Source organism: Cinclus cinclus, chromosome 1 (assembly GCF_963662255.1).
Source record: "Cinclus cinclus chromosome 1, bCinCin1.1, whole genome shotgun sequence".
Taxonomy (NCBI): Eukaryota; Metazoa; Chordata; class Aves; order Passeriformes; family Cinclidae; genus Cinclus; species Cinclus cinclus.
The window spans coordinates 15,250,247-15,394,425 of NC_085046.1; the positions used below are offsets into that span (position 1 = coordinate 15,250,247).

Consider the following 144,179-nt stretch of genomic DNA (forward strand, 5'->3'; position numbering starts at 1 on the left):
TTCATAATTGTTTATAATTTTTTCACTGTTAAATGCAAGATGCAAACATTCAGAGCTGACAGTTCTTTCATGAGTCTCAGCACAATACGGGAATAAAATTAAACAATACACATACTCTCATTTCAAGTGCTTATACAATCAAGTTCAAAAATCTACATTTTATTGCCCTAAGACAATCTTACAAACAAAATCTGACAGGCTAGTCATCAAGTTAATTCAACTGCTTTTTAATTAAAGCCACGTTTTCAGTGAAACAGAATGGACTTTGTATTACTGTATTTCTGTCAATTCATAAAGTCTCCCCCTGTGCTATGCAAAAGGCCAGAAAGGGTATTTAGTATTTTGAAACAGTGAACAATGCCCTTCTGTTCCCTCCTCTTTCTTGTTACTGTATGTAGCTATTAAAGAAAAATGTCTGCTTTTAGTCAAGATGGCTACAGGAGAGACTGCAGGCTTCTCTTAAAGCTTTTGAAGTCAACAGCAGCCAGAAGTCTGTGATCCCCTAATTATATCATTATCAGGCACATAGTTTCAGTATCTGCGACTTCACATCACTCAGTCACTCCCTGTTCTGCCCGCTTTGATGGGGCCAGCAGGCTCCCCCCTGCACGCTGCAAGGCTGTTATTTAGGGTTAATTACAGCCTTCCTTCCAAAATAAATAAATACCGTCGCACATCACCACCACGCTAACTTATCCTTCACCCTCCTCCCCGGCGCACGACGATTACCGGCAGCCAGCGGGTCGCCTCTGCCCCGGAGAGCGCTCCCCGGGCGGCCGGACCGCGGCCCCCACAGCCCCCACGGACCGCTCCCAGCGGGCAGGACTGCCCGGCACCGGCAGCCAGGTGGGAGGGGAGGGACGGAAGCCACAGACCCGGCGGCTCCGCCGCCTGCGCCGCTCGGCGCGGGGCCCCCGAGACAGCGCCGGGCCCGGCTGCGTTCGGGAGCGGTCCCGGGCACCCCGCTCCCTCCGGCGCTGCCCCCACAGGCGCCCCCGGGTGCCCCGCCACGGCCCCTCACCTTTGGTGAGCAGGACAGCCATGGCGCACAGCTCCAGTTGCAGCCAGATGAAGATGTAGCTGGAATGGCGATCCATTTACCCGGCGCCGCTCGTCACAGCCCGCAGCGCAGGCACGGCCGAGCCGCCGTCGCCCGCCCGCCCCTGCCCCGCCGGAGCGCCCAAGAGCCGCTCGTTTGCGGGCAGAGCCGTGGTGCGGCCACCGCTACGGCGGCGGGCCGGGGCGACGGCAGCGTCCCTCTGCCTTTCTCGCGCTGCTCCGCCGCGGGAGCAGCACCAGGAGCGGCGGCGCGGTCCAGGAGCCCGGCGGGTGCTGCCTCACTGACACGGCAGCGCCGCTGCCCGCCCCGTAAATACGGCCGGCGTCGGGCGCGGACTGGGCCGCCCCGCCCTGCCCCGCCCCCCGCCCCGCCTCGCCTCTCCATTGGCTGCGCCTGTCGGGAGTGGGCGGGAACTCGTTCCGCTCCGCCCCCGCCCGGCCCCGCGGCGCGACCCGAGCCCCACCCGCAGCGCCCCCGGGCGGCGGCGCCGGGCGCGCCGGGAACGCGCTGGGGTGGGCGGTGGGCGCCCCGGAGCGCGGTCGGGAGGGAGGCCGCGGGCGGCACCGAGCTCCCGAGCTCACCGTGTTAGGTTCGGGGCTCTCCGGGCGCGGTGGAACGGGTTCCATAGGGTCCCCGAAATAATTCCATACGGAGGCAGCAGCGCGGGTTTGCGCTAAAAAACATCACGTTCTGGCTGCGAGTTCGGCGGAACCGCGGTGGATGGATGGATGGATGGATGGATGGATGGATGGATGGATGGATGGATGGATGGATGGATGGATGGATGAACAGCCCTCTGCCCGGGTAGCAGTGACGGGCAGCGCCCGAGCAGAACGAGGCGGCGGCCGAACCCTCCCGCCCGCTGTCCCGGCGCTGCCGCCAGCCCGGCTCCTGCCTGTCCGCTCCCGACCCGCAGGGCTGTACGAGGTGCAGAGATGTTGCCCAAACGGGAGTAGTGGAAGCTTCACTACAGCCGTGGCTTCTTTTCCCAGGTTATGGAAATCCTGCGCTTGGGCTTAGCGCAGCGCGGAGCCGACAGCCATGGGCTGGAGCCGCGGTGCAGCGGGAGTGCCTATCCCCGGCCCCACGCCGGGGTCCACCCTGCGGATCGGGGGCTCCTGCACCTCGCACTCAGCCCCGCAGGGTCTCACCTGCGGCTGTCATATCCACGCAGCAGGGACAGACCCGCGCTACAGAGCTATTAGCGAATATACCCTGCAGTAACAATCCTCCTTTCCAAGAACAGCTGTTGGGATGGACACGAGCTAGTGTTCTACCACTGAGCTTCGATACAGCTCCTGTGGGTCCTGTTTAGTTTGGACGGTTTTCCTTCACATGGTGCTTCTGAAAAAATGTGCCCCGTCATTAACATTTCTTTGCTTAGTTTTCTTCTTTCTTAGTTCATTATGTTTTATAAGCCTTGAGCTCTACAGCACAGACTCTTTCCCATTTATGGGAAAAATGCTTTACATATTTGGGTCCACTACTAGTATTAAAGCTGTTGGATGATGTGTAGATAATAATAAAAAAATTACTTGAGAATTTTCTTTTGAAATTTTTTGCGAGTATTTAAAGACATTTTCAATAGGGGACATAATACCTCATGTTGGAGGCATTCCTCCCTGAAAGAGAAAGGAGGAAATATGAAATCTGAGATTGAGATAACTCCAGTTTACTTTGGCAGAGAGGAACAGACTCGATCTCTGGCTAATTAGTGCTGATGCCATCACATGTTATAATGGTTTTACTGTGAGTCTTGTGATTTGCATATGTATAAGATAGATACACGTGTGCTTCGCCGCAGTCTTTACACTTGCCGCAGTCTTTACACTTACGTTAGACATATTTGCACTCCACCACAAAGTAATTTTCTAATTCTTGTTTCTGTTTAGAAATTACAAAAACAGCAAGAACAGCCAAGCCATATCTCCCAGTCTGGCACCAGCTATCAGACACTCATTTGCAAACATACGAAATATCATTCATTATAACTTCGAATCGTTACAGCAACATGTGCAATTCTGCTTCTCCTGTTCCTATCAACAGTGACAAGCGCATTTAACAGATCTTATTTGTTACGTGCAGTACCGACAGACTGAAAATGGCTTTTATTCATGGAGCCACATTTCTGCACTAAGTAACATGAGAGACTCCCTAAGTATTATAAACATCCTGGCCAAGGGAGCACAGACAGACTAACCAGAGGGCAATGTGCTTGAGATCAGTTTTGTACAGCAAATTTCACTGACAGCTGTCAAGTTTGAATTGTGAGCTACAATTTACTGTAAAAAAAAATTCTAATTCTGTATGCTACAAGTGTGCAGGCAGTACCAAAACTGAGGGAGGGACAGCAGGGATCAGTGCCCAGCCTTAGTTTTCCCAAAGCAACGAAAGACCCTTTTGGAAACCTGGGGATCATGTCAGAGCGTCAGGAGGGTTTTACCAACTTACCGTGTCTCTTCACTCTCTGGCACACTGCAAGAGAGACATGCAAGGATTGTGTGGGGTCCTCTGACAGACTATAATATAAACAAGATAATTCAGCTTCTGCAGTGCTAATTTGCTTTTGTTTTAGAGACAAGAGCTAACAGGGCCAGATTGGCCTGTAAAAAAGGGACAGGAGACAGGCCCAGTACAAGGCAATAATAACAGCATGTTCTGCAACCAGAAGGAATGTGGGATAATGACTACAAGGAACCATCAAGGAAAGCGTCAGGAGCCTGAGGTCACATTACATGTCTCCAGCAGCCATGGGAGAGCAGCCTGAAGCCTCCACTTGAACGGACTACAGAACCTGTAGTCAGAGCCTGCAGAGCACAGGGCTGCTCCCTTCCACCAGATAGGTGAAGGCCTTTGAAGCCAACATGAACAGAAGGACCTGGTTGCAAAATCAGCCTCTGGGCACCTCACAGGAAGGGACTGCTTTAGGCAGCATCTCACAGGAGCATGTTCTCTGCATCAAAGCTCTGTCGCAGATGCAAAATTTTGTCTTTAAGAAGAAAAAATTGCCAACTAAAGCAAGAGATCCATCCAATGAGTCCTTGCTGGCCACACAAATGCTTGTTTGATTCTTTTACTTAGTTTCACAAGCCGATAGTTGCAGTGCCAAGTTTCTGGCAGGAGGACTTCAGAACTGACTAAAGTCCTTCTAAAAGACCAGTTCAGATGAGCATCCAGTGTCCTGAACTATTCTAGACCAGGATTTTTCCTATCAGGCAAGCAACAGCTCAGGACAGTACCTGCTCTCCTCTACAATCATATTCCAGATTTTCCACCAGAAGAATGTGAGCAGTACAGCCATGCAGGAGTCTCCTTCCAAATGTCAGGGTGAAATCCCTCCAGTGAAGTGACAAATCACATCTATCACCTTCTCCAGAATCTCCATGGGCCTGAGAGTCCCAGCACAGGTATGAGAGGGTGGCTACCATGAGGAGTTTTGTACTTTTCTCCATCAAGGAGGAAAATTAAGCAAGCCAAGATAGAGCTCAACCTGGCAGCATTTTCTAAGCACAGAACTTCAAACAAGAGAAAAGTTCTTCTCTGGCTATGGGAACCCAGCTTTAGAAAATTCAACTTCCTCCCATTGCTTTGCTTTTCTTCTATATTTTCTTTCTCTTTTTCACATGAATTGGTACTAACACCTGTCCCTGCTTCTACTGCCTACTGTTTCTATGCCACCACGGCAGCCTGTCTGCAAAACAAAGTTACAATTTCAGCCTGCCCGTGCCCCTGATTTAGGTAACTCACCCCAGAAAAACAGTTTGGAATCAAAAGTAATTCTTTCATCTGGCAGCCTGAACACTATCATGAATTCCTCTTATAACTTACATGACATGCTGGCAATTAATCAGCATTTCCCCCAAGTGATTGAATGCAACCTTCTGTCAATTTCTAGCAAAAAAACCCCTGTGTTTTCACAGTATGATTCACTTGTTTGACCCTTTCAACAACTAATGCATCCCCACCCCCCAAAAAAATATTAGGCAAAAATAAGAATTGGTTAGAGCTGCAATTTGGAAATCCTTTCTACAATCACCTCTCTAGTCAAGGCCTCACTGCAGCTCTGTCCTGGGGAGACCCACATTCCTCAGGGAGACGAGGATTTGCATACTGCTGGGTCTGCACGCACACACCAGCATTTGTCTGTACTGCCAGTCGCATCAGATGGTCATTGCACTAGCAAGGAAAGGTTAGTACTGCTGCGTTGGAGTAATTTCAAATTGGTGTCAAAAGCAACATTTGCACACCATATCCTTTCCTTTTTGCACCTTGCAATTATGATTCAGCTGGGAATTTCTCATTTGGAAACTAAAGCTAAAAAGCTAAAAGCACACATCATTTTAAAGCATCCGTAAAGACTGTTTAAAACATCTTTGGAGCAACATTAACCAGAGTAGTTCAGGGGTTTTTTGTTAACTGCTTAACACTAGCCAACAAACAGCCATTGTTTTTTGAGTTACTTTGCTAACATTTGGGATATGATACACACAAGCTAATTCTACTGAATTACATTTATTTATGCTGATTATTGCCTTTTAAAACAATAATTAAAGCTTAAACTCGTTTAGCTTGGCATAAAGCCCAGGAGGCAAGGAACATAATGTGACTGTGCAATTCTTTTGCCTTCCCACTTCTGGGTCTGGCCATGGATTTACTGAAGCAAGTAGCCATTTCAGGATCTAAGGCTAAACAGAGCCTAAAGACTGGCTCCTCCAGCCTCTCCCCTGTGACAGACAGGCTGCTGAGCAGGTTCCCTCAAGGTTAATAACTCCCAAGGAGCTTCACCCCTGTAACTGGGGCAGTTCAAGGAGGTGGATGGAGTCCTGCACATTAGTCCCGGCTCATTTTCAGAAGCAATTACCGTGTCCCCAGTGAAACCCAGTTACCTTCAAACTGAAGGAGGGGAGCTGCGTTCCAGAGATAATCAGTGATACATGTTCACCTAAAATAAGTAGGAAACCAGACTAGTGTTTATGCCGCAGGATCTACCTCTCCATACACGTGGTATATTATCCAGATGGCACCAATCTGCATCCCCCTCAGACACAGGACGTGATAAAGAGACACTACTTAAGAGGCCCAGAAAGTGAAGCATTTCCTGCCATGCTCATCACTTTACTTTTTTTTTTTTTTTCATTTAAAACTAATCCTCCCTCCCCCTAACGAGCTGCACTCCTACTCCTCCCGATCAATAGGGCGATTTGCATTTATCCTCCTGGAGGCATCGCTCCTAGAATCGGGGCCAGAGCTATCCAATCGATAGGAGAAAGCTGGAGCAAGACTGGAAAAGAAGCAGCAGAGAGATTTCCCCCAGGGAGAAATGCAAAACACTGGAGAGAGGCAACAATTATTGTAATTGAAGGTAATGAGGCCGAGGCGCCAGCTCCAGCTCTGCTTAACATCATTCAATACAAAGTGAGACACACATGAAGGAGACGGCCCGAGCCCGGCCGCCTCCTCCCGGGACGGCCCTGTCTCCTGTGCTGCTGCATTTGGGAGAGTCACTCCGGGTCTGGCTGCTGCCAGGGTCCCAGAGGGTCCTTGCCCTTTCCCTAGGAGACTCCCGCGCCTGTAAAATTCTCGGTGTGTTCATTGTCACTGAGCGCTGAAAGCCACACGCCGAGCCCCAGATCCCTCGGCCAGCGCCAAACGCCGTCCTGTCCCGAGGCAGGACAGGCTCATCCCCAATCCCTTAACCTTCAGCTCTTCCCTGCAGACACCCTCTCTGCCACCGCAGCCTCTTCCCCGCAGCTCCCCGGTGTGGGCTGCGAGTCCCGGGAGGAGAGAAGGGATGCTGGAGAGGAGCTCCACCCGCCCCGCGGCTCTCCCTGCGGCTCTGCCGGGGCACGGTGCAGGTGGTTCGGTGTCTCTACCCCTGGGCCCGGCCGGCACGTTCGCTGATCTCGGAGCAGAGCTCACACCGCCTTGAGGCGAGGGGTCTGCCCTGGGCTCACACAGCTGCGCCTTCGCCTTGGATTCCTCGGGCACAGAGCCCCCTCGCAGTCCCGGCTGCCGGGGGTGAGGGAGCCGCCAGCACCGGGGCAGGTTTATCGAGCCCTCCTTGAGATTAAGGCAGCCGGAGCCGGCACGGGGTGAGAGCCGCAGAGGCGGCCGGAGCGCCGGCGGGGAGCGGCTGCGGACGGGCGGCGCTCCCGGCCGCGCTCCCCGGGCTGGCGGAGGCTCAGCGCGGGCACCTCTTGCCCTCTGCCGGCAGAGCCGGCCCTAGCAGAGACAGAGAGACACCCGGGGCCTCCCCGCAGAGAGGAGCCTGTCCCCTGCTAGGTCAGGGCGGAAAAGCGCCGGGTGTAGGCACGGGAGGATGCGGCTGCCTGCAGGACTAGAGATGAGTAATCCCATCGCCAGAAGAGTAAGAGCAGCGTGGATACACCGGGACTCACATCAGACTCTACCCACAGCCACATCTTGCACACAGGAGTTAACATCCAGTATTCAGCCATCACCTTCTGAAGCATCCACGTAAAGGTGTTACGTGTCAGAATTTATAAACGGTACCTAAAAATTCAAGCACCACCTATCAGATCTGAGTTATCAGGTGTCTAGAGATAAGGTATGGCAAATATTAGGAGTTTGCTGTAGATCCCAAACATGAGAAACCATTAGTTATGTCCTGTCACAGCATAATGTGTGCGTGGGGGAGGAGAGCTGACACTGGGCATGGCCAAAAAAACCCTGGAAATCGAGCATCACTGTAGCAGGACAGAACATATAGTTCAGGTAACAATTCTTACAGAAAGCTATAGTTTGGATATAGGACATGTAGACAAATAGTCATGTTTGCCTGTGAAACCAGAGCCTCTTTTGAATAAGAATTTATTGCCTAAGCAAGAGTCTCAGGCTCATATCTGCACATGCAAGACAGACTGTCCATGAGTCTGAACACAAACACCAACTCCTTGGAGGACTTACCCTAACTCTTGGAAGACTTACACCCAGCAGTCAAACCCTCTGTGCTCTGCAGGGCCTGAGAGCTATATGAGATTCTTCTACACTCTTGCAAATCTATTGTCAGCAGCCCCTTCACAACAGCAGGTCTAAAAGCTCTTGATGCAGATAAAGAAACTCTCCAGAGATACATTACTTAGTATTAGTCAATATTTATTGCTCAAGCTCTATTTTCTGAGTCATGTATTTCAGAGGCAAATGCCAGAGACAAGGTAGTCAATGCAAGTCAGGAAAGCCGATACACATTGTGACAGACTGGAGTCTCAGACACTTAAATAGGCAGCACTCTGACAGATTACACCGAACTCCACTTCTGACACACATTTGCAGATACAGTAGGAAAAAATGAAGGCAGAACTAGATCTCAAAACAAGAACCAGAAGTTTTAAGAAGATGGATATGTATCCTAATAGGATTTTAATAGTTCAGCCCCACAAAGCTGCTGTTTGAAATAGAAGGCAGCAGGACATCTAAGCACAGATGTGCAATAAGAATAAAACCTTAATTCTCACTTTATCATGAAAAGGAGATGGAAAAAAAGTATTTGTCAGAGGGGGCATGAAAAGCTAAGTCAATAAAGGCTGTGGACTCACTTAAATTCTAGTAGCATGTGATGGTGTGCCCCAAAGCTGGCTCTAGGACAGGATCAGTAAGTACATCAGAGACAGTTTGTAATTCTGATAACTCTGAGTTAGAATAATTGTAGAAAGGACAAATAACAGGGCAAGGGGAGCTGCAGTGAGCCTTGGCAAATATGTAAGAAGCTGAAGCCATTCAGTATCCAAGATGCCAAGCAGGGCAGCATCTGGGGACCCAAGCCCACCACCTCTGGTGGGTTTAACCAGGGAGGGTGAAGGTAGTGATACCCTCAGCTTTCTGCTAGCCCTCCTTGAGGGACTCTCACCCATGTGACAGGGACTGCAGATGGGATCACCCATCCCTATCACCTGCAGCCTGGTGCTGAAGCACCGAAGGAACAGGTTTGAGCACCCTCTGACTGAGAGGATAATCTCAGGCACAGGAGGAGGATAAGCAGATCGTTGCCAGCAACACCTCAAGAAGACACAAGGGTTCATCTGTAGGAGCACTGTGAGATCAAAGGCAGATCAGGCAGAGGGAAGGATGAGTGGAGAGAGCAGTGCTGGCAGAAAGTGATACCAAGTGCAACACAAATTCAGATTCTTCACAGTCCAGGCCTCAGAGGCAGGGAGGGGGCAAGGGGGCTGAGTTCAGAGAGCTGAAAGTCCTGGAAGGGGGGAGAAGTGTGGCCCCTCTGTTTTCATAACCATGAATGCAAGATATTACTCAGGACAAACAAAATTAAGAAGCCTCAGAGAGAGACAGCAGTCCTGATTATTCACAAAGTACCTTTTGTAATGAAGAGTATTATATAGCAGAGTGGGATATTAAACCAATATCGTCTCCACGGGTTGCAAGGCAGTAGTGAAATATGAGAGTTGAACACACTGGAGGTGGGGAGGAGAGTGCTGCCCAGAGCCCCAGAGCCAGAGCTGCTGGGCAGCCACCCCCAAGCCTTGCCCCCAGCCCCCAGATTCACATCTTTGCACTGCAGAACTGGTTCTGCCTCCACCAGGCTGCCATCCTCTTCCTCTGCCATGCCTCCAACAAGCTGCTCTTCTACTTTTGTGTGTTCAGTACTATTACATGTTCATGGAGGAATATTTTCCCTCCACTTTGACAGAAAGAAGTTAAAACAGGAGGTAGTGAGTGTTGCCATCTGAGACCCAAAGGGAGCTTCAGAGATGGAGTTCCACTGTATCAAATGTAATGAAGAGACTGAATTGTGGCCTTCAGCAAATGTACCAGTCTGCCATAGACTGTGAACAGCCTGGCCAACTACTTTATCTTATCTCTGTTGCTTTGATGCTCGTGGCAGCACCGTGCTGCCTGTGGCTGCTGCAGCCCTGTCTGGCACACACCCCTCTCCCAGCAGCTCATCTATAAGCACCTAGTTTTTTAATCAATTCAATAATAACCTAGTTTTTACTTTCATCTTCACTATCAAGTCCTAACGAAACAAAATTCTATCAATCTCTCTAAAGACACATTCAGAGTGATATTAAGCATGTCACTTTAGGTGCCCATGAAGACCTTGGCAGGAAGGTTGATAAAGCACAGAATGTCGTTTTCCCACCTAAGGGCAGATTTTAAATTCATCTTGTTCAATCCATGGGAGTAACATAAGGGCTGATACTAGGAGACCAATTAAGGGAAACTGCTGCTGAACACTTAGCAACTGAATGGCTATTAGCATGATAGAAATCAGACACAACAATCTGCATTAATTAGTATCCCTGTTGTTAACCCTAGATACATGCATTTCTGAATAAATACAGGTAATATTAATCTGAATTGCATTCCATGAATAAAGCAGGACTCAAGCTCTGTGCCACAGGAAGGAGGACCCCGTGGGATGTTGTTTTTAGAGCAGATCTGGCAGAGAGGGACACTGGCAGCAACTCTGCCCCTCTGCTATGTCCAGCCAGGACCATTTCATTTAACCAGATCTCTTTGCCTTTCCCAAAACCCCCAGGTTAAAACAACATTACCTAATTCATGATACAAGTGCCAACTGAAACACATCTATTCCCAGTAGCAGGAGGTAACACTCGATTAAGCTCTGAGGAGGCTGGTGCAGATTCTCTCTGCCTGTCCACTGGCATCTCTGCCTGTCCAAACAGAGAGGAGCTGAGAGTAACTACCCACCAGCTCTGCTGGGCTGCTGGACACCCATGTATATCTCTGCTTTTGCATACCTTCAGAACCAAAGTTGCTCAAGATCATCCTTTCTGACATGCTCTTCAAACCTCTCCTCATAATACTGAACTTCCCTTTACCTGTGTCACTGACACTTTTTTTTTTCTTCTGTATTTACATATGAAGCTAGAAAGTAGCAACAGCAAAAAGAATGGAGCTATTGAACAAAGTGAAGTGAAGTGAAAACAGGCCAAAATGGAGAGGGGTCCAAAAAGCTAGCAGGGAAGAAGGATGAGGAATGAGACACCCGAGTGAAAAACAGTGAGCAGATCTGAGCACAAACCCTGCAGTGAGAAAAGCTGGTCCTGGCACTCTGCTGAGGGAAGAAGGGATGATGTGCCAGGAAAAAGAGATGTGGTAATGAAGGCTAAGGACATAGTGACTGACAGGCACTGGCACTGCCAAACACTGACATGTGAAAAATTGTCCTCACTGTCCCCTCTACTGGTTTGCAACTTGACAAACCTAGGAGCCCAGCTGGCACTGAGGAGGTGCTTGGAAGAGCTGGGGACAAGGAGTAGATACAGGGAGAGCACAAAGATGAGGTGCACCTGAAATCTGAGGAGCAGATATTTGGCAAGAGGACAGAAGCATTCAGGGACACTGTGTAGGACAGTTCTGTAAGGATCCCTCTCTCAGCTGAGAGGGCCCCTCTACATCCATCTTGGCAAATCTGCAACAGTGCTCATACTTTCATTCCTAGAATCTAGTACCGTGGTCCAGAAACAGATCATTATTTCCAGCATGCCAAGCTCAGAATTTTTCACTGTGCCCAGAAAACAAATCTCCTCATGGCCTAGTCCATCCCTGATAGTCCTACAGGAACACTTGGGTGAGGAATATCTCACTGTGGCTGACTGAGTTTTTCCTTTCTGATTTCAGTGACATAATTAGGAAAGCACAAATGACATATCTTTTTGAGAAGGCATTCTCCTTCCCTCTTTGCTGGCACATCTGTAGCAGTCCTTCTCACTACATTTGTGTCAGAGATTTACTTCATTTGTGTTGAAAGAAGGGGTTGTCAGAAATCTGAAGATGGAAACTGAGTCAGGGTTCTACCTTAATCCTTAAAACTACACAGCTGCCTCAGACTCCCACACACAGAATGCTTGAAAATGTGGTGGTATGCAATGACTTACCATCATCAACCAGCAGGGACTGGCAGATAGTGTGTCAGTAGACATCTTCAGCTTATAAAGCATGTTTCTTCTAGAAGATCGCTAAAGCCCAGTATTAAAAACAGTCAGCAAAAATGATTAATTCTCATTATATTTGATCAAAATACCTGTATTTTCTCAACTGTGTTACGGGTGATGATCCCAAATAAAAATGTACATGCCAATTCTGAAGCAAGAGAAAGAAATGTTAATTGATTCTCTATAAATTGGGAAACACACAATTCTGTCACCAGCCCCCATGACTCTTATCACAATATTAAGCTTCACTGGACCATTATCAAAAACAGTGCTACAGCTGATTCAGAAAGCACAATAACTCATTCTCAAGCTTCTTATTTCCTCCAAACTCAATGATTAAGAGTGGGATCCTTCAGGGGAATTTAATGGTGCTAAGCTCCCATTTGCCACAGAAACACTCATATATTACCATAGGGTGATGGTTACAAACCAGGTTGGAACGTGGTGAACATGGGAAGCAGAGCAAGTTGTCAGTAAGAGCCATGCAGCACCTACAGCCAGAATGAGCTGGTGACTTTGTACATCCAGCAGCAAACACCCATTCAAGTATCCCCACTGGAAAACATCACACTTACTTCAACAGATGGTTTTCCCTCACAGAAGGCAGTGTCCTGTGGACAGTGTTCCACCACAGGGGTCCAGTTGACCTCCGTAGAAAAGACCTTCTCTTCACCTGGCTTTCCCTTGAACAGTGCCCTTACAGAAAACCTTAAGGAAATACTAGGCATATCTCTGCAGAAATCATCAGAGACAATCCTGCTTGACCCTTTAAGGATAGATTAAAGGAATAGAATTTAACCGTATTTCTCAATCAATCTGCAGAAATAATTTAATTATGCAAAGTGCTGCCCTAACCCACACTGGACTCTTGCTCCAGTACATAAAATAATGTGTGAGACTTGTTCAGCATCCAAAATTGAAGTCATCAAGTTCTACAGATGTGGAAAGTCCATCTACAATCATCCAGAGATGACAAGGAAAGAGCTGCAGGCAGCTATAAAATATCATGGCATACATAATCACTTCAGAACCAAAGGAAAATAAAAGCAATGATTGACTTAAAAAAGCCCAACAACATAGTGCAATCAGTGCATATTCCTTGTCCTACCTGCCAAGGACACAGAAAAACTTGTGCTTCTTGAAACAACCCTCTATATATTTGAAGATTTGCATATTGAATGTTCCCCTCTTTCACCCTTAGGCTGCCCCAGGCTAAGCTGCCTCTGTTTTTCCAGCCCTGTTTGTCATGTCATGTTCTGGAGATCATTGTCCTCCTTCTTGTCCAGATTCTTTCCAAAGTGCAGTCTACAAACACAGAATCCACCCTACCCCTCAGACCCCCCTTGCCTGATTTTGCAGACTGGAACATAGCAAATACCTCTGACTTTGCTGCTTTTCTGCAACAGCAACACACGTATCCTGAACTGATCTCCAAAAGAAAGAAGTTAATATCCCTGTTGCAAATTTTAAGGCTACTCCAGAGGATATCCCTGAAGAGTTGTCTAGCTAAGGCAGTCCAAGTTTCAGTGTAGGAGGTAACTGCTGGCTAGGAAGGGAGTTTGGGAAAGCTGGCATCAGCCAAGGTGTGTCTGACAGACACACTGCCAGTACCACGTTCAGCTTGTGAGACACAGATGGACTCTCAGACACCTTCCAAAGGGCTGCTCCCCAGCTGTGTTCCTGCAGCGGGCTCTCCTCTGAGCACAGTTGTTCTTTTCATCAAGGAGTTTTATCCAATGTTTCTTCAGAAAAAAATGCTTTTCACTGTCTGTACACTCTTACCTTGTGGAGAGAAGACATCAGTCACACTGTAGCCAATATCACCTCTCACTGTTTTCTCTTTCTTTCTTTCATCCATACTGGAACAGCTTCATTGGGCAATCTTGGGGCTCATATTTTAATTATTATTTAAAGGAGTTGCCAGGTCTGCTTAACTCCCTTTTCCTTCAGGCTTCCTCCCTGAAATTACCTAGTAATTCTGATTTTACTCCAGACTTTTGTCTATAGTTTGCTCTTCTCTCCCTTTGTATCCCTGAACAGTAAATACATTACCTTTTATCTTCATAGTCAATAGTTTTACTGGTTAGACTTAAAATTTACCTTTTAAAATTAATTTTTGTATATATAAGGAAGGTGAAAAAAAAATTTCCCATCTCATTCATATCTGTAGGAATAGGCACATATATTTATGAAATGCATTATGGCAACAAGTGCTGGAATTTCTCGCCAGTCTGCATCCCACTCATCCTTTCCCAGCAGATGTGCAGGTGATTATGGCCCTCCGTGACCACCTTCCACGCTCTGTGCTTTGGATGACATTGCTGGATGCTGAAAGACAGCCTGGTCCACCTGATTTTCCTACTGCAGAAGCCTGCAGGAACATGTGCAGCCATAGTGCTCCTTCTTTCCCTGTCATACTCACTGACAGAGCCAGTAACTCCTGTGAAAGCCTTCACCTCTCCTTGGTGCAGCAGCCACAGATGTGTGTTTCCTTCTGCACTGATGCTGTTCAGCTCCCACTTCATGTTTGGGCAAGGATCCAGTCAATCTTTCCTGCTAGGGAACATGTTCTGACTTCCCTTTGCAGAACAGTATTTCCTCTCTCATTAGCAATGCTGCTGTAAACCCTCAGCTTCCCAGCTTTTACATTTTCAGCATCCACTCTCTCTGGGCCAGGAATGATGATCCTTTCTCTACCTGACTCTTCCTCACCCAGCTCTTTCAGTCTGCTTCCACAGACATTTCCCCAGAACTATTCTCCTCACTGGAGGATGTTGGTCTCCTCACACTCTCTGGGATTAAAATGTGGAGTCCAGTCCAGGATCCAGGCTGAAACACAGCATGTTTGTGATGACCATGTGGGCCTGGCCCTCTGAGAGTCAGGTCCAGGTAGGTCTGGGCTCCAGCAGCACCTGTTCCACCATTCCTGCCTCTCAGGCTGTGTCCCAGCCCACACGTTCCTATTCATGTTTTCTTTTTCTCTTATTCTCCTTTGTTACTCCTATTCACTCACAGATGCTGGGGCTGGAGGTTCATGGGCTGTCTCCCAGTCCAGCTGCCTCCTGCTCTCTTATTAGGTTGCAAAAGGAGGGTAGAGATGCTCCTTCTCATTAAACTGATGTAGCTGGGGAAGCTGCAGCAGGTGGCTCTGGCTGGAGGGATTATGTGGCTGTGATGGGATTGCCCACAAATTCATCTCAAATCATCCACAAATTAATCTGAAAAGGCTAAATGAGAAAGTCTCTTAAAGCAGCTGAGGAGTGGGAGCAGCATTAAAACCACAACAAATCTCCTTCTTTAGCTTCTGAACAAGGGTATTGCTTCTGGCTGCCAGTGCAGCTTGTCTCACAACAGCAGAAATGGGACTGGCTGCACCAACTCTAGACATCAGCTCTTTTCACTACAAGATTACCTTGTCAGAAAGAGAGCCAAGATTCACCTAGCTGAGCTGGTGTCTCCTTTAAGTAGGAACCTGCATTATGTAAGAGAAGACCAACATTTGAGAGACCTGATTTTCCTCAGTGTGCATAGGTACCATTGGCTTTGCTAGCAGTTAGAATGTGTGTTAGGTGTTAAAACCCCTAATATCCAAAAGGAGTCAGCTAAAAGTTTTCAGCTGTGTTATTTTAGCTATTTTTCTCACCATTTTTCTTCAATATCTCTGAAAACACAATGAGGTTTGCTCTTTCTATGTTGAACATTATGAAAGAGATGGTAACTATGTCCCCCTACTTTTTTACAGTCAGGTAAATGTTTTGTACTCCAGACAGGTAATGTTTTAACCTACTGCAGGCCACCAAGTTTCTCCAGTCTTAGAAAGACTGGGTTAAGATCTGGGTTAAGGTTATACCTCCCTAGCCCAAATGTAGATAGCTACCAAAACAGGGCCATTTCCAAACTGTTTATCAGCTGATGCCTTACATTTTTCAAGGAATCAGGGATAAATAACTCAAGTTTGGGTGTCCTCTCATTGTTCAAAGAAGTGTTCCTGTGTATTTAATTCAAGACATTTCTTCAAGCCTACATATTTTTGACATCTCCAGGAACACTTAGGGGTTTGGATTTTTTTGGTTGGTGGTTTTTGTTTTGTTTTTTTTTTAAACTTCTGACACTGCAGTGGGCATCTGCACCATGGTACCTCAATTACAGAACCTGGGAAAGGATGAGCTCTCAGAGGCAGGGACTGCTGGGGAGTGAGGGTGTGACAGGAAAGGGAAGCTAGCTCATAGGGTTGTCACTTAGATAAAGCAGTGTAGGCATGGGGTGATAATCATGCCTAGGTTAGAAAATCAATTCCAAAATTCATAACTTAGATGCATGGAAATGTTAGAGGGAATTTTAGGCAAGCCAATTCACCTAACATATTAAATTGTTGCAGATAGGAGTGCAAACTGATTAATAATCAAACTAAGATACCCAGTTTCCTCTTCCTTTTCTCAGTACTTTCAGTGACTCTCATTGCATCTTGTTTTAAAGCATACTGGCTGTGCTGTGTGAGGGTTATTTCCTAGTTTTTTAAATGCTCCAAATCCTTTTTGGGACTCAGAAGCAACTATTTCCTATCCTCAACTAAAATTACGAGGGCAATTCCCATAATTTCTCCCAATCTAGGCAAATTTTCACTCAGCCTGAGCAATGATCAACTATTGGCACAACCCAAACCCACAGAAGACATTGTGACTCTTTCAGCTGCAGGGCTACATTTGACCCATGAATGAGCAAGTGAGGGGCAGGATCTCCACCCAGGTCACTCGCAGGGAAAGGTATTCTTAATTTGAGATATGGGTTTGTGGTACAGAGGAAGTATTTTTGCTTAGAAACCCGCCTGTGTCCAAGCACACTTGGGAAGTCAAATATACAGGAGCCAAGTCTCAGTTCTCACATTAAAATCAATCAGTTAGGTTCTTAATCATCTCATTGCAACATTCTGTTTATGATGCCAAGCTGGGCTGGTCAACAGAATTTGTTTTGTCTCCAGTATACCCCAGGATGAGCATAACAGGCTAGAAAAATCCCACATCTTGTGGGAGTTGCCAGGGCCTCTACCTTTGTAAAGACAGAAAGATGATAATTCAGGGCAGAGAGCAAACAGAACAGGCAGTCACAGCATTCCCAGTCTCTTGTCCAAATTGTCTGCCTCCCAGATTGCAAAAGCCAGAAATAAAATGAACTTATGCAACCCTAAGAAGCAAGGGACACTTAAGCAGAAATGCAGAGGACAGCTGGTGTCATGGAGCAACCAGCTGTGCTAAAAGAGAAGATGCATCCAGGAAAACAAAGCTGACTGGCAAGGTTCAAGGGGACTTTCTTGCTTTGCACCCAGTATGGATATTAATCAAAAACACTATCAAAAGCTCTTATTATCCTTCCTTCAAGAAACAAGGAATCCCCACACAACTGCTCTCATCCATTAGTAGAAGCACCTTGTGAAAATGTTCTTTGGGTCTCACAGCCTGCAGTCCCCCTCTCTCACCAGCTTTGCACTGGGAATGCACCTCCAGCAAGTGCCAGCAGGAGCCAGGGCCACCCCAGCAGAAGCTGAGCACTTCCACACTCTACTTCCAAGTTCTATGTTCTAAGCACCTGAGAATTCAAGTTCTTAATGCACAGAATGTTTTTGGCACAGGCCTTTTGTCAAGCCATAGCCTTAGTAAATGGAACTTTAATCAAAAGCTATTCCTCTGCCTCTAGATACCCTCAACCCCCTGGTATATTCTCTCACGGTCAGAAACTATCAGCTTCACATCACAGGTTTTTGGCATGACACGTCTGTAAAGAAACAGGTTGCAGCTGTACCCAAGCATTTGGCTCAGCTCTGCACAGCAGGAGATGCTGGAAGCAGGGGGTTAACATTTTGGAGTAACCACAGCCCTTCAACTTCCCCTTGCAGCCAAACTCAGAACCTGCCAAGTGCTATGTTCCAATAAAATGCAACTCACACAATCTGTAAGTGCAATAAAATAGCTGTTAACAATTCTGTAACTCTCTCTCTCTTAGCTTGTAAAAGCCTGAAGGTCAGCTGGAAGTCAAGCTGCATTTCTTTGGAAAAAGGGCAGGCCAATCCCGGGTGACCATTTCCTGTCCTTTTGCCTCCTCCTCTGGGGTTTCTGAAGGACAAGCACCGTGCCTGGAGGGGGTCTTCTGCCTTATTCCCACCCCAGGGGAGCAAACACAGCACAAGGGTGTGTGGCCAAAGGGGAGCTGGTACCGAAGAAGAACCTTGACATTCCAGGGCAGCTCAGCTCTGCCTTTCATCAGCAGTGACACTGAGTGAACATCTCTGTTTGGTCATTTGGGGGAAACAAGTTGATGTTTCCCCTTCTCTGGACTTGACATTGCAGACACTCAGGAGCATGGAATGAAAAGAGAAGCAATTTCAAACCCTGTCCCTTTAGGAAGGAGCAAGTCTTAAAATCACCTGGTGACCTCCAGGCTGGCTGAGGTTTGGAGCTAGGTATACAAAGGCAAACACAGTGCTCCTGCAGTCATGTACGCTGAAATTTGGGGTCACCCATCAAGGGACTGAAGCAGCTGTGCCACATATGAGAGTGAGGAAGTAGGATGGGTGCAGAGAAGAAGAACAAGGGTAACAGAGGCAGAAAAAAAATCATCACCACTCCCTCATCACAAGACACTTAATTTCTAGTTTGGCAAATCAAGTGAATTTACTTGTCATCTCTGGGGTCAAAAGCCTCCTCATTTAATCACTTAGGTTTGGAGGGACAGAATGTGCCAACACTAAGAGTAAAAACAGTCAGTATGAAAGCAATGTTTTTCTCAGTAATTTCCCCGTTGTGCTCCCAAGTATATAAAATTCTTGAAAGAAAGAGCATCCAGATAGGCCAGACAGGGGTCTGAGCCACACCACTGGAGCAGCCCTGGTGAAAGCTGCAGACATTGCAAAATGGCATAATCCACTTCAGTTAATTACCAGCTGAGAGAGAAAAGCCTTCATGGCTGGATCCTTTTATTGTTTTAGCAAATGTTATGTTATTATACTTATATTGTACATGAAAACTCTGATTATTTCAGCTAAGAAAGGAGGGACTCAGAGGGGGAAAACAAAGAAGTGCACTAACCTGCAAAACCAGTTCAAACACAGTCTTTGAAATCAAGCATTTTTTCCAGGATGACATAGGAATACTCAAAACACTGCTCTTCCTATCAGGCTTTTGCTCACCATTACTTTATAGTAGCTGAGGGCAGGGCCTTCAGGGGCAGATTTGGATGAGCACTATGAGGGAGGAGGAAAGGCGAGGCTGACCACCATCAGCAGGCTGAGTAATGCCCTTCCCTCCAGTTGCTGCAAGCTGGAGTGCACAGAGGAGATCCTAAGGTTTAGACTGATCTACAACACTCACACAGAACAAGTGCTGACCTTTCAATTTTTTATTTCTTTTAAGAAGTGTGCTTTAGAAATTCCATTTGCCATAACACCTTTGGCAGAAAGATACAATGGCAGCTTAGGTAACAGCAAGATGCACCACAATAATGATGAAACACATTCAGTTTTCCCCCCAGCCTTATGTCTTCAGTTCGTCTTTAATCAGGGAAAAATCTGGGTCCCTTGGGGGAAACCAGCTGCAGTGCTGGAAGAAGACAGAGCTTTTCCAGAAGGAAAAAGGGTTTGGAAATTTTCCAAACTTTGTTTGGAAAGTGTTGGGGTTTATGCCTGGTGGGGTACTATGCAAGTTCAAATAGGCCTCAAATCAAGCTCTGTTCTGCACTCTCTTCTAGGAAACACCATGAAAATGCAGTTAAGGTGTGGGTGGTCAAGAGCTGAGGAAACAGCTCGTGGGTATGAAAAACAGCCCCGGGATGTGCCATGCAAAGCTGGCATCCCATCACCTTCATCCTGCAGTGTGTGCTGCTGCTGCAACCACTTTGGGGAAAACCGCCGGATGAGGCAAATTTTGTCCTGAGCATGGTGAGATTCCTGCAGCTTAATCTCACTGTGCTGGGGCAGAAGGATGCTGTGGATGAGGTGGAAGGTGGTGGAGCTGGAGGGAAGTGATGGATGCAGTGGAAGTGATGGAAGTGATGGAAGCAATGGATACAGTGGATGCAATGGATGTGGTGGATACAGTGGATGCGGAGAGAAGCAATGGAAGTGATGGATATGGAGAATACGATGGATACCATGGATGTGATAGATACGATGGATGCAGTGGATAGGATGGATGCAGTGGATGCGGAGGGAAGAAATGGATCCGATGGATCCGATGGATCCACGGGATCCGGTGGATGCAGTGGATGCGGTGGGAAGCGATGGATCCGATGGATCCACGGGATCCGGTGGATGCAGTGGATGCGGTGGGAAGCGATGGATCCGATGGATCCACGGGATCCGGTGGATGCAGTGGATGCGGTGGGAAGCGATGGATCCGATGGATCCACGGGATCCGGTGGATGCAGTGGGAAGCGATGGATCCGATGGATCCACGGGATCCGGTGGATTCAGCGGAGCCGCCGCGGACACAGCCCGCGCACACAGCGCCACCTAGCGGCGGCCGGCGGCTCCCGCTGGATATCCCGAGGTTATCCCGAGGATATCCCGGAGGGGCGGGAGCGCTCCGGGGAGACCGACTCACATCGGCGACAAAAGGAGCTCCCTGTGCCCCGCTGGACGCGGGGCGAAACATGGTGACAAGGGACGAGGAAAAGGCTGAGGTACTTAACGCCCTGCCCTGCTGGCGCAGGTTTCCACAGAGCAGTTGTTCTCTGGGTACTCAGACCCTAAGGTGGAAGACGAGGATGGGGAGCAGAATGAAGCCCTCGCAATCCAAGAGGAAATGGCCAGCGACTTGTTACACTATTTGGCCAAGAAGGCCGATGGCATTTTGGCTTGTAGCAGACATAGCGTGGTACAGTGATTGTCCCCCTGCGCTCCGCACTGGGGAAGTTACACCTCGAGTACTGGGCTCAGTTTTGGGCTCCCCAACTGCCTGACAGGAGGCTGTAGCAAGGTGAAGTCTCTTCTTACACACAGAAGTGACAGAATGAGAGGAAATCATCTCAGGCTGCACCAGGAGAGGTTCAGACTGGATATCAGGAAAAATTCCTTCAGGAAAAGGGTGGTCAAGCACTGGAACAGACTGCCCAGTGAAGTCACCATCCTGAAAATGTTCAAAAGATGCGTAGATGGGGCACTTGGGGACATGGTTTAGTGGTGAATATGGCAGTGCTGAGTTAACAGTTGAATGCAGTGATCTTGGTAGTCTTTTCCCTTAAGATTCTGTATTTCTACATGTGCTGTCCACTGAGAACTCTTTTACAGCAGCAGGAGACTGACAAAAAGAGGTGAACAGCAGCAGGAAGACAAAACTAGGCAGAGGAAGATGAGGCCACGATAGCCAAAACCTCAGCGTCAAAATCATTAAAATGCAATGGAGGATAAAATCCTACCTAGAAAAATAGAAATTGAATGACTGAAATATCCCAGCAAGACACTTTGGTGCAGGCATGAAGAGGGGACACAATCCCTGACCAAAGATTAAGATCACTGACAGGATGTAGCAAGCAATTTAAGAGACATAAATGTGTACTGAGAAGAAAAACAAGCCTCAGATAATTAAAAGGAAGAGTAATATTTCAAATAAAATGGCCCCAATGGCTCAAAATGGAAAAAATAATCAGTTGATTTCTCAGTTCAGGGAAGTCTCTAAAACCACCACAGCCTATTTCTGTATTGATTAAAATGCATTAATAATCTCTGAGTTTTAGATTAATATTGAAAAGTAGATTCAGTTAAAAGTATTTCCCATAGTTCTCAAAAGTCCTGCCACTCATCCCAGGAAATTACACAAAATGTAAAAGCACACAGAAAAGATGCCATTTAATGATATTGAATACAACTTCACTGAAAAATTCCAATCCATGCAGAACTCAAGTGTGTAACAAAATGAACAGGCAAATCTGATTTAACTTTTACCTTTTTCCTCTCCTCAGCAAAGTACTAGACTCTCACAGCTTTTTCTGAATTCAGGGGGGTTTAGGGTACACTGTTTATGACAACACTTCTCATTTAGGTACAATTGGCTTAAAAAAAAAAAAGGTATTCAAAAAGCACATCAAAACCCTCACAACTGTGCTAGATTCCCAGGTAGAAATTCTGTCTCTTGAATAATTCTATGTAAGTGAATTAATCACTGCAGCTCTAAAGAGAAAAATCTTGTCAACTCTACTATGAAGAGGTATAAAATATGAGGTTATTTCAGTATTTCTACTTGTCAGCCTGGAATGCCATTGCTGAAAAATGTGTTTAACAAAATTTCCTTTTGAAAACTTTTGCAATAATCACTGGATTATTGTTCACTGCAGTTGAACAAGACAGTAAAAAGAACAGAATGTCATTCGATATATGAGATTTTTTTTCTAAACATAAAAGTTAACAGCAGGTTTCTTTTAGGTGGTCCCTATTTAAACTATGTATCACCACAAAAGCCCAGGGCATCTCACTTGTTTGCACTCTAGATCTTAAAAAATCTAGTGCCCATGGGCCAGCACACACAATGTGAGCTGAAGTAATCTTGCAATATGAGTAGTTTAGCTAAAAATAGTAGCAGCTATTTGGGTCAATGCATGATAATGAAAATGTTTTCAGACTACTAAATGATGAATAATCAATCTATAGCATGCCTGAAGTAAAGTCTCTTACTAAGTACTATCCAGGGATGATGTGTAGCACTCCCACTCCCAACTGCAAAAGGCGGATTCTTGTGAAACTCAGATCACCATTACGCTTTACCAGTGCCATGAAGGGCAGTCATGTGAAAATGCAAAAGCATGGAACAAACTCCCATGAGCCACCAACAAAATGCTGCCTTCTGAACAATAAACAATTCTAAACTGAACCTTTAATCTCAAGCAGCTTGAAACAATTGATGACTTATTTAAATTGATGATTTATTTAAAACAAGTCAGCCACAAAACTACACCTAACATATAAACTCCACGTAATCTTATACTGATCACGGATATTCAGTACTGACTCTGGGTTCCAGAGAACGCAAACAAATTCAAACATATTAACAATTAGGAGAGAAAGACACAAATGTTATCTAGGAGAGAAATACAGAGATTTAGGGGCTTACACCAAAGATTATTCTTGGTGGGGTATCAGAGCCCCAAAATTGGTGACATTGATTTTAAGCAAAAGGAAGCCAGTTTCCAGAGGACCAGGGTCTGGCCTAGCACTACCAAAAGTAGATCTGAGTTGGCCAAAATAGCAGTGCTCAATGTAGTTCAGGTGAGTGCTGACCCTGATGTGGTTTTCTGAACCCTCATTTTGGTGGTTCTCTTGCTCTGAACCTCCAGATTTGGATGCCTTGTGTGCACCAGAGAGATTCCCACACTTCAGAGTTTCCTCAGCTACTACTGCACTAGTAACTCCAATTAGGTAAAGAAGTGCCAGCTGAAGCAGAGGCTTTTATCAGGCCATGCACTGCTGAGCCAGGGGCAGCACTGGACCAGCTCAGATACCACGTTCTGCACTCCCCTTTGCACCCCAACCCAGCACCAAACAGTTTCAGCTGCCACAGAAGCGAGGCAGATTGTATGGAGAGTGAGAGAAAACACATGCAGAGACAGAGCCTGTGTCTCTCCATGTACCAGCACAAGGACAGAGGACTGCCAAGCACCCGAGCTGGCCCAGGAAGCGTGGCAGAGCCCCAGCCTGGCTGGCTGCTCAGGACCTGCAGACAGGGCACGCGCTTGCTCACAAGGCTCCCGCTGGGGAGTCTGCAAGATCCTCACACAACTACTCAGGAAATGCTCAGGAAATGCTCCAAACTCATCAGATGGCAGATGAGGACAGCCAAGCAGATTTTCTCTCTTTTGAGAGAGGTTTAGTATCTGATGAGACAATCCAGGGCAAGAATAGCAGTTCAGTGTTAGTTTAACAAGAAGTAGTAGTTGAAGAGGATCAGCATTTCCTTGGAGACACTGCTTCCTTTATACACCAAACCTATCAAAGATGCACTGTTTACTTTGGGATGGATGCTATGTTGAAAATATATTAAGAACATGCTCGATAGTTAGACCTCGGTTTATGCTTACCTGAAAGTGCATGCTAATAGAGCAGTTTTACTGTTAAAATTTTGTTCAGATGCACAGCAACTACAAATTCAGAGATTAAATTTTCAGATTAAAGCATACACACATCCAAAGCCCAGAAAAACATGCTTAACTTGGAGCAGTCTCCACGTCCCAACTCCCTGCTCTCTGCACATGTATCTCAGTTTTAAGAACATTTGCCATTTGAGCTTACAGCTGACCCAAACATTACTCTGATCTGTCCTTCAATGTCAGAAGGTGCCAGCCCTACACTTGCTTGGCTCCTTGGTGTGAGCCCTGTCAACCTCTGAAGTCAGTGACATATTTACCAGGCAGGTTTCTGCTAGGGGTTTACTCCCTGGACCACTTCAGGGCTGGCAAAAAGAACTCGGCAAGAGTACATCACCAGGAGCAGGGAAGCAGTAAGCAAGGGTCTGGTCTTTCTGCAGGGAGCTGCATGTCAGATTAACTGTGTGAAGCCACACTCACTGAGCAATTCTTTCAGTGAAACAACCTGTGAGGCAAAGCAGAGTCTTGAAAGGTCTTGTCCTATCAGTGTGATACACCCTACACACACCCACACCATCTCTAATTGTTCAGGTGAGGAGGTGCCAAGGGAGGTAAAATAATCCTCTTCTTGTAATTAAATTAAATTCAGAAACCACCCTAGGTCAAAGTGAACTCTGGGAATTTTTACCCTAAAACCAGAGCAGTATTGAGAGATTAAGTTTCCATGCTTCTACTGGCAATGTTACTGCAAGCAGAGAGGCAGTTTTATTTAGCGAAGTTGAAGACAGGGGCATGCTGTCAGTGGTTTAATAGCTTTTCCATTAAAAAAATAGAAGACTTACTGTGAAATTGAATCTCCAACATGAACAAGAAGTTTAACAAACCATCCAAAATGTGGAAGAAAGGAAAAGCCTTTACTCTGAGGTTGCAGAGCATCAGCTAAAGAAACCTGGGTGGAAATGATGTACATCGGAGCCCCTTGGCACCACCATGTAGTCCAGATTTGCTGACAACACATTCACCTTCTGTAGCACCATCTGCCATAGGCTTTGGTCATTTTACCAAGTAACTCTTCCCAGGACAAACTTTCCGCTACTAACGAGGATGCGTCCAGAAGAATAGGAACCCCAGTCAAATTCTCACAGCACCCCAATTACATTGAAAAGAGATCCAATTAGAGATGTTTGCCTAGAGATGCAAGACCTTGTCAGCAAATCTGTCTGGCCAGGCAGAGGAAGGCTTTCCAGGCTGTTCAGAACTTTTGAGGCAACACACTGACCTCCCTCTGCCAACTTTAGAAATTTGGGAGAATAAGGAGAATCAGTTTGTGACTTGCACTTGACTAGCTGCTGGAGGACTCTGAGCTACAGAGGATTGTGACAGTATTTTTCATGGATGATTTTCTTGTAATATACAGTGAAAAGGAAGATGAGCTGAAGCAAACATTTTGAGCATCACTATATTAACACACTTTTACACAGCCCAGATTCTGAGATTTCAAACTGCAGCACAGGGATTAGTCTTTGAGCATGGTGCTGCATGCAGGAGCAGGTAGCATCCCTTTGCAAATGCTCTCTGGCACTTGTGACTTAACAGGTGACAAAATGCTGTCAAACATACTGAATAACTGCTAGAAAGATCAGGTTGTTCAAACTGTGTTTGCAAACCTGCTGTGCTAACTCAGGTAAGTGGAGCTGTGCAGTACAGCTGTACACGACACATCAGCTCCAGGTAGGACCCATCCAAGATGCCACAAGACTTCCTAGGATGCTCCTAGTTCCCATGGGAGAGAAAACCTGACAACTCATTCTCTAGAAAGTCCTAGATCAGGTGGGTTAGTGCCTTTATTAGGGAGAAGAAAAGTGCTTTTTGACTTCCATTTTCTCAGCTAGCTGGAGCCCTGAGTGGTAGAGTCTACATCACTCCTTTCCCTCAGACAGGCTCCCCAGACAAAAAAGTCATAGTTGGACAATACAGAAATCTGTAGCAAAGAGTATCTAGGAAAGCCCCAGATAGGTTAGTACAGCAGCAGCAACACAGGCCTCCATGGAGGTTAGGATAAAAGTGATACCTACAGCTATGAAAGACTGAATCTTTTTGAGCATCTGTTACAGACCAGAGACAGAAGATAAACTTAACAGACACCTAAAAAGAGCGATATGTAACTGGAATCCAAAACTAACAATGCTGTTTGTTTTTTTTTTTTTTTTTTTTTTTTGCGAAGTCAACATCTATATGGATCTCAGTTGCAAATGAAAGCTCTTACTTGACTGACTACAGGAAAACAACTGTCAAAAAATGGGATTTTTTCCTTTTGCTAGGCAACAAAACGGATTCATCCCACACAAAAAGCTCCAATTCTTAAGAAATAAAAAACAAGTAAGAAAACTGGAACAAAAGAAACCTCCATTATCATTAATCAGCAATAACAGGCAGAAGAGCAGTGTTGATGTCAATGAGATGGCACTTCAGCTCAGAACATTCCTCTGCTGAAAACTTCAAGTTGAGGCATTATTTTTGAAACATCCAGATTTGCCTCATTATCACCCTGTACCTGTAAATGAGACTGATTTGGTGAGGACAGAATGATTCCAGGATCAGCAGTAAGGATGATGTATTCACAGAAACATCCAGCTAATTCCAAGAATGGAGTTGATATTTAACTATATAAAAAACAGTTGTGTGTTGATAAGAGTTGAAGTGATTGCCCCTTACACACAGCAGATTCACGAGTACCCTGAGGCACCATGGCAGGGATGCTCAGGGTGCATCACTCCTTCCTTCCTGGCAGCAGAATATACAGTCCTGGCCACAGCAGCCAAACTCACAGCAACAAAGGACTCTGCTTTGCTAAATCCTCAGGTTGTCATCATAGGCAAGGTGACACTGGAATAAAAGGATGACAAGTAAGACATGGACTTCTCTGATCCACTGATATGGGTGGTGTGGCACAACTACCCAGTATTTTCTCATGTATCTTTGGGGATAGTCCTGCAATGAGACTCCTCCAAAAAAGAATAGGTATTTTAAAAATACTTCCTGGCCTCAATTATACTCTTTCTGAATGTATTTTTAATTGCAACAGTAAAAACACCACCAGTATCCACAAAAGAGAAGATGCTCCTACCAAAAGAGATGCAATTAATAAAACAATCTGAAAAGAAAACTGCATCACTACAGAAGATGAGTGCAGGCAGGGAAAGTTGATGCAAATTGAGCAGTTGACCACAGCACGTTCAGATCAGGGTCAGTGAAAAGAATACATTCACCTGTGTAAGTATTTGAGTGCCTTAGAGTGAAAATAGGAATTCATCAGTTGTATCATTTTATAATCATATTAAGTTGCTCCTTACTGTAGCCCTTGAGCATGCCACGACATCTGATAAAGCACTACCCCAATGGCACTGCTTGCAGTATGGCTGTACCAGCTCAGACAATCTCCTCACTGATTCTGAAGACTGTTTCTCTATTATACTAAATAGCTGCTTAGCAAATGTGTAACAAGAAAATCAAGAGCAACATATGCAACAACAGTGATTTCCCCAGTTTCTCATCACTTTTCCTTGATCACATCTATTAAGTAATTAATACAGAAAATACACCCCACAGCTCCAATCAACACCTTCTGAACACCTGCCTAGGAAAAATACAAGGTTTGATCCAGGGTAATGTCACTTGACTTACAGGAGTAGAGCAATTCAGTAAGGTCCCTTAAATTTAATTAACCAGCGTGAAGGACAGCAACAGTTTCAGGAGGGATAATTAATCAAAAGCTGTTAATCTAGTAACAGGTCTCAGCGTACCTGCTCATTTTTGTCCAGCCTCAGGTGCAAGATTTGATAGGGAGGAGAAAAATCAGTGGTTTTTCCCCAAGGAGTTTACAGAATGCTGGCTTTGGCAAACCACTACAGAAACTGGAGGGTCTTCAGATCACACAGTAAGGCCATGACTGTGTTTGCATATTAGTGAAGCCATTTTGAAGGACCTTAGTCTAACCTAGTTGTTAGGTGCAGACTTTAAAGCAGTGCCTGCAATCCTTTTCCCCAGCTTGTCTATTACTAGTCAAAGTTTGGCAGGCTGTCACTCCTCAGCTAACAACAGCTCCAGGCCTTGGAAGGGTGTGGAGGATGGGGAGAAAAGCTATTGCAGGGTATCAAATACCCACACCTTGTTGGGTTCTGTATGTCATCAGATGGTCAAAAAGCAGCCAAGTTTACTGCAGTTAGAGAGGGCATCACCTGAAGAAAGAGCACGTCTCTGTGTGATGGGTATTTATGCAGCTGGTTTTGAGGGGGTTAAAGTAGCACACTAATCCTAGTGTCTCCCAAATTATCTGTGCCCATTCATACCTTAACAGTTTTCAAGACAAGCATTTTTTAGGCTGGAAAGGATACTCTTCTGCAAAACTGCAAGATCAACAGGCAGTAGTTAAACATAAGAAAATTATTTCAAAACAGATTTTAAAAAAATATCCAAAGGAATTTTCTACAAGTAAAATTAACTTCTAAAGCTCACTGATACAGGATGTTATAGAGGACAATAAAACAACTGAAACAAAATCAGCTCATGGAAAATAGAGCCAGCATATCTATTAAGATAGAAGCCACCTTTGTCTCAGCAACTAACTAAACAGCAAAATACCTAAACTAAGGATAGCCATTGGTGAGAGATCTCTTGCTCACCCATGCTCTTCAGATGCTATCTCCCTACATTGGGCAACTTCCAAAAATAGGATGCAAGGCAGATATGAAAGTCTCAGGAAGGATTTTGTCACTCAGCTTTGGGTCTCTAAAAATGCATAAACAATGTATGCTCTAATTAATTAATTCAAGATTACTCCCGTTTTCTGAGAAATGTCAAACATTTGCATGATATGAAACACAACAGAACAAACTGGGTTAAGAAATGAGGAAAAATTACAAGTTCATCTGTCCCAACTTCCCACTGTTGTTAGTTGGGTATTTCAACTTGCTTCATTTGCAATGTTTTGTTATGTCAGAGCATTCAGCTTCCACTGATGAAAAGGTGATTTCAAAAATCAGTCCAAACTCACTCAACACAAAAATCAAGTACCATTTCTGGTGCTGGAAGTATTTTTTAGGAATAAAACACAAAACATCACATGTTCACATGTCAACGCCTGTGTCATTATTTTTTTTTTAAACTCCATCTCCTACTATCTTTCCTAATTAGCAGACTGCTGTGACATATATACCTCTACAAATATTAACGTAGTACTGCCATCACGATTTCTGTTGTTTTTAAGCAAAGAAAAAGTCACGTTTATTTTGTAGTAGCAATAGTTTCTTTTTTATTTTTAATATACTTTAGGAAACAATATACAAAGCTGAGCTTTTCCACCATTTTCAAACGGTGAGTTGCTCCAATTACACAAATTCAGCGTTTTGTGATGGTTAAGAACAGCAGTCAGCACCAGACTTAAACAGTTAGCTACAACACAAACATCCTTCGAAATGAAATGTCATAATATCAAGACAGGTAAACCAGGAGTTAACATATGACAACTGTTGGGGAGGTGTCCCAAATCATCCTTGTTGAATTTTATATTTCCTTAAATATTTTATACATATTTTCCTGTTTACAAGTTTTAAACAAAACCTCCCTTGAGGAATTATTTAAGTACAAAAATGTTCAACAAGAACAGTTCTAATAAAGAATCCCCAAAAAGACCAAATTTTAATGTGTTGACCAAAGGAAATGAAAACCAGTGTTTCTTTGCTTTAACATGTTTATTACAACAGATACAATTCACATCTGACTAGCTTTTTTTTCTTTCTCTTTCCCCTCCCACAACCATGTTAACATGTTCATTGGGCTATTTCCTTATATTTGAGCAAGTAATGTACTTTCAGCACACATGCCCAGCAGTACTCTAAGTCCATTCTTACAGGGTGCAAATGGAAATACGTTTCAATAATTTATACAAACAAGTGGGTTATGCTCAATCACTGCAATTTTAAGCTACTGTACACAGGAATGAAAAGATTATAGAAAAAGTGCCATAGCAACAGTGCCTTAAGAAAAGAGAAAATTAGAAGCATTAAAAAGCTGATAAAATCAGATTTAGGATTTCATGGGGGAATGGAACACAGAAGATGAAAAACATTTCTCTGTAAAACAGAAATGGAGAAGCACTGCTCTCGACTCGGTGCAAGTGTGGAAACAGTTGTTTCGTGGTATTTTGTACATTGCCCAAACTGTTGCAGCCTTAGACACAAATCGCCTGGCGCTTGCATTGAATTTTAGGAAGTGAAAAATTTCTGAATGATAAATTAACTAGAAAAAAAAAGAAAAAAAAAGAAAAAAAAAAAAAGAAAAAAAAGAAAGCTAATTTTGCAGACAGGTTTACATGTAAGAGGCTAGGTATTTAGCCACCTCAGCATTGATTAGTTTTGGATGTCTAAGCTCTGATACACATGGCTTCCCATGGCTTCACTCTACAAAATATATTTACAACGTGAAGAATACATCTACAAGAAATCTACATTTCAAGGGTTTTACAAATCATTCTTGTATCTTTCCCCTGAATTTGACTCCCTCCTGTCCCCTTCCCCATGTCAACTTTTTTTTCTGCCCAGCTCAACGGTCCAAAGTCTACTCAAATGCAGCTCAAAAGTGTTAAGACTGGGCATCAGTTTAATAGTTCCTGTACTCAAAACCATGTGCAATTGTTTACAACTTTTCACACCATGAAGGAATTCTGATTCTTTAGCTTTTCAAGTTCTTTAATTTGTTGCCTCAAAAATAGTATCCTGCAAGACAAAAGAAACAAATTAGTATAAACATTTCCATTATACTGATATATTACATAAGTACACAAGTACTACAGTTTAGGTGAAAGATACCAAGTTCCTTAGCCCCATTAAAAAATTCAGGTGTCAAATTCATTCCCAATCTGTTCAATAACCTACCAACACATGTAGATGCACAAAGGCTTGGTGCATTTGACGCTTCAGTTCAAAAAACTAAATTGCTCTATTTCTATGAAAACTGATAAGAGTTATGTTTAGGTCTGCTCTTCACTTGACTGTAGCTCCCAGAAAAAGCAGGACACAAGCAAGTAAGCCACGTAACTGAGTAATATGGAGAACAGCATTATGCCTGTGGCGTGCAGTTTTCCAGATCATAAAACAACCTGAAGTGTTAATTTTTTGTAAAAAAAGTGAGCTTTCTTCTCACTCGCTTTTTTGAAGTATTTGGCTCTGTGGCCAATGGTAGTCTTCACAGTTATGGTAAGCTCCAACCTAGAAAATATTTGAGGAATCATTAAAGGGCATCTAAGAAAAAAGTTGTAGCTACACCTTGCTTAGAAATAAATTATATTGCTCACAATTTTTAACACACTTTTTCTTCTTCTTCTGAACTGACACAAGCAATTACTGCAATTAACTAACATCTGGTTCACAGGACTGTTTCCCAGAATTTTTAATGAATATTTTGAAACCACTTTTCATGATGCTGAAGTGTAACGCCAACATGTCAGTGAAGTAAGAAAATAGGGAAAGTTTAGGTTTTATATAAATATTCTGTGAAGCCTGAAGCGGCTTTAATAAATGCATAAAAAGCATCAATTCAGCACTTTCGTGGAACACTTTACAAATATGTGCCAAATTCATTAAAAATGAATTTTCTACTGAAAAGTAGGTGGAAAACAATATATTAATATAGACACACTCAGAGGATAACAGTTTCAAGGCACGGGCATATAAAATATATCAGTCAATGAAAAGTGCCTTTTCACATGCTGTCAGCTATGATTCAAACAATGTATGTGCTTTGTCCAGAGATGAAGTTCCTCCTTAGGAGAAATGTAAGTAGTATTCCTCTGTGCAGAAGTACAGAAATAGTATCATCATTTAATTGTACTGATTTTGATAATCCCATCCTTTGCAAAAGCCTCCCCCATCAGCTTGTTTACTTATGCCTTGTATTCCACATCTTTGGGATTGCAGCAAAAATAAAAGATACATGTTACTAGAGGCTCAAAGTCATAACAATAATTATCCATTGACAGTTTAAGGATGCAAAGTGTACAAGAAAGAAGGTGCTATTTAATGAGCTGAACAACATTTGACACATTATTTCAGATCAAATGTGCAGTCAGAGACAAGTGACACCTTAGGAAATTAAAACTGTAAGAAACCAAGCAGTTCATTAAATATACTACAGAAATCGTAATTCATGTAGTGAATGATGTGAAGTATTTTAAGAAATAAAGCTTCAGAAAGAATGATAATTTTCAATTCTTTATCAGGAAAGGTTTGCAAACATATTTTAGCCTGCTTCTAAAGGACTGTTCCACTAACTGACAAAATGCAAAAGCTTCAAGAATAAATGCAGCTATTTTAATAGCATGCAATGCAATTAAGGTGGCTTCAAACAGTAAATCAGGAGCACTGTATTCAAACTCTAGTGTGACTTAATAGTTGGGATAACATCACTGGAAGAGGAAACGGAGTATGAAAGCAGATACAAAATCATGCCTACTGGAGAATATTTTGAGCATGCATTTTATGATTACAGTTTCCAGTCTTGCACAAAAGTATTCAAAAGCATGGCTGTATATCACTTCAGTGATACACAAGACACCTGATATCACTGACTTAAAATCTACTTTGCTATAAACAAACATTATTTTTTCCTTAGCTTGTGATGTAAATTACACCTGTTCAAACTTGCTCTCGCTTTAGATCTATTGAATCTCTCATATAAACTGTAGTGTTTCAGCTCAGGATAAACTGTGCAGATGTGTACCTATGTGATCTATGCATTGTATATGGGCTGATACTCTAGAAGCATGCTGAAATACTGTGAGTTAATCAGTTTTTTGTAATGCACTGAGGTTTCTGCAAAGATATTTCTTTTCTATCCAAGTAAAATTAGATAAAGAAATTGCATATATGGTTCTATTTAGTGGAGAGAAACAGGCAGAAGGTACACAGGGAAAAGAGCTTGCAAACATGGCAAGTACTGGTGTACTTATAGAGTCATCAGTAAACATGACTCATGCAAAATGCTGGAATGGAAGTCCGAGTATAAAACCCTAAAAATGAAGATAAGCACAAAGCACACACTTACCTTTGCTCACGCAAAGTTGCTTGAATTTCACATACTCGAACTAAAGACCTTAAATTCTTTAATTCAGTACATATTTCTGACATATGCACACTTCCCATGTTATGGGCTTCCTCACGTAATCTTGATGCCTGCAGTGGGTTAAACATAAAGGTTAGGATTTTGAATCATGCACTGGAAACAACTGGCAGTAGCCAGAGAATTGCTGGATGAGTGTCTCCTGAAACAGCAAAGCACTCTAATTTCAAAAGGACTATTAAATCAGAAGCACATTAGGGTCTCTACAAAAAGCCCATTTTGAAACACAAATAAACAACGCTGCTGCCCAGAAACTGTCTAACCCGCGCCTATGCTAAGGCAGGGATAGTTTAGACTTTCTTGATCCTAACACATGATTACCAGACCATCTTGAAAGACGGTATGTGACAGGGCATGGAGTTCCTAAAATAATTTTTTCAAGTAGTTCAAAGTCTCCAACCATTATTCCAATGTCAGACTTAAATTTCCCATCTAATTAAAGCCTTACTGACAAAAATAACTGAATGCTATCTTCTTTCCAGCTATCTTCTACCTGACAAAAACAACTCTGCAACCCTCTTCAGGTGTTCTTTAACATACTAACTCCATTACTTTATATACTCCCACTTAGTCAGCTGGAGACAAGCAGAAGTGTACATTTAAAGGGCAAGACCTATTGAATTCCCAATTTGTGCATTTCTTGAAATGTCATCACCGAACTGGGTATGACTCCAGAGAACTCCTCAACAGCACCAAGGAGACCAGTGCATTACTCCGTGCATTACACTGTAATAAGGAACAGAACTCCTTTCAAGTAGCACATGGAAAAATTGTTTCAAAATACAGCCTTCCCTGCAGCATTACTATTTAGCAATGTTATCCTCTGCTACATTGGATCTGGCTGGGATGGAATCAATTCCCTTCATAGCAGTCCAGGTTTTCAATCTGCAACCCAGTCAGTGCTGACAACACAATAACTTTTTAGCTATTTCTAAGCACACCCTACAGAGCATCAAGGGGTTTTCCCTTTCTCTCTCTGACCTCCTCTCTGCCCAGCCAATACGTTGTGGGTGGACAATGGGCAGGGAAGGAATAAAACTGGGACAGCTGACCCGAACTGACCTCAGAGATATTCCACACCATACAATGTGTCATGATCAGCACTAAACCTGGGGGACACTGTTCCAGGGTTGCCATGGCTCAGGGATTGGCTGTGCACTGGCTGGCTGGGAGTGACTGCTTTTGCATCACTTTCCCTTACCCTCTTCTACTCTTTAACCTGCTTTTACCTCAACTCCCGAGTTTTCTCAATTTTGCCTGATTGTTGCCCCTATCCAGCTGGGGCAGAACAAGTAGCTGCCAGCTGGGATTCATCCACATCTGCTTAGGTACTTGTATACTTAATTTTCCTTCCCAAAAATAGTGTTATTTAGCACAGGTCTTCATCAACTTTTGGCATTTCTCCAGTTCAAAGTGGCATTTAGTGTTCTAATTCCCTACATCACAAGTTTTCTTTTCTGGAGTTTGTTAACATCCAGGAGTACCTCAGTTTCCATTAGGATATAATTGCCCATGTCTTCTCTGCACAACTCCAGTTACTGAATTCTTTTTCAGTTTTCCATTTAAGTGCTTTTTATGAGTTCTGTGAGGTAACTGCTGTAATTTAAGAATGTTTCAGCTATTAACTACTGCACAGCACATTTCAAGTCTAACTGCTTTAGCACATACCCTGTCCTGACTATTCTAATTTATTTACTTATTTAGTTTTCAGTTTATTTTGGCATGTGCTCTTCTGCCCTAAATTCAAATTACACTATGTATCTGGCAGCTATCTGAAAAAACCAAGACACTGCATTTTTTATCTCTCCACTTTGATCTATCTTGTCTTCTTCACTATGTACTGCACCTATACTTTAATTCACTTTTATATCAACTATCTCACTTATCTCAAGTGTTACTATTCAAAATTGGTCTATAAACAACACTGCCACATGAAATCATCTGAAATAGCGGACAGGACAATACAGCAATAGCATGCAGCACAAAGGGAGCAGTACCCAACTGAGTATATGACTGCCTGGCATTAGCTGTGTCCTTTTATCTCTTTATTACCAACAAGGGAAAGAAGACCCCAAAAGCCATGCACAGCATAAATCTGTTTTCTATATTAAGATACCTGTGAATTCAGTACACAGTGAAAATAGTAATTCCAAAACTATAGACCAAGGCCATAGATAAGTGCCTTGCTACACCATTTCCTTAAAGACACTCCACAGCAACGGCTCAGTATTTGACTTAGTACAGGTTGGTAATGTCTTGAAACTGATTTAAAAAAAAAAAAAAAAAAAAAAAAGAAGCAAGAATCCCAAAAGAGTCTCAGTTTAGACTGTGCTTGTAAGAGTCATCTTGCAAGCTACTACCCAGAAGTCTACAGTGTAGACTTGTACCAGTATGCAGCAACTCTTTAAAAGACCAAAGTAAACTGGGCCAGGTAAGATTATTACCCCTAACAGACTGCATCAGATAGAGCTGCCTGTGGAAAGAACTGAACTAGATTCAATAACCAATATGGTTCCTTTGAGTAATACATTCCAAGCAGCTGACAGGCATCCAGTTTCCTTGTATTACTACAACAGAACAGGTTTCATGCAATTAGCTGTAATATATTGATGGCAGTTCAACTGGATTTCTCATTATGCAAAACTAGCCCAAATTCAGTCCGAGTACTCTACATCAACTTACAAACAAGGCAGAGTTTCTTTTTCACTGTGTAGAACTAACAAGCCAGTAACTAAACTATGGAGTACTCTCAAATAGTTTAACTCTGTACCTAATTTGTAACATTTCCCACATAACCAAAATATCATTATGAAAAAATATGTTCAACTCTGTTTTCTGCAAATTTCAAAAGAACTTCAGGTGTAAGAAAATAGTTATGCGGACAGCTACTCATCTGAGGGAATTTCAAAAGCACTGACACTTCAAGTGAGACTGAAAATACCCAACCACTGAAAGGCAAACACATATAAAAACTGCAGGTCTGGCCTAATCTCTTTCCTCTCTTTTGGCTAAGGACAAGCGTAAGTCTTTTAAGACTTTTAATTCCTAGCAAAAGCAACACAAATTAAGTAGGAAAACATAAAAAAGAAAAAAGAAGAAAGAAACACTGATTTTAAGCCATACATTATGCACTCCCACAGGTAAAAAAGCAAAGGAGTACTCACCTGCTTTTCTGCATGATCTGCAGGCCAGCCTTGAACATGCTTTATAAGGTTTTCATTGAAGTGTGCTGCTAGCGTAGGTGTTAATGAACATGTGGGTCGTACAGATGTATTTTGTGGTGCAGGTGTTGAGTTTGATGCACTACTGCTAGAGGTATGATTTGGACCTGGTGATGGACTTCTTTGACTACTAGAAGAAAGAATTAAAAAAAGCAAGTGAGCATTTAAAAATATATATGAACCTATAGAGAAATGAACACCAAAAATTAATTTTGTGCTTCCAGGCAAAAAAATACATAAAGGGTTCAAACCACAAGTAAATACTTCTGGCAGACCAAACCTGTGCCACCTTTCTACAAACCTCTAACTTTTATTAACAGGAGGTTTATTGTTTGGTAGGGTTTTGTGTTTGTCTGGTTTTTAATTCTAAGAGCTGTTCAAGAGATGTAAGCTGTGCCTAGATTGTGTTGGAAAGAAAATACACATGTGTATGTTCTTCCTTCAAACAGCTGTAACCCTAACATTTTCAGTAATGAAGTATCAGATGGGACTCAAACAGGTTTATTCAATAGAGGTTTGCCACAATAACAATTAAGAACAATGCCTGGTGTCCTGATCTGAAAATACAGCCATATGGGATTTGAAGAGTTTACTGCTCATGACAAAACACAACCTAGATGGTTTTTGTGACATCGTACATCTTCAGTGAACACACTCGGTGTTTGTAGCCAGCAAACTTGACTGCTTTACTGGAACATACTCAGCGTAACAGTGAGGGTACCTCAAAGTTAAATAGTCTGTGGCACTACACATACAAAGAAACAGTAGCACTAATTGTGTAAGTGCAACTCTCCCATTGGCAGAAGCTTTTCAACACAGGCTATAATTTCAGCCTATTTCTTAAAACTTTTTTCTTGCAGGCAAGAAGAAGGTATTATGAAGGAGAATCAAATTTTAAAGGACTTTTGAATGATCACCTTAGCTGTCAGTTCCCTTGAAGACTGACAACATCCCTCCAAAATACAACTATCTTTCTAGTCCAATGCCCAGACATTTATCCTAATTAACTCACAGTTGCAAAGAATTACAGCATTAAGAATTACAGCTAACAAATTGGATGTCTGACATGGACCTGCTGGAACAAAGCCATAGAGTCACCAAGTCGATGGGAGGGATGAAGCAGCTCCCTCCTATAAAAAAAACCAATTCCTCCCCTCACTTGAGAGCTTATGAGATTCACAGTATCTGGAGCACTGTGCAGCAGGAAGCCTAAAACTGGACAAGAACTAAACTGCAAAGGAATGTGGCAGAGGACCAAACAGATCACTAAGGGGCTGAAGCACATGCTGTATCATGAGAAGCTTAAAGTTTATCCAGTCTGGAAAACAGAAGGCTGAGGGGAAGGGGACTGAGGGACTTTTTAACAGATTTCTATTACTTTTGGGGAGAACAGGCTCTTTTCAGATATGTGCACTGATAGCACAAGAGGCAGAGGTAAGTCTCAACAAGGGAAATTCTAATTAGACATAAAAAAAAAAATCACCATAAGGGCAGTCAAGTATCAGAAGATATTCTGAGACATCAAAAAAAAATCACCTAAATAATGCATTTAGCAACTCAAACTTGCAGTCCTGCTCTAAGCAGGGACCAAAGTAGACCACAACTAGCATTAAGTTCCAAAGTAAATTATTCTTAGTTTCATTGTATTCATTTAGCAACAGCATAGTGATGGTGCAGAGAAAGGATACTTTTATTATCCAAGTCGAATTCAGGCATAACCTTATTTACTCCTTAGTTCTACCAGAATTAAAGTTCTTCCTGTAAGTTGCCTCCTCTTCATTTATCAGCCTGTCTTATACTGCATCAGTAAAAATCACTCTAACACATCAACATTTCAAGAAAATAAATAAATAAAGTAGTATCTTAATTATGACTAAAACCTACTGTCACAAAATATCCTAGGCACAGCTATGCTAGCAGCAGGGGGAGCTACGAATGCAGCAATGACTGCTCCAAACCACCACAGTATTTTCAAATGTTTCATTAAAGGCAAACACTTGCCTTAGCTGAGCTGAAGACTGACTATGCCACAAGTAACAGAATGCCTCCAGAGGGGCAAAAATATCTGTAACAAGGGTACGAGAACACAACGGTTCTGAAATACACTACTACAAACATCAGAATTTTACAACCTACAAAAAAATGCAAAGAAATAGCTCCCTTCACAGCACTTTCCCAAGGCAAAGGAAAAATTTGCTCAGTCCTTTCTGAAAACAAAAAGAAACTACCAATCTGATGAAACTATTAATTATGGAAGCACTCATTTAGTTTCAATTTTAAAGCAGACATAATTCACAGTGTGTCTTTGGAATAATCTTTAAGAGACACACTCACTGTATGCCTGCACTGTATTAATTTCCCAATTTAAATGGCTGAAATGTTCACTTCTTTCAAGTCAGCAACAGCTACTCAGGTTTTCTTACACAGTGTGTCACCCCAACAACTCAATTTTAGCTCCATTCACTTAAAAATTTTAATGAGCCAAGGAAATGCAGATGTTATTAACTTCTGCTCAATTAATCTGTATTTAAGCTGGAGAAAAACGCAACCTTAATTCACAGAGGTAAAAAGATTTTGGACCATCTGTCCACAGTTCAGTTTGTTAAATTGTTGTTCACTCCTATAAAAGTAAAGGACATTAACTTCCAAGATCAATTCCCAATCAACTGACTGCTTTCACCTACAAAGGAATCATTTGTTCTGTATCAATTCAGACATACTGCCTGGATGAAGCAAATCTTTTGCAGGTAAGTAAATCAATCTGAGCTGGTCCACTTTCATTAAACTCCACTGCACTCAGCAGAAGAAAAATACCAGCCACACAGGTTTTTCCAAGTCACCTATTCCTTAATCTTCCACTTGTTGGGAATGAGATACTTCCAAAGCAAACTGAAATTGCATGAACTCACAATGCACCATACAGAAGAGACACACATTTTTCTGTGTATTAATTTAAGAGATACAGGATACTGAACAATACTAACACTGTCTCAATATCTTTTATGCTGGCATGCACACTGCCCCTGCTTCCTCCACGAAAACTCTGATGCCAAATGGAGCAATGGTTTACAAAGGGACAGCAGATCCCTAAACTCACTGTAGGTAAGGGTCATGCTAGAGTACAAAGTCACATAATGCAAAGGGAGGGTGAGGTATGGACTAGGAGGCCAAATGCCCACCAGTATCAACTCACACAGTCTCCAAGCCATGTTAAAGGTTTCCAAGAATAAGACTATCTTTCTTAAGAAGATTCCCTGTGGGGAAAGGGTGATGAGCATAGAACAAAAGTGCCTGTGACTGAGAGTTGTCCCCCAAAACCTTACCAACTGCTCATAAAAAACCTTAACTTGCTGCGAAGTGGAATTTTATCTTTGATACTGTAATTCAGAAAGATTCAAATAGCACCATTCATAATTACTAGGACTGGAGCTGGACACTTTGCCTTTATTCTCCTAAAAGAGATAAATTAGTTACAGGATTGCAATCTGACAAAGATTACAATCAAGTGTCTGTAAAACAGCCTGTATCAATAGTCTGTAAAAAACTCTAAACTTCTGACTTGCTTTTGTCTGTACCCTCAAACTGGTCAATACAGCAGGGTTTCCAGCAAAGGCAGTTTCTGAGACAGGACTGCCAAGCATGCAACAGATAACCCAGTCCCCCAAAAAACCTAGAAACACAAAATAAATCCCTTCTCTCCACAAAAACAGCCAAAAATCAACAACAACAAAAAAAAAGAATGAAGGTCCCCTTTGTTATTAGTCCCAGAAGGGCAGATAAAAGGATGCCACTATTTTATGATCTGGAAAGCACTACCACGTGCAGCTTCAGGTATGCAGACAATGCAAGAGTATTGGGTTTGGGCTTTTTGTTTTTAATACCACACCACACCACACCACACACCACATTTAACCACTCTAAAAATCCAGATATTAAGAATTGTAGATTTACAGAACCTCTGAAAAAGTCAACCTCTTCCTGACACAGCCCTATACCATGACTCCATCACAAAAGGATCTCATGACACATCTTTGGTTACAGCCCCTGGAAGTAATCTGACAAAATGCAGACCATCTGACACTATGAAGAGTCCATCTTTTCTTGAAATAAAATTTCAAACAAGATACAGATTCTAAACCCACCTCGTAAATCAACAGTTAAATGCTGGTATAAGTTGCAATGTTGACAAGAAAGTCTGGCCAAGGAAATGTATTTGTGAAACTTACTTAATTTTAATGTTTTTCATTAGAGCAGCAAAATTACCTGACAAACCAAAAAATTAAGCCAATTTCAAAATCAAACTACACTACAGCAAGACACTACAAACATCTAACACTAAGCAGAACACAGATTCTGTTATTGCACAGAGAAACTCCTAGTTCTGAAATCACAATACAAGGAACTACTTATAAAATTGACACCTGAGTGACAGAACACAACTATGAGTTCCATTTTGCTTCTGTGAGAATGGTCTAATGATTACCCCAAAAGTAGAATCTACCACATTAACTATGTGACAAAGGTACTCAGCTGCATCATCTCAGCAGCAGCAGCTAAATCTTACATTCAATAAACAGGGCAAAGAAGAATCCACTAACTGCAACACACACAACACACTGAATGCAGATAAAAAACTAATGACAGAACAGAGAAGCATTTCAATGTACCTTGAACGCTGAAGACTTCGGGGAGAGGCTGGTTCATGACCTGCCTGCTTGTCAGCTATTACTGGCTGCTGAGGTGCTGCCTGGGAAGCTGGTCCTTGTTTAACACCTGGAGTAGCAACCTGGAAAGTTCAAAATTTCATTAGAATGCCTCCACAGTAAAGAGCCAAGTGTAAGAAACAGAGAAAACCAAGGACATTAAGAGTTTCAACACGTGTAGATGTTTTTGATACAAGGCCTTTTGTTGACAAAATTTTTATTCTCTTCACAAGATGTTCTTCTAAAAAACAATTCTAGTTCCACAGCTATGACAGAAAGATATTTCTTTTTACTAAGAAGGGGTTATTAATAGACATAACAGAAGCAAATTTAGACCCATGTGACTTATGAAAATACTGCAAGCTTATTGGGCAAAACAGTTAAACTCAGTATTATATTTGACTGTATCTTCCATCTGAGCACTGAGCTAATTTTCAACCTCAGAAGAGTTGTCCATTACCCAAATAAAATCTTCACGTACAAACTTAAGAGTTCCCTACTTGAAAATGCATTACACAGTGTCAAGAACATAATTACATCACAAGCATATTAAAAAAATATCAAAAAAGAAAAGAAAATCTAAAGCTTATTTATCAGTTTGCTGCTCCCTTTTCTCTAAGTTCTAAACTCACAGGTGCCTATAAAAATAGTCATCAGTACCTTCTTGCTTTTCCTTTGTAGTACATATTCAATGCAAGGGATTAAGACACCAGCAATAAGATAGTCTTCTGTGTGAACTTCTGAACTATGTCAGGATGAGAAGTTTGGGAATATAGTAATGTCTAATTTACTGCAAATGAAGTTCAAGATACTTCATCTTGCCCAATGCTTCACATACCTCAGTCAATTTTAAAAGCATGTACAAGAGAGGTTCAGCTTCAAAATTTATCCTCCACTCCACAAAATCAAGCTAACAATTTTAAGAGAAAAGGGAGGGAGCAAAGAGAAAATGGCTTCTAAGGATCCAAAAAGACAAAAACCCAAATTGTCCGGCCTGTCTGGCATTTGCTGACTTCACATTAGTGTAGATTACTAACTAACTAGTGGTCACCTGAACCTCCAGAAATTCTGTATTTTAGCAACAGACTTCTGTGAAACAAACCACAGATGGTAAGTCAGACACTATCTGCTAAAGTAAACTCAAGACATAACTTGATTCATTTAAATATGTGGGGGGGGGGGGGGGGTCTTAATGCAAATTTAAACTCTTATATGTCTAAGAGGAAAAGTCACCTTTTAAAATTATCAAAATGAAAATGTGTTCTGTTTTTTTGATTAATAGGCATATACTAAAAAAGTCTGAGTAGCACATGAATTGCCCGTGGCACTAAAAGGAAAAAGCAAGATAATTGTAAGATCACTCCACTGTTGAAATAAAGAGAACTATATAGTTGAAGGGGGTGGAACAGTAGTAGTTTGTAAACTGATTTATGAGAACAGACTACGCAAGTACCTTTATGAAATGTATAGCACAAAGAAATTTGCTATTAATGCCTGCATTTTGCTCAGCCTTTGAGCAGACATTAAATCATCAAATACAACAATTTCAAAAGGGAAGTCCAACAGCAATAATGGATCACACTGCAGATCCAAACTGGTAAAGTAACCAGCTCCTTGGCTGGCAAAAATAACAAAATAAAAAAAAAAAAAAGGGATTTGTATGATAAATTAACCACAAAACCTCTCAACTATTCCATGTTTTCCAAGTGTTTCAATAACTGTAAATAGATATACCAGAAACAGAAAAACAATAAGGGCTAAATAAATTCGAAAAACAAACAAACCAACCAACCAAAAGCAAAGTTCTCACTGAGCATGACCAGTCTGTGTAAAAGTGCATTACACATGTTTTGAAGAAATTCAGAACAGTTTGTGATCACACAGTACAGGCACAGCTAAAAGGCAAAAGGTGACACCCAGGCTTCTGGAGCCTGTGACACTCAAGCTGCACACAGCACACCTGCAGGCAGGCACACCAGCTTCAGTCTGAAAACAGCAGTGACATGTTTCAGCAGTCCGAAGCAATAGCACTGTACCAATGGCACTGCTGCAGTGCCACAGCCACCTCAAACGCCTGTGCATCTGGCACAGGGATCTTCTTGCACAGGACCACTTCAGCTTTGTCTGCCCTAAGCCCGTGTCTAAAACCAAGTGTGTCCTGGCACAGCACCACACCCTAATTAGGCATAATTTACCTCAAATCTTACAATGGGACAAGCCAGTCTGACTGACATATCTGATGGACTACTACAACAGACATGCTCACACTGGGGCTATCACCAAAGCTCCCATCTCACAGAACGGAGTTACATAAATAGAAGAACCATCAAGACAGTTCTTTTCCTACTGAACTGGCAAAGTATCTGCTGCTGAACCAAAATTTATTACTTCTGGGACTAACAAACAATCTCTGGGTTGTAGAGAGCAGAAGATACCTACTTCCAGTTATCAACAGTACACAACTTAAGAAGATTCTTTTTCATATCTCAGGATTTAGAATGCCAAATATCTCAACCCTGCTATTTGACAATTTCATTACTTGCCACCTAGCTATGGGATGTGAATATATGTTGAGGATGGAATCCAGGGGAAAAACCAAGGTAGCAACCAGTACTGGTACACACATGAAGCTTTCGTAATTCATTGTGTCATTGTCGATCACAAGAAACTGGAAGAATCTCTTAGTTTTCTTTGCATTTATGAAAAAAAAATGTGATGAAAGAAAATGAGGCATTTTGAATATAATGAGGAATGGAATGTGTTCTCCTGAAAAGTATTCCTCAAAGGCATTCAAGACATTAGAGGTATGCTTGTGAGCAGAAAATTGAGAAACAAACACCTTAGCTAAGCAGGGATGATGATAGAGAACACAGATTTTACAAAGGTGGGGGTATCTCACACTACAGTCATGCTTCTGACAAAGAACCTTAGGAGCTTTTATGTTAACTTCAATTTCCATTTCCTAGTCACTGATCCAATGAAGGAATTCTGAATGAACAGAGGTAAGAGGGCAGGAAGGGAAAGGGACATTATGTTATTATCTGTAAACACCTAGAACATTTCTAAACCAAATCTGAGACTACATCAAGTTAATTTCCCCAAGAAGTTCTTACCCATTCTGAACATCTTTCACTGGTTAAGTCTACAGAATTGTGTCAGCTGTTGCCTTTGAAGAATATTTTTTGTTTCTATTTCAATATACTAGAATACAGATGCCTTGGTAATATCTCCCAACAGCCTCTGAAGCCTGCATAAGAATTTCTTCAAGAAAAGTAAACTAGACTTCATGCTGGAGCTGCACTGCCAAAATACAGTCAAGTGGTTGCTTCCAGTTGTTCATTTCTATTGGGAAATATTTTATCATCCTATATACAACTGTGAGCACATGGATATACAGGAGCAATTCTTAATATTAAGTATAATGGCTTCTTAGTACAATATGGCATAAATCAAAAGCTTACCTTCTGCTGGGATGATACTGGTGGCGTAGTCATCAAAGGTTTAAGTGGAACAGTGTTAGTCTGTGGCGTGCTTATCCTTGGAGACACATATGATCTTGGTGATGAGGCATCAGATGTTAAAGACATTGGAGACTGATTAGATGGCTGAGCTGTAAAGGAAAAAAAAATCACTTTTAATAAAAACATTTCCTATCTTAAATGCGGATTAGATTTTTTTTGGTACTTTGGAGCATGCTATATTAGATGATATACAAACGTTCACTGTGAACAACTAGAACAATCAAATGTTCAACAACAATCCCAGCTAAGGAATGTTATTTACCCACTTCTAAAACTTCAGGGTATGGAGGAAAGAGAAGAAGCTATTAGGAAACATGAAGAGACTAAATAATTTGTGACTCCCATTTTAGAGTGCTCAAATTGATTTAACCAAAAGAAAGCATGAACAGTTGATATAGAAACCTGTTAACCCATTCTAAGCATATACCAACAGTTCCCCATCCATGGCAAAAACTTACCATTAGTAATGCTTATCTACTCATTTACTATAGGTAAATTTATTGTTTTAAGTTTCTAAATCTAAGTTTTGAAGTTTTTTTTATGAAGTTACAATCCAGAACATATTGAAAATACCTGAAACAGTATCTTGCCCGGAAGATGAAAAAAAAAGGCTCCCACCAGACAGTGTAAACTTTCTTTTAAGAATTTAAAGCCCCCCTGCAAGAGTCACAGTTGTACAGCACTACAAGATGAGTGCTGAAGTAAGGAAGAGTTGCATTTTATACTGTTAAATAACACCTAATTCCAGTCTAGAATAAATTGAGACAGTTTCACAGAAGTTTCACATTACTCATACAGAATTACTTAACATACAAAGAAAATCCCAAAAGGTGAGACAGAGAAGCATGTTTACTCAGCTTTGTGTCAGGTTCCTGCTCCTCATTAACGCATTTTTATCCTCTCTTTGGAAAAAGAAGTCATTCAACATTCTCCACATTGTGTGGCCAAAGATATGACAAGAGACAGATTCTACAACTGTATCAGCCTTTTTAAAACGCTGCTTAACAAATTTATGTAAGTGAAAAAAAGACACTGAATACCTTGTGTAGACAGTTGTGCAGCTTGAGAAATTAGGGAGGTGATATTGAAAGCAGATGGTCCAGCAGTAAGAATTTTATGGAGTATAGACTGCAGAGAGGCTTGTGTCACAGCTGCTGTTAGAACTGAAAACAAATATACTGTTTTACTGACAATTCTAGACCACCACTTTAAACTCTTCACACTGGCTAATTATATTTAAGGTACATTTCTTTCAGATTATTTCTCATATCTACCATGACCAAAGATCCACCTGAATATTCAGTTACTTGATTTCATGCTGACTTGGAATGACTAGCACCTCCTTTCTTTAGTAGTTTTAATTTTAAGACATACACTTATAAAAATTATTTTAAAAAATAACTTCAACTTTTCTGCTTGGCCTTATGGATCAGTAATAATTCTTGCAAACAGCAAGAGAAAATTTGTTCAATTTGTTACTGTAGTAAGCAGAATGTATGTGAAGTTTTTTTATGCTACAATTATTTTTGAAGCAAAAAGCATAATCACTTTAACTCACTAAAAGAGATGGGGCAGACTTCATGTTCAAGAGGAAAACATATATCTTTCAAGTTAAAACTCAGTGTTTCATCTTACTAAAAACAAAAAAAAACCTCTTATCTGTTCTGAATTTAGCTGTCCCATGCCATTCCCCCCAGCAAAAAAAACCAGACCAATCACTTTTAACCGTTTTAACACTGCACAATACAGGAAGAGCACCTTGCAGTATGAGATGACAAAACCCTGAACTATAAGCCTCGAACTAACCTTTCCAAAAAGGTCTACAGGGTCTGTGGGATACTTCCTGAACATACATTCCACCCATGCACACTCCTGAAAAAAACTGACTCACCAGCACAAGCACAGAATAACTCTGAATCACATTCACAGTAAGGGCAGCCCTGCTGTGCAAGGTGAAGTCACTCTGCCCACATGGACACAGCCAGGCACTCATGCCACGAGAGCAATTCTGAACACTCTTGTTCCAAGACATACACAGCTGCTGCTCATTTATGGCAAGAGAAAATTACTAGAAATTTCACCAGGCAGTTTTTAATAAAATACAATTGTAGTTGAGTGGAACTTTGATTTTTCAACACAACCATAACACTCCTTTTTTCAGTCCAACCTAGTGCACTACAGGTTTAAGGCTTCTCCCTGCACAGGAAAAAGAAATCAGTGACCTACTCACCTATTAGTACTGAATGAAGACAGAATATTTGCTGATTAAAAGAAAGCAATTGACAATTTTCTGATAAATAATTGCAAGGTACAGAATATTTTGTACATATTTTCACTTACTTGATTTTCACTTTCAGAAAGTTAAACGTATTTAACTCTCAGCACCACAAGTAAATGTTTTACTTCCTATTTAAATTGATGATCTGTGCACAAGAAGCAAACAAAAAAATCCTACACTACTTTATCAGTAACCTGTCACATGCAGACACATTAGATAAAATTGTATTCAAAACACATCAACTCTACCTGCTCTTGCAGCAAAAGGCACTATTAGGTAAGAGATAAACTGACTTCTAACAAACTAAGCCAATGTGACAAAAATCTAGGATACACTGATTAAATGTACAAAATTTCACCAGCTAGCGAAGTTAACGCTATGCTACCTGTATTCAGAGGTCAACTTGTTATGCTAAAGAAAAAAGTTGTTAGGCAACAAGATTTAAGAACCCCTAGAAGTTTCACTATTTGCAACACACAATAATAGAACAGCAGCACAAACTACAGAAAACAAAGAACAGTGCACGAAACAAAAGAACAAAGAGCTCTAACAAAATTTTGTGCAACAGAGAAATGCTGATACAGAGATTTAAGTCACCAGTCTCAATTAGACTGCTCATGTACATCAACATTTATCAATTTGAAAACGTTAAATGTTGAGAAGGTTTAATGGGAAAAAAACCCACAAAATCTCCACTTTCCTAGGGATTCATTTATTCACATTTCATTTCAAATAAGGCTTTCATTTACTATAGCCTGGTATCCAATAATACACTAATGTATGTAAATGAGAGATTACATGAACTTTAAAGATTCCTTACCTTCATTGATTTTGGATATATCTACGCTAGAATTATTAAGCTGCAAGGTGGCTTGTAGAGCAGGCAGCAGCTGTCGAAGGAGATTTGGGTCCTGAAGTAATGGAGGAATTGGTGACTGTGGGACAGGTGAAACAGGAACTGTAGGAGCAGATGAAGCAGGCGCAGAAGTTGGATTCAGTCCAGAAGCAGAAGATGTAGAAGGAGTTGTGCAAGAATGGGATACAGACTTGTCCACAGATGCAGACTCTGAACAGAAGACAGAGAGTATTTTTCATTTTCCCCAATATAACCTGACGACTCACTAGTACAGTACTCAAATTAAATTCAGAAGATGAAATGCCTAACTACCATTGTAAGAAAAGAACTCACAACATTAGTAGAACAAAAATTTTAAGGTAGCTGATTGCTAATGCAATTCACACTACTGAACCTAATATTTATTATGAGCACACACACACAACTTTTCCACTTCAAGATACTGGATGAAAAGCAGCCAGTATTAAAAATGGGACTTTTTTTCCTTAGCTTTTATGGCAAATATGGGCCAAAAATTCCTTACTGATTGTGTCTTTTATTGTGCCTACACTCACATTCTACATTTTTACTTATTGCTTCAATCATTCTACATACTATGAACATATACTATGAACAAAAAACCTTATAGCCCATGAATTTCACATACAGCCTACTGTGTCAAATTTGAGGGGAGGGTATAAGCCATGCTTCATTTATGAAGAGACCAGTACAAGAAGCCACAAATATATAAGTCTATCACACAAAATCCAACTACATTGCTGAGGATTTAGAAAGGACAATGAGCTGTACCAGAAGTGCAAAAACAGTGCTGTTAACATCCCCACAGCAGAGTGGAAAATATCTAAAGATTTATCCACCCATAATTAATTTTTAACTTGTCAGCTTCTTCTGAAGCATTAAGACCTATATCCTTTATTTTATTAGTATCATTTTAGGACATATTACCACTTATTACTGACAGAACTACATAGTATTTAAATTCAATTACACTGTACAGCAATTTGTTCTGATGAATATAATTTATTCAATTAATTTTAAATATGACTTCCACTTAACAGAAAGTTACTCTTCCATTCCAATATCGTGAGAAATTTCTGCAATGAAAGTGTTTCAACTTACTACAGGTGTACCATCAGTCACTTCAAATATCCTTACTTTAAGAAACCTGGATCATTATATTTCCATCTTAGCTCCCCCTTTCCTCATCCTCATTAAACTCTCAGAGACCCCTGCCCCCAAATTCAGTCAAGACTAATGCCTCTACAGCACCAAAGAAGTTGGATGCAGAACATAAAGCTACAGATACAAGATCTTATGCAGGATGTTTGCCCACAGTAATGAAGACCTGGATTTTAAACCCACCTCAAACTGGGCAGAGAAGGTCACTCTGGATAGTCTACATTTCAGGCAAAAGTTCAAATGATTTGGAAAATGGGCTGGCAAGTTCACTTTAAGGGTGTGTTTGGTTTTCTTATTTGGAAAAATGGTCAAAGTAAGATGATCCTGCCTTTATTAGCAAGTAAGTGAAAAGGTCTTGTTCTCTTTCACTACATAAGAATTAAATGTTACAGAATTTCTAACAGCTTTTGTATTCCAATAGCCTTAACTTCAACTTCCAAAACTAATTTGGAGAAAGACCCTAAAAAAAATAAACACAAAAAATTATGGAAGTGAGCAACCATGTGTAAATCTTTTCACTAAGATTTCTAATCTCACTGGGAAGAGGATTTCTGCTTCCATGTTATTGCAGTATCAATAGCTTATAAAAGTCACAAATATTCCAGAAAACTTTTTCCAAACTAGTAGCTGAGAAATCTGAACCAGAAAAAAAACCTGCTGAAGAATCCAAATTTGAAAGCTTGAAAGGATACAACAGCCACGACACAAACACATAGAGGAGTTTCAGGCGAAATTCTGAAAAAGATGTGCCCATATCTAGTTACAGTCCCCTGAGAGCTGGTTGCAATGTATCTGTGAAGGGACCTGGTCATTTGGACGGGAGCTTATTCAAGAACAACTTTAAAAGGGACAAAAAGGGTTAAAAAGATTGAAGACAGGGAAAAAAAGGAAAACCAGTAACAAAATTTCTGTATGGTTTTCAGTAACATGTGAACTAGGACAGCTGATCAGGTATTAGTTACCATGAAAACATTAAGTCGTTAGTGAAAGTTTTTGTTGCAAGTATTGTATGTAAAATCTTATGTTACAGTGTTCAAAGTAAACATTATAATAACTGCAGGTCAAGACACATCTAACAAACAAGACTCTTATCATACTAAACAAAAACATGTGAAGTTAAATTGATGTTGGATCTGCCATAGTCAAAATTAGATCAAGATACACTGGCAGACAAAAGCAAGGGAAATAAGCACAATGGGGCATGTTAGTACTTATACACACAAGCCTGCCAGTTTTGAGAACCTAACCAGAAAAATAATCATTAAAAAAAAAACAAAACACAAAACACCCTCATTTCAAAATGAAAAAGGAATACTGAGCAACTACCAGCACTAATTTCAAAATTTATTTAATGTATTTAGGCTTGCCTTCACAGAAATATTAAGTTATTTTAAGTAGAGAAGCAACTCACGACTGTATTATTATTACATGTATTGTTACTGTATTATTACATGTATTACTTATTCATGTAAGCAAATACCTGACTCTCAAACCATTCCACCATACCAAACAGCTGGAAGTGCTTTTCACCCATGCTGCAGTTCTGAACTTTAAACACAATGAATCAATGGCAAACTCAACCTAACAATGCAGTTAAAATTAACGTTATACCCACCCAGTCCAGATTATTCACTTATTTCATGAGTAACAGAACTCAAAACATGTCACTCAAACCACTGAATTCCACAGGGTCTGTAAATCTACTTGAGTTTGAGTTTTTATGCTACAAAAATGCACACTGAATTGCATCTACACAATACAGCCAAGTTATTTCTTTCAGGCAATATGGAGACACTATTTCATAGCTACAATACTGCAGGTATTTTATGTATGTGTTAAAATTTATCTATGAAAGATATATTTGTGCAATCACCCTATTAAACCTAGAGAAAGGATACAAAGCAAGGAAAAGTGTAACTCTGACATTTCAATCTTCTGAGATGTTTAACAACTCAAAAACCAAAACACTAAATGTTATAAAAAGAACACATCTCTATGACTATGACTACCTACATGTACATCACATTAGAAGTGGTATTTAACATCATAGAGGATGCAGAGTAAAATAACTGTTTGGAGCATCACTGCATTACACAAATTAAGTTATTATTACTGAAATTCAAGCTATAAACCTGTTTCTAGAAAAAAAAAATAAACAAAACCAAACCAAACAAACAAATAAAAAACCCCCAAACAAACAACAAAAACCCTGTAAAAATATTGGTAGAAATTCAAGTACTTCTTGTTAGTATTAAGTAGCTGTGCCAGCTCTGGCCAGGACAAGATTAATTTTCGGAGTTGACCAGAATATTACTATTCTGGTTAACCAGAAGGGTTGGTTATTCTATACCACCTCACTTCACTCCCAGGGGCAGGGGTAAGGGAGCTGTCTTCCAGTCACAGTAGTGTGAATTGTCCCTCTTGTACCTTTCATTAATATTGTTGCTCTTAGTGTTTATTTCTTATTTCATTGCTGATTGCTCAACCTGCAATCTTTTCCTTTTGTGCCTCCAATTCTCCTCTCTAGCCTGTCACAGGGGAGAGGAAGGAAGCAGTGAATGAACAGTACATGGGGAACACTGATCATAAACCTCAACAGCTACATTTGTCACCCAATGGGGAACAAAGGGTTGAGGATAATCAGATCTGACTAGAGTGGTTTGAAACAAATTTGATTTAAGCATCTGTTGTACTAGGCAGGGAGTCAACAGTCACAATGTTGCTTGGTCTGTTCACATGGCTGTGGCACCCAAGGCTGTGTATACTATGTATGTGTATCCTATATACACCCTCTCTGCTCACCATGGTGCTTTTTCCAGAGCAGGGAGGTAAGGGATCAGGACTGCTGTGCTGCTGTGTTGTGGGAGACCAGTTTATGACATATGGGGCAATGAGGGCCATTTGGGATGCGTGTTCAATAATGCTCTTTTACCTTTCCTTTGGGGCTTAGCTCTGGGGGGTCCATTAAATTGTACTTAGTCTGTGGGGGAACAGATGCAGGTAGTTTTCCCCAGCTTTTTATGCCCTTTGTCTCTTTCAGGCCTGTTAAACCAACTTTTTAGAATTTTGGATTTCCTCAGGTTGCTTAGAAGAGCATGGTCTTGTTGCTATGTCTCTTGAATACAGTCTATACTGTGTTTAGAGTGACTGTGGCCCACACCATGTTTAGAGTCAGGAGAGAGATTTCTAAGAAGGTCTGCCCTGCAGGCCGATTGTCATGAGTAGCATGGAATGTGGGAGAAAATAGGCCAGTTTTGGGGAAAATTTTCTGGTTCAATGGCTTGGAAGCTCACCCCTGAACAAATACAGGATCCTGATAAGGCAACGGAGTATTTTCAAGAAGGACAGTGTGACATCTCCAGAGGAGAGCAAATTATTTCAATTATGTTGGGCACAGGCTACTCTTTACCAGACACACTTCAACAGCAGAGTCCCTCCGGGACAACAGGAGGAAAACAAACAAACAGGCACTGAGACCACTAAAACAGCAGCTGAACCTGAGGAAGAACCTGTGCCAGTAGCAGCTGCCCTGTACAAAAGAAGAAATCCAAGATCAAACCAGTTCAGTTAGGGAGAGATGAAGTAGAGCCCTCACAACACAAAGAAGAAGGGCCAAAGATAATCACCAATCCCTGCCCCTGAGTTGTGAGATATGCAGAAAGATTTCAGCTGTCAGTCAAATGAACCCCTGGTGACCTAAGGGTATCAAGGCCCATGATATGAAACTAGATGGTAGTGAAGCCAAGCAACTGGGATCCCCGTCCTGGGAGATGGGCACTGAAAAGGAAATCGGGAAGAAGACAAACTCTCAGCCTTTGGAGGTGACTTCTGTCATGCAGAAGGGAAGGTATTGTCTCAAGGACAATCTAGTAGTGCACCTCAGCAGGCAAAATGCCACTGAAAAAAGGTATCCAGCCCCTGAATCAGATGTGCTGGAGGTAATCCACAGAGATTCAAATAACCAGCGGTCTCTTGTAGATTCAGATCCGGTCCAGTGCACACAATCCATGTGGCAGAAATTTGTACAGAGCATGCCACTGTCATAGGCCAACTCACTGGCATTAATGTCAATGAAAAGAGAACAGTGTTTCATGTGACTACCCAACTCCAGCAATATGAAGATCATGTTTACCCACACCTCGACTGTGGACTGTCCAAGACTTTGGATAGACTTGAAAAAGTCAGTGAGGAAATGTCCCATGCCCTGCCAGTACAGACCAGTCTCTGCTATTGAGAGCAAGCACCTCACTGCTTGAGAGAGAAGACACAAATGACAAGGTAACCTGTGTCTGTTCTTTGAGCAAAGCAGAGGACATGAGGAAGGGGGATGGAAAACCCACCTCTGCCCTAGCAGTACAGATATGTGAGCCGAGCGTGTGGAAGAAAAACCACAACAAGAAATTCTTCAAGGACAAATGCCACTCCAGTTTTCAGTGGGCAAGCTCTCAGACAGAAGAGCCGATGTCACTTCTGATCTAGAAGGGACCTTCGGTTCATATTTACAAGGAGTGAGCAATGAGAACTACGATTGGGACTAAAGGGGCCCTGCCCCCAGCCAGAGGGGGCAAAGGGACAATCAGATCTATTGGCCCAGGGGATCCTATCACTGGATGCAATGGCCTGGCACACCTGACCCACACGAGTATAATGCTTTAGCTGACACCAGCGCACAATGAACTCTGATGCCATCAAGATACATAGGGGCAGAATCCACTTGTATTACTGGGGTGACAGGGGGAGCCCAACAGCTGACTGTACTGGAAGCTAAGACTGGGAAAGAATGACATAACTATCCCGTTGTAACTGACCCAGAAGCACCGTGCATCCTTGGCATAGATTACTTCATGAGAGAGTATTTCAAGGACCCAAGAGGGCACTGCTGGGAATTTGAGATATACGTTCTAGAGAATACCTTGAATACCTTGCTGGCCAGATGACCCTTCTGTACTGCGACTGCTGAGAGCTGAAGAACAACAGGTACCCAACTGCTACCACAACCGCTCACTGCTGACACCACCACACCAACTGGGACTCTGTGACCACCATCCATGAGATGATTTGCTAACTGGAGAGCCAGGCAATGCCAGCAAGACTCAACTCACACTTCAACAACTCATATGGCCAGTGTGCAAGTTCAATAGAGAATGGAGACTGACAGTGGACTGTTGTGGCCTGAATAAAGTCACACCAACACTGAGTGCTGCTGTGCCACACCTGCTTGAACTTCTGTATGAACTGGAGTCCAAGGCGGGGAAGCCATGCCACCACTGATGTTGCCAATACGTTTTTATCCACTCCTCTGGCAGGAGAGTGCACGCCACAGTTTGCTTTCACCTAAGGAGTGTGCAGTACACTTGGAACTGACTGTCCCAAGGGTGAAAACACAGCTCCACCATTTTCCATGGACTAATCCAGAGTGCCCTGGTAAAGGGTGAGGCACCAGAACACTTGCAATACATTGATGACATCATTGGAAATTTTTGAGAAAAGGGAAAAGATAATTCAAATCTTCCAGAAGGCAAATTTTGCCATAAAGCAAAGTAGGGTCAAGGGACCTGACCAGAAAATTCAGTTTTTAGGAGTAAAATGGCCATAATTTAGGAGTAAGATGGACATAATCAGAGTGTGATGAATGTGGTGAACAAAATAGCAGCTATGTCCTCACCAATGAGCAAACAGCAAGCACAAGCTTTCCTAGGTGCTGTGGGTTTTTGAAAAGGTATATTCCAGCTTACAGTCAGATTGCCAGGTCTCTCCATCACGTGCATTGGAAGAATGATTTCAAGTGGGGTACTGAACAACAAGCTTTTAAACAAAAGCGGATCATGCAGTAGCCTTTGGGCCAGTCAAGACAGAAGATGTGAAAAATGTGATCTATGCTGCAGTCAGGGAGAATGGTCCTTCCTGGAGTCTCTGGTGAAAAGCACCTGGAGAGACTCAAGGGCAACCCCTGGAGTTCTGGAGTTGGGATAGAAAAGATCCAAGGCCTGCTACACCCCAACTGAAAAAAAGGATACTGGCAACTTAAGAAGAGGTTTGAGCTGCTTCAGAAGTGATCAGTACCAAAGTACAGCCACTCCTGGCATCCTGACTGCCACTGCTGGGCTGGATGTGCAAGGAAGAAGTTCCTTCCACACATGATGCCACTGATGCTATGCGTAGCAAGTGGGTCATGCTGGTTACACAGCAAAACTAAAACAGGAAACCCCAACCGCCCTTGGATCTTGGAAGCCATCACAAACTGGCTCAAGGATGAAAATTTCAAACTATCATCGTCAGAGGAAGAGGAGGAGGAGAAGAGGACACGTGCTGAGGAGACTATACCATCTAATCGGCTACTACCAAATGACAAGTGACAGTGCCTTCACTGATGGTTCCTGCTGTAATGTAGGGACACACTGAAAATAGAAAGCTGCCATACAGAGTCCTATGAGGCAAGCCACAGAAGCTATTGAGGGGCAAGGTAGATCAAGCCAGGTTGTACAGCTGAAAGCCATCCAGGTGGCTTTAGGTATCACTGAATGAGACAAAGTGACCAACACTCTACGATGTGTCATGGACAGCAGCAAACGCTCCATGAGGGTGACTGGACCGATGGAAAAAAAGCAATTGGCACTAGAGAGGGAAAACCATCTGGGCTGCTGTATTGTGGCAAGACATCACTGCTCAGGTAGGGAAGCTGACTGTGAAAGTCTGTCATGCAGATACCCAAGAGTTGGGCTACTGAAGAACACTGCAACAACGGATGGGTGGGCTAAGCTGCCAAAATATAAATGTCTCAGACGCATCTGGATTGGCAAAATAAGGGTGAAATATTTCCGGCTCATAACTAAGGGCTGGATTTAACCATAGGCAGCATCTCCAGGTTATCCACAACTGTGAAACACACACCACAATCAAGCAGACCAAGAGGGTAAAGCCCTTGTTTTACAGTGGATGATGGTGAAAATTAAGTACAGAAAAGCCTGGCAGACTGATTATATCTCACTTCCACACACCCACCATGGCAAGCTCTACATGCTTACAATGATAGGAACAACCACTGAATGGCTGGAGACATACCCTGTGCCTGGAACACCACCTCAGGCCTTGAAAAGCAAGTTCTGTAGCAACACAGTACCCTCAAAGAACTGAATCAGACAATGGAACTCATTTCAAAAATAGCCTCATAGACACTTGGGCCACAGTACTGAGTGGGTATATAATACTTCCCCTCATGCACCAGCCTCTGGGAAAACTGAACTGTACAACAGACTGTGACAAAACCACTGAAAGCAGTAAGTGGCAGGACCTTCAAACATTGGGAGATGCATTTAGCAAACGCCACCTAACTAACACCAGAAGCTCTACCAAGCGAGCTGGCCCTGTCCAAACCAAACTTCCATGTACCACAGAAGGGGATTAAGTCCCTGTGGCACATATGAAGAATGTGTTAGGGAAGACAGCTTGAATTAGTCCTTCCTCAAGCAAAGACAAAACCCATCCACAGGGTAGGCAAACTCATCTATACTTTTGCTCAAGGAGCTGGGTGCACTAGGTGGGTAATGCAAAGGGACAGGGAAACATTATGTGTACCTCAAGGGGATTTGATTCTTATGTGAGAACAGCCTGTAATGTTGAATTTTAAAGCACCAGCTGCTAAATGACACTGTCACCATATGCTATAGTTACCATGGACAGTGAGTATGGACTACTTCAAATACACCAATCAGGAGCTTCTGATACATCTTGCAATTTGCCAGGAGCACAGCAGGTGTAGGATCTGGGCGTGGTGATTTGGTGGTATAGAGTAAGGGCCTGATAACATCCTGGTTCTGGCTAGCACAGCGTTAATTTCTGCAGCAGCCAGGAAGGGCAGTTATTTTGTATCACTTCATTTCACTGCCAGGGCTGGGGAAGGGAGTCCTCCTCCAGTCAGAGAAGGTGGCAGCAGCTCCCATACTGTGGTTCCCCTGTGGTGAGTTCACCTCTCTTATACACCCTTCTAATAATGCTGCTTTTACTGTTCATTTCTTATTTCACTGCTGTTTCCAGTAAACTGTTCGTATCTCAACCCATGATCTTTACCTCTTTTCCACAAAAAGAAACTCCTCTGTGATGGAAAATCACATGTTATAGACTACAACTTAGTTGTAGTCACAACTTTCTTTAGCTTAATTTAAACCCATCTATTTTACTTCATGGCTCAGACAGGATACTAAATCCTAAAAATACTGCCAACAACACAAAAAATATCCAAGTAATTTCAAATCCATTTTTGAATAATGTAACTACAAAAGTTACAACCTGGTTTAACTTATGAAGCTGTACAGAGCCTGCAACTTTGCCCTTTTGAAGTTAATTTAACTAGTCAGAACTCTTCAAGACAAAATACTTGTCTGACAAAACCCCTCAGATACCACTCACTGGGGTGTATGTATTTCCTCTGCTTTCTCCACAAACAGAAGCAGAAACTCCTCACTCCTTTCTTTTCCTCCCTAATTACCTTTTTCTGAGAGACTGTTTCATTGTTTATTTTGCCACAGAACTGAGTTTATTTTTCAGTATCTAAACACTGTTTTTCTGGCTTATTAGAGTTTTTAAAAATGCTTATTAATAATACAATCCTGTATTTCTTAAGTACACTTGAAGCCCTCAAACATCATGGAACAGCCAAGATGAACACAGCATGATGAGAAAAATTAAATATCTCCACAAATTTAAATCCTGCAGTTTTACAATTCTGATACACTGGTCCCTACACCTGCATCAACATCAATTCATGTTCCTTAACAAGCAATCTACACTATTATTGCAGAATAAGGATTTGGATTACATGGAAATCATTCATAAACCTATTCTGAATCATTAAGCATCAGACCAATTTTGAAATGACAACTGGAATTTTACCTATGGAAAACACAAATTAATCTGTGTCTTATAAAAAAATTTTTGTAGCAACTTCAGACTTTTGCAGTCTTTACAGCACAGACTATGGCTGAAGAAGTGGAACAGGGCAAGGCTGCAGCCTCTTCATTGTCAACATCAATTTCAAAGCAAATGCTATGCAAATGCATCTAACCTCAGCTAAAGCTTCAGCTTTTATCATAGAAGTCCCAAGGAAAACTTTTTAAATAATAAAAAAATGAAATAAAAACTAAAACTAGAAAGAGTATGCTGTGATCCCTTCAAGTTTTAAGAACTTCATTATATAAAATTTGTTTTATCTCTTCCTCTGAATAACTTAAAAAATTAGATTTTTTAAAAATTATTTGTTGCGATTTTAAAAATATGACTTTGCACCAATTTTTCCGTTATAAGTCTCACTATCTGGAGCTTTAGAAAAAACTTTAAAAATCCATTCACTTTGTGGCAAGAACATGAAAATACAGTTTGCTTTCTGGCAATTATGCAAACAAGCTTATTAGACGCAGCCTACAAAAATAACTATATTATAGAACTAAGCCACTTTCTGGACCATAAACTTTATTCACATGATAAAAAATGACCACAAAAATAAAGCCATCCAAAACAAAAAAAAAGTGGAAAACAAAGTAATTGGATGGCAAAAAGAAACATCATTAAATGTGGAGATTAACTTAATGGGAAGAACTATTAATTGGTTGAACATTAAAATAAAGGAAAAAGTCTATTTATAATGAAAGTAACTTTTTAAGACCATAGTGATTAGGGAAGAGTGATTTCTATTCATGGGAATGTGACCCATAATCACATCTTTTGGACAAAAAGGAAAGAAATCCAAGTTATCAGTCAGAATTTCATATGGCAAGAACCTGTATGACAAAAGATACAGTTTGTTTTAAGTTCTGCTAAGAGATTTGCTGAAGTTTTTGCTGAAGTAGAAACACCAGGTCAAGTCAGAATGGCAACATTCTGGTGTGATGCTTCCAAGAAGTGGGAATTTTTAAAAACAACATGGCCAAACGATCTTTTCAGAAAAAAATGAGATCATTTACAGCAGTTGTGCCAAAATGATCTTCATTTTTCTCTAAGCACCTTTAGCTTCCCAGTTTGAGTAGTACACAAACATACTACTGAATCTTGCCAGCACCAATCTCTGCCCCTTACAACAAGAATTTTTGCTCCTAAGCAAACAGCTGATCTGCCAGGACTGACATTCTGAAAGGCAACCCTGAGCCTACAAGCTTGAAGGAAAGGGGGTGGAAATCAAAGCCTTCTGACTGCTCTGCTTCAATGTAGAGGTTTGACACTGACAGTCCCACACCTCTGCTGTGCCTCTGCCACCCTGCTCTGTCTGCTGGAGTCTTGTGAGCACCTGTAACTTGCTCACTCCCTTCTTGACCAGGGTGTGCCAAGCTCATCAGGCACATGAGTATGACAGAAGTGGTCGTGGAAAGAAGAACAGAACTGGGAAATGCCTTTTTTGTGAAGGAAAGATTTTCCTTCACAGCCTTCTATCTGACAGCTAACATACTAGTACTCCCTGCATGACTAGCTTTAAATTAATGCTATATATTAGCTTGCTCTTATTCTGATTTATAGCAACGAAGATTTATCTTTAATGACATGGAAATTAACAACTACTGTTGAATAGATGATTCCTAAATTATTTAAATGACCCTTTGAGTGTTCCAATAGCTTCTACTACTAATGTAATGTTTATCTCATTAAAAACAAAACAAATGCATCCAAAATCCTTTGGAGTAAACACTACAATATTACCCAACCACTTTGTGAGCTTGAGCTGTTATCTTTGCACTGTTAGCAACTATTAGGCACATGTGCTCTCAGTGGGAGGAAAACTGCATTACAAAATTTTTAGCAGTTTGTATTTTATTGCCCTATAAATCTCATCTCTGCTTCTCTGATTAAAAAACTACTACCTAAAACAGCTAACAGAATTGATTTTTTTTCTGCTGATGATTAAGAATCTTAACACATTTTCTCGGCTGAAGCACCTGGAGTGTACAGTCCACCAACTAAGCTCTCTAAGCACTGACAGTCACATTTATCTGTTTTACATAGTTCAGGTCTGATCTACTAAGGACCATAAGCCACATCAAAAACACATTAATATTAAAAAGCAATGCATTCTGTAAACTCATTTGACCAAATGAAACTATAGTAACAACAACAACCAGATTCTCAAAAACCCTCAAATTATCTAAAATACAGAAAAAAAAAAAAATTTCCCCGTTTCTCACATTTGGATTACTCCAGTCTTAAAACTGAATTTTTTGTATTTTACGTCTGCAGTCAAAACAAATGTAACAGCAATGTTCAGCAAACAAGTATAAAGTATTGGAAGAAACTAAGAGTCTCCCATGTAACTTTTTCTAACTGACAAATGAATTGAGTAATATACTTGAAACTGCAAAACTCAGCCCAAGATGCAACAATACCAGAAGCAATGTTAATAACTGACCACTAAGTACTAGCAAGTGTTACAAGAAAACCACAGGGGTGAGAAAAGGAAAAGAAGCACCAGAGTCACAACCCACCCAGCATTGCACTGGCCAGCTTGCTGTATTGTCATGAAAGTTTTAGAGTATTGCTGCACTAGGAACAGAAGTGCTGCCTGATGGGACTTGGAGAAAAAGTGTGAGAAGCAGTATCCTACAGACAGACACACTGTTAAGATATGGACAACACAACATTTCATTTTGAATTAGAAATAGGAAAATGTGATGTGCCCTACAGATAAAGCAGCCAAAAAGTAGGAAAAGCAACCCCACACTTTACCTGCATAAAGCACTCACAGTGAGCACAAACAGAAGCAGCAGATTCTGACTGGAACATTCAAACCAAAGGGTAGAGGTCAAATAGTTCCCCAGGAACTCTCCACTACTGCCAGCCATTGAGGGCAGAGGACTACTGCTAACAGCTGAGCTATAGTTCAGCCAGGGATTTTATTCAATCTCCTTGTGGGACTACAACATACCCCTGCAGCAAAAGAGATTGAGCTGAAAAAAGCATTGTTGTTGGGTTTTGTGTTTTTCTGTTGTTCTGCTGTTCAAAACTATTACTGCTTAAAAAAATACACACTGCAATCAGAACTATTAAAACAGTGGTACATATATGCTAGCCTAAGGCAGCCAGCAACACATTCACAAGAAGCAAGAATTCATTTAAGGAAGAACTACTGCATATATTATTCAGTCATTTGGACCAACCTATTTCTATAGGCAAAAAATAACAGTTTTACCTCTTTTTTTTACAGAGGGATGGAATAGTCAGTGAACAGAAAAAGAAAATCAAAGGCTATTTGCTTTACTACTGTAAACATAAACCACTCAAACTATTTTCACTTCTGCAAAGACACTTTTAGAAGACTGTTCGAACCAAGTGTCTCAGGACAATTATTGTATTTTCAATTTGTGTAACAGCTACAAAAAATACTTTATAAACTGCATACTTTGAGTACTGCAGGTTCACAGCCACCTCTGACAGAACGAGTTAATCATCCAAAGCACTGCTTCTGACCTTTTATCATGACAGCACCTGCACAGAATTCTTCTGTTTCTGTACAAGAGGTAAAGCAACATGTAAAAACTCACATTTTCTAGAGTAAGAATTTCAAGCCCAACATTCACCTATTCTAATTCTTCAGTTATTTACTAATTTTCACCCTTTTCTGAATCTCGGTAAGTACATTTGCTCACAGTCAAGTGCCATGAAACAGATCAATGAGGCATGATTATTACAGGAAATATATTAATTTAAACCATATAAAATTAAAAAAAACCCCTAAGAATACAGAAATGCAGTGTACCATTTAATATGGAACCATCCATGGTAAAATGGAATCTAAAGTAAGATTTACAGTATCAAGTCTGCCCTGCGTGCTTGTTTTCAGTATTATACCCAGCTGTATGTTCTCAAATTAATGTTGTGTGTAAGAAGTATTAGAACTCTCTGCCAACATCTGTAGCAGTTGTCAGAATGGGAAGTTCCTTCAATTGCTCTAAGAGTCAGCTGTCCAATTAATGAAGATGTGCAGTAAAGCAGTGAAAGAATACCCAGTGTGAAATCCAATCACACACCAAATGAGAATCAAGAACACGCCAGAACTGAAAAATAGTTAAGAGGGGTTTTAAGTGCATTTTAAATATAGAAATGAAAATGGAGTAGCTACACCAAAGGAAAGAACACTTGACACAGACTTTTTGTACTGTAACATGTACAAGTGCATGAAACTACAATCAGAAAAGAGAGGATTAACTGAAGCAGGTAACTACTGCACGCAGTACAAGACCCACTCTTGAACTAGTACACCTTACTCCATGCTTGACAGTGCTGAATAGGAAAAGGCTTGCTGAATATAACCTGTTCTTCTGTAGTTTACAGTCAGTATTCGTAAGCCAGGTCATGTAAAAATTGCACAAAGTGTCAAGAAAAAACAAAATTGCTTTACATGCACAACTGTCTTACAGTATTTGTCAGTGTATATGCTATTGTTTGAATATTTTGGGTGGCCAGCTGTTCTTAAGTCTGTGTAGAAGTTCAAACTCTTTAATAAACAGAAGTGGAAGACACAAAAACAGAGTACAAGACCAGTGTCAGACCACAGCCTGTTTTGGTCTTCTTTTTAAAACTATTTAACTAGGCCAACTTTTAAGTATGGACAGGCAACAAGCCATCTTTCAAAAAATAATTCAATTACATATTAATAATATATTTTAAATTAAAACACTGTTATCAAAAATTACTTTTCTCCCTCCCAAAGCCCTCAAAATAGAATTTTCTTGCACAATACCACTCTCTAAAACTCAACCACACCAAAGTAACACATTGTTATTAATTACACACATCTCATTCTCACCATCTCATTGAGCTCTTCATCCCTAATAATGAAATAAATTTCCCTAAAAGACAGTCACAAACAATGCAAGGTGAAGTCCTGATCTTCACTCTAACTCTATCTAACAGGTATTATCAGATAACAGAAACACATATAATCCGCATATTTTGAATTGAAGATCGAGTATTTCTCAAGACAGAAATCAAAACAGATTTGCTCTTACAAACATGTAGAAAATTCTCACTTTCTGTAAGAAACTGTGCTTGTGTTGATTGAAAGGTTTGACACTGGCATTCCAAACAGTAACAGCAGTGCATAAAACAACGGTCCAAAATGACTTTCAAATTGTGTAACTACGTAACTCAAATAAGTGGCAAAGATCCAAAACAACAAGACAGAAGACAAGAATTAAAATATGTTCTACAAAAACACATCTTTCAAATTATCATTTGAAATGTTAATTTTCAAAATAAGCCAGAATACAGTACATTTTGCAGTGTCAATTTGAAGTTGTGTAAGATACAGCAAATGGGGTCTAGGGGAAAGTAAACACATGGAAACAGTAGTCAGGTTCTAAGCACATACAATCATACAGGAAAAACATTCTTTAAATTCTAGTACCAACAAACTTCAAACAAGCAATGTAATGCAATGCATCATCTTGAAACTAGAGAGAATTTCATTAGACATACCTTTTCTCTCTGTTTTCTGTGCAGGGATGGAAGATGTAGATGTAGACAGTTTTGATAAAGTAGATGCTCCATTAGCATCAAAGGATTTCTTTGGCTGGTGATCAGATTGTAGAGAAAATGGACTAGGAGGAACAGTGCTTGGGGTAGCAGTTGGATGAACCACTGGTTTGATGGGATGCTGTACTGGAGTAGAACTACTGTGAGTCTCTGCTCTTGGCAGTCTGTAGTCTCTGTCATTGTGCCTGCTTGTTTGAGATAAAATATTCTGTGGGAGCATACTGCTGGTGTCACTGGAATGCTTGTCTTCCACTTTTTTTCAGGATTCCCCAAGAAACATTGCAATAAGAAGAAAAAAAAAGATTAAGTTAGAAACAAGTCTAAGATTGCAGTAACTGATTAATACAGCTGCACACCAACAACTAGAGCTGATTCAACTTCTTATGATTAAAAAAGCCTCAAGTAGATCAGCATCATAAAAGACAAAATTTAATTCTACTCATTGACAAAATGCATTTTCCCTGACCTTTGCTTAAGAGTTCCAGCTAAGAATTGTGTTTTGATGAAAGGCTGCTTTATAACAAGTGTTACAGTCAAGTTAACTTTTGAAGTCTCCTAAAAAGATCTAAATCAAGATCTATTATTTCCATCTTGTATTTAGTGTGAAGAGGTAATTTTTCTTTTGCTCATCAAAAACCCTGAACATCAAGTATAACTTAATAGTTTCACATTCTAGCCTTCAAAGAATTCCTCTTCATGTCACTCGAGTACTACAACAAACTTACAGTTAATTCAAGATACTTATATATATTAAATGAATTACTAATCTGCACTGGTCACATGATCAAAGACTAAAATATGCTACTCAGTGAACACACCAACTAACAACAGAGAATAGATTCCTACATTTTCACCTGTCACAAAACCCTCACTGTATTATGCATGACTGCTATCTTTTTGCTGCATCCAGTATATTTTAGCATATGCAGTGAGTTTCAGTGTACACAGAAAAATACCCCTTTATACATATCAACCTTGTCAAATCTAAAGAGCGTGGATGAAGAATAATACTTGGGCTTCTACTTTTAAACTACCTTGAGAACTATGCTATCAATTTACCCAAACTACATCAGTATCAGACAGAATCTCAAAGTACAACTACTCTCCAAAAGAAAACTGACCAAAATTAAAGCCAGGTATCAGGACAAAAATCTTCTATTCACAGAAATTTATAGTCCAGGAATGATTTTGCTAAGAGTACTGGTAAGGTAAAAATATGCTCTCAATAACATACACAAACCTCTGAAAATAATGGTATCAAAATCAATTGAATTAGGTTATTATTTTTAGATGTGAAATATTTATTTTTAAGGTCAGAATATGACATTAACAGGTCTCAGTGATCATGACAGTCCAACTAAACTACAGATTATGCAAGCTGTTTAAGTAACTACCCATGAAGATAATTAAATTCGACAGTAAAAGCCACAAAAGGAGAAGCAACATGAAAAGCACTAAGCAAGTATTGCACTAGTAAGTTACTTAAAGAAACAACATTTGGGAGAGTTAACTGTGCTATCTACTTTGGCTTTTGTATATGAAAAAGTGAGAAAGAGCTAAGGAAAGGGATGTTTTACAGTTTTTGAAGTTTGGAAAAGAAAATAACAATGCAAACAAGGCAAGAATATACTGCTGCAAAAAAACCACATACTTCCACTGGCAAACCCACTGGCAGCTGTCGCCTGCATCACCTCTCTTCTGTAATCCCTATCTTTTGGAAAACTGTTAACTGACATTTTGCTTGCTTCTTTTTGTCTCTGCTCTCTGAAGAAAAGAAAATGAAAGTTAAGTAAGAACTTACATTATCTAACAATATAACAATTTCTTTAAGTTACATGAGATGAATAAAACTGTTAAGAGCTTGCTGCTACAGGTGGGGTTAGCAAACTCCAGCCACTGCTTCCTTATATCCGTGCTTGCTGAAGCCCAAATTATACCAGGCCAGCTCACTAATCTTGTAAAAAAAAAAAAAAACAAAACAAAAAAAAAAAAACACCCAAGAAAAACCCACCCCAAAAAAAAACCCATTAAAAAACACTCAGAAAAAAACAAAACAGAACAAAAACCCAACCAAAACAAACAAAAAAACCCCAGAACAAAACAAAAACCAAACCAACCAACCAACCCATGTCCCCAACACTTCCACCACTCCCCAAAAAATCATCCCCACGCAAACCAACCATACTTCCCTCTCAGGCTCTGGACTGTCAAGACAGAAGAAGTGCCAGAGGTCATGGTAAGGGTAGGAACTTTGCAGACTTGGAGCACAATCTTTCATAGCAGTAATCTATTAGATAAGCTCAACTGCTCTGAAGTGTGCTTAAGAATATTTGTTCTTTATACAATTCAAACAATTACAAACATATACCTTTCCAGCCACTCTTTTGGTTTTTCCCACTGTGAAACTTCTGTTCTGCAGTTGTAGTAGTATTTTTTGCCCGAAGAGCTGATGTGTTCAGACCAATCATCCGCAGAATCATATGCCTTTAAAATACAAACAGTGTCGGACAAAAGACTACTCAAGAGTTTTAATACACAAATTTAATACCACTCACTGTTTTTAAAACTACTAAATATCACCCTTTTATGTACCCATATCATTGCTTTCCACCACCTCTAAATGCCCATTTCATTGACAACTTGAACACACGACCAGCGTCCCCCAGTTGCATTCTACAGTAGTTTCTTTCGGTTTATTCCCTTCAAACACCTAGATGAAATCTAATAGCACATTTAGTGGGATACAGTAAGGTCAATACCAATAGCATTAGCTCCCTTCACCTTATTTATATTTCCAAAATTTTTTTACTGATCACAGATGTACCAATTTTGGGTTTGGGCAATTTTTCACAACTACCACTCTAACTACTAAAACTTTGATGCTGAAGTGATTAAAATTCATAATATGCAATGTATTTCAAGGCTGTCACAAAGTTCATCGTTTATCACAAAGTTCACAAAAAACATTTCTGTATCTATGTCATTTAAATAATCTTATATTTTAAAATAAATGACAGATAACTCAAAGCTCTAATGATTAACAATTACAATACTTTAAAAACATGTAACATCTGCAGGTTGGGATTACAGAGTGTTTATAAAATAAAGACCGATGTTGGAAGACTCAAGCACAATGTATATTCTGCTGGTCTTAGACAAAATTACAAAAGTATGGTGTGTATGAACACGGCAACACATGGATGAAAATCAATCACAAATACTCACTGCATCAGAAGTTTTGCTTGGATTATTGCTGGGATTAGAAGAATGTGAATTTGAACTATGAAGAGCACTGTGGTTGTGTGAATTTTCTTGTGGAGAGTAACTGGTCCCTGAAAGAAAAGAGAAAGACTATTCACCATGTATGCCTTCAAAGAAATCAACCATTCTAAGGAGGTGGAAGGGGAAAGAAGAGGGAGTGGGGAAAGGCAAGTTTTCCAAAACCTGGAACACAGCACAGTTCAGATGCAGAATTATTTCAAGAGACTACATGCACATTTCTTTCTCACACAGCATAAAACCCACTTTGATTTTATAATTAGAGTAATGAAGTATGTCCGTTCACTGACCTCTCACTTTATTCCATTGCTAGCAAACCAGCAGCCTTTATAATTTTCATGTTTTTAAGAGTCCTAACATGCCAACTGAAAAATTAAGAGACATTTTCTCCTCAACATTAGATCAGAAAATATAAATAAGCTTATCAACAGCCTACACGATTAGATGCATAAAATCAAGTTTTAAGTTTACAGCACTGCTGTTTTCTTTTGAGACTACTTGTTATTAGTTCTAGGTAATCATTTCTGTTTATGCATACAGAGCAGACTAAATTTTCCTGCACCTCAGTCTCTGCAATAAAGGTACTGACATCTAGAACACCAAAAGCAGCACTTCCCAAACCACCACCTGCTTCTGGCATCCCTACCAGCTACTCTTCAAGGCAACCTGGTTTTCCTCAATGTGAAAACACTTGAGCAGCTGAAATGCAAAAGGAGATAATGCTCAACATCTTTTAGATGTGTGTTTGTGCCTAAAATCAAGTCACCTGAACAGTTCCATCTACAATTAAACAAGGACACCTGTTCCACTCTGCAATCTTCTTTTAAACTTCCTGCTCTTAAGGCCCCACTTACCTAAAATTTCTAAGCAAATAAAAACTCTTCCATTGTTCTTGATGGGATTTTTTGGGTAAGTTTTAAATGTGCACATAAATCACAGCAAACTAAGAAGAATAATTTGCTTATACATTTCAGGGGAAAACCTAGATATTGCAAACGTAACACTCTCCCAGCTTTTCTACTGAGAAATTTCTCAATACCAAGGGGTACTACATGAAGTACCACTAGCTTCACGAATTGTATAGCAATCTACGTATGAAGTCAAAGTGATTTGAAAATGGCAAAGAATTTATCTTATAGGCAATTACAGTAAAGGACTGGTAGGTAGGAGTGAATGGAGTAATAAAAAAAAATAAAATAATTGTTTCAAAGTCTTCCAAGACCTACACACACAGAACATGACTAAACGACACAGTATGGTGCAAAATGAGAGCCATTATATTGCAAATTCTGTCTTTTGAGCCTTCTAACTACACAAGCAGTGACAAAATTTCTATTTCAAACTCCTTTCTCCCCACCTTTAACCCTGCAGGTTAGAAAAACAGTCCATCACAAAAGCAAAGAGGTACACCACCAACAACCTGTTTAGTACCCTACAAAGGTTTAAGGTCCATTCACACAAACATGAGTTACTGCAACTTGACCCACCACTACCTCAAAACCTTTCCCTACACTACATTGGCTAAAACTGTATGTTATTCTCTGTAAAGATATAAAGGGGAAAAAACTAAGGAAAACAGAATAAGCCTCATACTCAAATACAGTCTTTCAAAAGCTAGACCATAATCCTGCACCCAAAGTATCTTCCATGCTCAGTCAGGCAGAGTGATGGCATGGGGGCAAGTTAAGCTCATCAGAGCAATACTTACAAACACGACACACTTGTAATGTGCATGCCTAGCAACAACAACCAAAAATCATTTACAGATGCATTTGATTCCCCTAGACATAAGTAGAATATCATAATTACAAATCTGTACTCCCCAGTTATACCAACAGTCTCAATTTTTTTTTTAGATATTGATTATGCACTGAAATAGCTGTTTAGTATTTTTATTAGCCTTTCTTTTAGTCTTTATTTACTATAGCCTTCCACTGAGATAAAAATCATTAAAATTCCTTAATGTATGTTTGTAGGTTGTTCAACACAGACATATTTGAATTAATTTCTGCTATGAGGTAAAATCATCTCGCTTTTTCAAGGAAAAAATGAGATGAAAATTTACCAGATGGCTATGTTTGACCCATCCCTTCAAAACATCAGAAAGCACCAATGCATTTAATTTACTGTAATCCTGTACCATGGATGCAGTATCAATACATTTTGCTCAGCGTGCCCAAGATGTACATAGTGATTTTTAAATAATGTAGTGGCCTAAATACACCACCATCATGAATCTAATCTAACAGGCATTTTTGAAACATGAGAAAGAGCCAAAAACAACCTATTATATCAACAAAATATTGTAAAGCCAATTCTATCCAACCCATACATAAACCCCTCAAATTCACTGTGCAGACTTCCAAACCCCACACTGTGTATTAGCTCAGCAGCATGCCCCCATTCCACACTGTGCCCAGCCCCAGTACTGAGTCACCAAAGCACTCTGCAGGAATATCAAAGCAGCTGCAGCAAGTCACACCCACCTCCAGCTGGCCCCGATAGGAGAACATCTACTATGCAGCAGTTTCTTCAGACGGGGCCCCTGGGCCTCTCTGAGCTGCAGTCCTCCCAGACTGTCCACCCACATGCTCCATCCATCAGGAATCCTGTCCTACCTGAGCTGTCCTCAGCTGCATTAAAACTGATCATGGCTGCTCCAGCAATGCTGACCACCTCAGGTCACCAGGATGAGCAACATGGGCATTTTACAGGGCCAGCCATAAATACATACTGATGGTGCCTCGGGCAGTTACATAGGGTAATTACAGGTGTGTGTTCACCACCCATACCTCCATTCTGTTTTACATTTAATACTACTTTATGTTTGGATCTGTACCCAAATTTCAGGAACGAGCATACAAAAGGACTGTTGAACTGCTGTTTGCTGTTGGAAAGCTTACAAGACCAAAGCTGATGATACTCTGGAGAACAAGAATTTTAGGCACTTCAAACAAGTTAAGGGCTTAAACACCGTATGTAAACATGACAACCAGATTCCCAAATTACCTTTTTTCTACTGAGGAAGCAAAGTTTTAATATGTGATTAAATCCATGCACAGTAGTCATCTAGGGATCTGACAACTCAGCCAAGCAAGCAATGCTAGTTCAAGTTGTCTGGCAAAGCTGCTGAATATGTTTAAAAGGCCAGAAAGCAACCCACAAGCAGAGGTCCACCTCTAAAAACAAGGGGGTTCCACTCACTGGAATGCTAATTAGCAAAGCCTAACCCCGAGCCATTTTAAGGTGGCTGTGACTTGCCACCAGCTCTGCATCTCCCAGCTGCATGCCTGGGAAACGATCACAAGAACAGGATCACCAAGACCAGTCCATACCTCAGAAACAGGCCTGACAATGTAGGCCTGATAAGGAACTGTCCCTTGAGATAGTTCCTTGTGGCACTTCTCACCTTTTCCTCCTACAGTCAGACCTTCCTTACTAGCTACACTTTCTTCAGGAAAGAGGAACAAAAACCTGTTTTCACACTCTATCACCATATTTTCAGATTTAGCAATTGCTAATATGTATCTTTAATGCACCATAAGGAAATAAATATTGTTTTATAAATGCTCCAATTCAGTTTCAGAACTCCCTGTGGAAACGTTTACTGCACAATGACAGTGAAGTTTCCTCACTTTAATTGCTATTTTGAAAGCAGTTAAAGCTGGAAAGAGCTACTCCTACCTGGAAGATGGCCAACAAGGGCATCAGCCCTACAGTTATATAAAACTGTAATAGTGCAACTGTGTGAGCGAGTCTTCCCTAGTGATGAACAAGTCATAGGGCAGGTCAGAGTCAAGGTTAAAATATCACAGCTATCTCCTAGACTTTCCAACAAAAATCACATCTTCCTCACTAATGCATGAAAATTACCAGAAAACACAAAGAGCAAGACTCTGGGAACAAATTCAAAATTGACTTAATGCCTACTACAGATTTGAGATTCCATTACACTAGGACTCATTTAAATGTTTTTGTAAGTTGTTTCCATACCCCAACTGCTGAATACAAGGCACTCTGAACCACAACAAGGGCTCAGAATGATGCTGGACTTAAAAACAGATTTAACATCGGATGAAATAAGAATACTCCATTTTACAATACAGTCAACTTTCTCTAGCAATTATCACATTTAATTATACATTAATTAGCATTTCCATTAACACCACTTCAACTCTGAAAGTATAAAATGTTCAAATTTTAAGTTAACTAAGGATCAGACTGCTCTAACAAACCACCTGGTTTCCCTCCCTTCTCCCTTGCCATCTTTCAAGATCAAACTAAAACTCCTTCCTTTCCAAAACCTGTACACCTATACTGGCAATTACAACATCCACCTGAAACCACCTAAAATAAATTTTCTTGCCACTTGATTAGAACAATCTAATACATGACTGTGCATCCCCACCATCCTCTGGCATCCAAGTATCTTAGTCTAATTTACCCTTTTTGGTTCATGACAGTGTACAGTATCAAAATCACAAAATCTCCAACTGAGATGCACAAGTTGGAACAGTGAGACTTAAGAGCTGCAGTATATATACTGTTGCACCACACTACAGTTAACTTTACACAGTTCACCACTGATAGAGCATTTATATTTTCTTTTTAGCCACAAAAAAAACCTTGTTAATATCCTAACTCTGGTTTTTCCATACTAAAAAGAGTCAGCGTAGATATAAAATACAGGAAGTTTACAAGTGCTCACCAGCTGGAACTCAAAGATGGTCTGCTCCTTCAATCCCTCCAAAGGGAACTGGGATTCAGGAAGGGCATTAGGAGAGTCATTGTTTCTGTGCCCATATATTAGGGATGTGGAAAGAAACACTGGGCAGCAGAAAAGCAAGGAAGGTCATTACATTTGTGACAACTCCAGCAATACTTTCTATGACTCCATGTTCCACCTCTCAGCTAACATGCAATCAAATTGATCAACTATAGACAATATCAGAATCTGAACTTCCTCAGAAGAACAAGTACTACCAAGTGACGGATACAAATTAGTTGTGAAAAGAGAAAACAGCAAGACAGTTTATGGTGGTAGTATTCATATGGGGATAACTAATTAAGAAGACTTCTTCAAACAGTAAGAATGATAGAAATTTAGCTAGGATAAGCCTAAATTAAAATGTCTAAAGTGTATTTCAACTGGCTTTGTTACTTTAGTGCAAATCCTTGTACAGAACACTTTCTAAAGTACTGCATGTGGGAGGAAATAAAGCAACACAACAGGAACACAATACCCAACATGCCAGCAGTAACAGAACAGACTATCACGGTTATTTTGATTTGCCAAATGTTAAGAGTAGTAAGACAAAACAATTTTTCTTCACTGCATTTTTATGTGGCCTGGTGTATTGAAATAAACATGACTGCCTTCCACATGCAACCAAAAGCATAAAAACTTGCAATTTTCCTAGCAGAGCAGTGGCCTCAGAGAATACACCAACTGTGCAGTAACATTTTCCAGAAATTCTTAACCTACTAAGTTGAATGCACAATGCTCTGCCAAAAAAATGAAAATCTAGCCTGATCACTATACTGCCCAACTACATACTTATTATGCCAAATAAATGTTTTATACCAGTCAACAAGTAGCTCTATTGAGCAAAAAAACTTACAAAGCCTTATTTAATTCCTACCCTTCTCTCCTGCCACACTCCCAGTCCAGGACAGCAAAGTTTGTAGTGTTTTGCAATATCCAATTCACAGGGTAATCATTCCCATGTAAAGAAGTTCTCTTTTTTCTCCAAAGTTACCATTCACACAGAATTTCATAGACATCAGCCAAAAACATTACTATAAACAGACCAGGAGTCATACACACATGGAGTGGCACAAATGACCAACAGCGGATGAAAATGAAACTGTATATAGTTTTATTCATAAGAGAATTTTTCTTCTAAAATGATAGTAAGAAACTGACACCTGGAGAAGGAAAAGTGAGGAGCAAAAAACTAATGAAAGTCAAGGACACATTTTACTAATGCAATACTCAGCAAATGCAAAGGCATTACTGATTATTAAAATGAGAAAAGATAAAGTTAGATCTTACATATTGCATAATGTACAGTGAATTTTACTTTGCTCTTTGCTGCTTACTTTTTTATTTTTAATTAGATACACTCACTTATTTCAGAAACTGAAGCTTCATTTTAGGGCAAACAGACCAAACCGCTCTAGAAAGAGCACCAAGTTATTCCTACCAACCAAAAAGGAAAGCCAGAGGTAGTAAAACGCCTCAAACTAAATTCAAACTTTGAGTTTTCAAATAACAATTTGGGGATTTACTACTCCAGCTAAAAGTGTAATATAGCTTGGGTTCTCCTCACTGATAGAGCAGACAAACTTGTTTTTGTCCAACCATCTTCTCAATTGCTCCTTTCCTTGTTACAGCTCCAGCTTAATAATTAAATAATTATAGGATTGTTTTCTTTCTCCCCTCAGTCCACTTCCCAGTAGCACTGAGAAACTACTTTTCAATTTAAGACACAACTTTGAAAATTTTCAGGTTCACTGACAAGGTCCACGGAATGCAGGTTTCTGTACGATCCAGTACTCAAATGTCACAAATCATAGAGCTATAAAAAGCTTAAGGGATAAAAAATGGATTTTTAGCACACTCCAGACAGAATTCCTACCAATTTTCTCCTTCAAAGAAAATCAGTATAATGTCAGCCATTGAAATAACATTAAACAAAGACTGGACAAATAATTTTACCATCACCCATAAATACTTTACTCTTTACTTTGAAGTAGGATAAAAAGAATTTGCCTGTTTCTCAATAATTAAGGCAAATTCTAACCAGCTCCTAAACACTTCTGGTAAGACTCAAAGGTTACTAAAGTAGATTAAACAAATAATAATAAATAACCTATAGAATGCATTTACGTGAAATTAAAAACTATTGGGAAATAAGTTCTTCAGATAACATTTGTGACTTCCTCCCTATCGGGAACTTTAGGTTCAGGTCACCTAATGATAAAAAAAATGCTATCAACATCCTCGACACTGCTGAAGATCTGCTAAGACACGCACTTCATTTGAGATCAATCGATTTGAAAAAAGCAGCTTAAGCAGTTTCACCCATGGAAAATGTGAGTAAGTACCATGAACTTCAGCAACACAGAGTCATATTTCTAACTCTCTGGCTATGAGACCAGAAGATTTCAGTGTGTTGAATAAAAAAAAACCAAAATTCTTGTTCAACACCACTAAGGACACTTTTAAGCATTTTAAAGCTTGCAACACTAATTAACATTAGCATTTTTGTACAAGGAGTGGGACATTGCTCTAAAAAGAAAGGAGATAAGCTGAGAATAAAGCCAAACTCTTCATTCTGGACTGTGGCTCATCAAACATTTACATCTCTAATACGGTAACGGAGACTGCTCAAGAGAGGTTCTTCCAACCTCAACAGGTTATACGTTATATGAACTAACAGCTTCATATACAGACTTTTTAATTATTATGACATGCAAAAGCAGATGTGTTAAACTGACAGCTAGAATCTTTACCACAAACTAAGAACCACAGTATCTGAACTCCACATGGATCAGCACAGCAAATGGACAATGGACTCAACTTCCCCCTTCCAAGTCCTCCTCAGCAAAACACCACAAACCCAAACGAGCCTCCCATGAAGACATTGTAATATAGCACTGAGAGTCAAGCTCAGTGATGGAAGTCTAACAACACCACAACACACTCTACTATGTCCAGCAACATTTCCACAAAACTCATCAACTAAGACTAAGCAGAAAACTGAATTTCTATTTCTGATTCCCCTGTCAGTAGATAATTCCAAATTTAGAAGTTTTTTTTCCCCTCTCAAAAGCCAAGAAAAATTAGACAACTCAAGACATTTTCAAAAAAATACATTAGTCATCTGAGGCCACAGGCACATACTCAAATGCTTCATGAAAATTAGGCTCAAGGGATACTGGAATGGTAAACAATTCCTTTAATATTGCAGGAAGGGGAGGGGGCAAGCACTATAAATTTTACTTTTCATTCAAGGAGCTCTCAAAGAACGTAAAACATTGGAAGAACCACTGATGTTTATGAACACACACCTCAGATGGGAGTTAATCAAACACAGACACTTCATAAAAATTAAGTATTTCAGTATTTTTAGATTACAAACAGCAGAGTAGGACTGTGAAAGACTGACACAACATAACCCAGCCATCACAAACTGTAGTTTGAGTAAAATCAGGGGTCATGTAAAACAACTTCTGTTTACCAAGGGGGACAAAAAGCAGCTGTCCAAAGAGAGCTCTAAGACTCCCCTTTTTCTATGTATCCACAGCACTAAATTAGTACTCCCACTCAGAAGCTCCAAACAATTAAGTAAGATATGACAACTTAATCTCCCTAACAAAATCCACAAAGCAAAAATAAGGTTAACAAAGAATAAGGCCAGGTTGTTTAGCAACTCTCAAATTTCTTTTGATGTTTTGAGGATAGCTTCTTGAGGACAAAGAAGGTTAAACAGAAGACCCTGTGAATGCAATACTACTTACAAATGAACTTGCACTGAATATTCCCATTACTAGGCTTAGAATAAGGAAGGCAAATCTAGAAGTTTTTATGCACATAGGTAGTGCCATGCAATGACAAATACTTGTAAACTTTATCCCATCTTAAGTTTTCTTCATTTCAAGTGAGCATGCACCATTGAGAATCAGCAATTCAGCAAGTACACAGTGCTGTACAAGTACTAAAAAAAAGGGAGTCTCTCCTGTAAAACACTACTGCAATCCTGCAAAAATGTTAGTCACACACGTAACACACATATCCTTAATCAGAAAGCTGTGGCAGAATCAATATTTAATCACATTAAAATAAGGCAAAAAAAAAGGCACCCTCCCTTCTTAAATGTGTCTTAAAAATAGTACCTGTAAATCAGATTATCTCAAATTCGTATCTTAAAATACATCAAACACAATAGAAGAACCAACCTGCAATACCACATCACTCCTGGAGTGCTATGAATATTTGCTATTTGAAGAGAACTTCTTTTCTTCTAAGCCTACAGCAATGTCCATGTATCAATAGAACAGAAAAAGCATTATTTCACCTAAAATTTAGATACTGACTGATCTGCCTATGAAGAATTCTGGAGTACTTCTGTTTCCAAAAGATTACTTATTTTTTTCCTGAACATGCTACTTCTTCACCAAAAATGAGAAACCTAACTTGAAAATATTTAGCATTAAAAGCAGCAGTTGGTCAACATACTTTCATGTAACTTGAGAAATTATAAGGTTTAGACAAAATAGATTTTTCAGTTCTTAACATACTATGCCTCGTGTATTTATTACAGTATAGATATTCAGCAAGCATGATTTTAATTTCATGCTTATTTAATTTTCAACTGGGAATTGTTTCTGAAAAGAAGAGATGCTAGTAATACCAAAAAAAAAAAAAAGCAAGTCAAATTACTTTGTTACTTCCTGTCACATAGATGTTCTTCACTAATAAAGGAATGCTGGCCCACAGCTCTGAGAGGAAGCAAAGATGACAAGCAAGGATTGATCCAAGAATTTATATATACAGTGTTGTGGTTTTAAAAAATACAGAATCACAGCTTTGTGTCAGGCTGGGCCAGCTCATCTTAACAAATCTTAGCTCAGCTTAACAAAGGTATTATGCAACAGGGCTTTCTTTCAAGCATCTAAAGCACAACAGGTGACAAGACAATGAATCTCTCTTCCCATTAAGTAAATCTTAAAATACGTACAAAAAATTCAATTGGTCTTTCCTGGAACTACCTTACTATAGGAAAATAAGCTTCTTCACAAAAGCTGAAGTTATGTTTACAAACTCAAAATCTACTTTACAATTGTTTGATTGCCTAAGTGTCTCAATTTATTTCTCTAGTTAAGTAAATACTCTCAAAAGCACTATACAAAAACTGCAATCGTTATTATCAACAGTGTCTAGCCAGTAAGAGCTGAACTTTATACTACTTGAAGAGTATCATATATTTCTTGTATTAAAGCAAGCAGAAATAGCATTCTTTCACATGAACAGTTTTTAAAATTAAGTCTGTGTTAATCTGCCAGCAGCAGGTGTATGAGTGAGGAATCTACTCAAATGACTTAACTAGATGAGATGTAAACTCCTCCCTATGTTATTCAAGGGGCACAGCTGGCATGAACACACCAGCATCCCAAAAAACATAATTATGTGAAATATATGCAGCAGAAATAAAAACAGGTAGAGCACATTACCTAAATTGTGGCGTTTATATACAAATGTGCATTACGCATTATATACCTCAAAAAAAAATTCTTTATGGTTTTCCACATTTGGGAGTGAAAAGCTATGTTTGAAACATAAAAATGAGATGAGCAGGACAGGCCATAATTTCCTTTCCCTGTTTTTGCTACTGATAAATGCAGAAGATAATTGATAATTCTGCTGCTCCAACAAACTCAGTAACAAACCCAGGAAAACACTAAAGAGACTGTTGCTTTAGAGAATACAAAAAAGCACAATATTTAAAAAATCTGGGAAACCACTGCAGAGGAACTAATCTGTGTAGGGATGGAACCATAAAATCTGCTTTGTAGAAGTATTTTGAGAAAGCATGACATGCCTAAATATATACAGCAGGTCACAGAAATTATACTGACAGGTAGCAGAAAAGTAATGATAAAAGTTTAGACCAAAAAATGACCTTTTGAAGACTCCTGCTGCCCCTCAGACACAGGGAATTTACTTCATTTAGCTCATTGTTCATATTTCTGGCTGCCTTTTCCTTGTCATGAACTTGAAAACTGTTTTACATCTCTTTTTGAGTGATGGCAAAAGGAGGGTATTAGCATTTTTTTATCATACCCCTGCCGTAGAAACAAAACAAATTATGTTTTAACATTATGAAAAATTTCCATTTAACTTTGACAGATCTCCTTTGCAACTCTCCTCTGTAACAACAGTTGCATTAAGGAAGGGATTATTCCAGAATACTACAAGGCCTAATAATAGGTCTCCAGGCCTCATATTTCATTAATTTCAAACACAGTGTTACATTGCTGCATGCATGGAAAGGTAAGTCAAGGCCACAAAAGCTTAACAGACATCTCTTAACGCATCTGGTAAAAAGAGTGAAATCTCTTGTCAGTCATCTGCTCAAAAATTTATCTCCCCTTCCAGTGACCTGAAGGACAAACTTTCCAACTGGACGTACCAAGGGGGACCCTCATCACTGTCTACAAGTATCTGAATGGAGGGTGTCAGAAGATGAATCCAGGCTCTTCTCAGCAGTGCCAAGCAACAGGTCAAGAAGCAGTGGGCACAAACTGTGGTTGCAGGAAGTTCCACCTGAATATGAGGAAGAACTTCTTCATGACATGAGTAACTGAGCACAGGAGCAAGCTGCCCAGGGTGGCTGTGGAGTCTCCGTCACTGGAGAGATTAAAAAACCATCTGGACACAATCCTGTGCCCTGTATTCCAGGATGACCCTGCCTGAGCAGGGAGTTTGGACCTGACCCACTGTGGCCCCTTCCAACCTGACCCACTCTGTGATTACTCTTGAATAGCATTCTATCAGTGTACTTCCAGTTACCAGGCAAGTACAATTTGTGCCTTAGAACACACATCTCACTTCACAAGCTTGAAAGCAGGGAGAAAAAACAGAAAAAATTCTTATTGAAGAGCTACATAGGGAATGATCTCTCTGTACAGCAATAGGTCTTTCCTTGAAAATGCCCATGAAATTGTATAAAAGGCTGACTTTGTAAACAAATGCAGTTACCATTGCAAGTCGGGTGCCATTAAGTTACTATTATTCACAGCACAGTTATTACAGCATCATCTCCCCTCTCAGCCAACACAGACGCAGCGCACTCTCTTCCAAGTTCAGCCCAGCTTCAGCAATACTTGGCTTACTGGGTGCTTTATACTGAATAGGTAAAAATGGCCAGGAAAACAAACACAAACTGTCAATAAACAGCTTACTGTTTGAATAAGCAGTGCTTTTTCTCTTAGAAAGCAGCCATATCCCAACGCATGGTTAAGGAATAATTCTAATTGGGGGGCATTGGGGAATATAGAGAAAAATGCTACATAATTTGCAAACTGCTGTCTTGACTACAGCCTAGTAGCAGGCAGCTCATCAGAAACTAATAGTTCTCATTACTTCTTTTCATCTTCAGAAAAGCAACCCAAAAATACGAGTTAAGTAAACTGTATATTCCATTTCTGTAAAGTCAAAGGCTAGTAGCATATGTTAAAGTATGATGCTAAGCAAAAATCATTCCCTTTGGATTAGCTTACATATCAAAGACAAGCAAATTCACCAAATCTTGTATATTGTCTGTTGTTTTCTCTTTTCCAAAACATAAAATATGCTTATGTACAAAAGCTTACCAGGTCTAGCAGGCAGACTGACTTGAACGCTCTACATTTACAATCCAATGAATTCTTAAAATTAAGATAATGCATTTACTTAAACAGAGCAACTATAAATGGAAACCTTCAGAGAACCTATTTATAGATCTGAATTTTATATTCTCACATATAAAAGAATGTAAAAACAGTAAGTGAAAATTCTCAAAGTCCTAACAGCAACAGAGTTTGGGAAGCAGGTGCATCAACAGGTTACAAACAAATAGCACTGCTTATTAACATTTGATGCAGCCTCCATTTCAGATCAAGTCTCACACTAATACATCTTTACTCTAGCAACCTACACCAGATACTTGAACTTCATTAAGAGAAACAGACGACTCCTTCCACCTACATGAATAAAGACTTAGCATTTAATACCATCATATTAATATCACAATTCTTACCTAATATAAATAATATAAAATTAGGGGGTTTTATCTTCCATTCTGTGCTAGTTAAAAGCAAGCTTTACAGATACTTCTCAAAAGCAATTTTCAATATTAACATTCTAAACCTCTAGATTCAGAAAGTACAAACATAAGTCGTATCTTTTACTGTGATTCTATGAGCACATACTTTTCAATTTCTTTTCTATTTGAGATCCTCACAACAGAGTAACACAAAAAAGTGGTTATACAACTGATCCTGCACCAAGTCACCCCAGAAATGCTGCCAAGTCCACCGAGTAAATGAAAAGCTAAAAGTTTAAATTTGAAAACAAGCTTAAAATTAAAACCCTGTCTGAAGGCAGTAGAATGAATAACACTTAAAGTAACACTTTTATAAATATCAGAAAACATAAACTTACTTTCCCCGTTTTTTTAAATCCAAAGAATAGCTTCTAAGAGGTGAATGATCCTGGAAGCAATTCTGTTTTCCTTAAAAAACAAACCAGCCACCAACCTCTACTTCTGTTAAAGCCATCCAAATAACCAATATTCAAGGAACAGTGAAGTGAATCACTAAATCTACATTTGGCTGCTGGGGGGTATTCAGAGCATGCTTCATGGAGAGCTCACTCCCCTTTGTCATCAGACTTCTCTCATCCCAGCTTTGACTGTATAGCTACCGTAAGGAAATGGTTATCAGAGCAATGAATAATTAATTTAACATTAACAGTAGTAGTTAATAGTAACTACATAGACAGAATCTAATCCAGCTTCTTCCTGAGCCTTTCACTATGTTCCATCAATCTCAGACTTGCCTCTCTCCACCCACCCCGCAATTTCCTCTTTACAAGGCCCATTGCCTGAGCATCTTCCATTCTCTTGTAGCCACACTAACACCCGTTCGTTCTTTGTTTCACTGGCCAGTGATCACACCGATTTAATCAGCAGTTCCCCTCTACTGCCAGGGCTGTCAGCACAGGAACCTAACAGTTCTCTGGTTAGGACTGTTTGCTATCCCTTTGCTATGAGGACTCTGAACTCCTTCAGGAACCAGTGGAAACAAAGCAAGCCAACAAAGAATCACAGAAGCTCCCACCACCACTTTGATAAAAATAGGAACTCATTGTTTCAAACATCTCCTTCAGCCTTTAATAGCAGTAAGATTTTTAAACTTAGAACTGCTATTGTAAGTAACAGTGCTCACTGACAAATGTTCTTAATTGCCAATTTAAAAAAAAAAACAACTCACAAGCAAAAAAAAACAGTCACAAAGCTTCAATTATACCTTGGAACTTAAGTATCACAATCTATAATCTAATTTCATTAGAAGAGCCTACACTGCACAACATCACATAATTCAGTAGAAGATTTCATGCTATGTACATTTACACTCTCCAGTTATTTTAAGCAATTCAGTAAGATCACGGCATGAAGCATAGTTTCGAAGTCTCTTAAATATAAGTGCAGTGAAACACACAGTATATTTTTTCACAATAAGAAACAACTCAGTACAGGTGGCTCAAGTGAAAGAAGCTTTTTTGCATGAAGTTCTACTGTGTATCTTAGTGGGTCATTCTGCTCCATACAGATAAGTAGAAACACCCTTTGCCCTTTTTGTAACAAGGGTTGGCATCTCACATTTTTATTGTTAAATTATATATATATCCCTTTCATTATTTCCAAAGCTACTCTACTTATCTGGCCTCTTTATTTTCTTTCCTGTACACCAGTATCTTGTCATTCATGCATTTTAAAAGACCTACAACAGCCTCAAGCATGACAGCCCTCAAATCTTTGTATTTCCCTTTTTCTTTAATGGAAACATTTTTCCACATCTACAAGGCCCTTCACATTTCTAGTCCCCATAAACAATGCTGGCTTTAAGTCCCTATTTGTTACTGTTAAGAAACTTCACACTTGAGCTAGTCTCATAAGACCCCCTAATCTCTTCAAACCCACACTTGCCTGTAGCAGCTGAGCTATAAATAAGAGATGCACTGAGGGGGGGAAGCTGCTCATTATGTTTTAAACACTAGCATACAGAGACAATGCCTCCATGCACAGGGACCTGAAAGCAAGAACAAAGTTAAGGCAGTTTTTTGATATGCTGGATGTACAAGTGCTCTTAGGAAACCAGGGATGTGACAGAAACTTGCAATTACTCCACCGTGTTTAGTCCAAGGTAAACTTGGAAGTCTTCTCTCCAGAGAACAACTGTCTCTGTACACAGTCTCTTTCCACAGAAACCATGCAGTAAGCAACTTGGAAAAATGCTTTGTTTGCACTGTATCAGTATGGAGGGCTTACCCGCACCACATTATAAAACGTGTTTTAAATTTAATTGAATTTCTCACTATGGATTACAATTCTACAAAAGATTGTGCCATGAATATTACAAAAATAAGCGGTTACAAAAATTACCTTTAAATATATACTAAAGATACTAACAGGAGGTAGTTCTACCATTTTTGACTAATTAATTTTCAATCAATTCCTGTTCTTATATTTTAAATGTGTACACTTAAATCTTGAAATTGCATTTAAATAACATTCTGCATTTACCACAAAAAACATGAACCAGTCATGACTGAATCAGCATGCTACACCACTGAATCTTCCTGTTTCTCTTCAGAGCTAAAATAACAAAGAGAGGTACAGGAGTTTTTTCTAAACATTGAGTTGAGAGGAAGAAATCAGGTTAAATCAGCTTTATGTTCAGTAGCAACACTATGAATTGATGTCCTATTTTATCTTCTATGGTATGAGAGAAGAAGGGATTGTCTGTTTGGGACTTCAGTTCAGTTTAAGAAAATAAATACCAGAGATACTTCAATGAAATTTGCTTTGTTAAGTTCAGCTAGATCACAGGAAGGCAACAGTTTCACAAAGGCACCTGTAGTAGTTTCAAATCGAGCAGCACCAATTTTAAAATAATGCTCAGAAATTACAAAAAATAAAAACCACTCAACTTCTTTCCTCCACTATAAAGAATGCAAAAAGAAAATAAGATAGACAATTATAGTAGTATCAAACCAAATTAATACTCTTTGGTCATATAAAGGCTTAGATGAAAAATGTTAGCACTTTCACAATGTTTTTCTTTTTTTCACTCTGTTGCTAATTCCTGATCTAAGGGAATACTATAGCAATAGCAGCCCTTCAGTGTGAAAATAGTAAATAGTTTTGTCTTTTGCATATTAGCAATATGCAAATGTCCATCACACTACAGCATTTCACCTATATTTTAACACCTACCTTCAATTCATACTGACATAAATGTTCAGTGCATCAAAGACAAATTGATATCCTTCTGCCCACATCTGCTCAGCTTTGGTTTACCACATATGGTACACAGGATTTAACCTAATTTTACTTGTTTTGAATATATATTACAAAAGTGAAACTGCAGCCAAACCAACCTTACTAATGACACACACACAAAAAAAAAATCACTTATTTACATTAAGCAGTATAAATGTTCAACTTTTAAAATTAATACTTTCCCTCAGACTGTTGAAGACTACTTCCTTCTTCCAGTCTGTTAACACATGATATGAAAACACCTGCTTTCCGACCAGAATAAATGAAACTTTCCACTGTCTTAACAACTAGAAGGTACACTGGGATGGTTGCTTTTTTGTCTTTTACACAACTACAAAAATTCATTTTCCTTCATCCTGACTGCATGCATACATATTTCTGACTACTAAATCCAGCCAGACCCTGTAGGAACTTCAGAATGTCTCGCCCATCTTACAATACTTCCAACACACAAAAAAGCAAATGCACCCCCACATAGAACCTCGTCCTCCAGATGTTTTCATATATGCATGATTCCACTAAATGCAGCTCCGTTCAAGCAGAAAAAATTACTGACTGTAGCAAAACTAAGTAGAATTGCAGGAGTATGTGGGACTAATATCTTTGGACAGGTGAACAGGAAATAAAAGAGGACACCTCTGTATCCTGAAAAGTAGCACAGAAAAGCAGCATATGGGCACTGCACATTTAATTCTGAGATTATTACACTTTCAATTATTATCAGATACATTGAAAATCAGTGTATTAACAAAAGAGGCATGCTTTTATAATCCATCTACACACTTCTATGACATTAACAGTGGTCTACAGAGCCTCAGCATTAAGTCAAGGAAGGAAAACCAAATAGGATTTGGAAGAATAGTGTACCATGAACACATTTTTGGTGCAGAACTAGTTATTGCCTAAAAAGGTACTTGAAAGATAACTTCCTTTATTTTACTGCAACTATTATACCAAGTAAGCAATAAATGTGTATGTACATCAGAATTTGTTAGCTTTATATAGAATAAAGAAGCACTGCATTTAAAGCTCCAAATTCTCTACTTTAATACTTCACCTTGTACCTTGACACGAAGACCAATTAACAAAACAAAAGAACTCTTCCAAACTCAGACAGTAACTGCAATTTTCTAAGCTTTGGCTGCTTGTTACCTAACATTGTTTATTACCTGGAAAAATCCTACTCTTTTCATAAGAAGCAGGGATACAAAATAAGATCAGTCAAAAAAATACTGGGGATATTACTACTGTTTATAAACCTGTAAAAACAAAGGAGGCTGACTTGACTGTGAACACACGTCTTAAAGCTCCTGTCAAGAAAGGGTCTAGTAGGTGCTACCTTTGATCATCTATTAAGAGTTCTACAGAGCAGCTAAATACAAAGAAGCTTCTTTCATTTCTGATGGGGTTTAGTCTATGGAGCATGTACCTACACAGTACTGCACCACAAAACAAAAAGTTATTAAAAAGGACCCAAAGCAGCCAACATTTATTGCTAATGAAAAATCCACAAAACTATTTCATGCTATCAAACGTTGCAGTATGTCTAAATAAATGAAACATACTAGTTAAAACAATAAAAACAGGGTTTTATTTAATCTTTGGGGCTATAAGGAAAACTACCATACCTGTAAAAAACCAGAAAATTAATAGGTGTTACAATGCCTCAACAATTGCTTCCAATTAAATTCCCATTTTGGGTTCACTGCAGTCACCCTGTGACTGTGCTCACCCTGGCTGAGCACAAGGCACATTCAATGTAAGACATTACCTGAGTGATAATGGCTAATTTTAATGAGAAATTAGTGATTGCATAAGTAAAAGTTTGTTAAAGATAACTCACCACCATCCCTCTCTCTAACTCTGTGAGTATGCACACTTTTTGCTTTACTGTGCCCTGTGTTGTCACCGTATTTGTTTTCAGGGCTGTCAGAGCGCCGCAGCATTTTATTTGGTGGTGAAGGATCTGTGGTGTCTCGCATCTTGTCATGACGGTGATCACCACCACTGGGGTGACTCTTGGATGAGTACTTAAGAGCCTGTAAAAGATCACAAGAAAACAGGCATTCACATTAGATATGAAGTTTTGTGATTTTTTCTTCTCTTTCAAAATTACTCTTAAAAGTTAATTAATTTTAATTTACTATTAAAAAGAAAAAAGAACATTAGTCTTCCTAGTTTTAATTACCTACATTAAAGCAACAAGTTCTGTAATTAGAACTCAAACCATTTTCTCCCACTATTACATCCAATGTAATACCTGCTGTTAAGAAACTAGTTTCTCTGTCTTTTCACTGATGAACTACACACTTTCAGCAATAAATGACCCACAGTTCTTCCACACTTTTGGGAGAACCAGTCTCCACTTGTTATCAGGAAGACAAACTAAAAGTTACACTGAATCAGTGTAAACTTTGAATATGTCCTCCATACTCTCTGATCAAGACCATTTGGTTTCACCATTACCTTGAACTTTCTTGATTTTTTTCATACTAACATCCCTGTAACAGATGCAATTAAAAAGAAATAATTCCAGGGAGCCAAAAACATGTAATGTAATAACTCGTTCTGAAGTTTCTACCAAAAATTACATGTTCTGCCTCACTTTGACCTGCTTGGTTTTGCAGTGTGAACTCCTGAATGGCACGTGTTTACATTTATGTGAATTGTCATTGACAGCTGCTTTGGACTGCTTGTACTGCACTTCAGTAATTCAAATACACAGAAATGCAGTAAAACAATTCAATTCAGGGCCTACAGAGAGCAATATCACAACATACAGTTTTCCACAGACTCAAACCTTGACAATTGGTTTTTTTCAGTATACACAGCAAAGAAGTGCAGTTTCCACCTTCCAGAAACTGAGGCTATTGTCAGTAACTCAAGGATTTTATGGTTTCTGAACATACCTAGCAGCTGGCAATTGCAGAAATTAGGTTTCACTTGTAACCCCAAGTTGGTCAGGGTCTAAACCCATGCCCTGCTCAGGTTACAGCCCACAGCAGCAGTTTTGGGGAGAAGAAAGGACTTTGGGGAAGGTGGGGGTGGGGAAAGGGGGGTGGGTGGAAGAACAAAACTCCCTTTGTTTTTAGAGTAACATTCACCTCTCCTGCGTCTCCACTCCACCGTAGGTGACCCCGGCTCTCTCTCCCGCCCCTCGCACCCTCACCAACTCCCAGGCCCGAGCCCCGCACGGGTTGCACTAGGCCGCTTCTGCTCGCCCCGGCTCCGTAGGCCTCGGCCGAGCACCGGGGCCCCGCTCCCTGAGCCAGGGCCGCCGCCACCTCTCCGCCCCGCGGCCCCGGGCCCAGAGCGCCGCCAGGGGCCGGACCGGGGCGGCCGCGGCCTGCGGCGGCCGCCGGAGCCTCCGCTGGAGTAGCACCCCCCCGCCTCCCCTGCTCCTCCTCCCGGCCCGGCGGTACCTGGTAGGGCTGCGAGTCCCCCCTGCGGTCGTGACAGCTGAGGAGAGAGCGAGAGAAAGAGAGAGAGGCGTTAGCGAGCGCCCGTTACCGGCCCGCGGCCGGGCCGAACATGGCGGAAGGGGGGGGGGGGGGGGGGGAGGCGGCCCCGCGGGGCCGAGGGGGGTGAATTTACCCATCACTGAGTCTCTGCTGTTTCCTCGCATACATTACCATCAATGCCCGGCCTGTGTGTGTGAGGGTGAGGGGACCAGGAGGGCACGGCCGCGGCCGGGCCACAGGCGCCGAAGGGGGAGGCGGGGGCGGCAGCGCTCCGGGGGCAGGGGCGGGGGAAGGGGGCGGCTCGGGCAGCTTGGCTGGAGCGGCGCTCACGGGCCCATCGCCTCGAGAGGGGAGACGCCGGCAGCTCGGCCCCGCGCGCGCTGAGACACACCGGGAGCACCGACTCGGCCACCGCCTCCCCCCGCCGCGCCCGCCGCCGCCGCCGCTCCAACTACATCCGGGGAACTCGGGCGACGCCGCGCTCGGTCAACGTCGGCTCTTTCCGGCTCTTTCCGACGCGCTCCGTCCCCTCTGTCCCCTTTGCTCTCGGGCGACTCTGCCTTCGGTAAACATCGGCTGCGTCCGCCGAGCCCGACGCCCCTCAGTCCCTCCCTTCGGCAAACATCGGCTGCCTCCGCCGAGCACTACGCCCTTCAGTCCCTCCCTTCGGCAAACATCGGCTCCTTCCGTAACGCTCGGCCCTTCCTACCACTGCCGCCTCGGCCTACTCTCCCGAGCGCTACCTGCCTTCGGTAAATATCGTGTTTTTCCGGAGAGACGTTTCCGGGAGGCCGTCAGGGCGGCGCCACGTTCGGAAACGCTCGGGTATTTCCGTGACCCCTCACGGGTCGGCGCTGCCGTTGGCAGGCGCACGGGCCGGTTAGCTGAGGGTAGCGCGGCCTCGGTGGCAGAGCCGCTTCCTCGGTGGGGAGGAGGAATCGCGATCCTGCCAGGCAGGTGGGATAACAGGGGGAATTGCGGGGGGTAGATAGGAATGGGTAAGGCTCCTCTTACTTACCCCTTCCGCCCGAGCACTCGATATCCCGCCAGGAGCCATTTTGTGCTCGGCTCGTGTTCCGCGGGACCGCGCTCGGCGGCGAGGAGGGCGTTAAAATGTCCCTGGGACGGCGGGCGTGCGGGCCGGGCCGTGGTCCCCGGCGTGTCTCCGGGGGCTGTGAGCGGCGGGCGAGGGGCTCGACGTGGCTCCGGCACCCGCCTTGCGGGTCACCCCAATGTTCGGGGAGCTCCGGGCGCTCTCTGTGTCGCGAATATTCCCTGCTGTTGTCAGTGCTTGCTGAGCCCCTCAGGGATGAGGAGCGATGGCCATAAGCTAAACTACAAGAAATTTCACCTCAGCATGAGGAAGAACTTCCTCGTGTTGAAGGTTGAAGAGCATTGGAATAGCCTGCCCGGGGAAGGGCGTGGAGTCTTCCTCTGCGGAGACATTCAAAACCCACCTGGATGCTCCAGGTGACCCTGTCTTGCCAGGGGTTGGACTGGATGATCTCCAGAGTCCCTTCCAACCCTAACCATTCTGTAATTTCTGTTTATTTCTGACCAGGCCCTCGAAGGTTGAGGTACAAAGCATCTTATATTCAGGATTTTATAAAGGTGTTATAAAACATATCATAAATGCTTTGATACAACTGCCATGACAGTGTCATAGGAGCTAGCAGTTTTCAGTAAAGGCTTGAGAGCATATGCCAAATTTTATCCTGTCCCTTTCCTGAAAAGGGAAGAGATGTGGCATCTCTCAGAGTGAGCATGTTAAACTTAAAGAGAACCTTGCCCTGAGGCTCCATATGTGCTAGTGAAGCATAATTCATGGCAACACTCTTACAGATTTTTTTCTGTTTGTTTGTTTTCCTTTAATTGGTGTGCAGAAGGCTGTTGCTGAAAGGGGACTTCGGGGAGTGAGTGCAGGATGACTCAGCAGGGAGCTGTTCTTCAGGGTTACAATAATGAACTAGTGAAATGCATTGAAGATTTATGTATGCAAAAAGAAGAACTGAACAAACAAATCCAGCAAGCAGAAGAGGAAAAGAGTAAACTCCAGCATGAAATCCAAGTCCTCAGTGAACAGCTGGAGTGTGTATGTGAAAACCTGGCCCAAAAGGTGGCTTCACGGAATGAGCTTGATAAAATACTTGCTGAAACTGAGGCTGCTTACATGAAGATTTTGGACAGCTCTAGAACTTTACTTAATGTCTTGAAGAAAGAAGTGGGAAGCTTAAAGCATTCACCAGATCTGAAAACTAATGTAACATGAAACAATCAAATGTTTGGACTCTGCAGTGCTAAAAATTCCACTAGGTGAGAAACATGTGGTCAGCCACAGAACCTTACAGACACAGTATAAGCAGAGAGGGGCTTTCTTCCAGTCTTTCTGTATGTTTTATTATTTTGAAATGCACTAGAAAGTAGATTAAATAAAGTTGTCATTTTGCTTTAAAAAATCTACTTAATTGAACACTACAAAAATTAGCAGGTTGGTAGTTGAGGCAGATGGGAGACTATCACTTTTGGCATCATGATGTTTCAAAGCTTAGAAAAAAGGCATGTTTTATTGGTTGACTTTAGAAGGTTCCCAGTAAATTTTTCTTTGAAAACTAGTGGATGCAAGTCAACCAGATGCTACATTTTTTTTTCACTTTACAAATTATTAGGCTTTACTTTATTAGGACCAAGTGGAAATGAGCTATTTAGCTTCCTGTAGGGAGTTCTGCCTGATGCATGCACAAAGCCCTGTTTACAATAACTGGCTACATGAATAATAGAGGGATAAAGTGAGAAATCAGGAGTAATGCAGGGCATGTAGGCTTAAAATTTAGCACTGTATGTGGTTCATGCATCTTCAAGGTTCAAGGCCTTGTTTGGAAAGATGTGCTGCAGTGAAAGTCAGGTTTAGTGCGAGTGCACAGACAGCTACCCCATGAGCACCTGGACCAGTAATTCACTTACGGGTAAGAAAAATGTGTCAGTAGAAGTCCTGAGAAACCTGAGGTCCAGTTAAAAATACAGGCGTAAATACAAGACCAAAGAAGATAATCCTGGCTAAAACCCACTAATAGAATTTCTGGAAGCCTTTTTAGTGTCTTTTAGCTCTAAATTGATCTATTAAATAATTGTAATTAGATTGTGGAGAATAATGAACATTCTGAAATTATATGATAGAAATACAAATGAAAAGTGAAAGAAGAAAATAAGAAGTGGTTTGCAGCTATCAGCCATTCTTACAGAGGACATTAAAATAGGACTTAGTTTAGAGATCAGAGATGACATAACAGCATGGCATAAATTTCAATTTAATGGTGTTTTTTTTTTTTGTTTCTGCTGAACCTCTTTATTCAGCAGAAATCTCAGCAGTGTGTGTGTACATACACGTGCATTTTGTCCTGCTTATTTGTGTGTTACAACAGTAACTTTTTAAGCTGTGTTTTGTAGTAGAATCTTCATTCAATTCAAATTAATTAAATTGAAAGAAGTGCAGTTGAAATCTTCTCACTTGATAGTGGTGCGTTTCTCAGGTGCACATAGAGAAGAAATGAAGATGTAAGTAGTTCTGGTAATAGCTCTTGGTCAATAATAGGGAGCAAATTCTGTTCCTCTGATTGCCAAACTACATCAGGGGTGAGTGTGACTGAGCTAATCACAGTTTACCTGTATGGCACTTCCAGATATTCCCTCTGGAGAATTCCCAGTGGGTAATGCAGAAGTGATAAAATTACCTCATCTCAAGGGTATTGCTGTTGTAGTGCTGCAGCACTCAAGTGCCACCTTGTTTATGTTGAAGTGAAACTCAAAAATTTTGCTTTTTTTTTTTTTTTTTTTTAGTAGCAAAAAAGTTACTTATTTGACTGGACATTCTATGACATTCTGTGTGCCCTTAGACTAGTAGTAACTGATTTACAGCAAAGTAGGAAGATTAAGAAAAAGTACTAACTAAAGAGCAAGAACTTTTAGTTACAAAATAAACTGTTTCTTACTAGCTGCACTGGAACTCGAAATTGTGAAAACCAATTTGTATCATAGAAAGCTCATTTATAGAGAGCAGTACAGTTAATTTCTAGTATTGGTCTCACACAATAATTATGGGTTTGTTTGCCTAAGAGTAATCATAAATAATTCCTCTTTTTGTACTGAAGCTGATAAAACCAAAGCTTTAAGAGAAGCCTTATAAGACTTCAAAGAAATCTATTTCACAGCCACTGTATGTCTAGTTGTAGCTATTACAGTGTCAAAACTAAGTAATTGGAGACGTTTTAATTTTTTTTTTTTTAACAAGTCTAAGGGAAAAATGCAGCTGCTGGCTAGTACTTATGCTTATTCTGGGGCCTCCCAACATCAAATAAAAAGTGGAAATGTTGCTAGAATTCATTCAGTGATCCCAGTCTAAACTTTCCATTTAAATTCACATTCAAAAGTGGAGAGAAATAAGAAATCTCTAGGGCTTACCTATTACTCTGAAGTTTGGCAGTCACTGTGCACCTGTAGAGTTGCTACTCAAAAACAGTGTTTAGCATTTTTTTCTGTATTGACCGAAATGAACCCTTTTATTCAAGTGGTAAACTTCTTCATTGCTTTTTCAGACACTATAAATCTTGACATGAATAGCTTTTGTTAAACAACTTCACTTTGTTCAGAAGACATGCAGAATAAGTTTGTCCAAAGTATTGCTGGAAGAGAAATTATAGTTTGCAGATGGCAGCAGCTCTGCGGGGATAACCTGAAACAGCAAGTTCACCAGGAATAAGGCAGTTCATAAGTTTAAAGTATCATACTTATTCCTAATTTAATTTTTATATTGAACTTCTGTCTCTGTGAGTTCAACCTGGTGCTTCACTGGAGTGCTTACAGTCTAGGAGCCTTACTGACAAAAGTTGGGTTCCTAATCTAAACTGCTGTGTTGGGTGTTCTGTAACTTACTTATTAGTATGTGAGGAAACAAGAGTTTTTGAAACTCTTATGTCTGATTCAGAGATTTAGTGAAATGCATCTAGAACATTGGTCTAAAGTCCTGAATTTATGTAAAGGCACTTTTACCTGATTTCCAAATAACAGAAGGTAACTGGAAGAGATCTGATGATTCCCTGCTTTTGTAGCAATGCTTCTCAAAAATGTGCCTATCACTTAAAACACTAGTGATCAACAGTTTTTTCAAAACATTTGACTGTTGACTCCTTGCAAATCAACTGAAGAAATTTTGGCAGTTACCAAAGAAACTGCTTGTGGGTGGTATATTGAAGTAGGAGTATTTTTCTGTGTGGAAGTGATTATAGGAACCACTGGGCAAGTGCTTGTGCCAGTAGCCTTTCACACCCCACTACTGTCTCTTCAGAGGTGCTTAACCTGCACTTCAGGTACTTCCCACGTGCAGTTTCTGTTAATCACCTTACAGAAATTGAGGTGAGTGGACTGGGGCTTCACCCTAATTTTAAGGATAAGTAGAAGGTATGGTTGTGACGTCCTGGTTCAGGAAGACTGGAGCATGAGGGGGTATGATAGAGAGGTGGAGTTTCACCTCACTTCTGTCTGCTCCAAGTACTACTGAGCTACTGCCTACAGTTCTTGCTACCCAATAAATCAAATTTTAGAAATCATCTGAGCATCATCTGAACTTTGGACTTTGTCCCCCTTCTTTTAAGCTCACTGACAGTCAGCAAAAGAGGTAACTTGTGTTTTGTTTTCTCTTGCTGTCTTTTATTTCTTTCTGTTCAAAAAGGAGGCTGTGGAATCTGAGCCTTCTGTTTGCTGGGTAAGTTTGCCAGGCTCACACAGGATGCAGTGCTGTTGTTTCCTGTCCTGGTTCCTCTCCTATGAACAGTCTTCAGTGAACTGCTCAAGTTTTATTAAAAAACAAGTTCTGTGTGTACTTGGAGTACATTGTATGTCAGGTTGACCTTGGAGAGTTTAGGCAGAGGATTGGCAGATTTTTGGCTCTTGGTAAATGCAAGAGCTGTGATTCCTTGGGTTAGGAATGCTTCAGACCAGGAAGACTAGGCATCTTCAAATACCAAAAGAGCTGTGCATTCAAACAAGGAAGCAAACTGTAGTCTAAACGTAGGTGACTGGATCTTGGATTGATGTTTCAGAATTGAGAATCAATTCCATCTAGGTCTTGGACTACGGGTGTGTTCCACTCCAAATTGATTAAGTGGATGAAGCTAAACTGGAGCAAGGTGCTGGTAACTCTGTAACAAGAACATTCTGAGGAATGTTAGCCAAAGGATCAAACACCTACAGGTAATTCATCCTACAGATGAGTCTTGTGCAGAAGACCAGTGTCTTTTACTCCTTAGATGATTTTGCTTGTTAGGAGAGATTTGAGTGATTGTGGCAGTTACTTTTAACTTTGAGTAGGTCTTAGATTCTTGGGGGTTTTATGCAAGAAGTAGACAAAACAGTTATTTTTTATAATTTATTTTTAAAAGTTTCTTCCTTTTCAGGAATGAGAGAAGAAATATTAATAAATACTTTAGTGTTGATTTATTTGTGTGTGTTGGTGGTTTTCTTAACGGATGAATAGGCAAGTTTTCCTAAAATCAGAGTGCTCTTTCAGCTTTAATGTATGTGTATGTTTTTAAATATAGATGTAAATATTTTCTTTTTTCTGTTTTGGGTGAAGGACAGGCTAGCCTTTGATTCAATTAGTGCAGCAATTGCTTTGTCAGTGTCTGTTGTTTTACTGGAGTGGAGTCAGGCACCATGGCCACTTCTTGGGTGTCTTTCTTAAACTTGGGGTGGATTTTTTGTTCTTTGCCCCTTAACTACTTACAAATATGTCAGCGATTTTGTTAGGTGCTCCAGAGTAGTCCTTGATGCTTGTCTACCTCAGTTGGTTTCCGATGAAGTTTGGTTCACTGTCTAGCTGTAAAACCCAGCTACTTGCATGTTAGGTGTTAATAAAGCATGGAGAGGTTCAAGCTTGCAGAACAGGGAGCTATATGGTCATTCATAGCTCTAGCTTGTGGGGTTTGTGTGAAAAGTAGTTCAGTGTTGTGGTCTGTATTTACAAAAATAAAATGTTAGTAGAATTGGGGCTAGTAGAACACTTTCATTTTGTAGTGTTTTCAAAAGTAGTTTTACAAGATCTTGTGGGTGGAACAATTTGCTGGGTTTTTTTGTCTATTTGTGCAAGACTGTGGATATGCTGCAGTAACTACTACAGAAACTTATAAATCTTGGGTAATTTGTACAAACTTTGGGTATCTTATTTAGCAGCACAATGGAAAATAACAGTGTAAAACATAACGCATTTTGATTATAGCACACCCATTGTTTGTGACCTGATGCAAAGCTGATAGTATTTGTAAGTATGCTTAATTTGAATGTCAGAAATGGGAAAATATTACTTTTAGAATAGGATTCATCCATATTAGAGGTAAACAACCACATGTAGACAGAGATCATGTTCAGGAAAAGGCATTTAGAAGAAGTCCTGGCAGTCATGCTCTGGAACTGGGATTGATTGTGATTCTACTGACTGTGTTGAGAGCTGGTTTCTCTCTTCAGACCTATGAAGCTTCATGGGGTTTCTCCTCTCAGCCTTAGCAGCACCCATGTACAGAGTGTGCTTGGTCCTGAAGGATTTATAACAGTGTTGAGTGTTCTTGTTTACTTTCTTGTGTGAAATAAACATGCGGTTTCCTGGCCAGCCTAAATGAAGACAACAGGAGTGTTAGAGACTATAAAACAAAAGTACTAGGCTGAACAGTTTTTAACACCTTCTTTTAAAAATGTTTAAAATTACAAAACCTAATAGACTGGTTGCAGAGCATTTTAAAGTTAAGTCTTCACAGATGCTATTTTTTGAACTTCTTATGTGTAAGTTCTCTTGCTTCAGTCAGAGCTCCCATAACTGGTTTGAGGTTTTCCATTGATATGGGATATATGGGGAAACTTATAGAAAATTATTTACATCATGGTCCATGACAGATTTGTAATTTCCTTTTTTAAAAAAGTGTATAGTTGATTTAATTGAACGTAGTAAAGTATAATACTTCATTCCTAAAGGTTTTCAAATCTCTGTCTGTATTCAGAATTAGATCAAAGTACTATTTATTGTTGTTATATGATTATTAACAAGTTGATACTGATACTTAGATAACTGATTCTGATCTGGCATGTCTGTCGATTCCTGATGCAAAATCCTCTTCATATTCTACAAGTGTACACTTTATTTTAAACGTCTTTTTCCTTATACAGTAAGAATACTTTAAGTTGAATGTCAGCTTGAATATATGAGAGAGTTTTTTGAATGTTTTTTTTTTAATATAGTTAGTATTCAGGACTGAATCATACACTGTCAGGTGTTTAAAACAAAACACTGGCAGTAATTCTTACATGGTTTTGCAGTTGTTCCATAATGGAAATCCTGCTAGACATTTGTGCTGCTCACTGCCTTGTACTAAGTGAGATTAATTGCTGTAACTCATGAAACAAAGGTACTTTTTGTTAAATACTGATTCTTCCTCAAGTATTATTGTTAGCATGAGCGGAATGGATACTCCGCTCAGGGAACATGGGATGAAAGATGAGCTGCCTTTTTAGTAGAGACCACCATCTGTAAAGAGGGGAGCATCCTTGTTAGCCTTGTCCATGGCAGAGTGATGTGAGACAATTCAAATGAAGTGGTTAGAATGGTCATAGTTCTCTGTTGTAAGGTTCACTGAAGCAAGCTGAAAAAAAGGAAGCCTGGTCCTTGCTGTCAGTCACAAGGACTGTGATTCCCAATTGCAGCCAGGTTATCTTGAAATTCAGGAGCTCAGGTGTAGCTGGAAGCTGTGTAGCTGCTGCAGAGCTGGGCTCAGTGAGGGTTGTTATGCCCTGCCAAGCAGTAGTTGACCCTGTGGACACACTTAGGAAATCTGATACACTATGGAGTCACTGGAGTTGTTAGAAAAGTTCTTCCTGTTCCTGTTCTCTAAACTCGGGGAATTCTGCATCTCAGTGACATGTGACTTAGTGATGTGACTCCATGAGAAGGATATTTATTTAAAGTCCTGTACACTTTAGTGGTTTTTCTCTGAAGCCTAAAGTGTTCTTGATTTAGATTCAGGTTGTTCAAGTTCAAATACCTGTGACCAAAAATACAGATATCCAAGTTCCATTGAAGCCCACAAGCCTGTAAGTTGTTGTTAATCACTGTGTAGTACACCAAGTTCTTGATCAAATGCAGTCTTAATCCTTCAGTCAAGTTGCAAACTTTGTGCCTTCTCTTAGTTTAAATGATTTACACGAAGTGTTGCTTGCTTGGTTTCAAATGTGCTTTTGGATTTTTGTTTGTTTATTTTTTAATGAAGTATTCCATTGAGGCCTCCCGTGGCACTCTGCCATATGCATTCATGGTGTGCATGTGGGAATGTTTTCTTTGAGAATGTCAGAAGGAAACTACCAGTACAGCAGCAATTTAACTGAAACAAGATTTGGTTTTGTGCTATGCTGGTTTTGCTTTTAAAAGTGTTTAAAATTACATATATATATATTTATATTTATATTTGATAGATAGCTTCCAATGAACTGATCATATAGTACCTTACAGAGATTGTTAATATCTTTATCTCCTTGATTGACAGTGACACTCCGTAGTAATCTGCCCCAAATAAGGGACAGATCTGGGAATGGAGGCTTTGCTTTTTCAGCCTCAATTGCATGCTCTGACTTGGACTGTTTCCCAGGGATTCATGTCCTGTTTGATGTTTTGACATAAACAGGGAGGATTATGCATTCTCAACCTCTGTGTTGGGGGAAGGGATAGATATAACTGATTAGAGTCACATTTCTTGCTGCTGCTTCCACATTGCATGGAGCATGATGATGATATTTAATAAAAATGTGTTACTCCTTTATCCATAGGTAGACCCTGCATGACGAGGTATCCCAGCTCCTGAGCAGCCGCTCTCACTTTCCAGACCTGTTCTTTCCAAGCTCCTGCTTTGGGGCCTGACTGTAGGAGGTGGGGCAGAGGAACATAAAGAACTTCTAATGGTCGTTGCTAATTACCTTTCAAAGCCTAACCTTTTTCAGATACCTTGCCTTTATAGAGCCTATTGTTTTATCAGGCTGCTTATTACCTTGTATTAGTACATGTAAGACCACCAGGTTTTTTAGGCATTGAGGCTCCTTGATGCTTAAAGGTGGTGGGGAGGGTCTCAGTTCTAGCCCATCTGTAACAGATACACATACAGAGCACATATAACAACAGCAGGTTGTGAGGCAACCATACTCTACCACAGCTTGTTTTGGGTTAATGGGTTGAAGTACTATGGCAAGTGGGGGCTTCTAGATCTCTAGATGGATGGGGCTCTTCTGTAGTGTAAAGAAGCAGGCTGTATGAATTCAGATTAAGAACTACTTTAACCTAGGGCAGGTGGCATCTGACAGTAGTATTAATATAATCACATATTCTATATATATAGATATATGCACTCACACATACAAAAATGCTGAGTATATTTATATACACATTTTAATGCAAGTATAAAGAGTTCTTGATAGAAAGCTGTCTTAATATTTCAGTATTATCTGCCATTAGCAAAGACAATTTAAACAAGTAGGACATTAACATCTTGCATGAGATTGTGTACCCTGTTATGTTCCACATAAGCCATCATTTGTAGCACCATCCTCATCTTCCTCCTCTAACAGCTTTTGTTGCCTCTAATTCCTAGCTCCTTGTTTACCATGTTTTCAGTTATCCCAAGCTTCTGAGCAGAAAGAAACACGCTGCTCTTCTGACATGTGGTGGGTCATTGATGCTTCCATCTTGATATTGTCCGGACATGTTCTGGCACACTTGGGAAAATTGTTTGCAAAGACAAACAGATTTCATTCAATTTAATAGTGCCCCAAAAGTTATGGTTGTATGGGGTGATAATACTATATGCCAGAGAAAAAACCAGAAACCTGGTCTGAGTTTCATCCCAAAAAAAGGGTGTAGGTCAAAGCAGTGGATGGATGGGAATTTTCCTGATATGCTATGGAGATTAAAGAACAGAAGTTTGTTTTGTTTGTCATTGAGGATAAATAACATAATCTTATGCAGATAAAGGTTTATATGAGGTGTTGTAGTTTAATTAGTATGAAGTCTGTGTTCAGATGTTGCGAGTTTGTTCCAGAAATGTTTGCTCCATGTTTGAGAAAAGATTATAACTTTAAGTTAGAAAGAGGTAAAGGAATAGAGTGCTGGATCTTGCAAATAATTATCTCATTGAGGAAGCTGTTCAAGGTCACCTGTGTCTTCTTCAAAGCTCTGAGTGTGGCCTGTATTGCAAATTAATAAATACGTGCTAAGGCAGAGTAGACTATGGCACAATAAGGCTACTTGGAAAAAGTTGTGTCAAGGCATTGTAGGTATTCAGCAATTTTCTTTGCAATCCTGCTCTATTTTACAACCTAATCTATTCCCCACTAAGATGTGCTAGAGAGAAACATTGCAGATGCCTTTGTGTGCAGAGAGGAAGGAGAGGCAATTAAAAGTCTGCATGCTGTGAAGTCTTTGGGTACCAGCAGTGTCTGCACAGACCTTTACAACGTTTTAGGGAGCAATTAGTTTTCCTGCTGTCTGGGGTGACTGAACGCAAATAGTTTTTGAACGAGGACAGTAGCTCAGTTATTTTCACATTGGCTCAAGTCCTGCTGGATTGCATAATGGTTTCCATTTTTATTTACTGATAGCAAAGTCTTGGTGACACAGTGGCTCCTCCAGATCAGGCACTGTTTTACTAGAGTGCATTATTTAATTTCTGACAAAGAAAGGGCAAACTTTTGATAATGTAGTGAAAGAACCTGGGGAAGGGCAGTATCTTGTATTGGCCTCCATCAAAGACAGAGAAAAGCACAAAAGGACAAAACCGCTGGCTATGTTCTGAATCAAACAGGGTAATTTCCTAGGGTAGCAAACTGAGGGCTTTTCTTACTTTTAACTTGCTCCCTCCTATATCATTACTGGGCTGAGTAAGAATTTTCTTCTGAATAGTAATAAATGGGACAATTTGCTTCAAGAACAGCTAGTTCCATATAGGAGGCAACTAAAGCTGCTCCATGGGAGCTTTATTTATTTTTTTCTTCAATACATTTTCATAATGCAAATTCTAAAAGCAAGCAGCCATTGTAGTGAAAAGAGAAATAACAAAATGTTGTGTTTGCTTGTCATTGCAGACCTTTTATACTTCAGTAACTTCACTGCTATGTGCAGTTTCTTGGCTACAAGTGCTGCTTGTCTAAAACATGGATTTTTGGTCTCAGGCCATTTCAGCCTAAAATTACTTTTCTTATTTTATGTGAACTTAATAAACAGCATACACTGTTACTTATATTGCATGTATATTATATATGTATATTACTTAGATAACTGTGTTTTTATTTAGGTATGAAATTTGTCTATAACTCTTAAGTAGGAGGTTTTTTCCATGGCTTATTATGCTGTGTATTACTACATGTGTTATCACACTGATGTAGCTGGAGTGAGGCTTGGTTCTCAGACATTAAGATGACCTTTGAACTCAGATTAGCTGAGCAGTATTTTATAGTTTCAGGTGTTGGCAAAGTCAGAAGCAGCCAGACATTGGGAAGTGTAACTTAACTTTGCAGATTTAAATTAAAACTTGCATGTTGCCTTATATGGAACTTGCCTTTATTTCAAATAACTTCTGCATCTGATTGTGTGGTGGGAGAGCGCAGCCAAATGTTTTAAAGAGGTATCAAAAGCCATAGAACCATTTAAACTGGAAAGAATCTCCCAAATGGTCAAGTCCAACCATTAACCCAGAACTGCCAAGCTCACCACTAAACCATGTCCCTAAGTGCCAGGTCTAAGTGTCTTTTAAATAAATAATAGCTGCTTGAGCTACTTGATGCTACCTCTGCTACGCTGGGATTGTTACATTGGGAAACTAATGTGGCCTGTAGTTAAAATAATCTCATAGCAGGAGCACAAATCCCCTTAAACTAATTGAAGTAGTTGTACAGTGTTACTGGATTTTAAAATATAAACTTTTGATTCTTGTGCTGTGGCCTGTAGAAGAGCAGAAAAGGTAACAAAAAATATTTTTAAAATTCTGGAATTAGTTTTGAGATATTAATTAGAATTTAATAAGTGCCCAAGGATTTTATGCCACAAGACTCACTGAAAGTTAGTGGGTCTTGTGCTCTGCTTGCTGTTGCTCTGGTTTTTAATTTTCAAGATTCTGCTTGCATTTCTCAGTCCTGGCTCCTGAAAGCAGGGCATTTTCTTTGTCTTCCTTCCCATACCCTCTGAAGTTATATTTCTGTTTCTTGTAAAGAAAAGGCTGAAAGAGCAAGAGCAAGCAGAAAGGCTCAGAAATGCAAGTATAAATAATTCAAAATCTTTTTCATGATTTAACAGCAGTCTCTCACTTTCTGGTTGGCCTGATGTGTGTCTTTTTCAGTGCCTGGAGCTGATCATGGTCAAGTCCTATTGAAAATGTCACACCATGTTATACTTCATTCAAGTCAGATGCAAGGATGGCTCTAAGAAAGGCACCCATAACCTGTGGCTGTAGGACATAACTGGCTTTCTGTACATGTGTATTTAAATTCTCTCTTAGTATCTTTAGCAACTACACCATGCTTTCCACAGTCATTTTGGATTACTGAGAACTGCCAGGAAAGCCCCTTTTACTCCAGCCTCAGTGTGATCTGAGGGTGTCAGGGAACAAGGTGTGGTTTGGAGATGGAATTCTGGAGCTTCCAGGCCAGCAGAAGCTGGAAGCCCTATGGGGTGGCAGGGGAAGGACAGGCCCTGGGAGGACTGCTGGGAGAGAGAGCATGCAGCAGCAATACATAGTGTGTCTTCTGCCAGAAGTATCAACCTGACATGATGCTTCCCAGAATCAGGAATCTTAAGAGGAACAAGCAATTTCAGGGCTGAAAGAAGCTCCAAGGGATCTCCTAAGAGTTATCACAATGTATTTATTCCTTGCAAGTAGGTGCAGGAAAGGTTAATGGGAAGATGACTGAACAGAAGGGGTTTGTAGTACTTGCAGAGCTTGCTTTGGAGTCTGAAAGGCCGAAAATGCAACTATGACAATTAGCTGAAGATGTGATTTAGAAATGGAAAAGTTTATCAGACTGAAGCTAAAGATAGAAGTATGCTGTATAAAGGACAGGATGAATACATTTTAATAAAACTAACTCTGATCAAGAGAGAACAAGCAACTGACAACAACCAGAAGAATTTTTTCTGAGAGGAGAATGTCAGAATTATTGCCGGAATTGTATAATTTTTCTTTTTTTTTTTTTTTTTTTTTTTTGGTGAAAACATATGAACTTAGTATCTAACATGAAGAAAAGTCTATCACAATAGAAATAATTGAATCCTTGGAAAAATTAACATGAATTTTGATGTCATTCCACAATTGCTTTTGACAAATGCTTTTAATTTGGCCCGAACAATAGCAAGGAGGCTTTGTGGTTGTTGTAATATGCAATCTTGACCTGAATGATTTATTTCAGTCATCATAAAGAGGGGACAATAGAGGAAACATGACAAAAATATAGACAACAATGAGGAAGGCTGCAGATAATTTTGGCTTTCCTATTTTTACAATAAATCTTTGTGGTTTGTTTAAAGCCTCAGCTCCCAGATTCATGTAGTAAATAATCTAAGATTTCGTTACACAAAAGCAAGCTTCTAATTTCTGCAATGGCAAAAAAAAAAAAAAGCTTATATGCAAAGCAAGAAGGGGAACAAAAATACATCCTTTTAAGAGATAAAAAGTAAAAATCCACCTTTACTGTAAAATCCAAAGGCATAAAGACTTGATGCTGTTGGAACTTAGGTCAGTATTTATAGTGTGTTGGTTGCTGAGACAGACACTGCAAAGCCTTATATCCCATCCTTTTTCTTTCCTTAGCAACTTGGTCTCAGAGCCTGGAAAATAACATGCCTCTGCCCTCTGTTTTATGTACTTTTTCCTTCAGCAGATGCTGCCAAGCCCAGTGTCTGATTTCAGTCTTGATCTGGAATAACTCCAGGGGCATGCAAGAAGCCATCTCCTTCTTCCCTCCTAACCGGGTGGTGGCAGGGAAGAGACTCGGGACTATTGTTCTGCCTCCCTGTCCCTCCTGCAACAGCAGCCAACATTGTTCCTTTTTATTTACTTCCCCTTCTCTGTAAACCAGCAGGGCTCACAGCAGAGGGATGCAGCTCTTGTTAGAGTAATTAGGCTGATTTATGAGAGAGTGGCACAGTGAAGTAGAGCTTTCCTAATACAGTGTTCCCCATGGGAGGCTGGGCACCCACCCAGCTGCTGGCAGTGCAGTGCTGGCCCAGCCTGGAGGGCTCCCATCTCTTTGACCTTTAACATCAGTGAAAATGAACAAACACATGCAATAAACACTTTTTTACTTCATGTGATGTTCTTCACAATTTGTATGTTTCAAGTTAATATTAGAAGTTTAATTGAAGTAATAGAGGAGAGGGATCCTTCCCTTAGTGTAAACTTAAGTGTAAGTTTTGTCTTATAAAGGATTCCTCAAGCAAGTTTGCTGTGTCACTAGAACAGCAAGAGCTGGTAGGCTTTGTTTTTCTCCTGCTTTGTGGTGGTTTTGCATTACTTTTATGGAAGGCTTATGTATGATGAGTTAGGAAATTTCCTTCTTTCATGGAAACTTATGAATATCCTTTGTTCATTGCATTTCATTGGTATCTTCAAGGCAAAGTAGTGTGTCCCTGGGAAGTCCTACTGCACTTTGGAAGTCCCATTTAAAATGTACATGGACCTATTTAAAAACACATCTAAGCTTTTAAAAATGTATTCTACAAGCAAACAAAAGAATGAAGTATCATTAGCAATTCTGGCTGTTGTGTTTCTGCCAGGCATGAGTATCAAACTTGCAAAACTTGCTAGCTGCCTGCACTTTCCAGCACAGTATCACAACACAGTATGTGGTCACCTCTATGAAAGAAATGTACCCATCACTTGTCTTCACTAACAGGGTGGTATTTGTAGTGCCTCGAGGGCAATTAAATAGTTTTGTAATTATCCTCTAAGTCTATAAGAGTATATTTTATCCAGGAGCATTTTGATGGTGCTAAAGGCACATTCAGTAGCCTCTCACAACTCTGAAAATCCTCAATGAACCCAAGGAATTGCCAGTAGAACCAAGCCAGAGAAGTGAAAGCAATGAAAGAATGAAGTGTATGTTATAAACTGACTTGAAAAACCTTACTGCAATTGTAATCGCCCCAAACTGCCTCATTACCACCCACAGGAAAAAGCACATCGGCATCCCACATTTTCTGTCACCTTCACATTGTCTCAAATGCTCTCAATACATTTGCAACTGGAACATTTGCCTCTGTCTTTTGCATACACAGAAAAGCAGTGCATGCCCCAGTTTCATTCCTCCCATTTCCTTATGCAGAGCCTTGGTGTATTTTTGGCTGCCACAAAGTTCATTCATTATGAAATATACCCCTGTTTTACATATTTGCATTCCCAAAACTGAGCAAGAACATTCCTCTTCACTTTGTAAAATAAGACAGAGGTGGGGAGGGCAGCCCCTGAGACCTTTACAGCTGGAAGAAAAACTTTGGTCCATACTGCTGCGTCATTAGTCTGTGTTTGCCACAAAACACCATCTAAAAATGTATCCAAACCACAACTTTATTGCTCAGAGGTCACTCTTTTGATAGGTAAATATGCAACCTCATTTTTTTTGTGCCTCCAGACACAGTGATTTCTCTGATGGATATGGAGCATTCCCATGGGAGGAGCTCATGGTGTTGCTGTGTGCAAGGGCAATCTGTTGGAAAGGGACACAGCTATGAAATGGAGAAATGGTTAAAACACTGTGCAGCGTGCCTCTCTCCTAAATAATCATACTGCACTCGCTTTCCTCCTCAGAATTGCTGCCTTGGGGAGGTAAGGAATTACCGTTGCCATAAACCGTAATCAGGATCAGATGTGCAAAGGGAAAGGCCTTGCTCAAATATCAAAGGGGTCTTAAACTGCCAAAACAGAGCGAGAGAGAAATCCTGAGGGAATCAGAGATGTAATTTATGACCGACCTTCATTTTAACTGGGAAATGTGCGCTCTTGAATGGCAATGTTTTATTTTGTTTCAGTTTATTGGGAATCTGCTACAGCAGTGTTGATGTAAGCTCCCAAACAAAGAACCAGGGACAAGGACTCACATATGCATTCCAGAAATATTTTTCTGCACTGAACCCATCTCAGCAGTGACAGTGCCTGGCTTTGTCATCCTCTCTGCCATGGCACTGCCTTCCAGGACTTGCTTCTTTGTGTTTGCATCAGTGCTTGCCCAAATGACTCCATATTTTCTGCATTCTCATAACCCAATTGTATGGGGAAAAAAAAGTGAAGTAACAAGTCTTCAGGCGGATTTTTGCTGCCACAGGAGCAGTCGATGCTTGGATAAGCTCTCAGTCATTCAGAGTCCAAGCAGTACAAGAAAAACCAGACATAATAAATCTTTGCAGTCAGATATAAAATCACAGCACCACAGTGCCTCAGCTTCCCATGTGCTGCCTCCCTTTTTGAATTTCACATGGTAACATTTGGGGACGCACTATGCTTCAAAAAAAAGTTAGACTAAAATCTAGTTCTAAACTTGTCTTTGCAACAGACCCAAACTGCACACCAAACATTGGAAAAATTCAGATCCACATTTCCATCCATATTCTGTCTTTCATGGCCCAATTCCAGCTATAGTTTAAAATGAAGATGCTTAGCTGTTGTGAGCTGAAGTACTGTACTGGGTTCCCCTGGCTTGCCCACAGATACACTGTTTTAAAGCAAATAGTAATTTACATAATTTCAGAATTACACTCAGAATTCTTTTTAAATTCCGGTTAAACATTTTGATGCAAAAGCATATCTTCTAAATTCTCCCTTACACTGAACATGAACTACAAGCAACAGAAGTGCTTAAAAGGGACAGTGAAAAGAACAGATTGTCAGGAAAGCCTGTAGAGTTGTCCGTTCTGAAGAAACCTCACCAAGGTGTTAGCTATTTGTAAGTTACACTTCTTGTCTGATAATCAGAAAAAGATATCTGTCATAAATGTCATAACTCCTTCACAGTTTTCCCTCTCAGCTTCATCTGTGAACAGCTGTCAGTATGTGCATAAACTAACTTAAAAACCCCCAACAGTTAGATTTGATGACTGATTTAAACAAAGTGATCTTTTAAATTGAGCTTTTTTCAGGTAAACCTCCCCTTTGGAGTTTACTGGATGGGAGAATTTGGATTATTTTTCATCCCTGCAAGATGTTGTTCAGCCACACAAAATATATGTCCATTTTCAGTAAATATCGGGACGTCTGCAACAAAATTAACATCGGAGTTTTGGAAACACAGATGGTATTTGTTGCACTTTCCCAAAGGGCTACATTTGCTCTAGAGAAAGCAGAGCTTTTAGCTATTCTGTTATTTTTAGGAGTTTGTTCGTCCCCGTAATTTCCACTTCACTAAGAAGAGATAAAATCTGATTTGCCGTTTATCTGCTACCAAGCGGGCAGATTAAACAATTCATTTTTGTCCCTCGCGTTTCTGCCGCCTCAGGCATTTAATTCGAAAACTCAGTATGTCTGTAAGGGGAGCCATGGAGATTCTGTGCTCGACAGGGAAGTCTCAGCTCCCGGTATATCCCGGGTGGACAGAAACCCCCGGCGCTCTTCGTGCGCTTTGGTCCGGCCCGGGCAGCTCGCCCGGACCGCCAGGAGGGGGCGGTCCTGGATTTGGGAAAATAAGCGTGAAACATTTCATAGCAGTGTTTTGCTGGAGCTCATGTGTATGACTGTCGACATTTTTGGAATCTTCACCCCCATCATGCTGTAAGAAATTTAAATCAGGACACCCCCGGGAGGGCAGAATTCCTTCAACCTTTAGACAGAACGAACAATGGAAGGGCGGAGCGTGCAGCAGAGCCTGCATCTGTCCCACCTTAATACGGACATCCAAGGGAGAGGGCTAACTGGGAAGCCAGTTTGTCTTTGCTTCCCTCTAGAGTCGATGGATAGACCTGGCTCCTCCGAAGAGCGATTCAGCACATACAGCTTTGAAAAGCATCGCTCAGTTCATCATCCCCTGCTCCCAGGGGAAAAATATTCAGATTTTGCAGGCAATAAAACACAACATGTTTTTTGTAAATCCTTTATTGTGATGCTTAAGTCATTCAAAGTGAACACTGTGAAGTAAATTACTACTTTTTCACTTACAATGTTAAAACACACGCAAGATGGCTTAAAGATGTAACTTGCCAGTGACAAGTTCTGTTAAAAACTAAGAGAAATATTCTTGTGGCAGAACCATCATTGATTGACTGGTAAAACATGCAAATGAATCCAGGGAGGAATTCAAACACCTCTCAAGTGACAAATTTTTACTGCAAGTAGATCAAATTTTTCTCTCCTAAATGACACATTTGACTGAACAGTGTTTATAATAAGCAAATGGTGAGTTTGAGATAAATATGAGGGCAGAGCAGCAAACTGCTCCTGCTTGGCAGAGCAGCAGGACTTCCCTCTGCACTCTGCAGATTCCTTTGCCATCTGGGATTCCTCTGGCCTTCCTGATTTGACACTTTCCTTGCTGTTTCTGAGATGAGGGAACACATGTGTTAAATGTTAATCTTTTACAACTCAGTTCCTGTAGTACTACATATGGGTTTAGAATCACTCGTGGCCGTAATCCTAAAGGTGTTCAGTAGCTCAGTGAAATTTATTTCTACTGCACAGAAACTTAAGTTCAGATGGGTGCCTACCTGCATGTGAAGGCACCTAAAATCCTTTCACAATCTGGTTCTTGCTTTGGCCACTAGCTGCTTCATTCCTCCAGCTGACTGATGACAGTGAAAAAGCAGTATTCAAACCAGGTTTTAAACCTGCAGACAGCCTGACTGCAGTATCTTGTATTGTACAACAGGTGGGTTTTTTTCTGCAGCTCCAGGATTTTTTTTTCATTTTAGATTTTTCTACCTGTTGTATCTTGTCTTCTTTTGTTATTTTTCCTACTGAACAAATAAAGAGAACAGCTCTGCTAACTTGGAGTCATCTTTAGTGACATCCTCAAGGAGCTGTGTGGCATCCCTCAAATCCTTATCAACAACAAGCCAGAGATGCAATGCAGTAATCTGCATGGATTGGAGAGAGAACAAGCTATCCCCAGAACTGCTCCCACAAACATGACCATCTCCCTCTTCTTCCCCTGGGAAGCTACATGGCAGTGGCTGTGAGAATGGCTGCAAGAACACAGCCTGCAGGTTCCAGTCAGCAAGAACAGGGGCAGATCATAAGAAGGTAAACACAATACTGACCCAGTTCAGAAATACTCCACTAGTGGAACCTACACTGCAGATTTGGCTACAAGCACCTTTAGGGGATCACACCAGAGGACAGGAAGTCATGGGCGAAGGGCCACTGCACAGAAACAGTCACTCTGGACTCACATGCATATCCCAACTTGCACAGAATATTCCAGACTTGCTTCACCTGTCCTCTGGCTACCAAGATGGCAAGCTCATGGTTCCACATGTTTGCTCTTGAGGCCTCTTAGGCCTCTTGAGGGTTTGCACAGCAGCCTTCTTGTAGGTTCAGGCTTTCTTCCTACAGGCAGCACAGGTCCAGGGGGAAGGGGGCTTCCAAGATGTTCTTGTGTCTTGTGCCTTAGTGCTGTGGCTTCTTTGCATTGATTGATGTTCACACAAAACTGAGCACTGCTGTCCTTTGTGGAGATGTAAATTGCAAACCATTGTTCACTTGCCAGAAAGCTCTTCCTTCATACTGCATGTGACCCACAGTAGCACATACAGACACAAACTTTCTTCCCAACAGAACTGACAAGCAGTACTACATCCTCACCCAGTTGTCACTGACCTGTCCGGTTGTATCTTACACATGTGAAACATCTTTATAGACATTCACAGCTAAGCCACAAACTTCCACCTCTGCTGTATGTTGCAAGACTTCTGGGTCTTCTGTGTGGATCAGCAGTGTGTAGTGTATTAGGTAACAGAGTGAACTGCTCAGCAGAAGGAAGCTGTGCATGCTTTGTCCCCAGGCAGCTCCCATATCTCCCAGCTGTAGCACACAGATTCCCTGCCATGGGTCCAAAGACATCCCATGTCCCAAGGCCTCATCTCTTGTGGAGTCAGATCTCATTGTGTCCCACTGCAGAATAAACTGAAGCACTGCTGGTGCAGATGTGGCCCTTGAGGTGGGTGGTTTCCTGTCTGATACTCACCTAGTGGTTAAGGTAAGTGTGTGATTGCCACCAGAAGAAAGAAAGCAGCACCTAGGCAAAATGACAATGGGAATTCAAAGAGGAGGTGGTCAGTATCTGCTCGTAACATCTGCAGACCTGATTTTTTCTTTGTTGCCTGAATCAGGAAAATCTAGTTAGGAGAGGGAAATATTTCTTTCTGTTTCTAAGCATCACTGTGAATCACACTACCTACTGGCAAAAGCTGTCCAGCACATTGTGTTCAGTGGTGTGTAGAGCCTGCAACTGCACCCTGCACCAGGAGCAAAATGCGTGGCAGTACAGGAACCTGTGAAAGGGCCTAGCAGGACAGGAACCTGGGCTAGCTAAGCCCTAGCTGGATCCTGCTTTGGGTAAGCAGTTGTTTTCTTAAAAAAAAAATTAAAAAAAATTACACCAGTATTTCATTTCCTTTTTTCCATGAGAAGCTTGGTGTTTTGAGGATGTGGCCAACTTCTGATGAATAATGTTTTGAGGATGAGTGAGACCAATTGGGAACTGATAGAGATGGATAGAGAGAGGGGGATGTGTCTTCCAGTGGCGGGTTTGGTGTCATGCCCTACTCCTTTCCAGGGAAGCAGGGGAATGTGGGTCTGAACAGAACAAAAATTGGTTTCAGTGACTTTTCAGGACTGCCAACGTTTCCTGGCTGGTTATGAAAACTCTTGTAGTTCATGTGTAGCCACACTGGAACAGCATTTGATGGAGTGCCAGCCTATTCCTGTCAAATAAGCTCAAGATAAATTTCAGCTCATGACAAGTATGAGTCTTTAATTTACTTTTTAACTTTGAAGCTAGTAGCAAAGACCTTCAAGGGATATATGCAATTATCAAATTTCTGTTAAAAGCATTTTGCTTCTAAAGCAGCATCTCTAAAGAAGCTCCAATTGAAAGGAAGAGGGTTTTTTTCTTTTCTCCCGTTAACTTCTGAGCATTTATAGTATTCTTTCAACTTCCACTGTTTCCTCCTTAACTTGATTTTTTCTTCTTTTTGTTCCTGTGGTATCAGTCCAGGACAGTAATTATAGAACATAGGTAGGGGAATCTAAGTTCACAGGGAATGTCAAATCAATTTCATACTTTGCACTGAAGTCCTCCTTTAGCACTTCTTTGCCAATGTTTTACAGACATAAACCTCCCAGTCCCCACACGACAAAAATCTCATCATATACCCTTAGGAATATTTTTGCCTACTGCCCATAAGATAAAAGCTTCCTTGCATGAACCTTGATATACATGGCCACAGATCTAGAAAGGATAAGAAACTTCTCAAATTCTCATTTTAAAAAAATCCTTTTTCTGCTTGTCTGTTAAGATCAAGTGCACAAAAGCAGGAAACCCTAGCCTCCAGCATTTAGAGGACCCAGGGAAGTTTTGGATGCCAGAAATCCTATACCAAGGTGGAGCTACTACCTCTCTCAGTCGTTCTTCCTAGAGATTGTTCCAGGGAGAATGAATGTTTACACCTGTTTCTGACAAGTCTTCAAATGAGGTGCTTCGAAATGTAGAAACAGCAGCTACCAGCAGCACTGTCATCAGATGGTCACAGCAGAGCAGGCTTCCAGCCCTGAGCATTGGCAAGCAGTAGAGGACAACAGAGGGACGTTGTCAGACTTGAGGCCAGAGCTACCCAGTCTTGTTTGCGGGGACAGAGAGGACTCTCAGGTTTACTACTTGGGTGGCACAACAACCTTAGTGGAAGAATCCAAGAAAAGCCGTACATGCTTGAAGCAAACCCTGGGAGAAATTGTAATGCCTCAGCCCAACAGACCATTCATAAAAAGCCTGTTTATGTGCTTGCGTTTACGGGCACCTGAGCATCATTTGTATCCAAACTCCTATTACCACACTTGTCCAGAGATGTGGCCACATTGCCAAACTGAGCAGCTCCATGCTTTCTTCCCACCTTCTTGCAGCCTAGAGGCTGGGGCTCTTGCTCTGGAAATAAGCCACCACTTTAACTTCCTTCTCAACTGAAAAAAACTAAGTCAACAGCTCCAATGATTGTAAGTCAGTAGGCTACAAAATTAGGTGGGAAGTGAACAAAGTCTATCTCTTTTTGAAACTGTGTCAGTACGAGTCCAAAAGTGGCATGGCTAGGAGGAGAGGAAATGTAAAGGAGCCATTCTGTAGTCCATAAATTAGGAATTTAGCTGAATGTAATCTCAAAGCAAAACAGGTGTGGTAGTCACTGAGATGGCAGCGTAGTCTCAAGGCAAAAGAGGTATGGGAACTAGTCCCATAAGAATATACAAAGTCTTCAGCAACCAGAGTTCACCAACTCCTGACCTGAGTTCATTTTTCACTGACTACAATCCCCCCTCCTGTTGCTTGTGGACTCTGCTCACAGCCCACTAACCATTTCAAGAACAGTTAATGAAAATTTTCAGGTTACTAAAGACAATGGCTAAGGCCAGATGTAAAATGAACAAATGGATTTTCTAGGTCACATCAATCTTCATTTGCAACTCTCAGATCCTAAAAATAAAATGCCTGAGAACTTATCTCCAAAAGACTGTAATTAAGGAGGAAAAATCTAAATGGTATGGTATGGGGAAAATACTTAAAACCTCTTTTATGGAGCACTGTTGTATCTTTGGAATTTGGGTGGTGTATTTCTTGCAAAAAGACACTTACTTTCTCAATGAGAAATTCTTCCCAACCTGTGCCTCTGTGGCAACAACATTCTTGAGCTGTTCCATTCGTTCTCATTCATGTGCTACTGATGAGTATGGAGAAAAGGAGGCATGGCAGACTTTCATCTTTTTTAGTTCCTGCCTGATTTCACAAAACTATGAGCCCTGTCAGACTTTATTCTTCCTGGGAGCCTCAGGGTAATTCTGAAAGCCTTTACAGTCCTCTCTTTGAACTTCTGCAATCATTTGTGCTTTTCTTTTTTTTCTTCTAAAAACAGTGAGTGGGAAATCAGTTGTCCTGTGCTGGTTTCCTCCTGCCTGTTTTTCTGAGGGAGGAGGCCCCTTTTCAGGGGGGTGTGAAGTGTGAGCTCCAAAACTGCCACTGCCTCTAATGGAGTGGAAGGACTGAGATCCAGGGAACCCTTGGAACATGCAGAATGCTCTCTGGGAGGGTATTTAATGCAACATTTATTTTATTCATACTGCTCAGAACAGCACATCTACTTTTCAAACACAGGGTTCTGAAGTACAAGGTTTACAGGTAAGATGGTAGTAACACTGCCTGCCTGTTACTTGCTGTGAAATTCTCCATTGCAGTTAGCATGTGTCTCAAAAAATTCATTCCAGCTGAGACTGGGGTGTCAGATAAGGGACATGTTGCTCTGGTGCTGTGAGTCAGAGGCTCTATCTGTGGCAGTGGGAACGCAGACAATGAAAGCTGTACATATGATAGTTCCTTAATTGAAGTGCCAGGCTTATTGTACTGCCTGTAAAGTCATAGGAAATAAACTCCCAGGTTTCTTTTCTTTCCCTTTTTAAAAAATTTTATACAGATATGTTTGAACCAAGGCATTCCTGCTTCTCGTAGCTGCCAGCTCCTGAGCACAAGATTCAATGTTTTTCTTTTACTTGCTATAAAATGCTTAATCAAAGCCTTCCCTGCTCAGGTATAGCTGTTTCATTAGTTATTAATGTAAAAATATGAATTACTGAACTTCAGCCTTGGCAGATAAGTGAAATTGGAATGAACTTTCAGCTCTTTATTTTCAGAAGGTGAGTAAATCTCTGGTGGAGTTTGCACACATGGTTGGAATAGTTCCCCTCATTTACCCTGGCACAGCTCCACCAACTGCTGCTGCACTACCCCGATTCACACTTCCAGCAGCAGGGAGTTAGAAATTCAGGGGTCTAAGACAGCTGAAACTTTTTCACATTACTTGTCCAGCTTACCTTTTAAAACAGAAAATTTAAAATAATATGTGAAGAGAATGATTATTTTTCTTCTTGGCTATTAAGGGTGACTTGACTAGAGAGAGAGTGGAAGAAGCTGTAAGTGGCGCACTGAAGCTGACCCTGGAAGCAGAAATTAAATAACAGCACAAATATCCTTTGCTTCTTGAACCAAGTCACACACAGCATTTCTCATGTCTTTTACATAATGCCCTGGCAATAAGGAGCTCCTTTTAACCTGGTTTCCCTAGGAAATGTAGCATGTATGTTCAGAACATCTGCCCATTACGTCTCCCCAGCCTTCCTCCTGCCCCCTGCCACTTGTCCACTTCCTGGCGTGTGACAGAGAAAGTCCAAAAGTGAAACCTGGGAGCTGTGTCCGGAAGAGATGAATGCCTGGCCTCCCTAGCTGGGCAAAGCAAAGAGCTCCCACTGGAGAGGGGACTCCATTGAGTGTAGCTGCACCAGGATGCCTCTGGTCTCCCACAGGGGACCCCCAGGCACCTGGAGACGTCACAGGAAGGAGCAATGGCACTGAGGTGCAGGAAGGAGCTGGGAGGATAAGGGGATGTGAGAGAGAAATCCATAGGAAACCAGCTTCTGTGAGCTGCACTGCACCAAGCACTGGAGCCTGACACCAGACAGGCGCTAAACTGAAGAAAATCCCTTAAACAGACAGATGTGCTCTTTCCAAAGTATCTGCTGGTTAAAAAAATTAAGCCAGTTAAATTAAGCTTCCATGCAATACAGCTCACCCTGGTTTACCAGTCTGTTTAACTCCCGTCAGCAATGAAAAGCTGACATAATTTAAGATGGTTGATTTAAGTGTTGTTTGACATACTGTCCACTTTTAAAAACCAGGGAACACAAAGGTGTCTGCTCGCCTTTGGAAAAGGAAATAAATATTAACTTATCTGCACAATGTGTGAGCAGATCTAGCCCTGTTGCAGGAAACTCATTAATCTCACATGGAAAATAAATAAACCAGGAGAGAAAAGGATGGGTGGGATTTCAACTTCCTCTATTTCCGTAAATCGTTATTTTATATGAACAAGAACATGCCAAAAGTTTTAAAGAGGAAAATTACTGCGAAGAACAAATAACTTCATTAAATCTTTTAAAAGCTTTGCAGTGGAGGGAGAATTTAGGGTGTCATTGGGAAAACTCACCTGTTAAGCGCTGCCTGATAGTTCCAGCTATTAGACCACATTTTCCATTGCTAATGCCATTGTCAGTCTTCAGCCACCAGGGCTCACATTTTCCATGGCAGGTGTCTGCCTGAGGCTGGATACGTGTGATGCATGTGTGCTTCTATCAAGAATTGTCTCAGACTGTATATAAAAATTTCAGCCAAAATACTTCTGCTCTTCAACAAGTACAAGTTTCCCTCATATTAAAAAGAATGGCAACCTCATCTTTAGACAGTCCCAAAGGCCCCATACTTTGGAGGAAAAGCATGAAATTTGGCAGGGGTGCTTTAGCCACCCTGGAAATCCAACTCAGCCTGGATGAATTATGAGCCTTAGCAAGATCAGTTTGGTCTTGATAGAGTTTCATAGCTTGCTGTTTCAAAGATCCTGCCTTCAGTGATTCTGTGCTAGTCTGGGGCTGACTGAGGTGGTTTGCCTCAGCAAGTTTCTCATTTACTACTTTGGACCCTGTTGCTGCTTTGGGGAAATCCAGAAGAAATAATCACCCTAGGAAGGAACAGGCTGGAGAGGGAGAGGTGTCTGGACAGAGAGCATGGGGCAAGGGAAGAAGGTTGGGATGAGAAGCCAAAGATGGTGATATTGCACAGCTGGTGCGAGACAGGAATGCAGCAAAAGAGATGCTGGATGGAAGAAAGTTATCAGAGGGTCTGTGGCCACTGTACCCACAGTCAATGACCAGCATGTGTGCCATAGGATAAGGTAGTTTTCTTTGCTGACAGGGATCAGCTGACAAGATCAGACAGGAGCACTGACAGAGCATATAGAATAACACAGTTTTGAGAGCGGCAGAAAGCAGAGCTCAAGCTCAGTTTCAGTCATGGAAGAGTTGGATTTTCAAGGTATAGGCATATTAAAAAAAATAAATTGAGAAATGGGTGACTGGCCTTTACTTCCATAAAAATATGACTCTGCGCCTGAAAACAGCCACTTGGTCAGTGGTGTTCTTGCTCGTTTTACAGGTGGGACGTACTGTTCCTCAGTGCCTTGGAAATTCAAATACTCACTGAGGTGCCTTTAATATGGCTTCAAATGTTGGCCTTTCCCAAAGACAGTCATCTGTGACTAGAGTAGCCAGCACTTCCACAATCATCCACGTATTTGTCATACCTCTCCAGCAATCTAGATCTGCTCTCACATCATTTGCAAAATTAGAAAGAGGAAAAACAGAGTGTGCACTGAGTGACCACCAGTTCTCTCTCTGAGCCCAGCAATTTATTCTCTGATCACTAAAGCATCTTAAAACTGAGTCATTTGTGTGGCATTCACTGCCAAGAGGCACCTGTTTCTTCAGATTAAACCATATTCTTTAGTAATCTGGGATTATTAATAGTAGTAATTTCTAACTTCAAAATATTGCTATAAGTATTCTTCTTTCAGGTTTTATGGCAGCCAGATTGTTATGTGCTAAGGACCCCAAAAGCCATTCATCATAATCCAGAGTTATATTTCTATAAAGATGTAAAGCTTAGGAAAGCAGGTTTAGAATATTTATGAGAAACAGAGAACTTTTAATTTAAACTAAGAACTAGTGAGAATGCAAATTTCTGGTCATCAGATGGGTGCACCACTAATTCAGACAAATGTCTTCCTGATATGAATACAGGCTGGAAAGCAAATGAATGCCAAGTGTGAAAGAGACACAGCCTCAGGGGAGCACAGGAACATTTGTAATCAAATTAAAATACCGAATAGCATATGACCACAGGACAGCATTTTTACAGTATGTATTTGACAGAGCAGTCAGGGGGTAGTTGAAATGCTGTTTTGGGTGGCAAATACCCAAAATTAAAATCTGAATTCATAAACTTCTGTTGTGTTAGTTGGGAGGCAGGAATTAAATTTCAGGGATGTACCTTTGGGACACTGGGACAGCACAGTGTGGGAAGGGAAGGGAAGGGAAGGGAAGGGAAGGGAAGGGAAGGGAAGGGAAGGGAAGGGAAGGGAAGGGAAGGGAAGGGAAGGGAAGGGAAGGGAAGGGAAGGGAAGGGAAGGGAAGGGAAGGGAAGGGAAGGGAAGGGAAGGGAAGGGAAGGGAAGGGAAGGGAAGGGAAGGGAAGGGAAGGGAAGGGAAGGGAAGGGAAGGGAAGGGAAGGGAAGGGAAGGGAAGGGAAGGGAAGGGAAGGGAAGGGAAGGGAAGGGAAGGTCATATGTAATGGTTCATGCATGCTTTCACACTGGACAAAGAAATGGCAATGGTACAACACTTTTGACACCAAGTGACTGTACTATGATTCCACCATTTTCTATCCATACAGAATTTTGATGGAAGCTTTTATAATGGTTTGGATGCTGACAGACATCTCTCTCCCCTGAACAGACTCCCTGACACCTAATAAGGGCTGAGCTCTTGTAGCTTTTCAGTGTGAGATCACTAATCTTGATTTCTTTCTTCTCTCAGCTGCCTGTTTTCACAGAATTGAACTCACCTCTGAGTAAATTCAGATATATTTGAGGCCTGAGTCAATTCAAATTCAAATTTGGTAACAAATCAAATAATTACTGGGGAGACACAGACATCTAAGCCTTGACTCTTTAGAAATTAAGCAGAAGGGGAAAAAAAAAACAGAAAAAAAGGGAAGAAAATAAATTAAAGAAACTAAACATTAAAAGATCTCCTAATATTTTGTACATACTGAGAAACTGAATTAGGTTAACCCAAGCACATCAAAGGCTAAAAGTCATTAGGATACCTTCAGATGTCTCTGCAAAATCCTCCTCCTCCACACAGCTATTTCAAAAGCTTCAGCATGGTGGAGGTTCTGCAGCTGTGGAGTGCAGTCCTTACACACAATCCTGTGCTCCACATTTGTTTCCTGCATGCTGATGTGAGTGGAACTGCAAGAAGTAGTTTTGAAATCTGAAGTACTGCAAATAGTGAATCATGATTTCAATGGATCATCTGTCTGAAAGTCCCATCTCAGCAATTTGTAGCTGTTTCTGACACCAGTGGATCATTACGAGCTTCTACTGCAATGAAAGCTATCTCCCCAAAATATACTTGTCAGCCAAAACTCACATGTTTGGATTTTGCAAAAAGGAGTCTTCTCCTTCATGCCTGGATATACAGCATGAGCATGTAATAGTCTCTGGATGCAGCCCAAACTAGGTGATATGGTTTCATTTACCAACTATTTTGGGGCAGGGAAAGATTATAAAAGTTACTTACCTAGCTGGTTGTATAGGACTACATTGGAATTATGTTTTCTGTCTTTAATGTTGATATTAAGAAATTAACTGAAATTAACTATACTCATTTTTGATCTCTATCTTGAGGCTCTCTGAACAATACATGATAGATGCACTGTGCTGAGACCCACCACAGAAGAACTGAAACTTTTACTCAGGTGTGTGTAACTCTTTGGTTCAGGCATAAATGTTTTCTTATTTATTAAAAGTTGGCCAGGGGAAATCAAAAATTATGGAGATGAAATTATACATGTTTCTGATCATCTTGATATATGCCTGAAGAAGAAACTACTATTCCCCAAACAAAAATGAGTAATTAAAAGTTATGCTTTATGACTCCAGAATTTGAGGAAAAAATCATACGGCGTCTAATTAATGTCTATGAAAGTACTTTCATGTCTTTTCTCAGGAGCAAGATATTTATAACCACATACAAAAACAAGAAAAAGACCTAAGGGAACACAAACAAAACCCCACCACCAGCATCTGAAAGCCAGCAGTCATGGAATACTTGATGAAGTGCTTAAGGCTAGGAAGGCTGATAATGAGATTTCTTTTAAGTTCACAGTGCTGCACATTAAAGAGACATTGCCAACCTGATTCTGAAAGGAAGTAATATTACATATCAAAAACAGACAGGGTTGGGGTTTTTTTAATAAAAAGAGTCCTTTTCATCACCCTTTGCTGGTGTCTAGAAAGACAAACAAGTCTAGTAAGCAGCATACTTGATCCACAAGTTTTCCCTCAACATTTTTGCATTTTATTTGTGTATTTAGTAACACTGCAGTTCTGATGCTGTGGCTGGGGAGTGCTCCAGAGAGAAGAGTGGTTCTGAGCTCTCACTCGATCAGTGGGAAAAAAGCTGGAACTCCCCAGGATAGTACCTTACACAGAATATTATAAAGGCCACCTGCACACAGTGACCCAGACTGCACACCAAGTGCTGACACATGTACAGCATAAACAACCTGGAACCAGAGAGTCCCACCTCTCTCTCTCTCTCTGTTCAGTGGTAGAAACTACCACATTATTTGCTGCAAAATTAGATATGGTATTTCCAGAAATACACATTAATCATCAAGTTGAAGAAAAGTCAGTCACTTACTTCATCTGCTTTTCAGATATTTTTAATAAAATCAAATAATATTTTCTGGTGCAGAAGCCTTTTATAGAGGGACTATAATGTTTCTTTTAAAACAGCATATGTGTAGTACTATGGCTTATCCCAGCATAATTGCTTTCAGGAGTTTGTCTGCAAAAATGTCCTTGAAACCTTTCTGTTGGCCTTTCTCATTCTAAATGGCAGTGAAGTGGTAATGCCAACATGTTCCAGCTGCCTGCATGGACTAGTCAAATTAACTTCCTTGTTTTTCTTACATCCTATAATTTTTTCTCAGCAGCCACTGTGAGGAAAAAGACTGTGAGATGCCAAACAGGTAGAACACGTAAACTGATCTTTTCAGAAAAAAATAACACATTACAACAGTATTAATATTGCATAATCAACCACTAAAACTTGACAAAGCTAATTTCGTAATTCGAACTTTTAGCATAATTTTTACTTACAACACTGCATATTTAGTTTTTGGGCCTGGTGTGTTATGAAACAATTTCTAAACCAGAAGTGTCTGTGGTTTGCCAGACCCTTGTTCCCATTGTTGCAGAAGATGGAAAATGAATGGTGAATGATGACAAAGGCGACTACATGAAGAAATAGGATTGCTTTACAATTACAGTAGCAGAACTCTGTCACTGGGGGAATGGAGTCTGCTTCTGCTAGAAGGTTTCAGCAGAGGAGTTCTATTGTGCTGCTCCTTAGCTTCATATCCTTTGTTTTGGGTGCTGACTTGATAACCTGGGATTTGATGTGTAGACATGCTGAAGATAACAATAGCTGAGGATGCAGAAACTGTGCTTTGAACATACAAAGCTGATACACAGCATTAGGTATTATCAGGAAAAAAAATAATAAAAAATCACAAACTGAAATTAGGGGATATTTTTAATCCAGCTAAAGTATGTAGGTTTTACAATGTAAAGTAAGTGCTGTAAGTGCTACAGTAGAGGAACAAAACACCAACCCCATCTCAACTGCTATGTTTAAAAAGATTGCCGAGAGAATTAAAGAAATGTAGCTCATTTCAGCTCAGAGTAACCCCTGCTACCATCTTACCAGGGTTAGATCAGTCCATGGATGAAGCTTTCAGTCCTCCTTTCTCAAAGAGTATCAATATCAACTGAGTTGTTACTCTGTGGGAAGCGTTTTCAGTAGACTGTGCGCAGTAAAACCACTCCTGGAGCTCCAGAAAATTATTCCTACAGCAGTCTGTGCTAGCACCAGCCTTATTAAACATATTTGGTCATCACCTAGAAAATGACACATCGGCTCTTAAATGCAGATGGAACCTGGCTGATCTTAAGTGACAGTAGATTGGCTCAACCCAAACAATGACATGACTGCAGAGAGAAATGAAGACCAGCACCATGCATGGACCTGTGTGCCATCTGTGTGGCATTATAACCTTCTGCACACAGAAATCAGGAGACAGCTGGAGTTTATATTAAACACAGCCCCAAGTAAGAGGATCAACCTACCCTGAACACTCAGTTATGCCCATGCACCTTTGCCAGAGGAGGAAGATCAGGAACTATTTCCAAAATAAGTGCAAGGATCTATTCAAGAAAGCAGTGCTAAGTACAAAAATCACTATCTGCTATTCATTTGATGAATAGTCGAATACATTTCATCTACAGCAGATTTCACCATTTTTCTCTTGCCATAATTAATATGATTGATTGGTTGAAGTCATTAAAAGCCATATTGTTACATGAGACAGCCAGAACCTCTGGTCCTATTGTCTGGAGTCAGAATGCAACCAACAGCTTGACCACCAAAAGGTGGCAAGCAGAGTGCAAGTAAAAATTGCATTAAAAGATCTAGAGGGTCCACCCTGGAAAAGGTGCACACATAACAAGTGACAATTCTTGACTTGCCCTGCCTGCAACAGTGTTGCTTCCAGGAATGCCCACAGTCAGCAGACCTACCCACCTGGGCTCCCACAGCCCTGCTAGAGCCAGTTGAGTGGGCATGGCATGGTCTGCTCTGGCAGTGGCCAGTTCAGTATGCAAGTAGTGCAAAGGTGGATCCTGTGTCCAAACAAGGCAGTTGCTCATGTCCTGGGCTCCCTCTTGTCTTCTTGGAGTGTACAGTTACAGGTCTTTAACAAGAAGATGATAATTTGGCTACTTTTTGTTTTGTTGCAATTGCTGCCTTGCTTGTTTTGTTCCCCAATGCTCATTAAAAACAAGCCCTTGTATTCAAACTCCAAGCTGAGCCAAGCCTTTATTCCACATCTCCTTTCCCAGTAATTTTTAATTTCCTCCTGACTCTTTGCCCTGGCTCTCATCTGGGAGTGCTCACTCTGTCCACTTGCCAACGCCACCCATATCCACAGGTTTCTAGGACCAGTGTCTTTCCTGGGACTGCATTCTCAGAACATCTGCCCTCTTCATAGCAACTTCTCTATCAGTTTCATTTTCTTGTGCCTCAGTTTATTGAGCAGATTTTTTCCTCCATCTTGCATTCACCTCTTCAGCCAAAACCCAAATATTCGTCTGGGTCTTCAGTCTCTGCCAACTGTCATTTTATCTAATGGCTTCAAAACAGTATTCCTGTCCTGCCAATCCTGAGTATTAACCCTCTCTGCAAGTTCCAGTTTTCACCCCACACATTCCTACTTCCAGTTCAGCCTGATGGTTCTTCACAGGATGGCCTCAGATCTGTCTCTTGCATTGCTTGCCTCTGAATCAGACAATTTCTTCCTTCACATTGCCTAGATGCCAACGGAGAGGTCACTGAAAGTGCAGGAAAGTGTCCCTGCTCTCCATTCGTTGCTTGGCTCCAGCTCAGCATGTGGCAGCTGGAAACAACCATTATTGGGAAATTCTGTCTCCATCGTGTAATCCTGGGCTGCACCATGTGTAGTGGCTTTGTACAGAGAGTGCATGCCCAGGCCAGGAGCTGAGGGGGGCTGGAGAGCCTTATTTGAACTGTGGGAATGATGCACAAACAGGACTGTAACTGTGAGAGTCAAAAGCTTGCTCTGGGACAACCTTAACCCTTAAGCAGTAGCAAGTCTCTCCATAAACTGAGATTTGAAATATCCTAAAATTTGGGCAAACGAGATAGATTTTTTTGCGGCATGAAAAAGTATCAGACAAAGGCCTCCCTTGCTCAATTTCAAAACAAACTTTCTTCATAAAAAGTTAATTTTTTTCCTATTGAAAACCAATGTACCCTTCCTAAATTTAATTTCAGAAATTACTAAACCCTTTGGTTGATATTTTCTCCAGGCAAGAAAAATACCCTTGTGAGACAGACAAACAATATCGATTTTTCCAGTGTGAATCAGAGTAGCCTGGCACAAACAGCTGAAAGCTGGGTCCTGCACTGGAAATGTCAAACGCTGTGTAACAGGTTGTATGGTCTCTTTAAAAACTCAGCAGAGCTGCTCACCCAACCTTGTGCATGTGTTGGGAATCAGCTGAAGGGCTGATTCCCATCAAGCAGATTTAAATAGGTTTCCAGCTTAGGGAGAGAAATGGATGTTTGTCTCTTAGGGGAGCTGTTCCTTCCTCCCACCCTCCTTTATATGTGTTCATACATACAAAAAAAAAAAAGAAAAGAAAAAGGGAGCAGAATGGGGATAAAGGTATTCTCCAGACAGGAAAGACCAATCCGCTATAGAGACAGAGCAGCATTTCTGGCAGACCTGGACAGCACTAGAGTTTTAGTGAGTTGAAAATAAAAGACTTATAATGAGATTTTGCATTAGATTGGCTGGCTTGCACTGGCAGGCAGCAAGCACAGCCAGCCTGCTTACAATTCACTCTAGATGAGATAAACAAAAATAGAAACCAAAGAGCCACAATCTGTTATCCAGCCTAGGGAGGTAAAAATGTTGACTTGAAAAGACCACTCTCAGACAAAGTTGACAGCTCTAAGTTGCAGCCACTTGCCTTTCTATCAGTCAGATTCAGAAAGTGCTAATCTTCCACTTGCAAGAAAGAGTAGAGCTCCCAATTCAGCCTTCTCCAGAGCAGGCAGAGAGGTGTGTGAGCACAGAGGAGTGTGGTATTCACCAGCTCTGGTCACTCATGGTCCCTATTTCTGCTGATCCTGAGCGGCTTATGGTCCTGTTGTGTCTAAACTGCCTTGCACAGGCAGGAGCTTTTGCCCAAGCATAGAGGAGGAGTTCTACGAAGGCTGAGAAGCAATGACTGCTTCACCCAGGAAGGAAGAATGGTTTGCCAGTGGATTTATCCGGAAGACACATTTATTTCTGGAGCTTTGCTGCAGCCTGAATTCAAAGCATCTCCACTTCTACTTAGGAAGAGGTAAATCTGAGACCAATCTCACTACTGCCTGCAAGGAATTTGCCTGTTCTTGAGTCATCCAGAGACAATGAATGAGCACAGATCTGAAGTATCTGGCACTTATCAGGAAGCTTCAAATCTTATGCTGTTGAGGCATTTTGGTGAAGACTAACAACACTATAGCTGGGTACAATCCTGATACTAAGGGTAGGTTTTACCATACCTTGTTAGATGCAAGAGAAAAGTGTAGATCTTGCTGGGTCCTGGAGGAAAATGTATATTTAATTCTAGTTTCTTTCCTGATATCTGGAGGAGTACATGGCTCTCAGTTTTTGTCACACAAGCCTAGTAAAGAGTAGTTTAACTATCTGATAGAGAACAAGTATGCTTAATAATGACTGCTATTAGCAGGATAGATAATGAGCATCTTTCATCTTACATGAGTTTTCAGTAATAGGTACTCATTTTTCAGTCTAGAAAATTCTCTCTACTACTCAGCAAATGCACAAGTGCTGGTGGTGCATCTCAGCACTGTGGCTCCTGTTCTGATATTCCCCAGTTTGTAGCCACATACATAGCAACATCTGTGAACTGGGAGGGCAAGGTTAGCTCCACAATAACCCTCTTTCCCTCTGGAATAGACTATTTGCCAGAAGTACTCAGCATCAGTTGCCCCATGAGAGGATTTTAAACTCAAAACATGCCACAAGTGTATGCCAATTTATGAAAAATTGCATCTGGCTCCCTCCTCTTTATTAGTTAATGTGCTTTTGTGGGACTGCAGTTGCATATTTACTGTTAGTCTTGGTGTCATGTCTGTACCTGAGCAGCAGCCTCTTTTCTAATGCATTTCCTAAAAGTTTAGCTCAGTACTTCAACTGTACATAATGATAATTTAGGATATACTAAAGGAAGATCTGTTTTCTGTTCAGTTCCATGCACTGTCCAAAGGGAGTGAAGCAGCAAACTCTGCTTCTTGCCTTAGCACTGGGGAGGATTAGACAGGGCTTTGTGGAGAAAATGTAGGCAAAAGAGATCAGGCAATCAGATAGAAAATTAAAATGAAATTATAACTGTTTATCTGACTGTATTCTATTTTTCTTCATACTTCTTCTGTCTGCCATTAAAAAGCACAGTGGATCCCACTCAGCTTCTGACTGATCTCAGCATCAGACTTCTCTTTAGTCTGTGAGGGGAAGACTAAAATCAGTTGCAGGATCACACTCATGGAACAGCACATTCTTGGCTTGCAGCCACATCCAAATTCATTAATAATAGTAGTTTTCTGTAACTGCCAGGAAAGATAAAGAAAGCAGTGACATTTTAACTATCTTGTGATACAAACAGTTTACCCTCCCAGGAGTTCAGCAAAGTAAAGTGGAAGCTTAATTAGAGATGATACATTCTAAACTTTGCATTCATTATGTCTTTAATTCTTTCACAACTCCTCCACGAACCCTGAAGTTGTTTTGTAAGAAACTTTAGCATCAGCATTTAACTCGTAAATATACCCTATTTTTGAAATATTGCAAACAACTGTATATTTTCTCCTCTCCAAATACAATTTTAAAATATGATATTAACATTAAGGAAGTATGAAGGACATGTCTGCTTTTGGTACAGTGCAGTTTGGTGGTGGTAAGTAGCTTAGTTAAGCAAATCCAAACCATTAAACAATATTAAATAAGATACCAGTAGGTGTGCCAGGGATCAGGAGGTGGCAGCAAAACTCTGAGGAGAAGTTTGATTCTGCATGTCAATAATGGAAGTATTTTAACTGCAAACCAGGACTGATAAAACATGTAAAATTCTAGTAAGAAAAACAAGGGATAGCCAGACACTGATCATGCAATGAGGAATTGTATGAAAAATAATAGAACTTTGTGAATTGAAAACCAGCCACCATTAAACTTGAAGTAGCATTAATAACTAATGTAATAGTTATTAATGTATGTAAGTTTTCTAAACAGGAAGACTCCAAGTTGAGGAAGGCTCTGACAGAACTTCTCAATCTGGATGGAGTAGCATCAACTGGTCTTTAGCAAAGCTCAGCAAACTGGACAGTAGTCTCATGATTGGTCAGGTTTTTATATATATATATCTATATATATCTATATCTATATATATATATATATATATATAAGCTGAATGGCAGAAAGGCTATCAGCATGGTTTGCAGTAAGGAAAACTTTAACAATGAGTAAGAAGAACAAGACATATTTTGAGGAGTAGGGACAAAATTGAGTTTGGTTATTTATGAAAATTGCATGAATATTCAAAACAGCTTATGCACAACAAAAACATCCATGGTAATCTCACTGAGCATGTGGGATAAAAAGGTCAGATCTGAAGATGTGTGTACCTCTATGATAGCTGGATCTTGAGGAGAAATTATCATATACTAGAAAGCCTAAAGGTGGTCCCACATGAAAACACTGGGTTCTGGCTGAGTACACTGAAAGTTAGTACTAAGACAAAGGTTTGAGATCACAGAACAGCAAACTTAGCTCGCTCATATCACAGGTAGGAGGGATTCCATGGAGAATAAAGGGGTTAGTGAGCTTTGGGAATTTTTCAAGAATGCTCTCCTGGAAGCACAAAATGTTCATCCCCTTTAAAGGCAAGGAAGGGAGGTGGAGCAAGAAACCCCATTGGCTTAATTGAGAATTTCTATGTCTGCTCAAAACTGAGAGATGTGTACCAGAGATGGAAAAGTGAATGAATACTCATTGAGAACTACTGGGGTGTGCAGAGATGCAGTCAGAAAAGCAAAAGCTTGAGTTGAAATGGGCTAGAGATGTCAAAAACCACAATGAAGGGTTCTTCAGGTACATAATCAACAAGCATAAACAGAAGGAAAATACTGGCCCATTGTTAAACAGGAGAGGTGAATTAGTCACCAACAAAACTTAAAAGGCTCAAGGCTTTCTTCACCAGAACTATTGGGCTCCAAGCCTTGGGAACAAAAATCCAGATTGATGGGAAAACAGACCCACCACCATAGAGCCTGACAATATCCACCCAAGGGTGTTAGGAACTGGTTCATGTTGTTATAAGGCCACTCTCCTCAAGCTTTGAGAAGCTGTGGAGACTGGGGGCAACCCAGAAGAATAATGTCACACCCATCTGTACAAACAGCTTAAAGGAGACTCCAGGAAATTATAGGCCTATCAGTCTGACTTCAGTCTCTGGAAAAGTTATGGAACTAATCCTCCTGGGGCTATCAGATGAAGCATGTAGCTAGGAAAAGCCAGCACGGGGCTCACCAAGGGTAAATCCTGTTTGAAAAACATGAGCACCTTCTACAACAAAGTACCCTGTTCAGCTGAGGTGGGACAAACAGTGGACATTATCTATGTGCCTGTCTCCAAGGCTCTTGATACAGTTTCTGTCAGGCTCTTCCTAGAGAACTGAGGTGTTATGGTCTAGACCAGAGTCCACAGGGTGGGTGGGGATCTGGCTGAGAAGCTGCCCCCAGAGCAGGGTGACAAACAGCTCCTTTCCCAACTGGCAACCTGCCACAAGTGGGGCCTCCAAGGTATCAGTATTGGGCCCAGCACTGTTTAATATCTTCAAAAGTGATCTGGATGATGGGGTCAAGTGCACCCTGATGAAGTTTGCTTCCCCTAAACAGAGTGGGAGACTGGACACTTTGGCAGGAGGAGCCAGCCTGCAGGAAGACATGGACAGGATGGAAGAGTGAGCTACTAAAAACCTTATGAAGTTAACAAGGACAAGTGTAAGGTCTAGCACCTGGGAAAGTATAATCCATGAGTGCAGCACATGTTGGGATCTACTGGTCGCTGGGCAGAAGCTCTGTAGGAAGGAACCTGGCCCACATGGACAAGCAGTTGAATATGAGTGCACAGTCTGCTGCAAAGAAGCCAACAGGATCCTGGAATCAACAAGGGCATCACCAGCAGACAAATATGTCATTATCCCGCTCTACTTAGCACTTGCCAGTCTACACCTGAAATAGTGAATTCAGTTTTTGTCCCTGCTATGCAAAAAATAGGTGAGCAGCTGGAGAGGGTCCAGAGAAGGACCACAAAGATGATCAAGAGCTCAAAGCCTGCCACATGATGAAAGGCTGACAGAACTGGGCTTGCTTAGCCTTGAGATAAGAAGGCTCAGGGGAGACCTGATCGAGGTAATGGTTCTAGTATTTAAGGGGTGACTACAAAGAAGATGGAGAGTCAATTTTTAAAATGAGACACATAGAAAAGACAAAGTGTAATGAGTACAACTTACATCCACAGAGACTCCAACTGGACACAAGAGGAATATTTTTTACAAGAACACCCAACCACTGTAATAATCTCCCAAAAAAAGTTTTGGATTTCCCAACTTTGGACACTTTTAAGATTAGTCTGGGCAGGGTGCTGGACCATCTGGTCTGGATGATGTTTTTGCCAAGAAAGGTTGGATAGATAGTCCTTCAGGTCCCTGCCAACCTAGTATTCCATGACTAATGCTAAAGACAGAAAAATTTTACAAGGTGAAGGGAAAGAAAACCCTATGTATTTTGAGACTTTTAAAATATAATGAAAGAAGAAAGTTAAAATTACTTCATGAGCAGCTAGAAAAATTTCTCAACGTAAGCTAACAAAAAATAATGTTCAACATATTTCAATATTTATTCGTATTACTGTATTCAAGCTCTACGTGCGCTAGACAAGCACGACAGATTTCTACTGTATCAGTCAGAAATCTGGAATCTCTAAAGCAGTTTTTTGCTTTAACAAATTAGGTTGTTACAAGTTGCATCTGTAATAGGAAGACCAGGCAAATAATGTGTACACATGAATGTGCATGTTCTTTCAATAAAATAATTTGCATAATTCATTTACTATACTTAGATATACTTCAGAGTATTGCTGAACAAAAAAAAAAAATCAGGTTTTGCAATTATAATTGGAAAAAGTGAGAAAACAAACTAAATATGCCTTTAATAAATGAAACCATTTTAACATATTTTCCAGTATCCTTGATTTGCAATTATTGAAACATTATATTTTCCAGTATCCTCAGTTTGCAATGACTGAAACAGATACTTTGCTTGTTCCAGTTCCATTCAGCCTGTCCTTTGTGCTATGCACAAGACTGTCTGCTGGAGTACTATGAAGATGAAACAGTAACACGAAAAAGTAAGCAAGTATTGAAAATGCAACAGAAAAAAAAGATGTCTATGACTATGTATTTCACTTGCACCAAAAATGTTGGAATTTGAGATGAAAAATAGAATAATATCATATACTCATCAAAGAAAAACCATTGAAATAAACTTGGCTGGTGACAGCTGCCATAAACATTTTTGGAGCAAATCAAATAGATGTGATTGAAAAAAAGCCCCCACTCAACCTGTTTTCTAGAAAATTTTCTAAATAAGCAAGCCTGGTAAACTCTTCAGTAAATGTAATGTACCACAAACTGTGCCACAATCCAGTGAACACGGCTTGAATGCTGGGAACAGAGGGGGAGACACCTGAGATGGCTCTGTTAAATTATGCAAGAATCTCAGCTATGCACGGCAAAAGTGTCAGTGTCAGGAGGTGAATAACACCAAAGCAGTTTCTAAACACACACAACTAAACATATTTTAAGCAGGAGTTCCCAAATTGTCCCGTAGGGCTGGCCACACTTTGAAGAGAAACTGGCTCAGTTTCACTTGCCATTAATAATCATATCTTTGTGCCAAATACAGCAATTGCCTGCATGGAAATATAATTTTAGGAAAGTATTTAATATGTTTTTAACTGCCTTGTAACAACAACTTAGCAACTGAAAAGAGAGATGCCAACACCTTGTGATGTGCTAAATCTTTAGAGGCAACCAGAAAGATTCTGTGGGTGGAATGTGTGCAGTGATATGCAGACATGGTTCCACCTGAGATGTCTTTCTACTGTTGCATCCACCTGAGACAGTCAGGATGCTGCCTTTTCAGATTTCCATGTCAGCAAGACAGAAGGAAATACCCCATACATATCAGTCATGTCTAAAGTGTTTTTGGGGACCAGTGTCTCAACAGCTTCTGAAATGTCTTATTTCTTCCTGCCATTTTCCACCAGAAAAACCCCTGGGAAGAAATGAAAAGGAGAAGGTCATTGGACCTACCTAAATTTACCTCCCTAACCATCTTTTTCTAGTCTGGCTCTTAGACTTTCAGACTTGGACTGATGTCATGATTTTGAGATGCTTAGTTCTTAACAAAAGTCATGCTGAAAAATGTTCTTTGAAGATAGCTTGGAAAAGCCCCCAGTTTTGGAAAAAGCACTGACCTGTGGAAAGTTTTTCATTGTCTCCTTAGTTTCATCACATTTACTATTAGTGAGTGTTCAGCTTACAGGTGTTGCTTTGCTTTGGATTTGTGGAATATGCCCTTTTTCAAAACCAGTAGAGGGCTCAACTCACTCTGGCCAAACCCTACAACAGGAAAGGAAGAATAATACATGGATGGGCACAACAGCAATTCATCTTTCTGGCTGGAAGCCATGTTTTGGAGTTTTGTTGCTTAGTGTCTGTCAGCACTTTCATCCTGGGGAATTTAAATTTCTCCAACAACAGCCTGACCTCAACTAAAAGTTTGCATGTAAAGTATCAGAATGCACAACTATTTATTTTTAAATTAATTTTCCAAATGAGGTTAAGTCTCAAGAGATGAAAAAAAAAAACAACTTGGGTGGTACTTAGCATGACAAGAAGGAAAAACTATTAGCTTGGCATTTGTTTTATCTTGTTAAACATTTCTTTAAAAGGACAGTGAGATGAATACTTAAAATGTGATCTCAAAGCCCACAAAATGATGTATTCATCCAGGAACTGAGCTACATTTGATGTGTCTAGCTTTCCTAGGCACTGTAATTACTCCACTGGCTTTGAGAATAACTTATTCAAAAACTAACCATGTATGTTCAACAGGTTTCCTTTAAGGAATGCTTCAGCTGCTGATGGATCACAGAAGGAAGGACCACATCCTGTCTTTGAAGATATGGATAAAAGGGAAGTAATTGTTAATGATTTGCTCATCTAAACAAAAAATGATTGACAACATAATAAAATCCTGTAATTATGTAGTGTACTGAATACTGCAATTTTAAACTGAATAGGAACAAATGTCAAAGGAAGCTGAATGACAGTAGATGCATTACACACTACAGAACCATATGTCTAGTAATAAAAGACATGAGAGGAAACTGTAAGAAACTAGTCTTCTGGAACTGCATACATATTGCAGTGAATTTTTGGCAAAATTAAGCACTTCATTCAAAATGCTGATTGAAGACAATGCTGAAAGGCCCCTCGCAGTGCAGGAGAACTACAGCTGTCCAAAACCACCTGTAATCAAGAGATTAGTCAGGAACTAGTATCAGTATAGAACGCTGTAGGCTAGGGAGCCCTTCTGCAGGCTGGCAGTCCAGTGCGCTAAATGCCGAGTTGTGTGGATGTTGGACAGCACTGCTGTTGCAAACACACAGATTTATAATACCAGTGTATTACTTTGCTTGGAAAAGACTGAAAGGATCCTTGACATATTTTTTTTTATATGAAAAGCAAACCCATTAAGAATAGATTCACTGAACGAGTAAAGTCTCGTTCTTTCACACATAGATAGGACTGCAGCCTCTTCTTCTGGGGAAGCCACCCAGCTTGCCAGCTGCCAAGCCCCGTCCACCTCTCAGCCGCATACCGATTGTATAGTAGGGACCTGTCCTGCTCCTCCCCCGGCTCCCTCCTGGAGCAGCCGGGCGGTCCCACACAAGGGCCGGGAGCACAGCAGAGGCACGGCGGAGCCAGCCTGAGGGACCGTGTCTGGTTTAACACTGAGGATTCAGAGTGAAACAAAACAGCAGGAAGAAAAACCCAGTAGGAGAATCAAACTGAAGTACTGCTTTCCCACCGTACCTTTTAAGGATATTTTCAATAAGCATTAGAGGAACATCGTCGTATTACCATAAAATAGTTGGATCGCAGTGAAATAATGTGGTACACAGCTAGCATGTGCATTAAACAGAAGGCACGGAGCTGACAAATAAATTAATTAGCTTTGTCACTACTCCTTTCCGGGCTTGGACAAACAGCTGCTGCAGATCACTGCTGTTCCCCTGTGCACAGCCGTGACCCATGGTTTGCAACCTTCACCTGCAAGATCTGAGGGCTCTACTGCTAGAAAGGTCCGAAGAAAATGCGAGTTCACATATCCAGCAAACAATTTTAACACATTTCTAGAGAGGAAAACACGTGCATGCAAAGGTGCTGATTTGAAATACATTGTCAAAATAAATAAACAAAAATAGGAAGAAGCTTAACAGTACAAACGGTAACCGTGTGAAGAGGTTTGCATTCGCTTTCCTGCAGAGCCGTAGTAAATTTTTGACAGCCCCCGCGGCGGACCCTGCGGAGCTCCCGCGGCCGGCACTCGGCGCGCCGTGAGGGGGCTGATCCCTGAGGGGGCGCATCCGTGAGGGGCCTGATCCCCCAGGGGGCCCATCCGTGAGGGGGCTGATCCCTGAGAGGGCGGATCCACCGGGGGCTCATCCCCGAGGGGCTCATCCCTCAGGGTTTCCCGGCGCGGGACCCGCGGCCCGGCCCCTTCACGCGGCGTCCCGAGCCCCCCGGGCGGGGCCCCGCCTCCGCCGCGGGCCAATGGCGGCCCGGCCCCGCGCGGTCCCTCCCGCCGCCGCCAATGGCGCGCGGGCGCTGGGAGCGGGCGGGCCTGGGGCGCGCGGCCGTTGGGCCCCTCGGGCCCCGCCCCGGTGGGCGGAGCGCGGCGCGCCCGGCCCGGCCCAGCGCGGCGGCGGCGATGCGGAGCCGGGGCGAGCGGAGCCGCGGGTAGACGGAGCTGAACCGCACCCGCGCGTCGGGCCCGGCCGCAGGTACGAGCCGCAGCCCCGCGGGGGTCCGCGAACCGGCGAGGGTGGCGGCGGGGGGTTCCGCGGCGCTGCGGTGCGCCGGAGGGATTTCCCGCGGGACGGATCGGCGGGCGAGCGAGGGGATGCGGCAGGTGCCGGGCTGTGGCCGCTCGGTCCTGGGGGCGCGGAGGGGGGACCGGTTCCGAGATGGCCGCCACCTCCCCGGGGAGCCCCCCGGGGCCGCTCCCCTGCCCGCGGGGCTCCCTGGGGCAGTGCCGGGTCCCCGAGACCCCCCCGCGGGCAGCGCCGGCCGTGCGGGAGCGGGCGGGGGAGCTCTCGGTGGATCTAATCACGGCGAGTGCTCCGGCTTTTAAAACCTGCCGGGCTGCCGCGATTCGTTGCGCAGAGCTCGTTCTGGCAAGTAATGGATGTGACTGAGCCATTAAGAGACATCGGGCTGCGCAGCCGGGCTCTGGAGACCTATCAACTTCAATTTATGGGGTATCGGGAACAGGAGGCGTTTTTATGAATTGGCTGGTAATAAATTAATTCACCTGTGAGGCCGACTTCTGTTAATGCCTACATTTAATCTGTGTGGAGCAATAAATAGGTATTAATTTGGCGTGTTGCGTGTGGAGAAGGTAGATGATATTTGAGGAAAGAGCTGGGAAGAGCCGTAGGTGCCTTTGCATGCTGCTTGTGCACTTTCATTTCTGAATTCCTAGCTTAGTTTTATTTTACCTGTGTTTATAACAGCCTGTCTTTCTGTGCTTCCAGAGCTTTTAAAATTATTTGATTTCTTAAACAACTTGCTATATCTTTGGTTTTTCTTCCATCTAAATAAACTGTAGAATAACTTTGGGAGCAATAGCTTTCCATGGTCATAGAATCAGCAAGATTGGAGGAGACCTTTAAGATCAAGTCCAAACGTGAACCCCTCAGCACTATCACTGTAACCCCTAAAGCACCAAACCATATCACCCACACACACAGCACCAGAATTCTTCCCTTTGAAGAAGACTGAACAGTCTGGACTGTGGTGGTCAACATCATTAGACCTCATGGCTATCTTTGGTGCTGAATTCAGAATTTGTTTTTTATGGTTAGGATTTTTGAATGTGGTCTGGAGTTGTTATTTTAAGTTTATTTAGATCAAGAGGCTCATTTTAGTGTGGCATGTTGTTTTGTTCATTTTAAAATATAGTAGTTAGAATTTTGGTATTAAGTCTTATCATCCATCAGATCCCTTTTATGCAGGGATGTTAAATCTTGGCCAGATTTATTGAAATGGCCTGCTTGTTTTATTACTAGTTTACTTACTTACTGAAAGTATTCTTTGTCCTTAATTGATGTGGATGATCAAATCTATAATCTCACTTAGAATTAACAGTTGGATTTTGCTAGATGCCACTGTTTGGATTAAGATTTTTTTTTGTATTCAGTGTGTGTGACTGCATGTAGCTTCTAAAAGCTGTCTTAAAGCAACAGTTAATTTAGGGTTTGTGATTCAATAGCACAGAGCTAGGAAATGAGTGAATGAGAGTCATCAGTTTCAACTGTGCCAGTTTATTCATCTGTATGAAAATGAGTAAAGCAGTAACCTGTATGCTGAGGAGATGATTTAAATTATTTCAGACATCGACTAGGTGTGGACTTTATTGTGAATGTGTCTATATTTACATGTGTACATTTAAAAGGAGATGGGACATCCCAGAGCTGCAGATTGCTGTCAGCTGGCAAAGTACATCAAGGAATGGTTTCTGTATGTTTACTCTGTTCTTGTTCTCTATGCATCCACTAGCAGTGCTTATTAGAAACAGGATACTGTGTCAGATGGACCTTGTACCTGAGTTAGTATTGCGTTGTGTTTGTAATAAAATGTTTTCTGTGTAGGAGCATGTCGTTAGGAAGTTAAATTTTAAATTTAGGCGGGTGTCTGAGCTGTAAGATTTTAAGAGTATAGTATAAAAGTCAATACCAGGTACAGAAAAAGCAGGCTAAAGAATGTACTATTACTTTGGAAGTTCATTTGCATTTTTGTTAACATCCCAACACCTGATAGGAAATGGTCACAAGTATGTTCTCTTAAGTGGCAACTTCCAGTCCTTTCCTGAGTGCCTTGTAGGAGTACTGTGCTTCTCACGAAGATAATAAATCTGCTGCAACTCCCATCTTATGATGTTGCAATGTTGCCTTTCACTGAAACTCTAGCCTTAGTTCTGCTTTCATGCACTGAATCTTCCCTTTTTGTGTGGCAAGCACCTGGGCCACCCGTAAGCCTTTCATTTATCTCTAGCATGTGGAAGGCAGCAGAAGGGATCTATAAAAACTTGTTCAGTAGCATCTTCTCTCCAAACTGGTTCTTCATTGTTAAGTTTTACTGTGGAACTTGCTATGATAATGAGTAAAAGCAGGAAAAAAATCCAGTCTTGCTGCTAGCAAAGTGCCTGTTAGTTGCCTTCTAGAGTATGTTTTGGAAAGTTATTGCAGTGAGTTAAGCAAGTTTGACCATCCAGAACTACATGAATTATGTGTAGGAGTGATGAAAGCTTCCCACATAGTTGTGCTAATGCAGTTTAATCCCAGTCTATGTGTGTATATTCTTCCTGACCTCATCTCCTGCTTGCTGCTGGTTTTTATTTGTTAAAGAAAAGATGGAGTACATTAAATTGTGTCTTCCTAATTTTAGTCTTAGAAGTACAATAATGTAACTGAATTTATTTATATCTGCTTTCAGTGAATTGTGGACATTTCTATCACAAGTGACATCATATACTTAACTAATACAGAACGTTGCCCTGTATTACTGAAATAGACAGGGCACAAACATTATTTAATGCACTTCAAATAACTTTTACACTGCAGTATCCTTAAAAGCCCTTGACAGCCCAAACCACTAGCTCTGTCCGATGTCATCTTGGCCGTATGGCAGGTCTGAGAACATCTCTGATGCCATGTTTTTGTATTTTACTGAATAATTTTTGAGCATTACCATGAGGTGTTCAGTAAAATTCTTTGACAAATGAGTTTTCAAAAACATCAGCAGATGATAGATACATTGGCATGCTCTTTATTTTAGCTGGCAGTCTGGTATTTAGGGGAAACCTATCAGAAATAAAAAATAAGATGTGTCTAAATATGTACAAAACTTTGGTGTTCTTGAATATGCTTAACTACCAAGGAACACAACTTGAATTTCCCCCCCATTTTGGTAGCCTGACAGATTCCATGTGTTCTTAAGCAGCATCATTAAGCAGACTAGTCTTTGGGACTCCAGATGTTGTTCTGAAAATGTTTTATCAATCTACATTATGAATCATGGCTAGAGTCAATCTTATCTCACAGTTGTAAGCTCTGAAGAAAAGATGAGCTGCTAATATTAGAGTTCTCAGTCTATTTAATCTCTTGGAGTAACATCTTGCTACAGTGGCAAACATCTTTATTTTTTTTTGTCAGTGATGTAATAAGCCTGCAGCGAAAAGCTCACGAAATGAACTCATTGTTTATATTCTCAGTGACATCAGTACTTAAAGATAATAGTTGAATCAGTCCATAAACTGCAACTGCAAACTATATTAAAGATGAGTTATATGTAATATAAATTGGAGCTATGAACTGTACTGTAGTTTGCAGTGTGCAGAGGAGATGGTGACATATAAGCATGGAAGAAATAGACCTACCTTGACCTTGTTTTGACTGACAGGTCAAAACATACATGCTTGCCATACATGCACCAGGGCTGCTCCTACGTGTGTTCCATGGTCTGGTGCTCCAATTCTGCAGTTTATTGCCAAGAGGAGACATGGAGTGTTCTCAGGGGCAGTGCATAATGGACCTTTGCTGGATGTTGGTGTGCACAGCCAGTTATGGTCTGGAGGTTATTGCTGACTTTCAAAGCCGAGTAATTAGCTTTCGTGAATCAAATAAATGAGCATCTTTACTACAGGCAAGAAGTCACAAGTACTTAAGGGCTTTTTAATGTGGACACATTCAGTGCAGTGGTAGAAGGCTTACACCTAGAATTTTGTACCAGAATTTGCATATTGTTCATGTATAAAGTGGGATTATATGTCTGAATTCTTACAGATGTTTATGTTAGATAAAGCTTACCTGTACCCATTTTGAAATCATTATTTTGTCTAATTATAATTTTAAGACCAATTTATCTAGGACAGGTGTGGAGGCAGAATAAATAAGCAATTTGAAATCTTCTCTCCCCCCCAGCTAAAATAAGTCTTTTGACTTCCCTTGTTTCTGCAAGGCTTCATAGAGAATCAGATATTTGGAAGTTAACTACTTTAAGTTTATTCTCCTAATATTCAGAATGAAAAAATGCAAGTATTTCCAGTACTGACTAGAATATCATGTTGCTATTAGCTTTTCCCTTTTCTTTCAGATTCCATAGAATCTCAGTTTGGCAATCTGAAAAATGCATTATCTTACGTTGCTGTTGAAGTGAAAACTGTTATCCAGGTAGGACTCCCTTGTGATGACTCTTGTTCATTGTTTTCTGATCCTGAATTAGGCTGTTGCTTGTTTTCTGCTGTCCTGAGTAATAAATAGATGTGTGTAGATCAGTATTAAAGACCAAGAATAATTTCACGTAATGCTTAGTATTAATAAATAAAGTTGTGAAAGTGTTGTACCATTATGTGGTACATATGTTGTGTGTTGTCTATTGTGTACTGCTTTGTGGTCTTGTAAAGACAAGCCTCTTTTTTATGTGAAGAATGACTAAATTTTCTTATGTTATTTCATCATGTATGATAGGATAAGTCTTGAAAAAATTGGAAAGTATTACGAATACAGTCAACAGTTAGTGACCAATGACTTTGAAGCATGGTGCATTATAGATTGTGTAGCAAGTTTAGGCATAGAGTAAAACTGCTTCAGAGCTACTAATTGTGTCTCAGAATTTGAGAACATACACATCCATTTATAAAAAGAGCATAGAAAACCTTTATTGTTTTCACAATATATTGTTTGGTGGATTGAGCTGGGTTTAGCCAGTGAAGCTGTTCTAAAGAAAGGAACAACATAGTTTCAGATATGAAATGCAGAGCTGCTGTTTCATAGACAATACGTCATGAATGCTATCTAAAGAAATAGACTTGACATTGCTATTTATACATGAAAATGAAGTATATTTATTTCACACATAGATGTGACTGAATCAGAAGCTTCAACTGGCATATATATGGAGAGGGTTTTTTTGTGGTTTTAGAAAACGCAAGTTCAGCTGATAAAAAGCCTTGCTTGTTTATCTCTGTCCAGAAGAGTTGGAAAACAAGAACTAAATCTGGTCTAATTCTGAATCTAATGAAACAGTCCTGAATTTCTTCCAGTAATGAAGATTTTCAATGGTCTAGCAGATACTGTGGTAGATGTTTTCACTGAATAGCTGTTCATGAGCAGTTAATTATCTCATTGTAATCTGGGTCATTTGGGAAGCTATGAACACAGTTAACTTCTGTGTTAGGATTGCATTGTAAGTGAAATGTGCAAGTGGAAGGGGGAACGCCAGAACCACATCATCTTTTAAACTAGCAAGGCTGGAGAAGTGACCAAAACCAAACTCTCATTGGACAGCTTGCTACCTAGTTAAGGTGAACGAAGGCTCAGTCTTAACGAAGGTGAGAAATCGCTGCTCTAAATCATATGTACAAATCCTTGCTCCTCCCGTAATGCTTTCCCTCCTACCAGCCGAAGGCAGCTAGTGCTGCTCCCACCAGGACAAACAGCAGCCCTTTGTCAGCTGCCTTGCCTTGGGCACACCCTGTCCTCGCACTGCTGCTGCTCTCTTGCCATCTGGGAATTCCAGAGACCCTGAAAGGAGCCTTTTGCTGCCTAGTCTCCAAGGTTAACTGATTGAGTAAATCTGTGTTACCTCCAGTACACATCGAGTAATCTGTAACTTCAGTCCCAGCATTTAATTTCCTGTGGGGATGGGAGCACTCAGTACCACAACTTGTAGGCTTCTTATTCAAAGACTGGTTACTTCTCCGTGGATCCAAATCCGTGACTTTAAAACATCAAAGTACATGGAAACTCTGGTATTGAAGTGACGCTACAAGTACTACAGCCCAACAAGTGTGAAAGGGCCCTGCTTGAGCTGCAGTGCGTGACTCCCTGCTTCGAAAGCTTGTCGAGTGTTTGAAATGTGATACAAACAGTGACTTGGACCACCTTCCAGCTGCCTCCACCAGTCTTGAGCAAGGGTATCGAAATGGCAAGCAAACCTCAGAGGATAAAACTGTGAATGGCATGCTTTGAGCCGAGCGCTGAAGGGTGCCTTTGGTCCCTCATCTGACTGCTGTGAGAGTCATGTGTCTGTGCCGTGGGACCTGGCGAGACACCCTGGGTGCTTCCCAGGGAAGACTGGCTGCCTTCAAGAAATCTTGATGGTTAAAATGGAGAGCAAAAATAATGTGCAGCAGCTGAGTACTGAGGCACTATAGAGGTCAGTTGTCCAGCAAGCACATTTTTTGTATTGAGTGTAGAAAAGACAGATGTTTTCCTTTGTTTAGAATCATGACTGCAACTTGCAAATGCAGATGATTGAATGCTGTTATAGTCTCCATCTGCTTAGAGATGCTGGAAGATGCTGCTTCTAGTGGATGGTAGGCATGCTGTCAGCCTGACTGAGGGAGAAGCTGTCACTGGAAATAGCATATTTCTGGATTGGAGCAGTGGAGGAAAATGTCTACCTGGGCAGTTAGATGTGCAAAGTTCTGCTGGGAGTGCCACAAAGGGAAGGATTCACAAAGCAGTTACTGGAGGAGAAAAGTTAAAAGGGACAAATTATAAGTTACTTACTGGGAGTCAAATGACCAGATTGACAACAGGAGAAAAGTTAAAAATTTAATTATGCCAGCTTTAAAGGCTTTTGCTCCCCAGAAGCTATGGAAACTTTTCTAATACTATGCACTGTATTAAACATTATCTTAACTCCTGATTTCATCATATATGCATTTAATACTTAATGAAGATAAGGAAGACTCATCACGTGAGGGCCTTTGATTAAACTTGGTCACATTGATACATGCAGATTGTTAAATACCTTCCTTTCCAAAGGAAAAAAAGCTTGGGATGGGAACAGAAGGGTGTTAGAAACCAATTCAGAAATTTGTCTGAAAAGAAGACTCCTTAGCTCACATGGCTGTGGGAGAATATTTTAAATATTTTAGGTACAGAAAGATACTCTAGCAGAGTTGTAAAACATACTTTTTTTTTTGTAGGTACCTGATTTAAAGAGTCAGATGCAGGCATTAATATGAAAAATATTTGGATTTTAAGAAAAAACAAGTCCACACATTCCACACAGCACTGGAGTCTTAGGCAATACTTGTTAGGAAAGGTTTGCAAACTCAGTAACCTTTTCTCACAGTAGAAGCTGGCTGATCTGCTAATTATATTTAATAAGTCATAGAATACCAAGGGAATTTTGCCAAATGCTCTTTTCATATTTTGAGTAGAGTTGTCTGGGGTGCATGTGTGACCCAAATCAGTTCTGGTTGGTTATTATCACCTTAACTGACTGAAAAAAAAGTACAGAGAAACATAACTAATGTGTATAATATGAAGATGGGTCATCTCAAACCAGTAACTCTATCCCAGTGGTTGGCTTCTGGCTCAGCAAACCAAAGGTGGTGTTAGCTTTTTCTTATGGTCCAGAACTAAAGCATCCTGGAGGAAGATAGGTTTAGGTAGATGTTCTGTTTAACTGCTCTGTGAATAGAGGCAGACAACAATTTTAACACAATGCTTAATCCTGTAGCTTTGTTGTGTAGGTGGACATGTGTAATTGGTGATGGCTCTTGAATAAATATTATTTCATTAATGTTGGATTTGTGTTTCCTTCCTCTGACTTTCAGCTTTACCACACTATTTCATGAATTCCAGATAGCTGTTTTGACTTCCTATGGGTGATAGCAATTACACTTGAAAGAAAACAAGAGGTATTCTGGTTTCTTTATCCAAGGACTGAGCTCACCAGTTTAAGTGCTGCCAGCTTACATCAGGGAGTTAAATGTCCCACCTTATTAAATCACTTACTCTGTCTTCTCTAAAGCTTTCATTTAGGTTTGATATAGCATTAATATTTAAAATGTTTGTATCAATTCAGTAGACACATGCATTACTTATCAAAACACTGCAGCTTATTAAAACAAACCTGCTGTCATCACAGGTGAAAGTCTTGAGTGACATGTAATGCCAGGAAGAGTGTTGTGCATTTTCACAAGCTGTTCAGTTGGGATGGTGGATACTTCAGGAAGAAAAGATAAAAGTTGCCTCATCCCTGGCAGTGTTCAAGGCTGGGTCAGATGAGGTTTTTAAATAACCTCATCCAGTCGGGGGGTATCCCTGCCCACAGCAGTGGAACTAGGTGGTCTCTAAAGTCCCTTCCAACTCAAACCATTCTGTGATTCTATGAAAAAGTCATCTGGGTAATATGAATGGAGTATCTCCAGATTCCTGACAAGAAAACATGCACACGCATTAATATGGTCTAACACTAACAGACCACAGTAATAAGGGAAGTATTAAGTAATTCAACCTTCTGTGTCTGTTCAGTGTATTTGTATGAACAGTTTCTACTGTGTCAGAGCAGCTGTGTTTTAACTGAGATTTCTTACATTTGCCCACATTATAAAGATACAAATAATAAATTTAGTTATCCTCGGTTGCCTAAAAGCAAATCTCATCTTGTTTGTGATACTTAGGGTTAGACATTTGTTTAGCTGCTAATTTGCAGCTCATAAGGTCACTCAGCAGTGGGATAAAAATAAGAGTGTGTCTTTCTTCCAGTGCCTTCACGGGCATGGTTGGAGTTGCTGCAGGATTCCAGCACGCTTCTGTTGCTCCTGGCTCCAAGGCTCCAAGGATAGTGTCCTCACTACAGAGGCCAGACATCTTCATCCCTGCCCTTGAACCGGGGTGCTTCTCATTCACTGTCAGGTCAAATTCAAATGTTGATTTCCCTTATTTTTAGGTGTGCATTTGAGAGGACAGTGAGCAAAGGGCTAAACCTTCCCTCTGTGCCCTCCAATTAGTGTGGGCCTTACAACCCATGTGCTGGCCATCACATATGAATGAAAAGCATATTGTCACCTTCCTCTCTCAACAGGGCTAGGTTTTGGTTCTGCTTTAACAACTGTTAATGTCTCATTACTGTTATTCCTTATATCATCTTCTGAATAGTGGAAATTAAGAGAATATGTATCTTCCTCTGTATATATTTTGCTGCCTTTAGAAACTCTGTAGTTCTTGGAATGCTTTTTAGAGGCATTAGATAATATATTGTTCTGAATTAGTAAGTAATAATATGACCTTTTCTTCTTGAAAACTCGTTCTTGAGTAGTATGCCAAGATGTTATCTCCCCACTTGAATGCTTGACTAGAGATATGAGATTTGATATGGGTGTGTGTGACAGGCACATAGTCTGCCTCCGCAGTGGAGAAGTAAGAACATGCCACAGGCTGACTGAAAGCCTAATGTCTAATTACCCTGTGCTAAATTTTGTGATTTTTTACTATAATAGGAAAGGTAATCCAAAATCCAGTGTTTGTATGTTGCAGATCCACTCACAAATCTAGAAACTAGAAGTTACACATGGGAAACTACATATTTTCTTAGTAATTAGATAATTTTTTTTTGGGGGGGGGGGGTGTGGATGTTTCTATGCATAAACTTTTCTTCATATGCACGTCTGCTGTACAAAAAAAAATTTCATGATGTATGTATTTAAGTACAAGACAGTCCTCACTGCAGGAAGACTGAATGTGTGTGGGTATGTGTGTGCATCTGCAGCTGTTACCAAGGGAAACATTTGACCTTGAGTTTCAGATGATTGTTGCATCAAACCTCTCTCACTACTGAGTCTTCCCCACCTTCCTCTTCAGTGAAACCTTTCTCAGGCTAGGGAAAAAAGCAGAAAGAGTGATGAGGTGCATAAAGGAAAATGTCAGATGCTTGCCATTCTTTTAGTAGAATCAGCACATTTCAGGAGAATTTTTTTCTGAACTTCTACTGGAAAGGAAGTAGAAAAGCTAAAGGAAAAGCTCAACTCATCCTCTGGATCATACAGGAATCTTGTAACAAAAGATGGATGGTAAAAACTTTAAATAAAAGCCTATTTCTAAAGGATCAAGGGATGAGCTATTCAGATCACCAGGTAAGGGAGTGGCTTCAGCCCTGACATTAACTGAGGTAGTGGTACCACAGCCTAGGTCAGTGGTTCCCAATCAGTAATTTTCATTGTTGTGAGGTAGTGTGTTCTCCATTTCCCTGTCTTTGTTAGACAGTGCTGAAGAGAGAACAAACAGTATTGTGAGGTTGGTTTGGACTTCTCCTTGTAGTAGTTCCTTAAGTGATGCTGAGACGTTTCCTCCATGTAGCTAAACTGGGCTGTGTTCTGGCAGTCAGTGTGAGGCAGATTTCTTTCTCTGTTGCTGATGTCTTATCAGAGAGTTCCTGGTCTGACCTATTTACATGGGAATCTTTGGCTTATCACTTGGCATGGGATTGAACCCACTACCAGAATGCCCTATGTAGCTTTACAAATCTTGAATTAAATATAAATTAAGAAAGAAGAACCTTGCCAATAAAAACTGCAAATTTTTGTGACTATCAGCCTGAAGCCCAGCATAAACAACTGTTCCTGAGATTTCCTAGTTGTATTTCTAAGACAGTATTTCAGAAACTACTGTTTTAAAACAACACACTAAATAATGGCTGTGCTTCTTGGAACACAGCATTCCTCTGCTGTACTTGCAGTGACATAGCAAAATAATTCAGGCTGCCTGGAAAGTGACCAGAGGTGAGTATAGGAGAGTAATCACAACAGCTGAAAGAGAATTCTCTAAATTGCTTGTGGGCACAGTTTGGAAGAAGCAGAAGACACAAAGAAAGAGTATTTTGAGATAGGTGCAGTTCTTAACAACTGTGGTTTTCTGGGTGCTCCAATTTATTTTTTTATAGACAGCTTTTCCTTTTGTATGCTTTGCAGTGCATACAGCATTTCTGAAGAGTTCAGTTGCCTTTTTTAATGCTTACCTTAAGGGAAAGACCTTTTGTGATACAAAATATTCTTGGTAACTATTCCACTTTAAGGTAAGTTTCTGCAAAAATGTATTATACTTCAAGCAATTTGTGTATTTACAATTTTGTAATATTTTGAGAAATGAAAACCAGTTCAAGTAGATTTCATCCTCCAGTTTATTTACTTTTTTGTCAGACTGCTGAATGTCAAAATTTGTCAGAGGCCGTATATATGATACTGTTGTAGTTTTATATTTTGCTATGTAACACTATGGCAAAATAATCAATATTATCTACAAACAGTTAATTGACATTTATCTTAGCAGTATCCAATATATCCCTTCCTATATGTGAGGGAGAGAAATGCAGCTAAATTTGAGATAAGTATGCTCATGTTGTGGTACAAAGAAGATCAGTTGGTGGTTTGTGAAGAGGCTGTATAGAGGCCAAGAAGCAGAAATCCATTTGGTACTTCCAGATGAAAAATTATCAAAGACTTGGTATGGAGTTGAAACAAATTTGTGGAAGTGGTCATTTGAGCTTGGCATCTGCTGCTAAGGACCAGCTTGTTGAGGTTAGTAGGGTAGGTCAAATAAAATGTGTCTGTTTATTCTAGCAGGGCTAATGGGAGGTCTTTTGTGGTATCTTGCAGCACGCCTTTTTTTCAAACCTGTCTGAGTTATGCAGTCCTATGTCTAGAATATACTAGTAATCAGATCTGTAGGCTTTCTTAGTGAATAGAATAGTGTATGCTGTTTGGATGACAGGGTTAAAAAGCACTGGTATTCTGTTATAAGCAGATGAATGAAAATGGTAGGAAAATTCTGTGGTGTGATGTAAACAAACTGAAAATGGACTGTAATGCTGTCTTGCAGCTATCGTGCTCTATGCTTTGCTAAGAGAATAAAGCTAAGTAAAATATGGATTGAGATTAATTTACAGAAACTGTATGGCTCAGACTCAAGTTTTATTCTTGTTCTGAAAAACTTTCCATGGATATAACCACAACAGTTTTGCAAGGGGTAGGGATCTATCTCTGGATGTCAAGCAAGCTGAAAGGCTGGTACGCCTGAAAGACTGTCTGCACTTTCCAGTTATAAAGTTTAGTCTAGTAGAATGTGTTATTTCTGTGGCTGTTCATGTCTAACCAATTGTCTTAGACCTTCTGCTGTAGTTTTTCTGGTTAATGACATGAGGGCAAAAGTAGTGATTTGAACCTTTCAAGAGCAATGCTGTTTCTGGCTCCTCTGGCCTGAGACGAAGATAGTAAGGGTTGTAGCAAAGAAAGAGCCTGTTGAGCATACTAGATGTCATATTGTTTGGAGTAAGATGATCTGCTGTGTGTGTGCAGAGTGCTCGGGGTGCAGATCATAGAACTGCCTGGTTGCACGGAGACCAAATAACCTGAGCTCTTTCAGATTTGTGAGTACTGCATGAGAGGTGTGCTTTCTGCAGAGGCAGCATGAAATCATGAAGTGAGGTTATGGGTCTAAGACATTTATGAGAAAATATTCTGTGAAGTTTATTCTTGGCAAAGTTGATCCTGCTGTGGTATTAATATCTGGTTTTGCTTTCTGTGGTGTAATTGTTCTGGGGTATTGCCTGACAGATGGTTGTATCTTAGAGTTGTATCAGAATGATGTTATTTGCTTGACAGAAATTGTTCTCTTAGGAATGTGGGACAGGAAAGGACCTGCCTATTCATCAAGTTTATTTTCATGCTCCTGTAGGCTTTGTGTCATACAGGCATAGACATATGGAGTGCTGAGCCTTTTCCCCTCACTATTTTAATTAGAAGCTTCTCCCAGTGCTAAATTCCTCAACATGATGAAACTAAATTTATTCATCATCAGCTGGTAACAATCTCGTGCCAAGATTGTCCTTTTATTTTTATTATATTTTTCTTACTGTTTTATAATTATTTCAGTGTTTTTATACACAGCCGTTGCTTTTCTGCTCAGTTTTATTTTTGTTAGGCTAAGGCCAAGTCCTTGCAGCCTCCCTCAGTTCTGTTGAAAGTAGAGCAAAATGAAAGAATGGGTAGTTGGAGACTTTTCAGCTTTCATGTAGCAGGTTTTTCCAGTTCCCTGAGAAGGGTGTGTCTTATTCTTTGTACTACTGTTGATAAAAGAAGTGAATAGTAGCTTCCTTGTTATTGCAATGCACCAACAGAAAAACAAGATGAAAATTTTGTATTTTAAACTTTCTGAAATTTTAAACTCTCTGAAAATTGTCCTTGAGTAGCAAGATTGTTCAAACAGTAGGGTGATTTAGGAATACAGACAATTCTATGAAAGTGGTGTTGAAAGGCAGGCAGATGTTTGATTGCTTCAAGTGCGTGGGTTCCATTTTGTGGTTTTTTTGTGTTTTTCCTTAGGCTGTTAAATGTTCAGATCAGTATTCTGTGGCTGATCTGTGCACAAATTCTTTGTGCATTTTTAATGATTTACTGCTAAAATATGTGATCAATCAGACCTGTTACAAGGGAATCAAAACTGGAATTTTGTTTAAATATTTTTCTGGCTAATGTTTATAGATACTTGCTACTTGTGAGGTTCTCAGTAAATTGGTGTGCTCTTCAGACATTTGTATTCTAAAGATATTAATGGAACATGAAAAAGGCAGGTACATTTTTCAGAATTTAGGTGCAAAATTTTAAGAGAAAAATATATTAAAAGCTTCAGTAGGAAGACCTGACCTAGTTTCTTCCCATTTAAAATCCCAGAGGCTGTTGTGTTGGAAAAAGTAAAGCAAATACTGTTTAAAATGCAGTGGAAGGTTTTATGTCCCAGGTTTTAACAAAGAAACATAAACCTTGTAATGTTCAACACTGCAGCTCATAACAATCAGATTCCTGGCTATGAAAGTATGGAAGCAGGTATCTAAAGTCCATGTGATGATGAGATTCTGATTTCCTGATTAGAATTTGAAATCTGTAGTGTGGAGTACTGGTACACTGAAGCTGGTTGGTGGGAAACCAGAGTATACTTTAGATATTCGTATGACCCTTATATTTATCAGAAAATAAATCCCATACTCCTTTCTTC

The 144,179-nt window shown here is 40.8% G+C and overlaps 3 protein-coding genes across 7 annotated transcripts in view; 1 reads left to right on the top strand and 2 right to left on the bottom strand.

Annotated features, from left to right (window-relative positions):
• Nucleotides 1-1,329, bottom strand: part of BAMBI (BMP and activin membrane bound inhibitor) — a 4,545-nt gene extending 3,216 nt beyond the window's left edge. The window contains exon 1 of the mRNA XM_062507030.1: nt 1,022-1,329. Within this exon, the coding sequence (XP_062363014.1) occupies nt 1,022-1,097 (76 nt within the window). The 5' untranslated portion in view covers nt 1,098-1,329. The remainder of the gene's footprint in view (nt 1-1,021) is intronic.
• A 28,014-nt stretch (nt 1,330-29,343) lies between these two features.
• WAC (WW domain containing adaptor with coiled-coil) lies at nt 29,344-87,048 on the bottom strand. Of its 4 annotated transcripts, none has more exons than XM_062507045.1 (14): nt 86,489-87,048; nt 86,317-86,353; nt 84,738-84,933; nt 66,729-66,835; nt 65,872-65,987; nt 65,155-65,267; nt 63,447-63,755; nt 47,778-48,023; nt 45,720-45,842; nt 44,620-44,768; nt 41,123-41,241; nt 36,399-36,585; nt 33,160-33,287; nt 29,344-30,833 (listed from the first exon to the last, which is right to left on the bottom strand). In XM_062507045.1, exons 1-14 carry the CDS (start codon nt 86,527-86,529, stop codon nt 30,764-30,766), a joined length of 1,941 nt encoding a protein of 646 aa, XP_062363029.1. In that variant the 5' UTR covers nt 86,530-87,048; the 3' UTR covers nt 29,344-30,763. The 4 variants fall into 4 exon arrangements, with proteins under 4 accessions (XP_062363029.1, XP_062363038.1, XP_062363055.1 ...); XM_062507054.1 differs by having other exon boundaries at nt 86,527-87,047; XM_062507071.1 differs by lacking the exon at nt 63,447-63,755.
• A 125-nt stretch (nt 87,049-87,173) lies between these two features.
• On the top strand, nt 87,174-96,459 carry SSNA1 (SS nuclear autoantigen 1). 2 transcript variants are annotated; one of them, XM_062507091.1, is made up of 3 exons: nt 87,174-87,312; nt 88,239-88,668; nt 96,211-96,459. In XM_062507091.1, the coding sequence occupies exon 2, from the start codon at nt 88,280-88,282 to the stop codon at nt 88,622-88,624; it is 345 nt and encodes a 114-aa protein (XP_062363075.1). In that variant the 5' UTR covers nt 87,174-87,312; nt 88,239-88,279; the 3' UTR covers nt 88,625-88,668; nt 96,211-96,459. The 2 variants fall into 2 exon arrangements, with proteins under 2 accessions (XP_062363075.1, XP_062363066.1); XM_062507082.1 differs by lacking the exon at nt 96,211-96,459 and having other exon boundaries at nt 88,239-94,439.
• Nucleotides 96,460-144,179: the final 47,720 nt, after the last annotated feature.

Excerpts from the sequence above, each read along its gene's own strand:
- WAC (XM_062507045.1), bottom strand. The coding sequence starts at position 86,529 with ATGGTAATGTATGCGAGGAAACAGCAGAGACTCAGTGATGG. Across the intron at positions 36,586-41,122 it reads CGAAGTCTTCAGCGTTCAAG|TAGTCAAAGAAGTCCATCAC; the intron begins GTACATTGAAAT and ends TCTTTCTTCTAG. Across the intron at positions 30,834-33,159 it reads GCAACTTTGCGTGAGCAAAG|GATACTATTTTTGAGGCAAC; the intron begins GTAAGTGTGTGC and ends TTTGTCTTGCAG.
- SSNA1 (XM_062507091.1), top strand. The coding sequence starts at position 88,280 with ATGACTCAGCAGGGAGCTGTTCTTCAGGGTTACAATAATGAACTAGTG.